At 37.6% G+C, this 144,179-nt stretch overlaps 1 protein-coding gene across 1 annotated transcript; it reads left to right on the forward strand.

The window, feature by feature from the left end:
• The first annotated feature begins 7,242 nt into the window (after window positions 1-7,242).
• gfra2b (GDNF family receptor alpha 2b) lies at window positions 7,243-78,813 on the forward strand. Its single transcript, XM_065290493.2, has 9 exons — window positions 7,243-8,159; window positions 12,324-12,638; window positions 30,582-30,659; window positions 46,286-46,670; window positions 58,270-58,379; window positions 60,423-60,563; window positions 63,892-64,076; window positions 70,189-70,239; window positions 78,236-78,813. Exons 1-9 carry the CDS (start codon window positions 8,117-8,119, stop codon window positions 78,386-78,388), a joined length of 1,461 nt encoding a protein of 486 aa, XP_065146565.1. The 5' UTR covers window positions 7,243-8,116; the 3' UTR covers window positions 78,389-78,813.
• Window positions 78,814-144,179: the final 65,366 nt, after the last annotated feature.

A 144,179-nucleotide genomic window follows, 5' to 3' on the forward strand; every position in this document is an offset into this window, starting at 1 on the left:
TATGTATATAATAGCCAATAACATAACATAGTGAACCTGTTAGACATGTTTTGTGGGAACTTGCTAAAAGTCCACGATCCAAAAGTAGAGGAAAGCCACAAATGTAATTTTCACCATTCTGTTGAATCTGAAAACACAAGCGCAGAATATCTAAAGGGTCGAATAAAACAATTTTCACGAGAAAGTAAATGTTCATTAATTGGAAACAGAGAGATGGCACTTCAAACGCAATATTCACAAATATAGGCACTGTACAAATGTTCATTTAGGATCAAATATTTATTCTGATTAAGTTCAAACCAGACATGATGAAACACCCACGGCTGTGTTCTAAAATATAGCAGGCTTTCTTTCTGTCTATTGCTAACATACGCAAACCCTTAAAAATAAAGTTGCTACGGTACATGATGCCATAGAAGAATCATTTATTATTCCACAAAGAAAAAGTAATACACGATTTTGCTGCACAAAATGTTCATTGTAGTGTAAAAATGATAACAAGTCAAGAAAGAAATTGCTCTTTTAATAACTTTTGACGGAATGGTTCTTTGGGGAACCAACAATTGTTCTGCTATGCCATCATTGTAAAGAACCTTTTGTAGCTTCTTTATTTTGATTCTTATAATGATAAATGTAGACAAAATGTTAAATTATATTATTTGTATATTGGTTCACATAAAAGTGTCCACTAAATGAATAAATGTTATGTAAATAGAACCTCATAGTTAAAGCTGCAACATTTTGCATCACACAAATAGAAAATAGTGTTCCTTATGTCTTGAGTCTACTACTGAGACATCAGTGAAACTGAAGTGCACGTATGAGAAAGCAATGTATCAGTTAATTAAACATTTTTGAAAGTGCAATATTATTAATATATGTAGGTTTCCAGCAGTAACTTATATCAGCGTATCACCATGTTTATTATATGAGATGTGCACTAGCTGCAGAATATTCCAGTAGTGTGAGGTAATCCTTTGGGAAAGGTTATTTACTGTATATTGGCTTACAAGTAATTAAACATCACAGACAGCGGGTTTGAGTTTGCAGCATGCTTGGTAAAATGTGTAACAACAGTGTTGCTAGAAATTTCTAATTAAGTAACTTATCAAGTTCAAAGGCCTTTTGCTGTTTGCAGGGTAATTGTCATTTTTATGTTATTTATTCAAGTGTGCATGTGAAGTGTTGACACAAACCGCTTATAGCAGGGTTTTCTGAAATGCTTGACTTTGATCGATCAATCATATTTTGGAATAATGACTGCTAAACTGTATAACTGACAACTGACACGGTAAATCAGTTATCCCCTTAGCTGTGCAAAAAGTTGTTTGTTTAGATGTTTATTCATTTAGTAAGAAGCTCTGTGTTAGGCTGAATAATGTAGTCAGGTCATTATAGCAAAATAAACCATGACAGGTAATTCAGGATACCTGGGACAGTCGTCAGTTATACAGTTTTGCAGTCATTACACAAACATAATAATGCCAGAATTGAATAGTTGAATATCAACTACTACATAGAAAAACGTAATAAGCAGTTTGTGTCCGACGGTACATTACATTGAATGCTATAATGGCTGTTTATTATTCCATTGGATGCTAGCTTACATTTACATGACAATGACTGAACACTAAAGTTTTTTTTTTTTTTTTGCATTCAGAAGACAACATTGTCAAAACTATCACTGTTACAATAACACAAATTCTTAAAATGTGTTATGCATGCCAGATGTCACTTTGTAAAAAATACAGAATACATGATGTGACTACTTTCACGAATTAACGTTTTAGTCGTTTTCACGGTATTGCTTTCAAAACTTGGGCTGCGTCTGAAAACTAAGCCATCTGACTTCATGAGGTAATCACTTCGGTGGCATGAAGGCAGCTCCAGAAAAATGGATTCGGTGTCATGACACGGATGGAGAGTCAGGACGCAAACGCAGAGTTCAAAATAAATAACATTTAATAATAAAATGGGAACCAAAACACGAGGAGCATAAACAGGTAAGAAACACAGGAACATCCAAAATATAACATGGGGAACAGACAGGGTAGCAATGACAATTTTCCGGCGACAAGTGTGACACAGACAGCAGTATAAATACACAAAAATGAATGAGGTGATAATTAACAATTGTCCAGGTGATGACAATATGGAACAGACACAAAACATGACACGGATCACCGTGACATTATCCCTCCCTCTTGGAGTGGCTACCAGACACTCATTACAAAAAACAAACAAAGTCTGGTAGGGTGGGTCCAGGGGAGGGATGGAGGGCTTGGAGACCCTGACGAAACCGGCAGCCGCCGGGACGAAGCCAATGGACGGTGAGCCGGCCAAACCAGAACGACCCTCATGAGGACCGAGGCAGATGAATTACCCCCTTCTGGGAATCGCCGGGAATCCGATGTCCCCGGAAGTCGCGTCCTGCCATCTCGGGAAATGGGCTCCCTCACGGTGGCGACCACCCCGGGGAAATGATCGGGCGTGGTGTCCGTTCCGGGCCCCAGTCGAGCACAGCGGTGGACCCACCGAGGAACCAGAGTCGACGACTCTACCGTCTAGTGGACCGCCTGGGCCGATCCCCTTCCTGCAGGAGCGAGCGATCTCTCGCGATGATCCCCAAGGACATTGGGACTGGCAACGTGCAGGACCCGATGTCAATACTCCACCCCGACGAAACACTTGGGGAAGCAGCCCTCCCCGAACTCGCTGCGTCCAATGCTGGCCGGAAGATTCTGTCATGACACGGATGGAGAGTCAGGACGCAAACGCAGAGTTCAAAATAAATAACATTTAATAATAAAATGGGAACCAAAACACGAGGAGCATAAACAGGTAAGAAACACAGGAACATCCAAACAATGGGAACACATAACATGGGGAACAGACAGGGTAGCAATGACAATCTTCCGGCGACAAGTGTGACACAGGCAGCAGTATAAATACACAAAGACTAATGACACACAGGTGGAATGAATGAGATGATAATTAACAATTGTCCAGGTGATGACAATATGGAACAAACACAAAACATGACACGGATCACCGTGACATTCGGAGAGCCGTCATAGAAATTTTGTTTGAAATATAAACAGAGAGCGTCTTTGTGATAACTAATCCCATATTTGAAAACTGCAATATTAAGTTCTTGCTAGAAATGCAATCAAAAGTTAAAAAAGAAAACCTTATTTACCCCAAATTTGTGCTCCAAATGCTCTCTTGGCTACCATTTTATTTTTTCGAACTTACATTCCCCGCACAAGAAAATTAAGGTATCTCAGGAGACAGGAAGTAAACCAAACATTGGATTCGAACGTGCCTTGATGCTGCCTCCGAAGACAGCATTTCAGAGATTTCGAACACAGCCTTTGTGTTTTCAGGCTCCCAATTTCAGGCTGAATATATAGGCAAAATGCATAAAGTTTTTAATTTTTTAGTAAAGGTTTTAAAGAATGCATAATGCAAGCCTGTACAATACAGGGGGTAAGTGTTTCTAAGGTCGCCGTGATTTCACCAAGTAAGATGTGATCCTGGATCAACGTTTTAATAAAAGATACCCCAACCTACCCTTAACTCAAACCCTAACCATTTTTAAACCCTCAAATTAGTGTGAAATAATAGTTTGAGGAGTATTTATTAAAAGCCCCTAACTCAATCCTAAACCTATCTAACATACAAACTAATCCTAATCCTGCAATCTGATTGGTTAATGAAAATGTTGATCCAGGACCAACAATGGTGTTGATCCAGGATCACATCCTACTTGGTGAAATCACGTTCACCGTGTTTCTAACCAGAGAGAGTGATAAAAGACAGTTTAAGTGCATCGGTTTATTTCCTTACAGGCCTCTATTTTTTTATCAAATGCTTGCTAAACCTGCCCTGTTATGCATTAAGCAGAACCTAAGACAAAACCTCTTTGGGAAAATCTCTTTTCGATGGCTAGCAGAGGTAAAATGCTCTGGTTTCATTATAGCAGCTGTGAATCCCAGGCACATGTTTCCATACAATCTCCCTGTTCTGATCTTTCATCAAAACTTACTTGCAAAACAGTATGGGGCATCTCAAACTTTAATCATCTTTGACCTATAAACTTCAACCAGTTCAGAGCAAAGCTCCCTGTGGAGCTCTCTCTCTCTCTCTCTCTCTTTCTCTCTCTCTCTCTCTCTCTCTCTCTCACACACACACACACTCACAGGTAAGCAGTTGTTGAGCAATCAATGTACCTGAAGTACTTCAGCACAAAAAAATCCTCTCTGCATGCCGTTCTCTTCATCGCCTGCTTTTTTGACGTTTTGAAAAGCAAGATTTCATTTTCCTCTTTGTTGCAGTCACAATGACTTATTTTAACCCGCAGAAGTTTAATGTGGAGATGAAATGTGTGGACTTTTTGAACTAAGCTACTATTACAAAACAAACTAAAAAAGGAGTAAATGCATAAATTGCACAGCACACTACCCACAAACCCTAAAACAAACAAACACTGGCATACACTGGACTTAAAGTCCATGTAAAGTCATTTCAGAGAATTGCTTCTAAACACATTATAAATGTATTGTATGTAATGTATTGCTGAAACACATTACAAAGACTATGAACAATGTAGTACTGAATTGTGGAGTTACACCGTTAAACAGTTTGTTTTTTTCACATTTCTTCTTTCAAGATTATTTGGGCGTGGCTAAAACGGTGGCTCAATGATGCACTGGAGCCACCAACATGGCCCTGCCCCTAACATAAGCGGTATTTGAAAGCTGAGAGAGACCCTGGCAGCTTTCCTTCGAGTGGGCGTGGTTTCAGCGCCAACAGCGACACCCCCCAGTGTTTGAGAGCAAAGAATCTTGCCTATTTTCCATTATTTTGATAGCTTGTTATTTACTTGCCGTTTTCATCTTTAAAATTGGGCTGGGCTGGGTGGTTAATAACACATTTTTCTGTGGTGTGCCAAACTGAGAACTCATTAAATATTAGACTTTACGCAGACTTTAATAGTGAAATATACTGTTCCGAATATGATGTCATATTACACACGAATTCAGAAAGATGTGGAAGAAAACGAGTGAGTTATTCATCATTAGCGTCTGAACAGCGTGTGCTGACATGCAAGCAACGTGGACGGTCCAAATTTTCCCATTCGGAAAGTCTGTCACATTGTTTCCGTTCCCATCATCCCAAACATTACTGCATCCCTATATGTGCTGCATGCTTTCAGGCTCACTTTAAAGTCAGCTTTGTGTTTGCTTATGACAAGGTCATTGCTTCAGATTCAATGCATGGGCAAGCACGCTTGCTTTGTGACTGGTGGATGATGTGTGTTGTTTAAATATGCCATTGCTTTTTACTGCTGTTAAAAAAACCTTGTCATGGGCCTCTGGTTTCCTGGAAGTATGGGAATCGATGAAACCCTTAGGTCAGCCGAGTGAGGATGTCTAGGGAGAAAACATGTTTATGATTTACATAACGTACACGCAGACGGCATCGAAGTCGCATACAGCGTGCGAATTCAGCGACAATCTCTATCTCAGACTTTGTTATCCAGATTGTTCTCAAAGCATAGCATGTGGATTTGAACGGATCAAAACAAAACACATTGAGAGACACACAGTAGGAGTCAGTCTGCATAATGTGCACTAATGGTGGTTTACGCTATCATGTGCAAAATATGATAACATAACATGATTATTGCATCAGATTACCAAAACAAGCTCACTCATTTTTTGTTCCAGTAGGCTATAACAGACTGATGGACCCCTGTGCGTACCAGTTTAGTCCTGCTACAAAAATGCCAATGAGACAGAGCAAAAAATCACTTAAACCACAAAGGCACAACAGCCTGCCGAGATAATGATATTCAATCTTCCTCTACAGGAAAAGAAAGCTTCGTTCAGACTTGATTTGAATACCCCCATTGGTTTTACATATAGCAGAACACTGTGCCATACATGATAAATATTGATAGTGCAGGGAACATCAACTCTAATCAGCATTTAGCAGTTGAAAAAGAGAAAATCCTATACGTTTGCATACTATGGCACATCGCATTAGAGTAAAATCATTTAACACGTTTTACAGAAGACTGCACACACTTGAACAACGTACATTTGTGATGCAAACAGTACAGATACCGTAGGACGAATGTACATTAGTGATGAATGCATTAGATAACTACATCAAAAATGCTTTGTGTAGGATTCTGAAGGATACTGAACGGTTCTGCACAACAGGAACTGAGTCAATTAATTTCTTTCACATAATGGACTTGTCAAAAACAGCTTTTTACTCACTAAGAGCGGCCTAGAATGGCATCTTTTATGTTGCTTGATTGTTCTCCTATCTAATTTAAAAAACATAACATGAGAAATCTGAATGATGGCATGTTGACTGTGCTATTAACTCTAAAAATGATGTTCTGTTTTAACTCATATGTGGCCAAACTTACTGTTGGGTCAAAATCAACCTAGATTTGTGTCTTTGGTTTTTTCTGTGATTGATAGAATAGGCTGAGTAGCGCAGACTAATAAGTGCAAATGCCAAGCAAAAAAATATTATTTTCCCTTTAGTAGAAGAAAAAAATCTGCTTCCCCCTTCAAAAACAAGCCATGTGCACATTATTTAGTTGTAATAATGTCTATTCAAGGCTGATTTAATAAGGCTAATCAATGTAATGAAATTGTGTATCAATTCAGCTTGCAAAACAGATGTGATATGTTTGATTGAGCTTTTGTATTTAACCTAATGCTTTAATTTGATCTTCATGAAAAGCAATGCACATTTAAAGATGTTGTTCTGTGGTTAATCAGCTTAAATGATTTAAAGAAACAACATTTGCTTATTTTCTTTTCATTAGATAGCCTATTTAGACATGCTCCCTCATACTAACTTACGTCAGACTTGGCAAACGTCCATTATTTCAATGAATCAGATATAGCAGTTTGCAGTTATATATAGAAATAATAATTATGAGAGTGATTGATATGCAGTGTGTGTAGTGTGATGTTCAATTGTGCACATTTTGGCACAAATTTCTTTAAAATGTTGGAAAATGATTCAATTTTGCACTTTTTAACCCACTACGTAGATCATTTACTTCGTAGCAAATATCATTATATTGATTTTTTTAGAAATTATTGTCTAATAGTGCCACTTTAAGTGTCCATTACGACTGGTGATTTTCCTCCATAACACTAGCCTGATGTTTTTAAACACGGGGGAGGAGGAAAAATCCCAACAGGATTTGCACAGCACACAAGGTCGTCTGAGACACGACCGTCCTACGGTACGTAGATGCCCTTGTTCGCTTCAGCCAGTGCGCAGCGGTTAGATGCGCCCGATGATACCGCGCTCTCTTTATTGCGTCCGCTCTGACGAGAAGCCCCGGGGGTCGGACGAGTAACTTCAGTTCGGTCGGAGAAAAGCATTTTCCTCTGCACAGACAACAGAGAGCAATAAGTGGAAGTGTTATTTATCTTTTTGTTTTCTTCATTATCAAGGAACGAGAGAAACTACGGAGGTTGTGACGGCGCGGACGCGTGAGCTTGATAAAAGGATTTTGATGAAAGTCAAGGTTGTCCAGTTCACATTCGAGGTTATCCAGCGGGGATTGATATTTCCTGACAGGAATCTACATAGAGATCGGAGAAATATTAAGGTCAATCGATCAACCAACTTCTGTGCGTTTTAAAAATTGTGGGATAACCGGGAACAGGGGAGTATTTGAAGTTTTGTAGTCGATAGTGGCGCAATATCAGTATTTTTAATATTATAAGTTGATCTGACGCTCTCAAACCCGGACTAATATCAAGCCACTCGACCCAAATGAGAGAAATACATCAAGGCTCATGTGAAACGGATATGTTGGCGGGTTTCATCAAATAACCCCCCATAATTATTTTTCATACATCTTTCACTAAAGTTGCAAGTGGAACTAAGTATTGGATTTATAAGGTCTGAACTTCCGTCTGACTTTGTCTTAACCACCGACTGAGTGTTTGGAGATGAACCTGCGGTGTGAAAAGACGCGCGTTAAATAACCCGTGATCGGAAATTATCGGCTGCAACGTCGGACGGAGTCTGGGATTGTTAAACCTCACTGCTTGTTCGTATTGGAACTATGATGATTTTACTCAATATTCTAAGCGTCCTGTTTTTATTGGGTGAGTAATAAAGCTCATGTTTATTGAATGACACGCGGACTCAGACAAAGAAATGAGAAAGTAATAAAACCAGTGTATAGGCATGTGTCATCTTGACGGAGTTTTCTAATATCGTAACTGTCTGCGCAAAGTACATATTTATGGGGAAGACACATATAACTCACGTGCTTTATACAGTCGTTTTCCCGTGCATTGGTTGTCTTTTACAGCATCACATCCCGTGGAAAAATATAGCTAAGGTTTAAACGAAGAAAACTGTGCTGTATTTGAAGACACGTTGTTTTGACACGAGTGTCGCTGTCCATGGTGCTGAAAACACGAACTGTTCAAACAAAGTACTTATATTTAATTTCGTATTTTAACGTTTCCACGATATTTTCGGTTTGTTGTAGCTATTATATTAAACTTGCTTTTCTCCACAGGTAATCCAGAACATGCTTCGAATTCATTGTGTTAGTGCAGATGGCGAATGATGCACATAATTTTCTTGAAATAAATATAGATATATAGAAATATAGAGATTTGTTTTCAAATGTAACTTAAAGATGACAAAGCCTATCCAGTAAAATATGGTGCGTTTTTAAGTAATCGCCAGCTGCTTGCAGTTCCCTGCCCCGCAGACAGGAGTCACTCTCGTTTGAGATTGTGGATGTCACTGTTGGGCACAGTCACCATATAGCACTGTAAAACGATTGCAAACTTGGGACTCTATTTAAAAACAGTGCAGAGTAAAATATAGTTACTTAAAACATACCTATATATGAAGAGTTTGGTTCCAAAATGAGATAACTCCAAAATTTTCCAAAAATAACGTTTTTTGATAGTGCATTCCAATTATTATTAATCAAACTGCAGTTGGTTTGTTTTGATTTAAGCCTTCATAACTAAACAAATACAGCTAAGTAGCACAATAAAACACAATAAAAACATGATAACATATAAAAACATGTTTTGACAAAAAACTTAGTAATCTTGTTTTGGAACCAAACTCTTCATTTCTGACACTAAGGATTTCACAGGGAAATTAAAATTCTGTCGTCATTTATTCATCCTCAAGTTGTTCCAAACCTGTATATTTTGTGTCTGCTGAGCATAAACACTGAAAAAAATGATGAATTCAATTTACTCAATTTTTTAAGGTAAGTGGATGCAATCAATATATTTAAGCTACATAAAAAATAGAAAAATAAAATAAAAACAAACTTTTGTTTAAATGTAGCTTAAATGAATTTTCAGTGAACTAAGACATTTTGAAGAATGTTTGTAGCCAATCAGGGTTGTGTTTAGCGAAAGCAACTATGGTCGCAAGTTCTGTCATTACCAATAGAGTTCAAACAACAACCATGGTTAGCTAATTATTAGGGGTGGGAATCGCTTGGACCCTCATGAATCGATTCAGAATCGATTCTTAGGGTCCCGATTCGATTCAGAATCGATTCTTGACGTACTAATTTGCATATCTGTGACGTCATTACGTCGCATTTGCTTTCAAAGCCAGGTTAATGTTTGCGCTTTTGCTAGTCTCTGAACTGTCATATACTGTACTTTAATGCAACTAGGGATAAATAATGTCATTCTTATATACATACATGTCCTGTTTCTGTTGTAAGACATTAAAACCAGTAAAAATATTAATTTAACGTGACATATTAATTCTATATGTTAACCGGCATTAACTTCCACGAACGTTAAGCGTCTAATCATCATCATTATACACAGTGATTGGCAGTATTACTGTATTTATATAATGCAGCGCACCCAGCGACTGTATAACAAACTATGTGCATATTTTTACAGAAGTATATTCATGTTATATCTAAACAGTCTGCAGATGGTTTAGGGCAGGGGTGTCCAATACGTCGATCGCAAAGGCAATGCCGGTAGATCGCACAACTGCTGCTCCACGCGCAAAATTGTCATTATGGTCTTTTGGAGTAATTGTGAAACATGCAGGTCTTTTTGAGTTGTTGCGCCTTTCTTCTCAAATGTGTTTTGCCATGCCACTGCAGCTCAGTCGTCTTTAACTTCCAAAATTCACATGGATGCGCATTCTTGCCTCACGCAGTTCCTGATTCACACGCACGGTGTGTGTGAGCGAGTAAACAAGAGGGAGAGAGAGGCAGCGTAGCGCTGATTTGTATGCTTCTACTGTTTGTTTCACTAAACCGCATCTCCGCTATTTTAAGGAGTACTCGACATGTACTCAAGGATTTTTTTTAAAACTCCTCAAAAAGAATAGAGTAATGGTGACAGCCCTAAATTCAATGTAAAGATATATGCAGTATAGTCCTACAAGCATTTAAAGTGTTCTTTCTCTTCTGCTCTTGTAAGCTCCCCTATGCGCTCTTGCAGGGCGCGCTCTCTTAAGTTGTCCGTGTGCATCACCGCTCCCCCAGTTGAGTTCCGCCTTTTGGTTCTGATAACGTGACGTTATTTTGTAAACTAACATTTCAGAATCGATTCTTGACATTTGTGAATCGATTCAGAATCGTCCCACGTCCGAATCGCGATTCATCTAAGAATCGATTTTTTTGCCCACCCCTACTAATTATGCTTGCTGTAAATGCACCCCAGATCTGGGGCACCATTCACTTCAAACGTAGGAAAGATACAACCCAGTCTCACGAAATTTCGTTGTATACTTACATAATTTTTTTATTCTTTTTTCGTGATATTATCACAAATTTCCGCGTTTTTCGTGATCGTATAACGAATTCCTGTTTTCGTGTGATTATCACGTAGTGGTTACTCAAATGTTTTGTCCTATTTTCTTACCATCGTCGCTTCGGTTTAGGGTTAGATTTACATAAAATGACATCCCTACCCAAACCCAACTCTAACCCTAACGCCAGGCGACATATAAAAAAAAAAATAAATCAGAAAAAATAGTATAAACCAATATATAAAGTGACATTCTAATCCAAGCACCACATCTAACCCTAAACCGAAGCGACAATGGTTTAAAAATAGTAAAAAAGCAGTTCAGTAACCAATATGAGATAATCACACGAAAACTGGAATTTGTTATATGATCATGAAAAAACACGGAAATTCGTGATAACATCATGAAAAAAGAATCAAAACAATTACGTGACTATATCATGAAACCTCGTGAGACTGGGTAGGAAAGATAATACCATGGAACTGAATAGTACCCAAGATCTGTTTGGTTATTAAAGGGATAGTTCAGCCAAAAATTATTTTAAACCATTAAACCCATTATTTACTCACCCCAAGGCATCTGAGATGCATATGTCCATCTTTTTAGTAATCCGTGCGGTGTTGTCCAGCGTTACCGGAAGCAAGTTATTTTCGTTTATAAAGTTTTAAATATGGATATTTCTCTGACAACACCTCACGGCTTACTCTCAAAAGGTCTTTGTTTATCCCCCTGGAGCCATTTGGAATACTTTTGTAAAAAGATAAATGCAAATTTTTTGGACTTGAAGGAGTGGACCCCTTAACTTTACATTTTACCAAATGATAATCTAAAACATTTTCTAAAAAAACTGAAAATATTTTTGTCTGAAAAATGATGGACATATGCATCTCTGTGGGCTTGGGGATGAGTAATTCATGGGTTTAATATCCTTTTTTGGCCGAACTATCCCTTTAACGTTCTTCACAATGTGTTCCTTTCTGTTCAACAGAACAAAGAAATGAATACAGATTTGTAACAATCTGAAGGCGAGTAAATTATTTATTTTCGGTGAACTGTCCCTTTAAGTCAAAATACTTTCGTGGGTAATGTATACATGCAGTAAAAATCCACAATCTGTTTTCGTCCATTACAATGCTTGTGGGGATGTATCACATAAACATCTTAATTCTTAATCATATCTAATCTGTTTAGTAACTACTGTATTGTGATTTCAACCCATTAAGAACAGATATTGATCGTGGGACGTAGGAACATTCTGCAATATGGCCCCAAATGTACAATTATTCATACAGCTATTTACATTAATTCATTTAGCAGATGGTTTTATCTAAAACGACTTACAAATGAGATCACATTTAAAATGTTGTCTTGGGGGCCAACAATAAGCGTTGTCAACAAAGCTAAGTAGGAAAAGAGTTGTGTTTATTGTATGTAGGTATACAGTGAGTATATGTAGCCATTGATAACTTTAGACATATATTTAATACTGCCTTTCCCCGCAGATGAGGTGGTACTTTCAACGGCCAGCCATTCTTCCCTGTCAGGGCTGGGAACTCACGGCTGGAGGGCTCCCATGGACTGCCTGAGAGCCAGTGAGATGTGCAACCAGAACTCGCAGTGCAGCTCACGCTTTCGCATCATGCGCCAGTGCCTGGTGGGTCGTGACAGGACTACCATGCTGGCCAACAGGGAGTGTCAGGCTGCCCTTGAGGTGCTGCAGGACAGCCCGCTGTATGACTGCCGCTGCAAGAGGGGCATGAAGAGGGAGCTACAGTGTCTACAAAGCTACTGGAGCATCCACATGGGGCTTAATGAAGGTAGGGCTGCAGATACTTTGGGGTGCAGTTAAGGGTAAAAAAGAAATCACCTTATTAAATGTGATACAATAAGTGTCCTTTTTTGATGCTAATAGCAACTAAAAGCAAATCGAGTTCCCTATAAAGGTGCCCTTATTTAAATTAACCATGGTGTTACTATAGGATAACTGCCAGCATTTTTTTTTACCATAGTTTTAGTGCAAATCCTATAAAGATATGGCTTTATGCTAAGTAGTTGTCATGGCTTTGCTGCAGATAGCCTACCATAGTTAAACCATAGTTCATTTCATAAGGTTTTGAACTGAATGACCTGCCTAAAAAAGCACTGACTGTCTCAACCAATGATGTGAGTTAACGCAGGACTATCTGTTTTCACAGACTAATGGAAGACTGGGGTCAAAAAGTTAACAGTCATTATTTTTGCGAATCCATTGGTTTACATTAGTGATGCAGAAATATCACACTTTGCAATAAAATTATATTTAATATCTCAGTGTGAAACTCTGTAACCTCGAAACTCAGAAACTTGTTTCTCTAAAGGGTTGCATAATAGATTATTAGCTTTTTATTTGGAACTTTAGCAGAGATTTAGGATGCTAAGCTAAAATGGTTGCTTCTGTTGCTGTGTGGTGCCGACCAACTAGCTCGCTTGTTTGTTAACCATTACCTGCTCTCTTTCCAGTCGATCCATCACGGAAATGCTCAGACGTTCGTGATGGTACTTGTTTGCCTTTGGGAGTGTTGGGAAATCATTATAGGATTTAAGCAGTGCAAATCGCCCTGAATTATAACCCATCTGCTTTGGCAGTTGCCGCGGGAGCCGCAACAAATAGGGTCCTATTGATGCGAGTAATCAGAGAGCGCTTTTAAAGCAACTGCCCCTCTCAAGCATGGCATTTCAATGAGGCATTGTGAACTACTGGGCCTGCTCACTGCCTGCTGAGGTAAGGGAAAGAAATAAAAACGCATAGCTTCTTTTCATCAGAGCCTGTGTGCAAACAGATTAGGCGCTGCAGAAAGTTAATTCCAAGCAAATGTGCCATATTTATAGCGGTCAAATTAGAGGAAATTGAAACGGTCGATAAATGATGCCAGACAGATGTTATCCTAGATTCGTATGCGTTAAGTTAAGTACATTAACCAGATAACAACAAACAAAGCTCATGAAAAGAGTTTGTTTTCTCAACAACACTTCAGTTGATTTTGCTTTAGGACTTTGAAATGGTTGGACCTAGTTTTGTGTCCTACTTTTGGACAGTGGCGGCACCAACTCTCTTTAAAATGTTTTTTTTTGTGATTTTGCTCCTCAATCTACCACAGAAAAGTGTCAGGGAGCATGCAGTAATAATTACGCCGGGACTGAACTCGATCAAATCCAAAGACGACGCACAATTGGCCGGTTCAACAAGCGTCGACCCAATAATCACCCAAACTAAGAGCCGCTCTATTATGGCTTTTTCTTTCTGTCATTGTGTTTAAATGGGCGGCATGGATTTTCTATTTCTAAAGAAATAGTCCTACATGAAGCAAAACAGAACAGGTCAAATCTTGTCACACTGCGCTGGGATGTCTACAGAAAGTGTAGGAAAGAGAAACAGAGAGAGAGAGAGAGAGAGAGAGAGAGAGAGAGAGAGAGAGAGAGAGTCATAGAAATGTAGGACTGAGCATAGTAGGAAGGCAGAGAGAAAAAGACTGGATGAGAAAATTATTGACAGTAAGACAAATAAATAAAACAAATACTGCATAATAAGATTAAATAATGGGTAACCCCCCATCTCAAGACCACTTTTTAAAGATCTTGGTCTCGTCTTGGAATCGACCGCATTTTTACTCGGTCTCGCCTCGGTCTCAGACAAAGAGGACTCAGAATTTTAACTTTCAACTTCTTGACAGAAGATCATGCACTGTAAAAATGGCTGGGTTATAAAGTGTTTTTTAACCCAGATCATTGGGTCATTTTTAACCCAGAATGTGTTCTGTCCAAATATTTACCCATTATGGATCAAAAAGAACCCAGCCATTCAGCATGGCAAAGAAAAACATTTAAGTTTTTTTACTACATCATTTTCATGTAAATGTAGCCTAGGGGGTGTGACTACCAAAGTGTTGAAACGTGTCTGAAAACTTGTTTATCAGTCATTGTACGATGCGACGATTGAATGTTGTCATATTTGTCCCGCCTCTCCTCGACTGTAATTGGATGGCTAAGTCCGAAATTGACATTGACGAGCTAAGCGTTTCTCCCAAAGCTGATTTTTTTTTAACTCTGGGCACTCATCGCAAAACAGAAACAAGACAAAATAACGCCAGCTGCTGGTGTTTTTTAAAAGCATGTCGCTTCTGTTGGAAACAATTGAAAACATACACCCCCTTAGAGACTATAGTCAGTTTGAGGGTTTGCCAATGGCAGGCAGGATGTTGGAGCTCAGCGCACTGTTAGAGCAAAGCCCCTTCACCTTTATCGTTCCCTCAGGCAGTGTCAAAGCCCTCTCAGCATGACCAATATTCAGCCTGATCCATGACACAGACAGATTTTGTGGCATTGAGGGAGAATCAGCAACAGACGTTCTGCCAAAAAGGATTGCTGGGATGTCTGCTCCAGCTTTAGAAACACAAGCCTGGTTGTGCTTTGCAATTCACGTGACGCTCTGCGTATCCAGTGAAATCTCCTATTGACCGGTGATGTTTTGATTTGTATCAAAACTCAAAGGCATGCAGGATCTGTGAGGCCAAATATTTAAGAAAGCGGCAACCTGTAAAAAGTGGTAACACAAAATTGCTACATTAAATTTTTTTGTGATAAAAGACCAAGAAAACCCACCTCGATGTAAAAGGTCCCTATAAAGCTAAAACCAGTTAATTAGCATTCTAGCTAAACTAAAAGAGGATACAACCAGCAATGCCAAGGTCATTGGTTTGATACCCAGGACTGTATGTACAGTACTTACAAAACGTACTGTTTACGTACAGCAGTGCTTCGTCAGGTGTTAGCCACAGATTAGCTTTAACATTTTAAAACAAAAAACATTTATAATCCTAGTTTTTAAATATATATCTCTGTATTCTATTCATATTATTTTTACTACCAATTCAAAAAAATTGATGTAATTTTGAATATGTTTTGGGGGGACTTTACTCTTCTAACAACATGATCTCACAAAAATCCGTGAAATAGTCACGCATTATTTTGCTCAGTTTTGCGTGACATTGTCACGTATTTCCACCATATTACGTGCCCCTGACACGACTTGCTTTTCCGTGACAGTTTAACGTATTGGTTACTCAAGTGTTTTTCCTATTTTTAAACAATTTTCGCTTCGGTTTGGGGTTAGATTTGCTGTTTGCGTTAGGATGTCACTTAATGTATTGGTTTATAAAAAAAAATTTGTATGATTTTTAAACCATCGTCGCCTGACGTTGGGGTTAGAGTTGGGTTTGGGTAAGGATGTCATTTTATGTAACAGAAGGTTGTTCTAACCCCAAACCGAAGCGACAATTGTAAGAAAATAGGAAAAACAGTTGAGTAACCAATACGTGAAACTGTCACGGAAAAGAAGTCGTGTCAGGGGCACGTAATATGGTGGAAATACGTGACAATGTCACGCAAAACTGAGCAAAATAATGCGTGACTATTTCACGTATTTTGTGAGATCAGGTTGCTTCTAAAGTTTGGGATGCTGTAAAAAAATATGTATATTTCTACTAAAGGCATGCAGTAAATATTAATCTAATATTTAAGAGCACATATTGTCCGATTTACAATTTTTACATTTTCTTTGGTGTAAGTGTGTATTAGTACATGTTAAAGATATGCAAAAGGTACAAACCCCAAAGTAAACAATGACGCGAGTTATCGTCTCCAACGTTAAACTTTTTTCTAAAACTACAACAAACACACGGATTGTATGCAACAGTTCACTTCCTGGGACTGGTGATGTAGACAAGACCGACATTATCATAATTCCTCCTGCTTTGACTCACAGCCTATAAGTTAACTCCAGTTAGCAACCGAATCTTTCAAACATGGTAAGGAGCGTCTCACTTCCTGTTGACGTGAGAGGTATACAAGCCAATCACAACGTACATAGTAGCTGGCCAGTCAGGGACACAGAGCTTTTCAAATCTGTGCATTTTAGAAAGAGAGTGAAATCTAATGTGGAAAATAATATGTTTTTTAACCTGAAACCACACTAACACATTGTATTATACCAAATACACAACATAACATTGTTTTTAGCAATGAAATAGGTGCTCTTTAAAATATAATATTACTGTAAAATAACATTTCATATTCTCATATTCTTTAAATGTTAAATGACCTGGCACCCATTTCAATCTACATGTTTTATTTGTTATAATGACAAAAATACTTGGCATTTGTATTTACCTAACTTGAATTTGATTAAATAAGTTTTAGCTGGAGATCTTGTTTGTTCTGTCAGTCGCTGTAAATTAAGAGGGAAGCTAATGAAGACATTATTAAGACACATTTAGCAAAATTTTCAAAGCTTAACGGTTGGTTTGTGCTAATGGAAAGATAATGGATGCTGTTGTTATAAAATAATTTAGAGTAATTAAGCACATTTGTTGTTTTTGGAAGAAAGCACTGCACCTTTTTTAAAGCACTTGTCTGTGTATTCACATGGTGTACAAGTACTGTAAATACACAGTCTAACTACCAAGCAATAATTGGAATATTATACTTGCAAATGTGAATAAAGTGAACTTTATAAGAACAATGTGCAGTATAGAAAGGGTATAATCTACTCTAAATGGTTTCGTGACAAAATGTTATAGCACTTGCATGTAGTTTTTCCGTATCTCTGTCAGAGAACATTCAGGGCAATTATGTAATTACAGTGAGATCGGCAGCCTATGACCCCCATCTGCGCCTATGCAAATGTTATTATAGCTGTCCATGTTAATTACAAGATTATACTAACCAGGCAACTTTAAATAACTTAAATTTTAGCTTTAAATAAAGCAACTCACAGTGCCCCCTGAGATAACAAAGACACTTTAATACAAGACTCTAAATTACATTTACTGTTAACCCATGCAAGCATATTATTAAACAATGTGTCAACTGATAATAATTCTAAAGCAAAACAACACTCTTTACAGAGTTAATACCAGATTAATACAGTCTATAATGGTAAGTATCAAAAACTGAATGAAAAATATTTTCTCTACAGTTGTTATGGTTTATACTTTGTCACATTTATGACAGGAGAGGTTGTAAATAACTTGCAGTTTGGTTGTGACTTCAATGCATTTAATTTTTGAAAAGATGTGTTGTGACATGAAGTTAGCACATGCTTTACAGTGCTATCAGATTTCAACACTTTCAGTACAGTTAATGAGCTGCAACAATATAACTACACTGTGGAATTGTAAAATAAACTACTTACTTTTGAGTATCTACAGTACATGTAATTAAATCATTATGTAATGGTACATACTTGCTACAGGAAGTTATTATGTAACTCTTTTAAGTACTGGGTAATACCAGATACATACTTAGTGTAGGTATACCATAACTAATAAGAAACACTACTGTACTTACAAATTAATGTACGAAATGAGAATTTAGTACTTACAGGCAAGTGTAAGTTTATGAAAGGCACTTATATGTGTACGTGATATCTAATATTATAACTAATAACAAACACTACTGATGTGCCATTTTTGTACTATATGGGCCCTATCTTGCACCCAGCACAATTGACTTTGTCAGTGACGCATGTATCATTCGTATTTTGCAACGGCGCACAGCGGGTTTTTCCCTCCACAGACGCACGTCGACAAACTAGGGAATGAACTTGCGCTCCAGTGCAAAAAAAGAGGCGTGTTCCGGCGCAAACCATCCCTGATGCTATTTTGCAGTTTCAAAAAACAATTGAGCCACTGACCAGAAAAAAAAGTTTAAAGTCAGTGGCGCGTTGCGCGTTGTTCATTATGCTATTTTAAGGGCGCATGCTTGACCGTATAGCTTGCACAACGCGCATATTGCATCTAATCTACACAGATGCAACAGTTATTTTTGCAAATCATAAATTTTTACACTAAAAAATATTAATACACGAGATAAGGGGAATCATAGTGGTGAGCATTGTGGTGATAGTTTTTATTTATTGTGTGGCTGCGTTAAAAAATTCTCTTGCAAATAACGATTAAAATATTTTCATAAGTTTGTTGTGTGGCTGTATTACGTTTATTTTATTTAAATAATAATTTAAATGTTTTCATAAGAAACCTTAATGTATATGAACTTGATTTGTTAGTCTACTTTGGGGTTGGACCTTGCGTTTCTTGGGTCCGATTTCAAAGCCCCCAAACCCTTTCAGCGGTGAGGGTGGACGCAGCGATGTCCTCTGCTGGCGTCAAGTCCTGAGGCAGATCCACCTCCCGTTACACGGCGTGCCCGATTTATGCTGGCAAGCGTGGGATTCCCCCGTACAAGGACGTCGGTCTCCTCGGCTGTGAACCGCTCCTGGCGTGCACCTGGTAAATCCGTCATAATAATAGCAACCCGCCATGGAACTTGCGCCCTTGCGTTTAAAGGGAATGTTGGCTAGCGTTCTGATTGGTTTATTTGACGTTACGCCCAAACCACACCTATGAATAATGAACCTACTTCAGACCAACCCCTTATTGATTTGCGCCCGGCGCAAGAGTTATTTCTCATGCCGGGAAAATAGCAACAGCGCCCAAGATCCGACCACAAACTCACTTGCACGTTGCGCTTCGCACTTGCGTTTCAGATCGTTAAAATAGGGCCCAATATCTTTGTCCTTTATTGTACCCTTTAAACCCAAGCATCGAATACCATACACATTAACTACTTGGTACATTCACGTAGCAGGTGAATAGTAACTGCATGGAAACTGTAAAACAAACTGCTTCATTTTACACAGTTATTACACAGGACCTACCACCTAAGTTATAGCATAGTATATATATGCCACTGTGAGGCAACCCCAACCATTGAATACCGTACGCATTACCTTCTGGGTAAATTCACTAGTACATCCACAGTAACTGCATGGAAACAGGATTGTAAACAAACTGCTTCATTTTACAAAGTTATTACACATGACCTACCACCTAATATATAGCATAGTATACATATGCCAATGGTAAGACCATAAAATAAGATGCAATGTTGTGAAAAAATATATGGTACAGTACATTAATTTGTAAGTACAATAGAGTTTCTTGTTAGTTACTGTATACTTACACTATAGGTATGTATAATTACCCAGTACTTATCACATAATAGTCACATAATAACTACCAAGTATGTATCACTGGTAAGTACAGTAATAATACCATTTAATTACCATGTAGATACTCAAAAGTAAGTACCACACATTTGTCTGCAAGTACAACATATTTACCATACAAGTACAAGGTAAGTACACATACTGTAAAATAAAGTGCTATCAAAATATCTTTGCAGGTAACTTACAATTTTCTTTAACCATTTAATTATTAAAACACAAAAAGTATGTCGCTTGTAAAGTGTGTTGTTAAGCCTTACGAGATGGCTAATATTTATAAAACCTTACATAGTTATAACCATGCAAAATGTACGATTATCATAAAAAAACAATAACAAAACCCTACCCCTAACCCCAACGTCACACTGGTGAAAGCAAAATTGTGCAAAAATGTACCAATATGGTCTTACAAATTAATACGAAAAAAGCAAAGTTGTTTAAAATTGTGCTCTTTTGCAGTGTTTGCACGATCATAGACATCATCTGTTGCTCTTGCTGTCAACCACCCCATAGTGTTATATAATAATATTTAATAATAATATGAAAAAATAATATTTCCCCTCTCCTTTTAACTATTTTAGTCTATTATAGCCAAATTGAAGTAAAGTAGCAGCTATGGCTTCGATTATTGCTTTTATACCAATGGCATCACCTAATGGAAGTCAAAATTAAAATTAAATTAAGCATTATCTTGTAAGACTTCAAATTAAGTCTTATTAAATGCGGAGAAAAGCTCTTTCACATCCTCCCTTATGTTTCACTCACTGATCTCAGATTGATTCACTGAGTTCTGATTGATTCACTGAGCTAATTGATTCACTTGATGACATTCATTAAAACAAATTGGTTTAAAAGAATCATTCATTTTTGAGTCATTCCTGGTCACGTTGTGTGTTGAGAGAGTGAACGCGATCACAATGTTTAGCCACCGAACAATTTCTTGCAGGAAACATTGCTGTAATATTCATCTGGTGTCTGCAGTGATTCACCTGCACAACATCCACGAAATATACAGTAGTTAATATAGCTCCCATTATTGCTCCTTAAATTGCAGCTCTTCTTGAAAAGTTTGGTCAGTGCGCTTATCAATGTGCAGATAACAAAATAGCGCCACCACAGTGGCATAATGCTGCAACTGCAGTTACAAATGACAATCCACAGACAACAATGATTGTTTGTGGTTTTCGTGAAGAAACATGCCAAAGACACTTGTCGAAACTCTGAAGCGGCACAAGATTTGGTGGAGGTGGCCACATCCAAATTCTCTACGCAGGAAAAACATCTTGATGTCCCAATAAAACACTAATTTGAGTACCATACTTTGCAAATGATAACGATTCATCAGCAACCGCGTTTTAGCACTACGGGTAAAAAAATACTTAGACTATTATTATGAATTCAATAGTTTCTCAAACGCTGATTCTGTACTAATCACAAACTACAGCTTATCGGAAGATAACCAACAAAACATTTTGTGCGCTAAATTGTTTGAAGGAAATTAGCAAAGTTTGTTAGATAGCCGGAGATTTGGCCGCAATAGAGGTGGTTAAATTAAACAGCGTGCTTCATCAAATATCAGTGTGGTTCACCCTCTCTCAAAGCTTTAATTAAACAAGCGTGTAGATATGAGAATGGTTAAAGGGCAGAATTCATTAGCTATTGTGCACCTGACAAATTGTGAAACGAAATCGGGCCCGACTCTGCCAAGTCATTTGGTATTTGTGGATTAATGAACATGCTTAGACTCCACAACCGAGATTTACTTTTGTCTGTAGAGGCAATGTATCAGCCGATTGTTCTTTGCTTGCTAATTGCATCCTTTGATTCCTACCAGGCACAACATGGGGGAAATGTCCTACCTACCTCATAAAAAATAAGATAATAACTATCCCCAGACTCTTAGGAAATATTATTCATAATAAATCATACTGTAACTATTTTTCATCATACCCACCCCAAGCAGCAAGCTACCTTACCTGAATTTTTAATTCCCATGCAAAATGAAATCTGCATTTAGGTCAATTGCTATGACCCTCATTATTTTTTGAAACAATGTGTATTTTTTGCTTAATGATGTCTATGATTATATTTAGTGTGGAAATTAAGTGCGTATCCTATTTTTATACCTCTTCTCCTCCCAAAAGTGACCCATAGGTTTTATTGTGCATAAGCTTATTACTAACTATAGTTATGTTTTATAGCTGGATAGTGCAGATTAAAAAACAACATTGTCGTATTGCGTGGAATGACGTTTGACCATCGCTACCAATCAAAATGTGGGTTTGATTAAACAGAATGTGTGAACTTTTTACACAGCCCCTTACTGACCAGTTTCCAATGCAAAAAATTTATTTATGCCTTATGACACTTTTAATGACCCCTTTTAATGACACCAAAATGACTTTAAGTGCATTCAGAGGTATACTTTTTATCAGCATATGATTTTCCTGGGTTCGAACCCATGACCTTTTAAAGGGGACATTTCACACTCTTTTAAGATGTCAAATACATCTTTGGTGTCCCCAGAGTACGTATGTGAAGTTCTAGCTCAAAATACCCCACAGATAATTTATTATAGCATGTTACAATTGCCACTTTGTAGGTGTGAGCAAAATTTTTTAGTTTTTTGGTGTGTCCTTTAAAATGCAAATGAGCTGATCTCTGCACTAAATGAAGGTGCCATAGTTGGATAGTGCAGATTAAGGGGCGGTATTATCCTCTTCTGACATCACTAGGGGAGCCAAATTTCAATGACCTATTTTTTGACATGCTTGCAGAGAATGATTTACCAAAACTAAATTACTGGGTTGATCTTTTTGACATTTTTTAGGTTGAGAGAAGCACTAGGGACACAATTATAGCACTTAAACAAGGAAAAAGTCAGATTTTCATGATATGTTCCCTTTAAACTAAATGTGTGAACTTTTGACACAGTCCCTTACTCACCAGTTGCCAATATTTAATTTTAATAGATAGATAGATAGATAGATAGATAGATAGATAGATAGATAGATAGATAGATAGATAGATAGATAGATAGATAGATAGATAGATAGATAGATAGATAGACGTTTCAGCAGTAACAACATAAACAAGCGGCTGTCGCGGTTTACATATACATATATACATACACACACATATATACATACACACACACACACACACACATATATATATATATATATATATATATATATATATAATACGACACCAAAACGACTTAAAGGGCTTTCAGGGTATACGTTTTATTAGCATGTGATTATTAGCGTGGGAACAAATTCATGACCTTTTAATGAATCCATGGCACCAATGCTCTACCAACTAAGATACAGGAATTGCGCATTATTGCACAGGTTAAAGACCACAATGCACAACGAAACACCACAAAAACCATACGTCTCATCACCTTATGCCAGTAAGGGTAAAAAAATTAAGCGCTCCTATGCATCAGATGTAATTTATATTTTCCTTCTTTGCTAAGTGAACCACAATAATACATTGTCTTGTCTATAAAGGGGAATATATGTGAAATATAATTGAAGAGTGCAAGTCTAAAAAGTAACTCCTAAAAGCAGGTTCTGCACAGTGTTCTTGTTTTGATAACTGCAGACTGGTTTGGTTCATATTTGGGGGTGGCAGGAGAAAAGAAGTGACAGTTCTGCTCAGCTAGATCAGTTCTGATGTGAATAATAATACATATAAACTCATGCCTATAAAAGAACACACACTGACACTCAAGAGCACAGAGGTCTGTGACAGACAAACCTCTCACACTATATACGCCCACCCAGTAATGTGTACTGTGGTCAGTACAATAATGCATACTTTGCGTGTTTTGCATAAAATCTGTACAGGCTGCAATTATTCATTATAAGGTTTCAAAAACTCAATGTTTTATTCAATCAAGCTGTGGTACTTCGGTACAGTAATGCCTCGGACTAATGGATTCTTTTAATAAAAATCTTAGAGCAGCAGGAAACATTTTCCTAATGGAAATTATGTTTTTTTCTCCCCATAAGTGGTCATACAGTATAATGTTATGGGGGTTAAAATAAGTTACATGACATCACAAATGTGTATATATATAGAAAGCGAGTGCATCATCTTCAGTTTATCCAGGATGAGTACAGTAATTAAATTGTACTATACGTGAGATGGGCTGGCATTCCAGTCTATGCTTTTTGTGTTCCTTAGAAATACAATTTCTAATGTGACCCTCTCTGTGAAACCCAGGCTCAATGTGAGATTACACATGGTCTTGCGCAGTTAATATTAAAAATATCAAGGTTATATTTTCACAGAATGTTTTTAACGTTATAAAAGAGTAAATCACAAAAAAATTAGTTAAGCTGAGTTATCACAGTCTGGGTCACTTATAACACAAGCAGTGGAATAATACCGAGGAGACATTGGCTGATGAATGAAATGCTATTACATGTTTAAATGCCATTACATCACCGCCTCTTCTGAGAAGACAGAAGCAGCTGAAACCCTGAGACGGGTGCAGTCTTTATCTGAAAGCTCTGCTTCCTTCGAGAATTAGAAATATGCTATTGAAGATGTTTCCCCAACAAAGGCCCTGGCTTACATGAGAAAAGCACCGAGTGCATTTTTTTGCAGGAGAGGTTAATTAGAAATTATGCCAAGTTTATTGTCTGAGAGGTAATTAAAATTTGGGACACAAAGACGGCGTAAAATGTAACGGCACAATTGATCGAGTTGGCCGGGTTGCTTTTTGACTCTCATCTGATGACTTGTATCCATCCAAGCTGAACTTAATATTCAGCTCGGTTGCTATGAAAACTCAAATCTCTTGTTGGCTTTTTTATCTGCAGTGTAGATAACACGGCTATAGGAGTGACTGTAGATTGCGGATGGGAATACATTTTTCTTTGCTTTCTTCATAAGATCTAGGGTTTGGCTGTTTGGCATAGTTACCCCATGCTTGCAGATGCAGTAATTACACCATCTGCCCTGGAATCACATTTATCTCAATTGAAGGCCATTTAAAAAGTATGAATCTGTAGCTCTAGGTTTTGAAATGTGAAATTGTCTTTTATTTTTTTCTTGTCTACAGCCTATGATGTCAGAATTTAGGATGGTTGCTAGTGAAGAGCTTGTGATTGGGTGATCAGCATCATTCAATAGACATAATGTTCATGTTGCTGATTTATATTTGTACATTTCATTCTTAAAGGGACACTCTACTTTTTTGTAAATATGCTCATTTTCCAGCTCCCCTAGAGTTAAACATTTGATTTTTACAGTTTTGGAATGCATTCAGCTGTTCTCAGGGTCTGGGGGACTACTCTTATGCTGCATTTACACCAACCGCGTTTCAGGCAACAAAATTGCGTCTACCGCCCCTAGTTTGCTGCTTGAACAGTTTGAATGCATTCGTGCGTCAAGAGCGAAGTAGACGCACAGAAAAAGCAAGCATTTGACGCCCGTCAGAGGCAAAATCCGCTTCTTGTGGGAGGGGCAAGTGCTATGCGGTGGTCTGTTTGCAGGATGGCCTATGTTGATTGTGCATTTATCGAGAGAGTTACCGGTTTGTATTTAGTCACCCTACTATAGGGGGGAAATAAACGGCACAGGTCGATAAACGTCACGTGACTCAAAAGTGAAATGTGTATTTACAACTTACCAGGTTTCCCAATGTCCTCACTGACACTCTTCCAAGCGAGGTCCTTTTTATTCCTGTCTCCTCTATAGAAATAAGAACTAAGAACTCCGGGTGACTGCTCACGGACAATATCAAGCCTTCATGCTGAATGAGTGACTCCGGGCGGAGTTGCCATCACAGCAGCAAGCAGGCTCCTGATTGGTTAACGCGGCGCGAAAATCCGCCTAAGTTCCAATTTTTCAACTCGGGCGTTTTGCAACGCCCAAACGCCCGAGTTGAAAACGAGTTGACGCGAATTTTGCAAATTCGCGTCAATAACAAAATGCACAAAAAGCACCATTTGTGCGTACCGCGCTATACGCTCAATGAGGTGGAATTGCGTCTACCGCGCCAAACGCCTCATCCACGCCTCAAGACCTCCAGACGCACGTCAACGCGTCTTCACATTGACTTAACATTGAAATCACTTGCGCTTGACGACTTTACCGCAGCTGGTGTAAACGCAGCATTAGCATAGCTAAGCATAATCCATTGAATCTGTTTAGACCATTAGCATCGTGCTAAAAATAACCAAAGAGTTTTATATTTTTTCTATTTAAAACATGAATCTTCTGTAGTTACATCATGTACTAAGACCAACGTAACATTTTCTAGGCTGATATGGCTAGGAACTATACTCTTATTCTGGCGTAGTGATATTAGTAGTGATAGACTACGCCTGCTGCAGCCATGTTACAGCAGCAAAGTCCTTGATTATTACGCAAGAATGAGAGTATAGTCCCTAGCCATATCGCCCTAGAAAATCTCAACTTTTAATTTTCCCTCAGTCTTAGTATACGATGTAACTACAGAAGAGTCAAGTTTTACATTGGAAAAATATCAAAACTCTATGGTTATTTTTTAGCGCGATGCTAATGGTCTAATCAGATTCAATGGATTATGCTAAGCTATGCTAAAAGTGGTACCACCAGACCCGGAGATCGGCTGAATAGATTCCAAAACAGTAAAAATCTAATGTTTAACTCTAGAGGAGCTGGAAAATGAGCATATTTTCAAAAAGTGAAGTTTCCCTTTAATGTTTGCTTGGACAAAATCCTATACATTTGACTGATTCTTAATGAACCAAAGGCCAACCATATGGCACAATTTCTTAAATTGGACTAAGAACAAATCCTGATAGTGTAGGTTACTTGTATGACTTTAGCATACAGCAGTTTGAATCTGAAATCTTCCCAGCATCCCAAATGCTGAGTCTAATTTTGGCACCTCAGGAGCACTCTCCATCTGTTGAACTCGTACAATGTCAATACACAGCATTTTTTTTTACAGTGCAAAGGACGAACCCGGGAAGGGCGACGTCAATGCATGTTAGCGCTCTCTGCGACAGACAGTCGCAATTGTTAAATGTGCTTACTTCAGAAACTCCTCACTAATAGCTGCTCTATTTGCATTTATCATATCAGCATCTGTGCATTTTAATGCCTTGCTAACTCTCAGCACGATCAAGTTTTTTAGATTACGCTCACCTCTTTTATGCTAAATACATGCCCGGTGCACTCCATGAATATAACGGAGACAAATCTGTAGATTTATGTCAACTTATGTTATACTGGCTCCCCATGGAACCGCGCAATGATTTCCCAAAGTAGGCGCTGCGGGGCCTGGCATGGCAGAGATTAAGGCTGTGTGTGCAGGATTAACACATTCAGTAAAAGCACATAAAGGTGGCCACACAGCAGCAAGGCTGGGAGGCAGATAGCGTAGAGCTACAGTGACATAGCAGATAAATTCTTGATCCAGGATGATCCCTTAAAAGAATACCCAGCCAGGGGTGCAGACAAAAGGGTCGGCGAGCTGGGAATAGGGAGGCACAGGCTGCAGGGCTGATGATGTTAAGACTCTTTAGGAGTGCATCACAGGACGATGGGAGTGCATCTGGCATCACAGTGTGGAGATTCGACAGACACAGGGTGTCTAATCTTAACGGTGCACACTATGAAAGTCATTACTTACTGCTGGACAAAGTGATGGTGTGACTAATGTGACCTTGCAGCCAAATCTTGGACTTTTAATAAAGATCAAGCATGCTTTGGTTCATGTAGGTGAAAGTGTACATGTAATAGTAACGATATGCAAAAAGTACAAACCCCAAAGTAAACGATTACACAAGTTATCGTCTCCAACGTATCTCTTTTCTTGGACTACAACAAACACACAGATTGTAGGCAACAGTTTACATCCTGGGATTGGTGATGTAGTAAAGACCGACATTATCATAATTCCTCCTGTTTCGGACATTCAGTCTGTAAGTTAACTTCTGTTAACAACCAAATCTTTCAAACATGGTAAGTAGCGTCACATTTCCAGGTGACGTCAGAGGTATTCAGGCTAATCACAACGTACAGATTAGCTGGCCAATCAGGGACACAGGGTTTTTCAAATCCGTGCGTTTCAGAAAGAGAGTGAGATCTGGAGCTACAAAAAAAATAATAATGTGATTTATATATATATATATATATATTAGTGATTCAACAATACACTTAGTTCACGGTTCAATACATATTTCGGTTCTTGTTCACGGTTTACGGTTCGGTTTCGGTTCTGATGCCTTGGCCTATTAAAGTGTTTTTAATTATTCTATGCTTAGGTAACAGGAACATTGAGATGTTAAGAAGAAAAAAATACTGGTTTTAATTGCAGTCCTCTTTATTTTATGTAAATGAAAAAATCATCTTACATCTAGTGTATTGATACAATAATATAAGATATAATTAAATAAAGACATATAAAAATGATATCCTGTTCAAACTGGGGAACATGTGAATTCATTACATTACATAAATTGGCCATTTTATATACCTGACCTTAGTAAATTAAACATTGTAAATGAAGGCTATACCTTACTGCACTACTGTTAAGTCCAACATCATGCTGTCTGTGTAGAAACCAAAAATGCGTTCCTCAAACAACATTACTGGTGGGATTTATTTACAGAAGACGTGTTTGAGGCAAATAACGCGCGTTTGCATCAATAACAAGCCCAATTTGCGTCATTCGCATTGCCCCACGCGAATTTGCATCTTTACATTGATGTTGTATGTAATCTACACGCGCAAATAATTAATCCACACCTCAGATTTAAAAGTCTGTCGTTCTGCTGCTTTTTGTTGTCGTATTTCTGTTGGGTGTGTGTGCACGCGATTGAAATCTGACACCAGCATTGCAAGCAGAGTTCAAGCAGAGTTAACGCAGGTAGCGCACAGTGACTGGATATCAACTCGCTGTGGCGTTTATAAGAGTGCAGATCACGCGCATGCGCACATTAACAAAAGTGCAGGGAATATAAAACTGACAGATTTGGATGGATAAACCGAAAAACCGCAATTCACCTGCGAGTATTGGACCGTGGGGGTCGAACCGAACGGTTCAATAATGTATTGAGAATTGTGGCATCCCTTATATATATATATATATATATATATATATATATATATATATATATATATATATATATCATTTTTCACACTGAAATAGGTGCTCTTTAAACAAATTCGACTGCTTTTCATTGCAAAACCCTCTAAGTGCACACAAAACCTCCACTTCTAGAAAAATCCACTTCTTTGAACAAGACATAGTAAACAGTTGCTTAAGATGCGCCTTAAAACATTGCAAATGATTAAAGTAAGGATTCAAGGTTAAAGTGAAAAAAAAAACGCTTGTGGCTGCCACATTCAGGTTGTATTCAGGTCTAATTACTCACAAGGGACCAAAAAAAGCCATCAGAAGACAATAACTGTATAGATTAGACTTATAATGCAATTTTTTGAGCTTTAAAAACTGGGCACTGTCCAATGCCATTATAGAGCTGAAAAGAGCCAGGATATTATTTAATTTTACTCGGACTGTGTTTGAAAGTCATATACACTTTTTTGTTGACTTTGATTTTGGCGTGAACTATCCCAAGGTATGTTTTAAAACCATTTTCAACCAATCAGTAATAAAAATTGATAACAGTATTTTTAATCTGGCTTTTTTAGCTGAAATAATGCTAAAGAGTATGGTTAGTGCTGGCCCAGCAGGTGAACCAGCAGGGTATGCTGTTTTGGCCAGCCAGCTCTTTCTATTGGCTGAGCAAGGAAGTCTTGCTGGTTAGGCTACAGTATTTAAGAAGCCTTGAGGGGACGCCAACACACCAGCATCCTAAACACAACATATGCTGGTCTATTTAAGATTGGGACATGATGCAGTCCAGACTGAAACTCACCATGGCCCTACAGTATATGCTGCTCCCAAAACAACTTATGTCCTCTGGATGATCAAGTAAAAAACTAGCTGGACCGTGAAATAAAACAGTCCCTTTGGTTAGCCAGGGAGTCTTCATTTTTAGAGGATCACAACAGCCTGTGGATGATCTAGTGTCATAGCTTTTATTGTTATAGCTGTACGACCTCTGCTGGGACCACTTAGCAGATTGGTTGCACGTCTCTGTGGCCTACGGCTCAAGGCCTGGATTAGAAAACAGCTGATTTTCTAAACTCAGCCAAAGGGACGCAACACTGGGGAGCTATTTTGTGATCGTTTGCCAGTCTGAATCAAGACAAAAGACTGCTGAGCCGTATTTCTTAAGAGAGAAACATTTTTACATTGTTGAAACTTTGGAAAAGTTTATGGGTCTGGACATTTGAAGACACTGTATGATAAAATACCAAATAAGTAACATCTCATAACCAGGCACGATGTGTCAAGTTTGTCTCTCTAATGGTTATTTGTGGTCAAGTCAGTCAAAATATATCCACCAAATGGGATCTTAGTGTGGGCGGGGCTAACCAGTGCAAAGCCACCGAAATAAAACAAAATGTCTTGACATTCAACATGTTCGCGGCTGATTAGGATAAAGACTTATTTTTCAACCATGGGTCGGGGTCCACTAAGGGTCCTCAACAAACGTCCAAGTGATAAAATAATAAAAATAAGACAAATAAAAATCTCAACATTGTAAGTATATAAGATTTCTGTATATATCTTTTGTTTTAGGAGAAGAATTATACGAGACCTCTCCATATGAACCAATGCATCTCTCTGATGAGTTCAGACTGGCCTCCATTATTTCTGGTAAGTGAAGAAATCTTATGACCTTCCTATGCTGAGTAGTGATTACAGAAACCAGTTTGTACTATAAATGTTAGCAATGTCATTTGTGTTCAGAAACCTTCACATACTCGAAAACAGTCTAAGTGTCATTAATTGATTTCTATAGACCTTCACGTAGCAGTGTGACTTTGAATTAGCACATATGAAATGTTGGACACCTCAAACTGTTTTTCTCAACAAAGGAAGGCTTACTTGCATCAGCAGCTATTCATTGTCATTTTTCTCTCGATGCAAACTGTGAAATGATGAAAAAGGTTTTAGAATCCATTCCTACACATTTTCCATCTTGTCTGTGGCTCCACTGAGCAAATAACAAATGTGAATTTCAAGGGCAGCTACTGTCTGTTGATGAGCAAAAGTTTAGTTTGTAAGAGACATTCAGTTATTCATTAAAATCCAAAGGAAAGGATGAATACCTTTTCATTCATATCTGTAATCTGTATTAAAATGTTGAGTTTTAGAACAGTTTTTTGTCACAAATTTTCTTTGGGGGGCCGCGAAGGAATGCACCGTACACAAGGGGGGCCACACGCTGAAAAAGTTTGGGAACTACTGATCTATCCGACTATCCGCCTGTCTGTCTATTTATCTATAGTATCTGTTTGCCTATATTTCTGTCTGTCTGCCTATCTATAGTGTGCCTCCCTCCCTCTATAGATAGATATATTTCTGTTTGTTTCTCTATCTTTCTTTAGTATCTTTCCACCTGTCTGCATCTGTCTGTCTGTCTGTGTGTCTGTCTATCTACCTGACTATCTGTCTGTCTGTTTGCCTATATTTCTGTCTGTCTGCCTATCTATAGTGTGCCTCCCTCCTTCTATAGATATATATATATATATATATATATATATATTTCTGTCTGTCTGTCAGTCTGCCTGCCTGTCTGTCTGTCTTTCTATAGTATCTATCCACCTGTCTGTTTGTCTATCAATAGTGTCTTTCCCCCTCCTGTATCTGTCTATCGCATCTGTCTGTCTGTCTGTCTGTCTGTACTGTATTTCTGTATGTCTGTCTATACTGTATTTCTGTCTGTCTGTCTTTCTAAAGTATCTGTCCACCTGTCTGTTTGTATATATGTATGTATGTATGTATGTATGTATGTATGTATGTATGTATGTGTGTATCTATCTATCTATCTATCTATCTATCTATCTATCTATCTATCTATCTATCTATCTATCTATCTATCTATCTATCATGTCTTTCTGCCTCCTGTATCTGTCTATCGTGTCTGTCTGTCTGTCTATACTGTATTTCTATCTGTCTATAATGTCTTTCTGTCTTTCTGTCTGTCTGTCTGTCTGTCTGTCTGTCTGTCTGTCTGTCTGTCTGTCTGTCTGTCTGTATGTCTATCTTTTTATCTATCTATAGCAGGGGTGTCCAATCCTGCTCCTGGAGGGCCGGTGTCTCTGTAGAGTTTTATTCCAACCGTAATCAAACACACCTGATCCAGCTAATTAAAGGGATAGTTCAGCCAAAAATAATATTAAACCCATGATTTACTCACCCCCAAGCCGTCCGAGATGCATATGTCCATAATTTTTTAGACAAACACATTTTCAGGTATTTTACATTTGTTTTAAATCTTTCAGTTAATCAAATGTAAAGTTATGGGGTCCACATCCTTCAAGTCCAAAAAATGTGCATCCATCCTTCACAAAATAAATCCAAACGGGTCCACGATGACAAACAAAGGCCTTCTGAGGGTAATCCGCACCGTTTTGGTGTAGAGATATCCACATTTAAAACTTCATGAAGGAAAATAACTAGTTTCCGGTAATGCCGCCATCGTAGTCGCGTCCGCATTCAAGATGAGAGCGTACTATCGGAAGCTAGTTATTTTCATTTATAAAGTTTTAAATATGGATTTCTTTGGGGAAGGATATATGCAAATTTGTTTTGGCCTTGAAGGAGCTGGACCTCTTAACTTTACTGCTTAGCAGCTGGAAGATATAAGACGTTTTCTAAAATAACTGAAAATGTGTTTGTCTGAAAAATGATGGACATATGCATCTCGGGCGGCTTTGGGGTGAGTAAATCATGGGTTTAATATCATTTTTGGCCGAACTATCCCTTTAAGGTCTTACTAGGCAAACTAGATACTTTGAGGCAAGTGTGCTGAGAGAAGTTTTAGCTAAACTCTGCAGGACCGACTGATCTATAGTATCTATAGTATCTATAGCAACCTAATCTCACAAAGTTCCGTTGGATAGTCACAGAATTTTTTGCTCACTTTTCCGTGGCATTCACACGGATCTTCGCATATTTCCGTGGCCCCGCAACAGACTTTCTTTTCCGTGGCAGTCTTACGGATTGGTTACTCAACTGTTTTGTCCTATTTTCTTACAATTGCCGGTTTGGGGTTAGATTTACATAAAATGACATCCCTACCCAAACCCAACTCTAACCCCAACGCCAGGCGACAATTGATTAAAGTTTAGAAAATATAAAAGAATACATCAGAAAAAAATAGTATAAACCAATACTTAAAGTGACATACTAATGCAAAACACCAAATCTAACCCTAAACCGAAGCGACAATGGTTTGAAAATAGGAAAAAGCAGTTGAGTAACCAATCCGTGAGAATGCCACGGAAAAGAAAGTCTCTGGCAGGGCCACGGAAATATACGGAGATCCGTGAGAATGCCACGGAAAAATGAGCAAAACATTCAGTGACTATCCCACGGAAATTCGTGAGATCATGTTGTCTATAGTGTGCCTCCCTCCCTCTATAGTGTCTGTCTATCTGTCTGTCTATACGTATTTCTATAGTATCTGTCCACCTGTCTGTTTGTCCATCTATAGTGTCTTTCTCCCTCCTGTATCTGTCTATAGTGTATTTCTGTCTATTTGCCTGCCTGTCTATAGTATCTATATATAGTGTCTTACTATCCTTCCCTCCTTAATAGTATCTGTCTGCAGTCTATCTATCTATAGTATTTGTGCACCTGTCTGTTTGTCTGTCTATAGTTTTGTTCTTTCTGTCTGTCTGTCTGTCTGCCTGTCTGCCTATCTATAGTGTCTGCCTATCAATAATGTCTGTCTGTCTGTGTCTGTATGTATGTCTGGTGTTAGCCATTAGCAAGTAAAATTGAAGTAAATAACTAAAAAGTGTGTAAATTCTTATTTGAATTCTTAAAGTCTTGTTTGCTTTGCCTTTGTGTGTGTGCGTGCGTGCGTGCGTGCGTGCGTGTGTTCGTGTGTGCATGCATTCAGTAAATAAGTTTGAGAGCAAAAACAGAGATACAGCACTTTTCCGAAACAGCACTTATTAAATGCAATAAACTAAATAAAGTCACAATGCAGTTGTATTGTTATTATGGGTAAATTAAAGCAACAAAACTACTGCAGTTTTTTTTTTTAAATTTGACAACTCGTACTGCACCATTATTTGTGGCGCAAACTACACAGAAACACGTGATGCAACAAGCAGCAAAAATATCTAATAAACTTTGTCACTAATGCAATCAAGCGTTTCTAATGATAGACATTTTGGCATTGCAACGGGTGGCGTATTCAAACAAAGCACAACTTAGGCTTTTGAATAAAGCAATCCTAATAACAATTTATATTTGAACATATTGCTATAAGAACAAGTGCATTAATCAAATGTCCAAAAAGAAAGAAAAAAAAATGATAATCTTGGGAAAGGGAAATTAGGTGCTATACTGTAGGGTAATTACACAGTGGTTACTGCCCATTCAACAAAGCACAGCCTCAATTTATTTCATACAATGTAAATGGGATTGCGTATTAGTCACGATGGCCATTCAAGATGACCACCAAGGAACAAAATCACTGTATTAACCATAATTGCAGCTTTTGACGCCTCGTTTTACCTCAAACAAGTTTTTGATTCTCATTTCTTATTGACTTCAAATAACCATTTCTTCACAATCCCCCCTCTCAATGACACGCTGGGATATGGTTTGTTGGAAGGCAGCGACCAGTTTGTGACTTCCGTTGAAAAATGTATACAGAATGCAAATATAGAAAGTACAATACCCTCTGCTGTCTCACTGATGAGTGTGAACAAAAGCTACACCCCACACCACCACAAAAAAGCTATTTTCCTTTCAATTCCTTAGAAGACTATTCACGTTTCCTATTTTTCTAAATCACAGCAGAGGTAATCTGCAGCCTTATATTAGACAGCCTAGGTTGCCATCTAAAAAAAGTCCCATCTCTAGGTTTGCTGAGGCTGTAGAATACATACACGTGATGTGCACCCATATTTAAAATGATTTGGCATGCCAGGGGCATTTAATATGCATAGTAAGGAAATGTTATGGACTGGGTTAGGCAAGGTTTTTGTAGTATTTTAGTTCTTATTTGTATGGAGTATTGTAATGGTTTTATACTGTACACTTTTAATTTAGACACAAAAAATACAATGTAATGTAAAATCTTCCCAGTTTCCGCTGGAAGAAATCAAGTCCCGCCCAGAAGCCGTTTTACACAGATATACACTGTTAAAACATTAAGTTTGTTCAACTTTTTAAAGAATTTTTAAGTTAAAAAAAAAAATTTAGGAGACCGATTGAAGTAATTTTTAAGTTGATTCAACTTTTTATAGTGATAGAGAGATAACTCATGTTTCATGCCAACTTTAATTTAGACACAAATAAACACAATGTATTATACATTGTAAACCAAAATAGGGATTGAAAAAAGATTTTTAGAGCCAATTTCTTGAATGCCCATTATAATAATAACCTAATAGCAAGCAACATTTACAGGACTGTAAAAAAGGATCAGAACTCTTACAGGGGACATATCATGAAAATCTGACTTTTTCCATGTTTTAGTGCTATAATTGACTCCCCAGTGCTTCTATCAACCTAGAAAATGTGAAAAAGATAAACCCAGTAACTTAGTTTTGGTAAATCATTCTCTGCAAGCATGTGAAAAAAATGTCATGGAAATTGGCTCCCCTTGTGATGTCAGAAGGGGATAATACCTTAATTTGCACTATCCAACCATGGCACTGCCATTTAGTGCACAGATCAACTTATTTAGCATTTCAAAGGACACACCCAAAAACTGTACATTTTTGCTCACACCTACAAAGTGGTGTGAGCAAATATCTATATGATATTTTGAGCTAAACCTTCACATATGTACTCTGGTGACACCAAAGATTTATTTTACATTTTAAAAAAGTATTTTAAATGTCCCCTTTAATAGCTTTTCTGCCAGAATAAAAATGGTTAAATACATGGAACAGCAAGCACACTATACAGTAGATCTATGTGTTTGCAGTAGTAATCTACTAAGTGGCCCGAATACATGGGGCAGCTCTGATCCTTTGTATTTGCATAATACACTTCCACTGTGCGCTACTCCTTAAGTGCCTGTAAACGCTGATAAAAAGCATATGTAACGCATGAATAAATACTTAAATTATTACTACGGTCTTCTGCAACTGCCCTAGGGAAGTTTTATACAGTGTGGCAACCCAACATCACACTGAAGCAGATTCTCATGTTAACTGCACTAATTTTTTGGTGTCTTTATACCAAAACATGTAGCAATATGATATAAAAGGTGTATAATGCCAAATAAAAAACATATTTCCAAATATCTGCATGTATATGTGACAAGTTGCTTGAGTTTACACTTAAATACAAAGACAGAGGTCATAGAGGGCACCGGTTTAGAGAATTAAGCTTGAAACCGTTTTTCTCTGCTCTGTGTTGAAGCCAAAGCAAAATCAAATATTTTCTCCCATAATTCCCTTCACCTCCGGTGAAGCCCCCATAAGCTGACTCTCCTTGAAGATTTGTTAGAGAACCCATTCCGCCTGTCATAAGATAAGATGAATATCAGGACCAAAACAACACACCTCCGAGCACACTTTGCGCTTCAAAAGCAGCACTGCAAAAGCATTCATAACATAAAAAATAATCAGACATCTTGTTACATGGCCTTTCGGATCATTTATCAAAAACAGATGACCGCTCACATCTGCCTGCCTCTTAAAAACCGTGGGATTGCTGTTCAACCTGGGTATGATAGATTTTCAAGACAGGAATGGGAGATAAGAGGATAACAGAATGGGACTTTAAAAGAAATAGCCACATGGGAGAAAGCAGTGAAACATTAAAGGATGTTTGCAACAAGTGTTGCCAATTGATTACTGTGGAACAGCCAGCGAAGATAGAAATGATGAAAGAGTGTTTATGTGCTGCAGCTGCCAACAGATTTAAAAGCAAGAAAAGTTTAGCGTGGATTAATTTTAGATTTTACCAGATGCTGGATGCTTGATAATTAGGTTTACTGGTTGAGTACGAATGATATAAAAGAAGATTCTGGGTTTTGCAATAAACAAAAATTAACTGGTCTCACTGTTAATATTAATATGTAACTTACAAAATACAAAACATGCTTTTTGGTAGGCCTATGTGTAGATAGATGCTAACGCATACAATATAGCTACCCAGTCTCACAAAGTTTCGTGATATAGTCAATTTTTTAAAATTCTTTTTTCGTGATATTATCATGAATTTCCGCGTTTTTTCGTGATTGTATAACAAATTCCTGTTTTCACGTGATTATCACGTATTGGTTACTCAACTGTTTTGTCCTAACTTCTTACCATTGTCGCTTCGGTTTAGGGTTAAAAATACGTGACTATATAACGAAATTTCGTGAGACTGGGCTGCTTATAGACGTATTTGCAACATTTAATCGTAGCATTTACTGTAAAAAAGTTGTAATTATGCAGTAGTTTGCCAGTAACGTACTGTAGATTTATATTTATCTAATTTATTGCCAACAGTTTGTTCAAAGAAAAATGAACATTATACATTAACAAAGCTTTATCTTTACATAATAAAATGATAAAAACAGCCTCATGCTTGTAAATGTTGTATGTTGTTAAAAACTTGTTAATGTTTCATGTTTAATGTTCATTTATCTTTAAACAAACTTTTGCCAGTAAATAACATAAATTTAAAATCTACAGTAAGTTACTGGCAAACTGCTGCCTGTAATACTGTAATTTCTACAGTTATGTTTTTACACCTACAAAACGTAAAACATTTACAAATCTTGCATGACATAAAGATTGATAATTTCCCTTTCCATTTTATCGATTACGTTACCACCCTACCCCAATTTTTAAAATGTATTTAAAAATATGTACAAAAAAGACGTAACAATTACTTTAAAAAATATGAATTACTTTTATATTCTGCAACATAATGGACAGAAACGTGTAGGAAAATTGTAATAACAATATAGCATTTAGAATATATTTTAAGCCATACAGTCCTACCACTGAAAATTTGCTGTAATTATGCAGCTGGTTGCCAGTAACTTACTGTAAAAGATAAAGACTGTTTCATGTTCATTTAACTTTGAACAAACTGTTGCCAGTAAATAACATAAATGTAAAACTACAGTAAGATACTGCAGCTAGTTGCCAGTAATACCCAGTAAAGATATGGATTATAGTAAATGAACAAAACATCTTTTGTAAATGTATGTTGTGTTTTGGTGTAATTAGAAGACTGCATGGGAGAAAACGCCTTTTGTGGGCAAACAAACGAAATATTACAAAATAGTTAAATGATTACAGCAATGTTATAAATGTAAAGGTTTTAACGAGTAGTCTTGTTTAATATTAAGGAATTTTTTGAAAGTACAAAGTACTTACATTAGGTAAATGAGTAATGAGTAAACTGACTTAAATAAGTATAAGAAATAAAATACTACTATTAACATATCATTAATATGACTAAGAAATGCCATTGCCCTCGATTTAAATTATGAATAGGAATATGTAAAAATCTGTATACACAAGTAAAGCTGTTAATACATAAATAATTAAATTATTTCTTCTGTCAACACATCGATATTATACATTTTAGTGTGTGTAAAAACATTAGTAAATGTGGCACCACAACACTTTATATAAAAACACACAGAGTACGTATTCTCATGGGATCACGTTGAAAATAAATAAGCCTAAATAAATAATAATATTGCATAAAATAGAGGAGAACCGGGGCGAAAGTAACGCAGGACTAAAGTAACAAAGCGATTTTCATTTGGATTTCAAACTATGACAGCATCTTTAGCACGCAACCCTTGACATAGCTGACAAATATTGCCTTATTTCCTCACCAATTAGGCGCATCTAAGTCTCGAAAGCTGTTTTCAACCATGATAAGTAAATTCCTAAAGTGGTCATTTTTTTCATTTGTTTCATGTGTTACAGTACTGATCAATATATAGGTTATTTAGTGCTCTAACACACCCTTAAAGGAATATTCAATTTTCTAAAAAGAAAAATCCAGATAATTTACTCACCACAATGTCATCCAAAATGTTGATGTCTTTCTTTGTTCAGTCGAGATGAAATTATGTTTTTTGAGGAAAACATTGCAGGATTTTTCTCATTTTAATGGACTTTAATAGACACCAACATTAATACTTAATTCAACACTTAACAGTTTTTTTCAACGGAGTTTCAAAGGACTATAAACAATCCCAAACGAGGCATAAGGGTCTTATCTAGCAAAACGATTGTCACTTTTGACAAGAAAAATAACAAATATACACTTTTAAAGCACAACTTTTCGTTTAGGTCCGGTCCAGCGCGACCTAACGTAAATACGTAGTGACGTAGGGAGGTCACGTGTTATATATATAAAACGCACATTTGCGGACCATTGTAAACAATAAACTGACACAAAGACATTAATTAGTATCAGTTGACATACAACAACGTAGGAACGGTCCTCTTTCACCACATTTGTAAACACTGGGGCGGAGTTTCGCGTTCGTCCTCTGTGACCTCTTGACGTGATGACGTAGGCTATTGCGTCGGGTCACGCTAGCGCATGACGACCGGATCTTAACGAGAAGTTAAGTTGTTATTATTCTTGTCAAAAATGACAATCGTTTTGCTAGATAAGACCCTTATGCCTCGTTTGGGATTGTTTATAGCCCTTTGAAACTCCGTTGAAAAAAACTGTTAAGTGTTGAGTTAAGTATTAAATCTTGGTGTTCTATTAAAGTCCATTAAAATGAGAAAAATCCTGCAATGTTTTCCTCAAAAAACATAATTTCTTCTCGACTGATCAAAGAAAGACATCAACATTTTGGATGACATGGTGGTGAGTAAATTATCTGGATTTTTCTTTTAAGAAAATTGAATATACCTTTAAGTTTGCCGTCCCAGAGTTCAAAATAAAAGTAAATTGGATTTAAATGTCAGGAGTTCCTGTCGGGACAACTGTAACACTTGTTACTTTTGTCCCACTGCAAATACTGTTGCATTATGTGTTCAAACTGTTAATTTTTTTATTTTCAACAATTGCAGTTTGTACTGTCAGTTGCTTTTGAAACATTTGATAAAACTGAAATGTAAAATTTAATTAAATTATTTTTACAATAATAAATGTAAAAATATTGTAGAAGTTACATATTAACAAGGTCATAGTCATGTATATTTACTAAAAACAAGTGTAACACAAAAATCTATCTTGTTTTCTTGTGTTACTTTTGACCCCCCGTGTCTTACTTTCGTCCATGCTGACAGGGTCAAAAGTAACACTGCGCTACTTACGTTAAAAGTGAAATGATACTGAAGTCGTTTTACATTTAATTAAAATTCCACCTGGTATTGTTAGACAACACTTGTGAGTTACTGACCACAGCAAAAATATATCTCGGTCTATAACATTATCCTTAAAATTAAGTTTTTCTGAAAAAAAAATTGCACCTGCTCTCCCTATTCAGAATGGGTAGGACCCAAAAGTGATTTTAAATTTTAAAGTAAATTTATGCTTGTGATAACATGGATCAACAAGCGTTATACAAACAGATAGAATTTATATCAGATGCTGTCATTAGGGCAAAACGATTACTAATAAAATCTAAAACTATAAGTCTACATTAATCCCCTGTCATCCTGACGTTTATGGCAACAAAATGAGATTGTGTTCGTATTCTCGATCATTGTGCATGGAGGTGAGAAGTATGGGTGGGAAGCTGTTGTTTAGCAGGAGAGCAGGAATGTTTTTGCCAGAGAAGCAATCAGCAGACAGGCACACTTTCCACTTACATGACCTTGTGAGAAGCAAAGCCGCAGTGAGATCTGTTTTGAAGCCCCTGCCTGATTCCCTTAGCTTTAATAAAACATGTGTGAGTGCGCTGGAGGAAACAGCCCTGAGCTGGAGATACTGTAAAAACCTTGTCTGTCAGGGAGATAACAAGGTAGCTCCGGCTTTGTGCTAATTGGCAATTGCATTTCTATATGCTAAGACTGTTTAGCACTTCTTTCAGGTCGAAAAAGCATTTCTTAAATATAAAGAGTTTCACCTTTTGCAAACTGCGAGTTTAATTAGCATATTCAAAGAAGAAATATGAGAAAATTCACCTCAATATATTCCCTATATAGCGGATGACATTTGAGTCCACTATATGGAAAAGAAGTGAATGAAAATGAGTGAACAATTTTGGACACTAAATATCAAGCGGGGATTCCTCATATACATAACCCTTACAACTGGATTGCACTGTGAAATGGTCTATTTTCAAAGTTTTTCTTCTTTGTCAGATATGTCATTTTCACTGTATTAGTTGATAATAAAGGAAACAAAAACAACTGCAGTTCATTTATTGCAGTTTATTTACTATTATGTTTATTTATTATATTTAATTAAAATATTATCTTTTATATATATTATAATAAATATATTACTGACTATTGCAATATGTTCATTTTAAAAAGTAGAAAATAAAGTACATGACTCCTTAGCATTTACACTTGTGTCAACTATTTTGATATTTTAAAATAAACTTTGACAAAGATAAAAGCAGCGCCGGCGCTTTCATAACGCGCATAACATGCTGTGCGTAGGGCACCAAGTGCTGAGGGGGAACCAAAAATAATAGCCTCATTAGCTTATAGAAATATTATTAGGCACTTTTTAGCCATGTATATGTAACAATAAAGGGGGAACGAGATAATTTCATTGCTCTTGTCTAGAAAGTATGTCCCCCTCGCCTTGTATGGTCTGCGCTGGTTGTTCGCGCGGGCGCCTGATGAAGTTTGACAGACAGTAGGCAACTTTTATGGAAATGGCTCTGAAAAGACAGCAGGAATCAGGATTTGAGAAAAGAAAGAACAAGAAACTGCGAGATGATGCCCGTGCATCACTTGCAGGTAGGTCCATGTTTAATCATGGGAAATGTGAATGTGCTGCTGCTAATCGTAATGCACAATAATGCGCCTCGAACTTGCTGACGTTAATGTTAACAAACTATGTTAACAAACTATAACTATGTTGTTATAATTTATAGCTTCGGTGCAAGCTTAATTGAGATTTTACTGTTAAACATTACCTTTGCATATGCATTTTACAAATAGCTGACGCAAGCAAGCTGTTACTTTTTTACTGTCTTTCTTTAGATATTGAGCAGTAGTTTATGGTTTATTTTGAGGTGACGGTGGTTAATACTTTCTCAGTAACAGTTTAATATATTATCAAAATAATCCAGACATGTTTTTCCCAAATTAAATGTCACTTTGAATGAATTAATAATCATCAATAATTACAAACAAGAATAGGCAATCTTCTTAAATAAAACAAAGATTTAGAGGACTAAAAGTCACAAATTTATTACTTTGTAAACATAGTAGGCTATGTAGAAATGCTAAAACATCTTAAAAAATCTAATCTAATATAAAATCATATTAAAATGAGGTGCAATAATGCACATAATTCAACAGTAATGTTTTGCTTTATATCATTCATATTTACATTTTATATTTATATATTATTTTATGTTTCTATTTACTGAAGAAAAGTTTGCACTTTGAAATGTATAGTGTGTGTTGCTATTTTACAAATGTTTACAAAGTCAGCAAAGCTGTAAAGATTTTACTTTCTCTTTTTACTGTTCTTAAGTTTTATAGGCTACTGTGATGCTGCTATTGTTTTATTGTTATTGAGTTACCGGTATATGTTTAGTAAAAGGTTAACCTGGCAATAACAAATGTTTTTTTTTTCTTGGGGTCCGGGTGGGGGACATCATAAAGGATTTATGCTTAGAGGACCAAAATGGCTAGCAGTGGCACTAAGTAAAAGGACAATTCAGATCAGCTTTACAACATTTAAACCAGACAAAGTGCTCTTTAAACTAAAACAATACAGAGTAAATGTTACCTTTAAACAAATAAAGCATTTCTAGAATAGAGCTTAAATGTAATTTTTAAATTCACAATGAAACTAAAGTAGCAATTGGCTAATTTACCCTGTGGTGACATATATCCAAGTGAAACGGCTTCTGAAATTAGATAAAAGGTAGGGTGGAACTTGAACTTGTCCATCCAGAATTTATTGGATCATTGGAAGTTGGGTTCATGTTGCTATTTGCTAATTTCTGCGATCTTTTCCCGGGCCCCGCCTTTATGCCATTCCTCGTGACTGGAAGAAAAGAGAGATTGTTTCGAGGAGAGAAGGAAATTTGCATTTTTGATTAAAGATTATGAGACCATGTGCATTTATTTTTTCCTGCCAGCGTTAAAGGTTAAGGTTGCCAGCCAGTGTCAGCATTTTTTATGATTTTCACAAAAGATTTTCATGATTTTCATTCCAGAAAATGTTCTTCTTTATATATAAACATACACAGTGTTGGGGAAGTTACTTTAAAAAAGTAGTGTTTGCTCGTTACTCGTTACTTTTTAAAAAAGTAATTCATTACTTTACTTAGTTACCGGCTTTGGAAAGTAACTTTTTACGTTACTCGTTACTTTTACGTTACTTTTATGTTGCCTGTATTTTGAAAATGTTTTGGAAACACACAAACACACGAACACATACACACAATACCCTGTTACTCAGGCATTTGATCTTGACATTGTTAAAATCTTGTCTTTTTTACATGTTTTAACACTGTACATTTAACTTAAAATATTTAATTGTGTACAAGAAAACAGCTCTTATTAATGAATTATTAGTAGCATGTTGTAGTGTCTCGGGAGATTGTGCTCATTGTTAAATAGCTTTGTGGCTATACTGCACTGGAGCGGCAGTTTAAAATATAAACCCAGAATTCAGCGAACGTCAAGAACAAAAAAAAACAACAAGGCTAAGACGCTGCACTGGAGCGGCAGTTTAAAATATAAACCTCTGGACAGAAATACCAACTTTGTCTGGTATTAATAAGCTGCACATTGGAGTGCTGGCTGCTCCCCGCGGTGCTGAAGACGCGTGATGGCACATATACACAGATATCTACGTGCAATCTATTGGAAAGTGGAGGAGTCATTAGTTGGGTTAGTAAAATAACGAAATTACAGCTTTTAAATAGAAGAAAAAAAGTTTTTTTTGTAAAGAGATATATTTTTTAAGTTTAAAAGTGCAGAACTCTTCTCAAGGGGAAGAAGGCTATACTTTTCCCCTTACGTGCAACCTATCGGAAAGCCCAGATGAGTTAGTTGGGTTAGTAAAATAATGAAATTATAGATTTAAGTACAAAATAGTATTTATATAAAGAGAAATATTGAAATAAAAAGTGCAGAACTCTTCTTAAGTGGAAGTAATAAAGTAAAATAACGAATAATAATTATATAGTAACGAATAATAGTTTCCAATAGGTTGCACGTAAATATCTGTGCTGCCACCAGTACTCCGTCCGAGCGCGTCTTCAGCACCGCGGCCAGCACTCCAATGCGCAGCTTATTAATACCAAACAAAGTGAACAAGTTGGTATTTCTGTGCAGAAACATTGAAATTTAAACATGGTCTGTGTAACATTATGTAAATTCCGCGTCTCTGTCTGATTGTTGTTTCCGTTTTCTTGTTCTTGACGTTCGCTGAATTCTGGGTTTATATTTTAAACTGCCGCTTCAGTGCAGTATAGCCACAGAGCTATTTAATAAGCACGATCTTCTGAGATACTATGCTAAGATACAATTAATACAAAACGAAATTCACTTCAAACGGAGTGGGTAGACATGATTTTGACCACTTTATTAAGTTTGTTTTCATAGAAACCTTTCTCTAAAGTGAATTTCGTTTTGTATTAATTGTATCTTAATTTCAATCAATGTTTTATCAACCAATTGCTTGAATTTAATAAATAAGAAATAAATAAAAGAAAACGATTTAGTTTTATATTTATGTTTAAAAAAAATATATTTCATTTAAACATAAATATGAAGCTGAATCGTTTTCTTTAATTTATTTCTTATTTATTAAAATCAGGCAATTGGTTGATAAAACATTGATTAAAATTAAGATGCCTCCATCCCTCAAAAATTAGGGTCAGCTGCTTCTTGCTTGCCATGATTTCTTTGCAGACTGATACGAGCCTCTGTCGTGTGTGGACGTTGTGACTATTGCACAAGCGCAGATGGCAGTGTCGCTGTCAAATCTAACCAAAAGTAACGTTGCGCTGAATTGGAAAATGAACTACGTTACGTTACCAAATTTTCAATTTTCTCAAAAAAGTAGTTACGTTACTGTAACGCGTTACTTTGTAACGCGTTACACACAACACTGAACATACAATATATGAAATAAAAGAATAGAGGCTTTCAAACCTTTCATCTTACCTTTATTTGTTCTCTTTTTATCACCTCTCAAATATGGGTAGGTTTCTTCAAAAATATTGTGTTTTTGTGAAGGACTTTTGATAGAGATCAGATTTAGAGGGATGATCAACACATACACAGAGTTTGAACTGTTTGCCCTAAGGAGATACTTCCTGGTTTTATAAGTTGGGTAAGAGCACTACCTGGTGGATAATAGCGAAAATATGGGTTGCCGGAATATCTTGTCATTGGCAGGGAAGCGTTTTCTCTTAATGGACGAGTTAACTCGCCAATGGCGGGGAAAGAGTTAAAGATGGCTTACAGATAACAAATACTACTATATTTACTTTACGTTTTTAATTTCAATTTGATTGTGGTTTTAAAGAAATCATGTCTTGTGATTGGTTTAGTCTGAAGTGTGAAAATGTCAAACCTATCTTAATCTTACGAATGTAGCTTGTAACCTGTAAGGATTTCAAATTCAGTAAAGAAAGGAAATACATTTTGTTCCTTAATCTCAGACGGATTTATTTTTTATATAAATGACAAGCAGGAGCAATTTGTCACTGTATTTCTCAAGATGCCAAACGATGGCTTATCCGAGAGTTGTTATTGGGTGAAACCTAATTAAACATGCTTCAGGACGAAGACTGTACCTGACTACCAAAAAACTGACTGTGCATGTTAAAAAAAGCTATTTGAGCACGGTAGTTTTATCAAAAAGTCAGGAAAGGTCATTATATGTCAAGCTTAACTGTGAGAAAAGGAAAAATTGGTGGATGTATTCACAGCCAGGGTTATTTCACCATGAATATTTGCTTGTTTGGATTATTTTCATCTACTGCACTGTACTGTACTGTCTAGCAAAATACCTTTATTAGAAAAAATACATGTGCATTGACATTTGCAAGTCAAAAAGAGGAAGCAACAATGTGTTGCCCGGATAAGCACGCGTATTTCCACCTGACTTCACCTGTTTCTGTTTAACCAAGCATGCTAACCCACACTGTTTCCCTCTATGTCTGCCGACAGCCATGGACTCAGCTTCTGCGAAAGGGTATGTGTGTTCGGATGTGGGGAAGCCTTGTAACCCCTGCCTGGATGCGGCAAAGGCCTGCAATCTAAACGACACCTGCAAGAGGCAACGGTCGATGTACATGGCCACCTGCAGTCGGGCAACTCCAATACAGCAAGCTCAGGAACCCTGCAATCGAAAACGCTGCCATAAGGCCCTCCGACAGTTTTTCGACCGGGTGCAAACGGAGTTCAGCTACCCGCTGCTCTTCTGCTCATGTCGGGACAAAGCTTGTGCTGAACGTCGCCGGCAAACCATCATGCCTGGCTGCTCTTTCGAGGATAAGACGAAACCTAACTGCCTTGAGCTAAGGAGGACCTGCCGCTCTGATCCGCTCTGCAGGTAAGGTTTTCCGCTCCGGGTCACGGCACCAGAAATCTTTATAAATCTGGCAGGCTTTCATGCGCGCTCTAGGGCTAAAGTTTTCTAGGTTGGGGGCATCAAATCTTTGTAAGATATATAAGTTTTGCTTGAGTTATTTGGTACCAAATAATAGTATATCCTTGTGTGTACTTTTGGACTGAAAAATATTGCTAGATTGACAAAGTTTAGAAATTGTATTTATGGTCAGCTGAAATGATCCCAGCTCTAAACAGCATGTCAAAACAAAATGAACTGTGGTTGGTCGTTGTACATGTCAATCAAAGAGTCTCCTCCTGTCTAAATGGACAGTTCTTGGCCAAAAACAAGATGCAATCTGGACCGAACACTCCTTAGGTTATTCAGTGCAAGGTCAAGGTATGGACACCTGAAACTGAAAGTGGTTAAACCTGTAGTTGAGACGTATACTCAAACACAGGACATACATTAGATCAGCAGGAGATCCATATGTTCCAAAACATTGTAAAGATTGAGTCAGTAGGTGGTCAAAAAGCAATTCACTGCAGTTGTAGCCAATATATAATCTATATAGTCAAGGACACGCATCCCATTAGAAGCATATTATTGACCCACACATATGACGGACAACAAGTAACAGCATAGCATTGATCTTTACAGCAAAAGGCACTTGTGAAGTACTAGGGTTTCATCAGTATGCCACGTATCCAGGGACAGAGCTTGTCCTAACCAGGCCTTGTCTTAATCTCAAGGGATGCGAAATCATCCATTAATCACACAACCGAGAAACCTTTGCATTATATTGGTAACATTTAGTATAGGAGGTTTATTGAGTGGGGAGTGTTAATTAACTTAGTATGGTGAACTACGAGAAAATCAATCGTCTGTGTGTCGAATGAACCGTTCCCCTTTGAGGCCGCATTCACCTTTCCCCAGTTCATGTGTCATTCATCACCCATCACCTGGGACTACAAGAGATTGCCTGCGTATAAATCTCAGTCTACTGAAGTCATTGAAAAACACTTTAAAAGTCAGCCGTACTGTTCACATGCTTAAAGAAAAGTTCAGGGTCATGGTTAAGATGTAATTGAACTGCGAGACATGAAGACTGTATTGGTTTAAATGAAATGCCACTGTGATGCCTGGCTGTTGAAGTATGGCACTTGTATATTAATAAAAACACTGTATGGTTCATTCCTGTTATGTACTGTGGCACTGTTGACAAATGAATATGATTTGCTATATAGTATTTTTTGGTACACTAAGATCAGGATTTAATACAATGGCAAAAAACTGGGTGGAAATAAAATGCTAGTGTGCTAAGTAAGTAGTGGACTTATTTAGGGATTAACAACCAGCTACATGGCTATTTACCTCATAAGTAATGTAAGGAACATTAAATATTGACTTGAAATATTTTATTTACCCATTTTTAACGAATGCAGACGTTCTGCGAGGAAAACGCGAATACTTTAGGTTTTAAGTTAAGACGTTCAGATGTCACAAACACACTATATGGTTTAATAATTTGTAAATATAATGCCAGATATTTTATTAAAATACATATTTATATTTAATTTTTGTGTAATATAAATAAAATAAATATACATTTGCAGCATCTGGGTTGCCATGTGTAATAATAATAATAACAATAATAATAATACTAATAATACATTTTTTGAATTGTGCCTTTCTTAAACTCAAGGGGCTACAACAATTAAAAACAACAATAAAAAAATGAAACAACACTACTCCATAACAAAAGCACAATAAACAATGGCAATAACAACTATAAACTTATATCTTAAAAGCTTCACTAAAAATATGTGTTTTAAGTATTTTTTTAAAACAATCAAAAGATGGAGTACTCCTAATAGGAAACACCAGAGAACGACCTCTCAACCATAGTTTTGTGTGTATAGTGGTAAAAGGCTGGTAAAACATAAGAGAACCCGCGGAGTGGAAAGACCAAGATGGTGTGGACTGGACACTGAAACCAAATTACAAATATATTCTGGGGCCCAGTGCTTTAAGTTGGTTGGAACGCCCCGGTACTCAGTACCGCCACTTCCAAATATAGCTCTTGAGCGTACCACCACCTCTCCATGCGCCCAGAACGTGCTTTTAGCGTACCGGAACGATCAATTTCACATCTGTTTAAAAATCAGAGGTTTATTTTAATCCTTTGGCTGCGCTGCGGCTTTTCAGAACGCCCTTAATGTACGCTTCCTTATTCGTCCCACCCAGAGCAGAGACTACATTACCCATACACCATTGCGTTTACAAGTTAAAAGCGCATGCGTCGGTCAGTCTGTGTCAACGTGCTCTGGAGTGGAGAGGTGTGTGTTTGTGTGTGAAACGCGCAACCATAGCTGCTTGGTTAAAATGAAAATACAACGAACACTTAATATGCCCTCCTTGTTTTAGACTCTGAGTAGTAAAAGAACAAGGTCAGAATCAGAAGACTCGCTGGCTGACATCCCACCAAGCCAGAATGATAACACTGCAGGTCAGATGCAAGCCTTATTCAATACCCTTTTGTAGGTATGTGATAATCTCCGCTGTCGCGGCTGTCAGTTTGGTTCCCCTCAAAGCAACTTCGGATTTCCTCAGGCGATGTGCAGAAAACATTCTTGAAATTGTGATATACATTTAGTTTAATTGCTAAACTACAAGTGAACGAAATTTCAATGAATTTGAACGACGTGCACAGTAGTTTTACCACCCGCAAAATGGAAAACAATGGGACAAAAAAAAATGACTTTCGAGTTTCAAATGGCCAGTATTTTGTTATTCTTGAACCCATAGACATGGTCTTGGTGTCATTTTAAAGTTTTTTTTTTCAAGCTCTTTCTATCTGAACAACTAGTTTTAGCATTTAACCATGCTGAAAATTTTACTCACATATCTACCTTTTGCAAATTTTATTTATGTTCAAAAGATCTATAGTAGCTCTTTCTAATGGTATTTTTTCAAAATCCTTTTGCACATTTTATTTATGTTCAGTAGCTATTTCTAGCTCAAGCAAATCCACAAACTTATGAAAGGATTTATTATTTTTTACAAGGTCGTCTGTTGACTGCTGAATATAAAACCCCTTCAATATATGCGTGATGGTGTGTAAGTTAAAAAACGAACAGCTGAATTTTGCACATATTGCAGCCTCTTTATAAAACTTGTGGGCTACCCTGCACACAGAGAATTACAATAATCAAGCCTGGATGTTATAAAGGCATGAATAAACCTTTCTGCATCATGCATGGGAAGAAATGGCCTTATACAGTGCGTGCTATATTCTGCAGATGATAAAAAGCTTCTTTAGTAACATGCTTAAAATGAGTGTTCAAAGTCAAGAATCACACCCAACGAAGATTCAGGGACCCATCCACAGAAAGTTTAAAGTTATCAGATCTATTTGATAGGTGCAAAGCAATGATAACCCCTACCATACTTTTGGAGAATCTGCCCAAGAGGCAACATAGAAATGCTGAGTAGAGTAGGACCCAACACCGACCCATGAGGGACGCCATGTGGTAATGGAACTGTCTGAGATCTGTTTGTACCAGAGTTTACGAATTGAGTGCGTTCTGAAAGATATGATTTAAATCACTTTAAAAATGTCCTTTAAAATTAAAATCAAAATCAAGCATTCCAACAAGACATGTAATAAGTAACATATATCAGTTGTATATTGATGGATTCAGAGTTAAATAAGAGTGTTTTTAAGATAATATTGATACATTTACAACAACCTGTTATCATAATTATTTCTATACTTTAATCAAACATGGATGCATGTTTAGGTTTTGGACAATGGCACTAATACCATAATGATTTATTATATTATATATTAAATGATTTATGTTCCTACAAAAGTGGTGACACATACGAAGAAACTGTCTTTTGTTAGTTATGGTAGGTAATGATAGAAAGTGATATCAAGGACACAGAAAAAAATGAAACTGTAACTTGTTTTAGTAAATGGTCAGTAAAACAGAAATTAAAAGGCTAGAAAGTTTGTGCTAACATGAGATTTGATCTATCCTGCCATCAACAAGCTTGTCCAGTGCATAGCAAAGGCAACTCTTGCTTATACACTACAGTATCTCTAAGGTATATAGCAACTGACTTCAGGCTTTTTGTCCTCAAACACTGTATGATATATAAACTGAGAAAAAGCCCCCATCACGCCAACCTGAGGACTTTGGCTGCCCTTTCAATCTGCTGTAGCCTGCAGAAATCACCTTGCCTTTCCCACAGCAGGACACTGGAGGACATCCAACAACCGAATCACTAGCCAGGCTGAGTAAACAGTAAACGGAAAGACAGAGTTATATGCAGGTATATTGATATCCTTGACTTTAATAAGATCCTTTTAAAGAACAAGCATACAATTAAATATATTTTTTGGTTCAAGAAGTGGTAGATTAAGGATAAGGATGTTACAAAATTTGTCCTATACATTTCTGTCCATTAAGTTATATGGTAAGAAAAAAATTGGGTTTGAGTTTAGGATAAGGTTTGGGGTAGGTTTAGGGTGTTAACATTATCAATAAAATTGTTAATAAAGGGAAATTATAAAGCAATTTTTATGGTATAAAAGATTTGTAAATGTGGCTGGAAAAACTTAATAATTCTACAATTAAATGTTACAAATATGTCTACATTGTATGCTTTAGCATCTATTTAAACCTACAAAAAATCTTTGTGTTACGAGTTTTTAAAAGTTACGTATTAATAATACTTACCTGTATGAACAGTGAAACCATAAAAAATGCAAAAACATACCAATAATTTTGGGATTTTCTTTCATTTTTATTCTACATATCTTTTTTCTTTTTAATAGTGTATCATGCCATATTTTATCTCACTCATACCAGAGTACACTGTAAAAAATGAACTGCGTTTGACATTGTCCAAAATCCTTTTGAATACACTACCGTGGAGATTAAGCCTAAGCTATATGTTTATAAAGCTCGCCCTAGGCTCTTATTTATGATTTTGTGTGCCTACAAAGGATCTGTAAATCATTTATGGTCTCGTCGCTTAGACTCCGGCCATGGCCCTGAATTCCTCAGACCTTTTAAAAGATGCTTATTTATCCCCACAAGCATAAAAATGCAGACACTTGCACACACCCAGGAAATAAATCATATTCAAAATAGGTATGAAGGTTTAAGTTGAAAAAAAAATACACATTGGTTTTCTTTTCTTTACTTTTGTAAATACTAAGCAATACGAGCAAAAACATGTATTATCGATACTTGCTTACGATACGTTTATTGATTGAATGATTAGGTTGCTAATGCTCATTATTTAATTCTAAAAGACTTAAAAATAAAAAATATACCAGATTTGATTTTAAACATCTAACAGTTTTGTAACCTCAGTCAGAATTAGCACAAGGTGAGATGTACCGGCACTGTGTGGATATGAATGTGACAGAGAGGACAAAGCTAAAGTGAAAGTGTGCTGACAGCATCTCTCTGTGGGAAGCTGAAAGAACCTCTTCCATCACCGCACAATTAAGCTGTAAAGATACGCGCGCGTCTGAAATGTTTGGCCTTGATATTTGTCCGAATGCACAGCATGTATTGTCTGTGGATATGCCTGCTGGGCTGAGGATGTATAAAGAGAATAACGGCACAACCATCTGTTCCTGAATCATCACTGATAAATACTCCAATTAGGAAATGAGTGGGCTGCCACGAGTCTCTGCTAAGAAATCAAATGTGTGTGTCATTTTAAACAGCTATGTGAAACTACAATACAGTGACGCTATCTTTTCAAAAGGAGTCACAAATTAAAAGCATCAAACTATAGCTATTTAAAGAGGCAATATCTCTAGGTTTTGTGAAGTGTTTTATATTTGTACACTGCAAAAAATTACTTTCTAACTTAGTTTTTTTTTCTTGTTTTCAGTAGAAATATCTAAAAATGGTTGATTAGCAAAATGACCCAAGAAAATAAGTATAGTTTTTAGACAAAAATATACAATTTAAGTGAATGTGTGCTTAAAACAAGCAAAAATACAGTATCTGGGGTAAGAAAATGTTGCTTAAATTAAGTGTTTAAGAAAAAAATAAATCTTATTTCAAGTTTTTTTTTCTCATCCCATTGGCAGATATTTTTGCTTGTTTTAAGCACAAAACAATTCTTAGTATTTTTGTCTTAATTTCAGTAGAAATATCTAAAAATTGTTGATTAGCAAAATGACCCCCCCCCCCAAAAAAAATTAATAAATAATAAAAAAAAATAAGTATAGTTTTTACACAAAAAGTATACAATTTAAGTGAATGTGTGCTTAAAACAAGCAAAAATATCTGCCAACGGGGTAAGAAAATTTGGCTTGAATTAAGTGTTATGAAAAAATAAATCTTATTTCAAGATTATTTTTTTCAGACCCCATTGGCAGATATTTTTGCTTGTTTTAAGCACAAATTCACTTAAATTGTATATTTTTTGTCTACACTGCAAAAAAGGATTTTTAAGAAAAACAATTCTTAGTATTTTTGTCTTGTTTTCAGTATAAATATCTAAAAATTCTTAAAATAAGATGCTTTTTCTTGATGAGCAAAACGACCCAAGAAAATAAGTCTAGTTTTTAGACCAAAAATTTCAAATTTAAGTGATTTTGTGCATAAAACAAGCAAAAAAAAGGTATTTAGAATTTTTTTTGAATTTAATGTTTAATAAAAATGTTCAAGATATTTTTGCTTAACCACTGACAATTTTTTTTTGTTTTTTTTTTTTGCTTGTTTTACGCACAAAATCACATCTAAAAACTAGATTTATTTTCTTGGGTCGTTTTGCTCATCAAGAAAAAGCATCTTTCTATTCTAAATAAGAATTTTTAGATATTTTTTACTGAAAACTAGACAAAAATACTAAACAAGATGTATGACACTGTTCTATACAAGTAATGGTTTTTGTCCATGAAGAGGTCACTTTAAATAAACTTTGATCATCATTGCCGTCCAGTTTACTTAAAAAATGCAAAAATGTTAAATAAATGTACAAAAAAACCCTACAAACAAAATGCTGTAACCGTATAACGCACTAAGCTGTATTTTACCATAAAAACAACACATTTTTATATTTTACAGTATTTTTAAATTATCAGCATCGATTTTTTTAATAAATCTTCAATATCCAGTGAATGGTAAAAGATAGAGCCCAAAGCCAAAGTTACTTTCTATCTACCTCGCATGAATGCTTTGCATTTCTTAGAACAAATGTGCAATGACTCGTAAATTCGGCTAAAGGATCAACATCGTTTTCTAAATCCGTTTGACGTCAAATGAAATTGCTGGACTTACACCAGCTGGCCTCACAGAGAAATGAAAACCAAACCCTGTAATTAATTTTTTGTAACCCTTTTGCACGCCATCTGAAAGAGTCGCCTAGATGGGCCTCGCACTTGCACGTGACTGGATGATAGCCGTGCGTGATGTCGTGCAAATAATAGGTGTCTTCCATTTAGCCATGTCCCTAATGGCATAGCAGGCCCCTGAAATCTTCTTGAGGGGGGCGGGAGTGATGGTAATATTAATGCTGATGATAACGGTTAACACTCCAACCCTGCAAATCTGTTACCAGGGGCCTTCATTTACACATCTCGTGCCCTTGTGCTTCCTTCAGCTAGGCAGAATGTAATTAACAATGTAAATCATCTGCTCCACTGAGGGATTCGTTCATTTAGGCAAGCGCTCTTTTATGTAGTATGCTTATTAGGTAGCTGGGTTTAACAGAAAAACAAGTCCTGTGTTCCTGTGTGCACACTTCTTACGTTGCCATAACACAAAGCATAATAGGAATCTTTATCAATCTGTGAAATGTTACACAGAACACAGTTTTATCCACTAAAATAATTATTTTTCCATGATAATACGCAATTTTTTAAGATAATAAAATTACTGTTATAAAATTACTGTTACTATAGTACTATAGGTTGCATACTTTGTCAGAACTGTAGCATAGCATTGCTCTATTACTATGATGCAAGCACCCGGGGATCTTAAAAACACTAAAAGCGTGATAGATGCTGGGTTTTAAAGCTCGTCTCCTTTATTTGGTTACCATTTGATGCATTACAGCCGCCATGATGACTAGAAGGTTTTTTTGAAAACAGAATTTAGTTTACTGCAGGCTTTCTGTGGGTGGTAACAGCACTAACGTCTGTCGCAAGTCACAAGCTATAATAAGCTTAATTTACACTAAAAGTGCAGTGCAATTCTAGCTCCTGGTTAAACTGGGGCTGCGGGTGGCCATTTTTAACACTGTAAAAATGTCAGCAAATCTAAACAAGCTACTTTATCTGGCGATCAAAACAAACTACATTTATTCAAGTAAAAACAATCTGAATACATGGGTTAAAGGAGCATTGTGTAACTTTTAGAAGGATCGCTTTAGAAGGAGAAATGCAATATAATATAAATAACTATATTATCAGTGGTGTATAAAGACCTTACATAATGATCTGTATTGTTTTTATTACCTTAGAATGATTTGTTTTTATCTACATACAACGCGGGTCCCCTTATATGGTAGTCGCCATCATGTTTCTACAGTTTTGTTGCTACTTTGGGTGCGTATGAGGCAGCACTCCAAGGCATGAAGGCATCAAGCAGTGGCGGCTGGTGACTTATTTTTTCGAGGGCGCTCGATGCGAACTTCTTCACAACATTTTTCAAAATATGTGTTCTGCACGTCGAGTGAATCTGTGTGCATCACGTGTTTTGTCAAAATAAGTGCCTGCTGCAGACGCGTCTAAACAGTTTATGATAAAAGAGACGCTCGCGTTTGCCAGATATTCACATAATCTCATGCGGAATCAGAGTTTACTGTTAAGGGAGTGTCTTGCGTGTATTTTGTGAACGTGAGCGTCTCTTTTATCATAAACGGTTTGACGCATGTGCAGCAGGCACTTATTTTGACAAAACACGTGATGCACACATGATCTCTCAAAGCGCAGAACACACATTTTGAAAAAAGGAACCACACTTGACACTCTGAAAACTTATTTTAAATTAAGTGGCATCAAGGCATGTCCGAATCCAATGTTAGGTTTACTTCCTGTCTCCTGAGATACCTTCATTCTCCTGTCCCACAATTGTATGCGTGGGCGTGCACAGAGAATGTGATTGGCCGAGCCTGGTTGAGTTAAAAAAATAAAATGGTGGCCAAGGAAGTAAATAAAATTTACTTTTTAATTGCATTCTAGCAAGAAATTAGTATTGTTGTTTTCAAATATAGGATTAGTTATCACAAAGGCACTCTCTGTTAATATTTCAAGCAGAATTCCATTCCAGAAGTTGCTGCCTAAGCTTGGTGTGCTGTTGGTTGCAACGTTTTCCCGTAATACTTAATAAATATGAAACTGTTCATCACAAGTCCTAACACAACTTATGATTATCAGAATAGAAGTAATAATGAAGCCCCACCGCTAACCTAGCATCACTGGGGCAAAAGCAGATCATACACGGCAAAAAAATTACTTTCTTACTTAGAATTTTTGTCGTTTTCAGAACAATCTTAAAGGGGACATATCATGGAAATCTCTCTTTTTCCATCTTTAAGTGTTATAATTGGGTCCCCAGTGCTTCAATTAACCTAGAAAATGTGAAAAAGATCAACCCAGTAACTTAATTTTGGTAAACCATTCTCTGCAAGCATGTAAAAAAATAAGTCATTGAAATTTGGCTCCTCTTGTGATGTCAGAAGGGGATAAGACCGCCCTTTAATCTGCATTATCCAACCACAGCACTGCCATTTAGTGCAGAGATCAGCTCATTTGCATTTAAAAAGGACACACCCAAAAACTGCAATTTTTGCTCACACCTAGAAAGTGCAATTTTATATGACATTTTAAGCTTAAACTTTCCAAACGTACTCTGGGGACAGCAAAGATTTATTTGACATCTTAAAAAAGTCGTGTTTCTTGATAAGCAAAAGGACCTAAGAAAAACTATTATTGCAAAAATATCTGCCAATAGGGTAAGAAAATAATCTTGAAATAAGTTTACCTTTTTCTTAAACATTTAATTCATCAAGAAAATGCATCTTGATTTCTACTGAAAACTAGAAAAAACTACTAAGTAAGAAAGTCATTTTTTGCGGTGTACAAAACAGAAACATAAAAAAGAGATTGTTGCCATGGGATCTTTTTGATCAATCTTAAAAATAAGTTGAGAATGCCATGAAAGTATGCCAATAATGACAGAATTTTCTTTATTTTAGCTTAGCTATCCTTAAATCTCACCTTAACAAAACCATGTGCATTAAACAAATTTGTATTAGGTTTAATGCTTCTACTACATGAGAATTTTAACATCTTTTACGAGTTAGCTAATTCGTAAGAATTCGTGCAAACGTAATCTTGCACAAATGTGCTATTATCATAAAAAAACAACAATGATACCCTGCCACTAACCTCAACATCAAAGAGGCAAAGGCAAATCATACAAAAATGTACAAATGTGGTCATACAAATTAATATGAATTAGCCACCTCCCAGCGTTGGTTATATTGTAGATAATTTTTTGTTATATCCTTAAACTCTTACATCTAATCCAGGATTACTTCAAATGGCCTTCTACAGGTTGACTTTGAACTGCCGTCTCATCAGCACGCACAATTTCCTGATTGCTAGTTTTACACACCTTGCTGGCTTTGTCTTTGAGTCAGTGCTGCAGTTATCAAGAGATAAAGCACTGGAAAATCGCATCCCAGAAACATAAATTTCCATGTCAATAAAACCAAATAGAAAGGATGACCTTTTTGGCCTGTTCCCAAGAGAGTGACGCAGATACCGTTCTTTGTTCCGTGAGGTAAACACCCAGCGGGCAACGCCTCCCAAATGTGCGCTCGACAGTCAACAGCACGGTTAATATTCACGCCGCATCCGAGCCCGATTCGAGCAGTCAGCGGGCCGTACAGTCGTGCGGGGCGTTTCGGCATTAATCAGGGTCCAGTAGGAGGTCGCAGAGCCAGAGACATCCATCTCACTTGCGTTATTGGAGGCCTACACTGCGCTGTTATTCCGAGTGTAAAGTGCCGTGGGAGAGAGTTCATACTCAAGAAGAAGTACTAATGTGACCCCCTGCCCACCTCAGGTCTGGTGTTTGGATCGATCTATTTGCGAATGCGCACGGCCCCCTAGGAAGTGGCAGTTTGAGGCAGATTGCTCGAGTTGGCGAAAGGCCGCATAGAGTCAAGCAGAAATAACCTTCAATTGGTACCCCACTAGATGCTAGTTAGGGCTGGCAGAATGCATCTGATATTGCACATTCACAGCTGCGTATTGTTTCTGCCTTCTATATTAGCCCGCTGATGATAGCAGATGTAACAGCGGCAATAAATAACAGTGAGAATAGATCTTTCCTTTACAGCTTTATCTAAAGGGGCTTGACACTTGAAGCACCTTACATAGAAGGTGCGGGGGCAAAAGTACACACAAGGGCCTATACAGTATCAGTAGGTGATTATCTATGAGTTTATAAATCTACATAGATTGATGTTATGCATTCATTTGAATCCTATTCAGTGAAATAAATGTTACAGGCTGTTAAATTCCATAATTTGTTTTGTTTGCTTGGACTAGATCCAGACTGGCAGACTTCCACATGAATTGCCAGACGACACCGCATTCAATAACAAGCTGTCCTAATGATAACTACCATGGTTGTCTGGTGTCCTACGTTGGACTCATTGGTGAGTGATTATTGGAAAAATCTGCTTCACGACTATGAAAAGCAGGAATTTGCAATTGCATTATAATGGACTGTAATTTGAATAAATTGTATAATGTAGCAGTTTTTATTTAGTGATCCATTTAGTGAAACTTCATGAAGAACAAGAGACAAGTTTAAAGTAAGACAGTTACCTTATATTGCACATTAAAGGAAAACATCAAAGTTTTTAAATATTTTACTATGTTCTTACCTCAACTTAGACGAATGAATACATCCCTATCTTTTTTCAATTTGTGCACTTAATCTTTGTATAGCGCGTCGCGAATGTGTTAGCATTTAGCCTAGCCCCATTAATTTTTTAGGATCCAAACAGGGTTGAATATAGAAGCCACCAAACACTTCCATGTTTTCCTTATTTAAAGACTGTTACATGTGTAGTTACACGAGTAAGTATGGTGGTACAAAATATAACGTGGCGATAAAAAATGAGAACTATATTGTATGGCGGAAGAGCACTTAGTTTGCAGCACTTCAGGACCTCGGTGCGCAGTAACATTATCACTCCTGATTAATCCAAAAGGCAATATTTTAGGTTTAACCATCAGACACCTAAGGACAGAACAGCTGCACTAAAACAGCGGGACATTTCATAAGGATTTGCCGAGATGAGGCTGCGTCGGTGGTGTACACACCACTGACCACCCATTGATTCCCTGGAACTCACATATCCAAAAGGAAATTTTAATATAGGCACTATCTTCACTAACTGACCACATATTTAAAGTTTATTCATTTATATTCTCGACTAAACATCTCTTAAAACTACATTTTATGACACAGAAAAAGTCATTATTGAGCGTGAATTTCTTTTTTTGTCTCACTCGCACGAATTTCTATAAATAGTTTTTCGTGTCCGTGGCACAACTTTCTTTTTCATGTCATTTAATGTATTGTTGTCTCATTGTTTTTTTTTCTATTTTCTTACCATTGTCGCTTGAGGTTGGGGTTAGAATCACTTTCTGTTACATTTTTAGACATCTTAACCCAAACCCCAACTCTACTCCAGGCGAGAATAGTTTAAAAGAGGAAGAAAAACATGTAGAAACCAATACATAACTGTACATCCTAACCCAAACCCCAAATCTAACCTCAAGCGACAATGATTTAAAAATTGTTTTGGGGGGGGGTGAAAACAATGCATAAAATGACACGAAAACGAAAGTCGTGCCACGGACACGAAAAACGATTTATAGATTATTGTTGGCTAATGCTACAAATACCCATGTGACTTATGGTTTTAGTGGTCCAGGGTCTTAAATGTAAATGGGTAGGCTTACATTAAAGCTGCAATCTATAACTTTCAGTAATATTTCAAATATTGTGCAAGTTTTAAGCTACATTGCCGTTGACGTGAAATGCATTCTGGGAAACTAGGTTGTCATAAGTCTGCACAAGTCACCTACTGATGCATCCTCGATAAAACAGGCGGAACAAGAACACATCCGGGGATGTTAAGTGAACTTGGCTTGACACGAAATTGTAATTGGAACAGTACTTGGGCCGCGAGCCCGCGACTGATGACGTTTTAGAAGTCCACAAGAACACAAGTACAAACAAGAACGCATATTGAGAAACGGCTCTAGACTGTCAGAAAAAGGTACATAAGCTGTCACTGGGACGCAGTACTCTATGGAAATATCCTAATGTGGACCTTTTTGGAACAGATTGTGGTTTTGGAAGGGTACTGGCCCACTGACAGCTTTTCTATAAATTTGGTTCTGACAGTGTAGCTTTACAACACCAAAGGAAGTGTGCAAACCATCAGACATTTTTTTTTAACATTTTCTTTAATAAAGTTTTTTTTTTGCCATTTATTTGGGATTTATCCTGCAGGGTTAGAAAAAAATCTATGGACATTGGTACCAAAAAGAGAGCAGACCAACATTCTTTGGCCATTTTACTCAGCCAAACAGCACATTATACTCTAAACAGCGACATCTCTAAACCAACAGTGCTCCCACACTATAAATATTTATGAGAATCTCTATCTTTGGCTTTACAGGATCAGATGTGACTCCTAACTATGTGGATGCCAGCCACACCAACATAACCATTTCCCCATGGTGTGGTTGTCGAGGCAGTGGAAGTCATGAAACCGAGTGTGAGGCTTTCCTACGGGACTTCAGGGAGAACACATGTCTGAGTAAGTTGAGATGAGACAGAAACCTTATATAACCTCATGCCCTAAACAGCCATCCTTATTGGCTTAACATACATTAAAGCTGCATGTTACTGAGTAATGCCATGCCTCATGGCTGTGTGATTTCTCTTGCTGTAGATCTGTCTCGTGGCTTTTGCTAAATGAATGTTCGCTAATATATAAAAATTCTCAGCACTATTTATTGTAATTGTACAAAATTTTTAGATTAGTACAAGTCTTCAGACTTTTAAGAACAGTCACTTACATGACTAAACATGTAAGACTGACATAAAAAATATTTTTTATTGCATTGTGTTATCCGTATGATGTCATTGGTCCTTGTCTTGTAAACCAACTGTTTTGTATTTACAGTTAGTATAAACAATAGTGAGATAATACCACCTTTCAAAAATTTATAAACTTATGCATTTGGCCAAAGGTGACTTATGATGCATTCACACCAGCTGCGGTAGAGGCGGCAAAAACGCGCTACTTGTGTGGTGTTGGATGCTTGAACATTTTGAGTTTACCCGCTTCATTCGCGTGTGAAATTCTAATAATCCAAGACATTCACGTGGAAATTCACGTCATGGGAGGGGCTTCAGGGGATTTCAACTCGCGCGTTTCCCGCAGCAACGTTCAATTCGCACGTACCACGCCGCAGGGTGCCTATTTGCGTCTTTGCATTGATTTAAAGGATTAGTCAATTTTCTTAAAAACAAAATAATAATAATAATTTACTCAACACCATGTCATCCAAAATGTTGATGTCTTTCTTTGTTCAGTCAAGAAGAACTTATGTTTTTTGAATCAATTCTTAAAAACAAAATAATAATAATAATTTACTCAACACCATGTCATCCAAAATGTTGGGGCCCTATCTTGCACCCAGCGCAATTGACTTTGTCAGTGACGCATGTATCATTCGTATTTTGCACCGGCACACAGTGGGTTTTTCCCTCCACAAACGCACGTTGGCAAACTAGGGAATGAACTTGCGCTCCCTGGGCGGTTCAGCGCAAAAAAAGAGGCGTGTTCCGGCGCAAACCATCCCTGATGCTATTTTGCAGTTTCAAAAAACAATTGAGCCACTGACCAGAAAAAAAAAGTTTAAAGTGGCGCGTTGCGCGTTGTTCATTATGCTATTTTAAGGGCGCATGCTTGACCATAATGTATAGCGTGCACAACGCGCACACACTTTGTATCTAATCTACACAGATGCAACAGTTATTTTTGCAAATCATAAATTGTTACAATAAAAAATATTAATACACGAGATAAGGGGAATCATAGTGGTGAGCATTGTGGTGATAGTTTTTATTTATTGTGTGGCTGCGTTAAAAAATTCTCATGCAAATAACGATTAAAATATTTTCATAAGTTTGTTGTGTGGCTGTATTACGTTTATTTTATGTAAATAATAATTAAAAAGAAACCTTAATGTGAACTTGATTTGTAAGTGTACTTTGGGGTTGGACCTTGCTTGCGTTTCTTGGGTCCGATTTCAAAGCCCTCAAACCCTTTCAGCGGTGAGGGTGGGCGCAGCGATGTCCTCTGCTGGCGTCTGTGTAGAGGCAGATCCACCTCCCGTTACACGGCGTGCCCGATTTATGCTGGCAAGCTTGGGATTCCCCCGTCTCCTGACATCATTGTAGCGCTTGGGATGCCAGCTGATGAGACTGTGGCTATTTCCTCTCACGCCTGTTTAACCTACTCTGATTTGGGTGGGTTTCTCCCATCCCCATACAAAACAACTTTTCTGTCTTTGACTGCTCTTACAAGAACGTCGGTCTCCTCGGCTGTGAACCGCTCCTGGCTTGCGCCTGGTAAATCCGTCATAATAATAGCAACCCGCCATGGAACTTGCGCCCTTGCGTTTAAAGGGAATGTTGGATAGCGTTCTGATTGGTTTATTTGACGTTACGCCCAAACCACACCTATGAATAATGAACATACTTCAGACCAACCCCTTATTGATTTGCGCCCGGCGCAAGAGTTATTTCTCACGCCGGGAAAATAGCAGCAGCGCCCAAGATCCGCCCACAAACTCACTTGCGCGTTGCGCTTCGCACTTGCGTTTCAGATCGTTAAAATAGGGCCCTTGATGTCTTTCTTTGTTCAGTCAAGAAGAACTTATGTTTTTTGAGAAACATCCCAGGATTTTTTATTTTAATGGACTTTAATGGACCCCAATACTTAACAGTTTTAATGCAGTTTAAAATTGCAATTTCAAAGGACTCTCAACGATTTCAAACGAGGCATAAGGGTCTTATCTAGTGAAACGATTTTCATTTTTGGCAAGAAAAATAAAAAATATGCACTTTTAAACCACAACTTCTCGTCTTCCTCCGGTCCTGTGACGCGCCAGCGCGACCTCACGTAATACGTCATCACGTCAAGAGGTCACGGATGACGTATCGAAACCAAAGGTGGAGAAAGAGGACCGTTCCGACGTTGTTGTATGTCGAATGATACTAATTAATGTCTTTGTGTCAGTTAATTGTTTAAAATGGTCCACAAATGTGCGTTTCACATATGTAACACATGACCTTTCGACATCATTCCGCAATTACTTGATGAAGAAGAGATGTTGTGGTTTAAAAGTGCATTTTTTTTTCTTGTCAAAAATGATAATCGTTTTGCTAGATAAGACCCTTATGTCATGTTTGGGATCTTAGAGCAGGGTTTTTCAAACCTGTCCTGGAGGACTAGTACTGCACATTTTGCATGTTTCCCTTTTTGTGACACACCTCATTCAGTTACCTTACACACCCAGTTCAGGTCTTGCAGTCTTTACCAATGAGCTGAAGATTTAAATCAGGTGTGTCTAATGAGGGAGACATGCAAATTGTGCAGTACTAGTGGTCCTCTAGGACAGGTTTGAAAACCCCTGGTTCAGAGTCCTTTGAAGTTGCGTTGAAACTGCCATCTTAAACTGCATTAAAACTGTTAAGTGTTGGGGTCCATTAAAGTCCATTAAAATGAGAAAAATCCTGGAATGTTTTCCTCAAAAAACATAATTTCTTATCGACTGAACAAAGAAATACATCAACAGTTTGGACGACATGGTGGTGAGTAATTTATCTGGACTAATCCTTTAACATGTAAATCACCTGCGCTTGCCGCCTCTACCGTGGCTGGTGTGAACGCCACATTACAGTGCATTCAAAACGATGAGCAGGTGATGATGAGCAGCATTTAATTTAATACACTATGATAGATGGTAAAGTACATCATATAAATCCATAATGTATAGAATTTAAATTTTTGGGTGACTATCCCTTTAAGAAATATTTTTCTTTACATTATTTGCCTGGGTTTTGTTGTGCAGGAAATGCGATCCAGGCATTTGGTTACAGTGCGGATGGTGGACTAATTCCCATAACCGAGTCGCAGTCAGCTGTGCCATCAGTACAAACAAACCTGCAACCGGCTATCATCACCAAACACGTCATCTCAAATGACGTCAAGCCAATAGACAGTGCATGTGTTTTCTCCACATGCGCTAACCTTCAGGTAAGTCTTCACATTTTTCTACACAGCAGTGTTATACTATTAAACAACCACTGCAGGGATAAAAATAAAGACATTTACGGCAATGATGAGCATCATTTCATTAAAATTAGAGCTGTCAATATAACACATTACTGTAGGTTCAGTGCAAGTAATTATCTAAAAATAACATTGCACAAATTAACTCTATTTATACATCCCTCCCTTGCACATAATAGAGTAATTCTCTGAAAGTGATTTTCCATTAAAGCAGCTAAAGTTAAAATACTTCTGCAAAGGAAGCTATACTGTAAGCCTCAAAGTTAGTCTCGAAATTGAATAAGCCCCCCCCCCCCAAAAAAAAACAATATGGTATGTGTGGAAAAAACTACTTTCAATTTGAATTATTTTGTATGTGCTCTACCAACATCCCTATAGTACTAAAACTTGTATCACGTCTATGTGCACGCAGACATAACACACAAAATCCATTATACGCTACATGGTAAAATCTAGGGCAGACCTAGAGGACATCAACTATTACAGTCATTCAAATAACTGAGGAAAGCAGAATCCCCTCTTTAGGGGAAAACGCATGTTTTACCTAAAGATACACTGAGTGTCTAGTGGAAGGTAAAATACATTTGTATAATTTAGTGTGCAGGTGAATAATTCATAAAATGAGAACATTGGTGTGCTCATGTAGTCCTGGATCTAAACATCAGTGAGATCTGCACCTGGAGAAGGCTGTCCTTTAGTATTTTTATTCAACTCAATAGCAATTCTTGGCTACTTTTTGAATGGTGATTTATGGAAAAATACGCTTCTTAACCCCTGTGTGGTGCAGTTACATCATCTCCCATGAGGGCCAGTGCTAACCAGATAAACCCCTCACTCCACGCTGGTTATTATGTACTGTAGTATTGAGCAATCATATTGTAACAGTTGCAAACAGAGAAGAACTGATGACGTTGTATGGGAAATAACACACAACACATATCATAGCAATGCATGCCAATTTTTTGAGGTGGTTATTTGTATGAATTCGCTTTAAATTCGTTAGGGTTAGTTTTTATTAATTTGGTAAGTGTCGCGGTCATTAACATAAACCTCATCAGGAACACTTTTTTAAGCAAATGTTTTCTCTTAATGTACATGACGAATTGTTATTGGCAAAGAAAGAGTTAATAGAATATAGAAACTCACTTTTTTTAACAACTATCCCTTTAATGCAAAATGAAACCAGAAGGATGCGATAATAGCCGTACGTTGCATTCTACACAGTCTCAAGGAGGTTTGTGATATAGTCACATACATTTTTGATTCTTTTTTTCGTGATATTATCACAAATTTCCTTGTTTTTTGGTGATCGTATAACGCATTTCTGTTTTTGTGTGATTATCACGTATTGGTTACTCAACTGCTTTTTCCTATTTTCAAACCATTGTCGCTTCAGTTTAGGGTTAGATTTTGGTTTATACTATTTTTTCTGATTTATTATTTTATATGTCGCCTGGCGTTGGCGTTAGAGTTGGGTTTGGGTAAGGATGTCATTTTATGTAAATCTAACCCTAAACCAAAGCGACAATGGTAAGAGAATATGGTGGAGACGTAGAGGCGATATAATAGACAGATGATGTGTTTTTTAATATTATTATTTGTCCTGAGAAGAAAGCCCTGCATTTCTTATTAAGTGATGTCATCGTTAACAATAATTTGACAGCTAATTCAGGTCTGAAAGTGGCTGCACTATAGAGATATGGCACTGTCCGACCACCTCCATCACAGCGCGCCCTGCAGTTTCTATCCTAAGTCCTGAGGAGTCAGTTATAAACCCCTGGGTGCAGAAGTAAATGGCTGTATTCTCTCATCCGTGCTGAAACAAATTATGAAAACTCCACAGACAGGAATATCATAGAGTCACTCGGGAAATAACTTGTTTAATTTGGGTTTCTGGCAATCGTAGTTGGAAGCAATAGTCAATCTGTAAAAGTGGTTATCTGACATACATGTAGCTGCTCGAATCTTCTTGATTACTTGGTGCAGTTACAGTAGATTGGGTAGGTAAAAGAGTGTGTTGAATAAGCGACCATACTCCAGCACATCAAATCTGTCATTATTTCTGTCTATCATTAAAAGTTTTAAATTGTATTTTTAAATTGCGCTTTCCACATGATAGAGACAAAAATTGCTCTTCTGGGGCTTATTAATGAAGCGTGCATACGCACAAAACGGGTCTGGAAATGTGCGTACACCAGTTCCCACGCAAAAGTTGTGATCTATAAAAACCAAACTTTGGTAGAATGGGCTTGCAGGGTATGGATCTGAGGATGATTCATGTATGCACACTTTTATAAGTCTTACAAATTTTTGGTGTATGCCATTTTTGGCTTTGGTGCGTACATAGACTTTTAGTATGGATCCTACGCAGAGTTTTATAAATGAGGTCAGCCAGAGCTAAAGTTTGGATATGATTAGATGGAGTATTGATAAATTGTGAATAACATGACTGAACTCTGTCTGTTTTCGTACACTGTAAAATGTTGGTTCAATTAAAAAATAAGTTACTTGGTTGTCTTAAAATGTACAGTTAATTCAACTTGTCTTTCACGATGTTCGTTATGTCCAATTGATGTGTAGTTTTCGGTTGTGAGTTTCACATTTTCAAATTCAAATATTAGTTGACACAACATTTTTACACAACTTGTTTCTAGTTAACTAATATTTTTAAGTAAATGCATTCCCTGCCAGCCTTTAAAAAAGGTTTTAGAAAGTTTCCTGCCAGCATTTTTTTGTGATTTTCACAAAAATTTCACAAAATGCCTTCAATGAAAATGTTCTTCTATAAATATATAAACATACAAATATATCAAATGAAAGAAAAGACCCTCTGCTTTCAAACAAACAAAACAGAACATTTATCCTATCTTCATTTGTTCTCTTTTTATAACCTCTCAAATATGGGTATGTTCTGCAAAAATACAAAATTTTGAGCAAAAAGCTGAAATAATTGCATTTTTGGAAAGGAATTTTGTTAGAGATCAGATTCAGAATGATGATCCAAACATAGACAGAGTTTAAAATGTTTAAAATTAGTTTTTGCTTCAGTTTTTTATTAATTTGTTAAGTGTCGCGGAGATTACAGATTAACATAAAACCTCATCAGGAACACTTTTTTTAAGCAAATGTTTTTGAGTAATGTAGTGGATAATTTGTTGTTGTGGTTTGCACTTCATGGCCACCGTAGATAATAGCCAAATTACAGATTACCGTAAAAACTCGTCAGGAAAACGTCATTGGCAGGGAAATGTTTTCTCTTAAGTGACGAGATAACTCGTCAATGGCGGTGAAAGCATTATCACTAAATTTTGAAACAACCGGGTAACTTACTTTTTTAGGTTGAAGCAACAAATCGTTTTTCCCTGGCAATAAAAATAATTGTCCTTTATGAATCCGGACAACCATGGAACTTTTTGAAATGTAAATGCTACCTCACCTGTTGTATTTAGAGTTGTTTTTATTTAAATTATGTTTATTAATTGTTACCATTTGATTGTCAAGTTTGTGTGTTCAGTGTTGAGTTTCAATGAGGCAGGTACTGGACAAATGGTTTGGTCTGTCTTATGTAGATACAGTATGAGTCTTAAGTCGCACTAGTATCTTTGAAACAATAGCCAACAATACATATGGGTCAAAATTATCACATTTCTTAATACCAAAAATCATTAGGATATTTAGTTAAGCTCATGATTCATTAAGATATATTAAAAATTTCATATCGTAAATATATCAAACCTTTTTTTTTCAAATATGACCAAAGAGTTTAAATATTTTCATATTTAAAACTTACCTCTTCTGGAGTTACATCGTATACCTGCTATTTAAAGTTACCAAGGGGACTATTTTCGGGTGCTGCGTAATATCATTGCACCTGCTGCAGCCATGTTACGGCAGCAAAGTCCTTGATTATTACCCCAGAATGAGAGTATAGTTCCTAGCCATATTGGTCCGGAAAATCACAACTGAATTTTCCGTTGGTCTTCGTGAACGATGTAACTACAGAAGAGTCAAGTTTTAAATAGGAACAATATATCGAAACTCTTTGTTTCTTTTTAAGCCCGATGCTACTGGTCTAATCAGATTCAATGGATTATGCTAAGCTATGCTAAAAGTGGTACCGCCAGACCAGGAGATCAGCTGAATGGATTCCAAAATGGTAAAAATCGATTGTTTAACTCTAGGGGATCTGGAAAATGATACTATTTAAAAAAGTGGAGTGTCCCTTTAAGTTAGCTTAACAATTGTTGAAACAACCAAAAGGCTTACATGCTCTGTAAAAAAAGGGTTCAAAATGGTCCCTAGCTGTCACTGGGTCAGTACCCTTTCAAAAAGTACACATTTGCACCTAAAGAGTTCACATCGGTACCTACATATCAGGACCATTTTACTGCCCTAGTGACAGCTTGGGACCACTTTTGACCATTTCTTTTGGACAGTGTGTGGTTGCCTTGTTTTAAACCTTTAGGCATTAAAACAATGAAATATTAAGTCACACAAAAAATACAAGATAAAATATAAATCCTGTGTTAAACTTAGTTTACATGTTGAAATTACACATTCAAAATGAAAAAAAAAATGATAATGGCTTTATAAAACATCTCTTTCCCAAAATTGACATACTTTTAATGTTCCATATACAGCCCTACAGCACACACCCCAACCAAACGTATAAAGATCGACTGTTCAAACTCCAACGTGCAATAACCCTGAATGTTTACAAACAAGTACTAAAAGCAATGCATGTCTTCTGAGATTGCTTGAATAATCCAGACTGCTGTTAAATAGGGCACTGCAACTGTTCTTATTTATCTGTGGAGCTTTGCTTGAGGTTTTTCTTTTTGCGTTTTCATTTCAAGCAGCACATCACACGTCTGAAGTCAGTGTTTTATAATGAGCAAGTTTCTTTATTCAGTGATGTTAATGTGGATCCCACAGGCCTGCTTTTCTTTTGATTCTTTTCTTTTTGTTTGATTGCGTTCTGAAACGCTGCCTTCTGAACCATAAAACAACCTTAAAACTTTGCATTCCTTGCGGGAAAACTATTCGAAAGAATCAATCAAGCAAACCACTCTGCATTTTTCTTTTTATGTAAACGTCCTCATTATGGTTTAACTGCAAGGGCACTGCAGTTGTTGGTTTTAAAAATGAGGCGGTGGTTGTTACATTTATTTCAGTCATTTATGACTGTTTCTTAATTTATAGAGCGTATCTACCCCGAAACATGTTAGCATATAAGGTCTTTAGAAAATGACCTTTGAAAAAGTATCATATCACTCTCAGAAAAAGTACACTGTAAAAAATTGCAGCATTTTTGTCAAATCAACATATTATTTTTATGTTACTTTAACTTAAAAATTTTTAACTTGAATTTATAAGTCCTGTCAACTTTTTTAAGCCAAAACTTAAAATAGTAGTTGCCATTGGTCGGGTAAAGAAACAGTCCATCCTCACCGGTTGAGCTTATTTTACTCTGTTAGACAATTAAGCTGCGAATCACCTTCGTATATAGTTGTCTTTGTATTAAGCTAGAATAGGAGTATAAAAATTATATAGGCATTGAAAAAATATATACTTTTTATATTCCTATTACACAGGTCCAACCGAAATTGCATACAGTACAATGCATCGCATTCTTAATAAGCATCTTTATCTTGTTTCCCAGTAAAAATATCCAAACAACTTTAAAAAAAGATAAATTCAACAGATTCACTACTGCGGCGGAAATTCATTTAGAAATATGAGCCGCTTACAGAGAATCTATCTTGAATATTAAGCGACAAAGAACTGAAAAAGTTGCCACAAGACAAAGTAGGCCTACACTTATATTCAGAGTTAATTTTCTGAGTAAAGTCTTGATATCTTATGCAGTTCCTGTTTGAAAAGTAGATTTATCTTGTTTTAAGCACATGTTGATGCTTTCACTGTAAAACAAGGCAAAGATATTCATTGCAAATGTGAAATTTTGCAGTGTAGGTGTAGATCATGACCTGGATGAACGGATGGCCCACAGAAAATGAACAATGTGGAGTAGTATACAGTTCATAAGAATATTAATGATCATTTCATTTTTTCACAGGACAGTGAGCAGAAATGTTCTCCCTCCAGCAGTTTTGAATGTGCTGATGAGGTAAGCCACATTTCAACTGATGTCTACTAAAAATAAAGAGTCAATGTACATTTGTACAGTATGTCCCCATCATATGTCTCAGTATTGCAGAAAATAGTAATCTCGGTAACACTTAAAAATCATCTTACTCTAAAAAAGTATAACCTCACTGTACAAAATGATGTCAAGTCAACATATATTTTACATTACTTTAATTTAACAAATAACTTATCAACTTATCACAAGTCAAAACTTAAAATAGTAGGTTGAATTGACTTGCAAAACCAAGTTGTTTTAACTTCTTTTTACAATGCACAATATTATATTATTAGAAGTAATTTTTAAAATGTATTGTAATTGATGTTATGATTTGTATTAGATAATGTCTAATAAATATATTTAAAAAGCTCAGATAATGAAATTGACCAAATGTGTATTATATGAAGAGTTTGGTTCCAAAACGCAATAAATCCATTTTGACTAATTTGGTTAAAAATGTGTTCCCTGTCGAGAACGTTCTCTCGACATTGCGTCAGTTAGCTGACGCTATGGGGATTGATCCTTCAATCACGATAACCCTGAAGCCTTATTGCACAACGCCAGTGCAGTTGAAACTCGCGCTGGCCAATGACGCTCAAGACGGCAAAAGAGGGCGTGGCCTTCTCACTATAATAGCAGCCGTCCTGAGCGAATATCTTCAGTATTTTCTCCTTCACGAGCAAGTTTTACCCTGCAACGAAGACATCTGTTGAGTACGCGGATAAGACGGACGTCCCTCTTAGCGATCCAGATGTCGCGAATGTGCTCACGGTGCGGAGGTCCTATCGACCCGCCCGATTCGCACAAACTGTGTATAGTATGTCTGGGGCTTCTCCACGCAGAGACGGCGTTGGTTGGGTCGGAGTGCCCTCATTGTGATGAGCTCACAATGAGGGTGCTCAGGACTCGGCTCAACATCGCTCTCGAAAGCTCCTCGCTGCAGCCTCCCACTGCCGCCAAGGTGCCGCTGGTGGGGGCTCAGCCACCGACGGAGAGCGAGCGCGTGCCGGAACGCCGCGCTTCCCCTCCCCGTCGCTCTCCGGTTCAGTTCGTCGCCGAGAGCCTGCGTCCTGAACCGGGAGCTGCCGAGTCTGTCTCCTTTGGGGTCCCCGCAGAGGAGGATGAGATGTCACTGACGGCGTCTGACGGAGATTGGGACCAATCTCCGCCTGCCGCGTCGGAGGCTGACGCCCACCCCCCCTCCTTTCACGAAGAGCTGGTGCGCATTCTCTCTAAGGCCGTGCAGGATTTAGAGATCGAGTGGAGTTCCCCGCAAGAACCCCAAAGGAGCAAGCTCGATTCGTGGTACTTTGACTCGGGCCGCCGCGCCGCCGCTCCGAGGAAAAGTGCCCCTTTCCTCCCAGACCTGCACGATGAGGTCACCAAAGCGTGGGCGACCCCCCAGGGCGTCCGCGCTCGCGCCGGCGGGTCTGAGCTGTTTTCTAAAGTGGACGGGGCGGAGGCTCGTGGATACCTGCATATCCCCCCCGTCGAGGAAGCCGTGGCGGCCCATCTCTGCCCGTCGTCCTCCTCCTTGGGTGGTGAGGCTTCACTACCCTCTAAGGCGTGCCGCATGACGGCGCACCTGGCTGATAAAGCCTACGCCGCGTCAGGGGAGGCTCTGTCGTCGCTACACACCATGGCGGTCCTCCAGATTTTCCAGGCGCGGGCTCTAAAGGCGCTGGACGAGGGCAGCACGGACCTGAGTACCTTCAGGGATCTGAGGGCGGCAACGGACTTCGCGCTGAAAGCCACCAAAAAGTCGGCGCAGGCTATCGGACGCAGCATGGGCTTCATGGTGGTGATGCAGCGCCAGCTGTGGTTAAATCTCACAGATCTCAAGGAGGCCGACAGGAAGACGCTGCTTAACGCTCCCGTTTCCCCATCTGGCCTGTTTGGTGACGCCGTGGGTACCATCACGGAGCGATTCTCGGAGGCGGTGAAGAGTTCTAAAGCCATGAGTCACTTTCTTCCTCGCCGCCCTATGTCTCATGCGCCGGCGGGACCGCCGCCGCCGAGACACCGCTCCGAGTCTGCGCCACGCCGGCCGGCAGCGCAACCCCCCGCGGCGACGCCCCCGACAGTGAGACCTGAACCGGTGGTGCGTCACAAGAGCCCCTGGCACGAATCCACCAGGAAGCGTCGCAAGAAACCGGGTCCAGGGGGACCGCAGTCCGGAGCAAAGCCGCGTTCCTGACGTGAGTGGTGTGAGAGAGAGAACGCCGAGCGGCGAGCCCGCCGCCAAGAGAACGAAAGTCTCGTCAAGTGTCCCCCTGGCTGTTGCGGGCGACGCAGAGACTGTCTCTTTAAATGTTTTTGTGTTGAATGCAATAAAAAATTTTACTTTTTCACAAAAAGAGCGTTTTCCTCCTTATCTGGTTTCGGGTCGCTCGCCCCAGGGCAGCTCCCACCCTCATATAGACACGCACAGCGCACCCTCCCTGCTTTCGAACCCCCCCGCGACGCGCGGGTCGCAGAGAAAGCGGGGACGGGAAGGGTTAATGCACGGTCTCAGCGAGCCGCACAAAAGCCCGTTGTCTATCGCGGCGTCAGCCGCCCCCCGGCCGTCCTCTCTTGTGCCCGTAACACACACGCTGCACAGAGCGGAGAGGTCTTCATTAGTCCCGCTGGGTCACTCGCCCCCGAGCAGCGATCCGACGAGCAACGCGCAGCCCCCCAGAACCGAGCTACCCGTCACGCACGAGACGCTCGGCGGCAACGAGCGGTCAGGTCATCCTGTCATTCAACCGCTATCACTGCGCTTAGATGCATGGCGTGCCATTCCCAACATATCGGAATGGATGCTGAACATTATTCAGAAAGGATATTCTCTACAGTTTCGACGCAGACCTCCCCGTTTCAACGGCGTGATAGCGTCAACGGTCCGGGCTCAGGACGAGTCGATTTTGTATCAGGAAATCTGCAATCTCCTCGCCAAACAAGCGATAGAGTCAGTTCCGATGCAAGAGAGAGAGAGCGGTTTTTACAGCCGGTACTTTGTCGTCCCGAAAAAAGACGGCGGTCTCAGACCGATCTTGGATTTGAGACAAATCAACAAAGCATTACACAAACGTGCTTTCAAAATGACTACACTGAAACAGATCCTCGCCCACATTCGGCCCGGGGACTGGTTTATTTCAGTGGACCTAAAGGATGCTTATTTTCACATTCAGATCGCCCCGCACCACAGGCGCTTTCTGAGATTTGCATTCAAGGATGCTGCATACCAGTTCACGGTCCTCCCGTTCGGTCTGGCGCTCGCCCCGCGCACATTCACGAAATGTATAGACGCGGCGCTGTCCCCGCTGAGAGCGAGCGGCATTCGCATCCTGAATTATTTGGACGATTGGCTGATTTTAGCACAATCCAGAGAGGTGCTCATCAGCCACAGGGACGCAGTACTTTCGCATTTAGACAGCCTCGGTCTACGTGTGAATTTGCAGAAGAGCGCTCTATCTCCAACGCAGGAGATCGCGTTTCTAGGCGTGCGTCTCGACTCAGTCTCAATGAAGGCTTTCTTATCAGAGGAGCGCAAACGGGATCTGACGTCTGCTCTGAATGTATTCAGCCACGGAGGCACTGTGCCACTGAAACGGTTTCAGAGACTTTTAGGCTTGATGGCGGCAGCCTCACCGGTTTGCCCACTCGGTCTGCTGTATATGCGCCCGTTGCAGCTATGGTTACGATCCAGAGTGCCCAACAGGGCGTGGATATCGGGACGAGCGCGCATTACAGTTACGAACGGATGTATGCGAGCGCTGAGACCCTGGTTCGATCCCAACCTGTTCAGCGGGGGTGCCCCACTCGGGCTGGTTACGAGACGGAAAGTAGTCACAACGGACGCGTCGTTAACGGGCTGGGGAGCCCTGTGCGATGGCGTCCCGGCTTCGGGCTCCTGGCCGGAGTCGGAGCGGTTATGGCATATAAACCGTCTAGAGCTCAAAGCCGTCTTTTTAGCACTGCAGAGCTTTGCGACGCTGATCGGGGGCCATCATGTTCTTGTCCGGACGGACAACACTACGGTGGTTTCATACATAAATCGCCAGGGAGGAGTGCGCTCCAGGCCGCTGTTCAGACAGGCAGAAGCGATACTGTTGTGGGCGGATCGTCATCTCCTTTCAATAAAAGCGACGCATGTACCGGGCAGCATGAACTGCGGAGCGGATATGCTGTCGAGGAACGGCATTCCCCAAGGGGAATGGAGATTGAACCCCCTATCTATCGAGCTGATCTGGAGTCAGTTCGGGAAAGCAGAAGTGGATCTGTTTGCGTCCGAGGAAAACACACACTGCCCGCTGTTCTTCTCGTTGACGAGCTCTCCTCTGGGCGGAGAAGCGCTGTCGTTGCCGTGGCCGAGAGCCAGCAAATATGCGTTTCCCCCCATAAAACTGCTGCCGTCAGTTTTACACAAGATCAGAGAGGAAAAAGCAACAGTGACACTGATCGCCCCGTACTGGCCGAACCAGCCGTGGTTTCCCGAGCTGTTGGAACTGTCAACGGCTCCCCCGTGGCCGATCCCGTTGAGACGAGACCTGCTCTCTCAGGCGAACGGATCGATCTGGCACCCCAGCCCCGAGAAGTGGAAACTTCACGCGTGGAAGGTGTGTGGGAACCGCTGACAGACGCGGCGCTGCCGCAGAGTGTGCTCGATACGCTGATGCAGTCGCGTGCCCCCGCTACAAGACGGTTATATGCCCTTAAGTGGTCGGTATTCGCTGCGTGGTGCAAAGAAAAAGAGTTTGACCCGGTGAACTGCTCCGTGTCAGCTATTCTATCCTTTCTACAGCACAGAATGGATACGGGAAGCATGCCCTCCACCCTTAAAGTGTATGTTGCTGCTATCGCAGCTTTTCATGCTAATATTGGGGGGCGCTCGGTGGGCAAACACGAGCTCATAACGAAGTTTTTACGGGGTGCACGGCGCCTCAGACCTTCTCGCCCTCCCACCGTACCGTCTTGGGACCTGGCCTTGGTCCTGAAAGCACTAACTCTTCCTCCGTTTGAGCCTATTCTAACGGTAGGTTTGAAGGAGCTTTCTCTAAAAACTGTGCTTCTGCTGGCTTAATAGGAGCGCATAGGAGATCTGCATGCTCTCTCTGTGAACGCTGAATGCTTACAATTTGGACCAGGAGACTGTAATGTCACGTTGAAACCCAAAGCGGGTTATGTGCCTAAATCGCTATCCACGCCATTTAGAGCGCAGGTTATTTCTATCCCCGCCTTCTCCTCGGACGACGCGGCGACTACTAACGCGATCGTCCAGAGGGAGCTTTGCCCGGTAAGAGCGCTAAAAGCTTATATTGATCGCTCAGTTTGTTTTGGAGGCAGCACCAAAGGACGCCCAGTTTCCAAGCAAAGACTTTCGCACTGGGTGGTTGATGCTATTTCACTGGCATACTCTAGCCAAGGAGTGCGATGCCCTTTGAATATTAGAGCCCATTCTACGAGAGCTATTGCATCGTCATGGGCTTGGTATAAAGGCGCATCTATTCAGGATTTATGCTTGGCTGCTGGCTGGTCGTCTCAGAACACCTTTGCTAGGTTTTATAATCTGGATGTCTCCTCATTGGCCTCCCGAGTGCTTTCGGTAAACACGCCCTCCACCTCCAGTGCCTGACATACCTGATGGTTTCTATCAGGTCGTGTGTAAGGGGCGGCGCTACTGCGACGCCAACTTGAGAATACCTTAGCGCCGGACGCTGCTCGCTCGCTGAGTATTCGGTTTATTCACTACGAGAATACCACCATGTATTGGTTTTTGCGGATTATCACTTGCATTCCGGACGCCGGAAATCACCCGCTCGCTGGATGCTGAGTCATATGAATATTGCATGTGGATTATTTTCTACAAACTTCAACGCCGGACCTCGTCCGCCGTTTGGGGATGTCAACAGGTGACTGCAAGAGTGCTGTGTTCACCGCCGCTAGTCCAATGATCTAAACACTTCTACAACTTGTGCGCCGGACGCCGTCCGCTCGCTAGGTATGTTGTTAATTCTTTAGCGTTTACTTCTTACCCGCTTAATGTGGTGTTACACTAGTACGCTACTGGCCCTGTGTTGGTTTTTGGCTGGTGATTAGTACGATGTGCCGCTATCGGCTGGTCATTGAGATTGTTGCATGCTGTTTGCTTCGTTATGCTTGGCCTATCTTGCCGTATGCACGGCGCGGTTCTATACAATCTCCCATAGCGTCAGCTAACTGACGCAATGTCGAGAGAACGTTCTCGACAGGGAACGTCTCGGTTACTATCGTAACCTCGGTTCCCTGAGAGAACGTGAACGAGACATTGCGTTAGCTGCCGTGCTCACGGCTTCGTAGGCTGTACGCTCGTTCAGTCGTTTTACTGAAGATATTCGCTCAGGACGGCTGCTATTATAGTGAGAAGGCCACGCCCTCTTTTGCCGTCTTGAGCGTCATTGGCCAGCGCGAGTTTCAACTGCACTGGCGTTGTGCAATAAGGCTTCAGGGTTATCGTGATTGAAGGATCAATCCCCATAGCGTCAGCTAACTGACGCAATGTCTCGTTCACGTTCTCTCAGGGAACCGAGGTTACGATAGTAACCGAGACGTTTTCTATAACAAGAAAGTGAAAAGATGAAAACCACTATTTCTGTAACAAACTTTCACATAGCATCTTTACGTTAAAATAACATAAAAATTCAAATCCATAATTAGATTTTTAAAGATTTATTATAAAACTGAAAAAAAAAATTCTGCAAAATGCAATAAATCCATGACGACAAGTGTTTTTTTTTTCAAAATGCTATGAATCTATTGAATCAGTATATAAATGTGCATTCATCTTTCCAATGTTATATTCATTTTGTTGACTAGTGCTATACACTGATAAATAAACATTAATGGCATTAACTAAAACACTTACTTTGTCATATTAGGAATAATGTCATTGCTGTTGTCATCCTTGAGACTTCGTCGCTTAATTTTTTTGACAGCGATCAGCTGTAAAATGTTTTGGTCCTGCTCGATTTTCATTGACTTTGTGTAAAATAATGTAAAGTTTTTTATAAGATCCCCTGGAGTCAATGTGTTAGCATGACAGAAGCTTGAAGCTGTCATGTGGGAACAAGCAACAGCCGGCATTTTTCCTTCGCCTGAGGGCCTCTCACGTAAATTACGTTTATTCCCCACCACAGAAAACCACCACAGGTTTATCAATGCCATTAAAATAACTATTCTGTTTTTGTTTGTTTGTTGATCACAAAGTAGATTCCGTGTGTATTCAAAGCGCCGCCATTGTTGTTTACCGTGCGTGGAATGGTGCGCTGTGATTGGTTACGCACATTTATTGCATTTTGAAGAGAAGAAGGAATGCCGTTTGGAAAAAAAGGGAGAAAAGTTCACAGAATGACATGGCAGATATCGAATTGTGCGTAAAATGAAGATTTTACTTTTTAATAACGAACGATTACAATTCTGATTTTGGCGCTAACATTTTTATTTATGCCGTTTATTGTGTTTTGAAACTCTTTATATGTTCATCAAACATTTATGCTTCAAATCCGCGCTTTAGGCCATTTAGAAATATCAGTTTGTTGGCATAAACCGCTAAACGCCAAGCCGATTTCTCAGCAAGTCCTCAACGTAAAGTACACGGAAGATTAATGTAGGGGATGAGTTGTTTCAACCCATAGTTGGATAACAACAACCCAACATAGGATTATTTATAATCTAATGGTTGGGTTTGTCCATATGTACAAACTGGAGTGCACATTCCAGTTGCGTCTCGTCTAGGACAACTCGGAGGTATCGTACACCGGAAGTGCACATTAAATAGCACAAGCTTAGTTAGATGGTGTCTACTTCAAAATGCTAAATATACATTAGCACAAAATATTTTTAGAACAGTAGCGCTGTGTGGCGCTAAGCTGCGCGTCCGGTGTGCGACCCCCTTAACAGGAATGATGTACTGCATACAAGTATACAATACTTTAAAATATTATTTTTGTTTCTCCAGAATGTGCTGAACCCCAATATGGAGGGATCCATCGACTCAATAGGGTCACACCAGACAGACAACAACAGAGCCAGACATTCAGCGGTGACTTCAATCAGCGTTTCTGTCAGCACACTGACGTTGGCCTGTGCGCTGGTCAATCAGCTTCTGTAAACACAGCTTGACTCTACAACTACAGGAACAATCTGATGGATCTTCTGACCTCAATCAAAGAACTTCTCCAAACTGACATTTATCTCTTTCTCTAAGTGTGTGTGTGTATGTACGTGCGTATCACACGCCATCTTTAAGAAAAAACAACAACATCTTTACAAGGAGTCTTGAAAGACCACTACCCCATCAGAGAGAGAGAGCGAGAGAGATGGAGGAAGCCACCATTAGATTTGAAAGTGATGTGGATGTTGTGAAGCTGACGGCAAAATGCTGAGCTGTGAACTTTTACAAACTCTGTGGATTTCTTTTGTGAGGACGACAACACAGCCATCAGTTGAATAGGAGCCAGGGGATCATTTGACTGCTTTATGTGACCCATAAATGAACTTTCTATGTATATTTAGAGTAACCATTACCCCCCCCCCCCCCCCAAAAAAAAACAACAACAATTGTCACTATTCACCAATGCCCACTGCCTTGATCATACGAAAACATGACATTTAAATGCTTCTTTAGTTAAAGAAAAATATTAATGGATTCTTGATCCACGTGTGCCGTTTTAATTTCTATAAATCAATAACAGATTGGACACTGGACAGACCTGATTGGAGCGCACCGCCCTGTGTACAATGTGTAAATGATGTTTGTAAGTTTATCAGAGAAAACATTGAGCTTTTTTGTCTGTCATATCTCGAAAAAAGCCGAGCATGTGGAAAGCAGGAGACCTGTGGAACTGCAAAAAAAGGAAAGCCATGTGAAACGGATCACCGTGGAGAGCCGTCAGTGCCAATGCTGTTCATCTTAGGCAGTTATTATGTGTAATCATTTCTTTCTTGCCAAAAGACTTGGATTATATTCAAAGAAAAGTGCTCCAGGGAGAGCCGAACAACAAATCTATTTGCAGAAAGGGTCAATTGTCGATGTATTTTATAGTGCAATCTATCGTGTGGCCTTACTTTTTTGTCTTTGCTCTGTTCCACTCTCTTGTGCGATGGTTACAGACCATACCACTTGCAGATTATCGCCAAAACCGTTGGAGATGATTTGAGGTGTTCGTAAATAGCAGCTCCTATAACTCAAAAACATCTTGGTTTATGTGTGATGCTTTAAAATAAGGCGAGACCAAATCTCAAGAATGTGTCGGAAATATTTGTTTCAATCTGAATAAATACATCATAGTAATGTCCACACGAGTCGTGACGTCAGCAGCATCTTTTTTGTACAAATATGTTTGTTTTATTCAACGCAGTTTTGGGTCAAAAAGGGACAAACACAACCATTAGGTTGTAATTTAACCTATGTTTAGATGTTAGGTCAAATTTAAACATTTTCTGGGTTAATTTACCATAATGGCTGGGTTTGCCCCTTTATTGTTAGCAATTTTTGGAGTGCAACCAAAAAAGCTGGAGGCACAGCTGATTGGTTTGCATGTTTAATACATTTGCATATACGCATAGTGCATAAGCTTTATCCAAAGCAACTTACAGTGCTTTCAGTATATATGTTTAATCTGTATGTGTGTTCCCTGTTTAGTGATAACAATGGTATCAGGTTTATCATTTGCAGATCAGGCGGGTAACGGCCCTACAATCACGATATGGCTTCGGGGCAATGGTGTACTGAAAATACACAGCAATTTATGCAGTGTTTGTAATTTTATTTCTTTCAGATGGTTTCACTAAAGCGGCTGGAGGTGCTGTGTAGCTTGTCAAAAATAGTAAGATGTTGTGTAGACACATGCTGTGGGCAAAATCGTTGCCTGTTTTCTATATAATGCTGTATGTGGCACTCACTTTATTGGAAACGGTGGATGACTCCTCGTTTAAACTGTGTGAAATTGTGAGAATTAAGTCCTAAAGTACTTATACATTTTTGATTACATTATCAGGTATTTGTTTGCGCTAAAATGAAATATTTATTTAAAGTGCACCTATTTCATAAGCTTAAAAACAACATTATTTTGTGTATTTTGTATAATACAATGTGTGTTAGCGTGGTTTATGGTTTAAAAAAAACACATTATTTTCCACATAGCGTTCATTTTTGTAGCTCCAGATTACACTTTCTTCCTGAAACGCATGGATTTCGTACAAAACTCATCGATTTGAAAAGCCAGCGATTGGCCAGCTAATCTGTACGTTGTGATTGGCCTGAATACCTCTGACGTCAGCTGGAAATGTGACGCCCCTTACCCTGTTTGAAAGATTCGGTCACAATGCAATGCTAACAGGAGTTAACTTACAGGCTGTGAGTCAAAGTGGGAGGAGTTTTGATAATGTCGGCCTTCTATACATCACCAATTCCAGGAAGTAAATTGTTGCCTACAATCCGTGTGTTTGTTGTAGTCCAAGAAAAGAGATTTACACTGTAGGCGATAACTTGCGTCATCATTTACTGCGGGGTTTTTACCTTTTGCATATCGTTAACATGAACTAATACACACAAACAACTCAAAGAAAATAAAAAAGTGAAATAAATAGCCACTTTTATTTTGCTAAAAATAACATTATTTTGTGCGTTTTGTGTAATAAAATGTGTTTGTGTGGTTTATGGTTAAAAAAAAACTTTTCTTACAAAGCTCACCGTTCTGAAAATCACGCTCCGATTGGCCAGCTATCCAAGGGGTATTGTGATGGTCCGAATACCTCAAGAGAGTGACAGAAATGTGGCATTCCTTACTAAAGGTAGACCGATTAATTGGTTTAGCCGATTAATCTGCACCGATAGTGTATTTCTGAAAAGTACAAGACAACACATATATAATTTATGTAATTTGAATTTTACCAATGGGAGTATTTCACAGAAGTATTTTCCTCAATACTTATAATTTATATATTTTTTTATTTAGCACATTTTCATGATTCAGTACTGTTGTTTTATGACTTTTGTAGTACATTTCAGCTGTTTTACTTTGAGTGTTATGTTTGTTTGTTTTAATCCAGTTTTCATTTTAAAAACTATCGGTCAATTATTATTATTATTCTTTAGTTATTGGGCCATTTTTGCCTTTATTGATAGACAGTAGTTTGAGAGACGACGGAAAAAGTAGAGGTTGGAGAGAGTGGTATGGGATCGCCAAAGGACCTCAAGCCGGGATTCGAACTCGGGTCGCCGGAGCTCGGCACTATCGGTCAATTAAACGGTTATTGGCAAGCAGGGACCACCCCCCTGTTATCGGTATCTGTAAAATCCACTATCGGTCGACTTCTACTTTTTACCATATTTGGAAATATATTTTTTTAACCTTACAAGCCCGAATCTGATCCAAAAAATACATATGACCAAGCTGATCGATCAACTTTGCCAGCGCGGCTTGAGCAGAACTTAAAAGATTGGTAAGGTTAGGAAGCTAAAACAAAACTATGCAAATCTGATAGTAGAAACGGCAAACAACAAGCCCTATCTGCACTGCTCAAAACTTGCGTTTGAATCGTTAACAATCTTTAAATCAATCTTTAAATTTGAAAACATAGACCACTTACAGGCGGTGATCAATAGCGAATTATGATAATGTGTATCAAGTCCACGTCAACAGGCTGAGGAAGAAACTGTTGCGTACAATCCTTGCCTTCATTGTAGTAAAAAAAAAAGAGATTTCAGTTGGAGACGATAACTTGCATCATTGTATACTTTGGAATTTGTAACTTTGCAGATCATTAACATGTACTAACACAAACTTACACACCAAACGAAATCATGAATCTGAAAATAGGTGCTCCTTAAATCTATTACTAATAGGGATGCACCGATATATCAGCCTACAATCAGTATAGGCAGATAAAAGCATGTTTTCCATTATCATTTATCAGCCGATTGTTTAAAAACAGACGATGATCAGGGCAGATTATATCTTGGGAATCAAAAGGGGTGGAAAAACGGATCAGAACTCATTTTAAATTGGAAGACAATGACAACAGAATTGAAGTTTGTACGCTCTGCACTTTCACAACATAATGCTATTGATATCGGCATTTCATATCAGTGCATCCCTAATCCCTAAATGTTACTTCTCACACTCCAGAAACTATGCAACACTGTTTCAAAAAAAAAAAAAAAAAAACATTTGATCGATGGATTTTATCCACAGTAATTCAGTGCTAAAACAACCTCACTCTACTGTTTTAAGACCACAAACACCTGTGATAAGCGTCTCTGCCCGCCAGATAAAAGCTCAAGGTTTAATGATAATCCTTTACAGCTTTTACATATGGATGAAATCAACACACAAACACACGGTATGTTGTCGCTGCAAGATGTTAGCTGTCACAGTGCCTGCCAGCTGTAGCTGATCTGCCGCATCTGTTATTTCACGATGCGTCTGCTTATCGGCTGCTACAGCTTCATAGATTTGTTTTTCTATAAGATCATTGATGCAACATGCTTATTTGTCATTTTGCAAACACTTTTTTTCCTGAAGTGAATCAGAAACATATTCCACAGTAAATGGATGTTATGTCTTTGCCAAAGCAACTGCCAATGCATGAAACTGTCATACATTATTAAAGGGATGGCTTACCCAAAAATGGAAATAGTGTCATTATTTACTCACCCTCAAGTTGAACCAACTTTATTTTTATAAGATATTTTGAGCAATGTTTGTAATTAAACCGTTTTTAAGCACCATTGAACTCAACAGTGTTTTATCTACTGGTGTTCCTGTTTCCTGCTTGATTACAAATATCATTGTGTTCAGCAAAACAAATAAAGTTATAAAGGTTTGAAATAACTTGAGGGTGAATAAATATTGAGAGAATTTTCCTTTTTGGTTGAACTATCCCTTTAACATGCACTCTTGTGTTACTGTGGCACTAACCCAGTGGTGCCCAAATTTGGTCCTGAAAGGCCAGTGTCCTGCAAAGTATAGCTCCAACCCTAATCAAACTAATTAAGGTCTTACATTAATAATAACAATTAGTTACATTTATATAGCGTTTTTCTGCAGTAGCACTCTGCTCAACTTCTCAACCACCACCATGTATACTAAAAAACTTCCAGGCAGATGTGCGTAGGCAAGTTGGATTTAAATTCTGCAGGACACCGGCCCTCTAGGACCGAGTTTGGACACCCCTGCACTCAAGGGGTTGATAATGTTTCTTTTAAATGTTGGTGTTATTATGCATGTGTTATTATTGTGTTCGCTTGCTACTGTATAAAGCTATAAAGGGGATGACTAACTAGCTGTTTTTTTTTTCAATCTGTTGCTTTATAATTTGAAAGCAGACTGAGAATCCAAATCCGACCCTTTGGGATGATGTAACAATTTTGTAATCTTGTATTTTTTTCTTCAAACAAATTCACACGAATTTGCCACTTTGTAAGCTAGTTACGAGATTACGTTTCTGAAACCTGAACGCAGCAGAAGACTTTTATACTAATGACTATATCCCCTTGTGGGAATGTTAGGAATGTAAAATTGCATTGTGGTTATGATTCAGCATGCAACAAAATCATTAGCACACACTGCAATTCAAACCATCGTGGACCAGCAAGAACCAACTAGCATCTTGAGTTGTTCACAGTTTTATTTTTTCGCACATGGTCACAGATCACGCACCAGAAATTAGATAGAAATCAGCTGCCATGTTTCAAAAACAGCTACTAGTTTAAAGTCGCGTGTGTTGATGTATATCCAAGTGAAGCTGGCTTCTGAAATGAAATAAGGCAGTTGAATAAGGATTGAGGATATAAGGAAATAAGGAAATAATGATTTGAATTTGTCCATTGAGATCTGATTGGATCGTAGTAGTAAAGAAGTAAAGAGAGATCATTTTGAGGAGGGGAGGAGATTTGCGTTTTTGATTAAAGATTATGAGGGCCAATGATTTTTTTTATAATAAAGCTCACAGATAAGTAATTTGTAAAAAAAAAATACCACAATATTACAAACATTACAGTGTTTCATTTTATTTTCATGGCGATTTTTAATACACATTATGGATTTTTAGTGACATCTAGCAGTAAGATTGCGAATTGCAACCAACATTAATTTTGAAACGCAATGAGAAGCCACAAAAGCTGCCACAGGACAAACATATGGCCGTCTGAGACAAAATAGGGATGAAACATGCTCTTTAGAGCAGTTTGTCCATTTAGGGCTACTGTAGAAACATGACGCGACTCCCATGTAAGGTGAACCGCGGTGTATGTAGATAAAAACAGTTCATTCTAAAGTAATAAAAACAATACATTTCATTATGTAAGGTCTTTATACACCACTGATAATATAGTTATGTATATTATATTGCATTTCTCCTTCTAAAGCGATCCTTCTAAAAGTTACACACTGCACCTTTAATCTAGATTTTTCCAAGTACACATACAGTATTTCTGGTGAAGCTCAAAGGGTTAAATAATATCTTGCTCAAGAGCACAAAGGTATGGTTTAGAGATCAACCAGCCTAAATCTTCAACCACAGATTTGTGGCGCTGTTTTTATTTTTTTATTCAAATTTATGCCATCTTGTCCTTTATCGCTGAGTTTCCATCTGTTCCACTTGCCTTATTCATAAAGTTGATCATGTGTCTATCTATCTTTACTAATTTGTCTCAAAACATGACTGATAATTAATATGATCTAAAGGCCCCATCTGCTGTTTAACTACAAGGGCAGTTTTGAATGAGACCCATGTGCCGGCAAACCATAATCTCTGCAATCTGTTTTGGTGCGTTTGCATAAAGTGATGTCAAAACGTCTGAGATCATACTGTACTTTTAAAGTTGTTTTGCATGAAATATCTTAATTATAATGATAATTAATGAAAAATTTTCATCTTGTGTGCTTCAACACAAGGAAAATGTACAAGGCGTACAAATATTACACATTTGGTATGTTGATTTTACGATTGAATTTTTTTTAGACTATAGTGCACAATCTTAAAGGCAGGGTGCATGATCTCTGAAAGCCAATGTTGACATTTGAAATCACCAAAACAAACACGCCCCCCTACCCCAATAGAATCTGGACCTTCTTTTTATTAGACCCGCCCCACACATACGCAGCCCAAACAACGATGTCAGTTAGTAGACACTGCTGATTGGCTACAAGTGTGTTTTGGTACTGGGCCCGACTCCCTTTTCCAAAGTGTTTTTCAAAAATCATGGACTCCGCCTTTAAATGTGTCTCGTTCATTTCACGTAATATTTAAATTAGGTTTAAAAAAGATTTCCTTTGTGAGTTCATTTTGACATTCCTACTGTACTGTATGTAATTGGCAGTATAAACAATGTAAAGATGAGCTATCTTAATTCTTAGTTTAATGCATGCTGTCATACCCTGTTAGCACCAAAGCTTTACCCATATTTGTTCAAAATGCTAATTTTTACAACCAACTGAGCTGCGTAATGAGTCCAATTAAAACATATACAGTAAGTGTATAAATGAATGCATTTGCATGTAAATTTACCTTAATCACACACTGTAATCATAGTCATATGCAGGTATGTGTGCTCTCTTCTGTTCAGCAGCCAGAAGGACTGCCTGCAGCTGTCTGGGAGTTCATATACCTGCTGTTTCTATGCCACTGAGATCTGTATTGTACTGCATAATAAACACTTTTACAAAGACAAGTTAATGTAAAAGAATAGCGAGCATGCAAACATTAACATTGACCCTGCACTACTAATACGCATTAATAAAGACTAATACAAGAGGTCAAAGAATTTAGCATACACTCCCCTTACATGCATGAAGGTCAATTTTCGAATACAATTTTCCGACATTCAGTCAGCTAGCGGAGGCTTAGCATAGCCTTCATTCTAAAGAAATTCATTCATTAGTAAAATGATACATGATTATTAATACAACTTTGAAATCAAGGACACAGATGTATGTGCGATGCTGAAAAAGATGTCGAATTTTCACTTGCCATTCAGAAAAATGAGAATGAGTGAATTATGGATGTGTCAGCCCCGAGTAAACTTCACCACCAAGTCCCTGTGGTGGCTGTCAACCTGTCTTTGAACCTTGCTGATTTCTGAACCCCCATAGGGAGGCCTGTGCGTGGTTTTGTGAAACGGCAATAGAACCTCAAATATGGATAAAAAAAATCTTGCCCAAGGCTGTTCCCAATGTCTACACACTATTTTACACTTAAATATATTGTATTCAAAGAAATATTAGCTTTGGATATTATGCACATTTCTATTTAAAACTCTCAAAATCGAACGTGTTAGATTGAATTTATTTCACTCTGTTAAAGCTACTTATGTTGGGTTAAATACTACTGTTCTTGACATAAAAAAATATTTATGTACACTGTCAAAAATAAAGGTACAATGCTGTCACTGGTAGAGTACCCTTTAAAAAAGGTCCTAATACAAATATGTATCTTTGAACTGCCAATATGTACCTTTGAAGTACTAATATGCACTTTTTGGGTACAAAGGTGTACCTTTTTGAAAGGGTACTGTCCCAGTGACAGCTTTTGTACCTTTATTTCTGAGAGTGTAGCACAGCCACACACAGTAAAGGAAAAGTCAATTTAGCCTTATACAGTATTGCTTAGTAACAAGAACACAGGGATTATAGTAATTGTCTAATCCATGCAGTAAAACCATGCTTAAAACCTGAGGGACTTTAGACAAACAAAAGTGTCTAATTAAAGAATTTACACACAAAAAAAACTAAATGTGGTGTCAACTTAAGTTATTATTTTTGGGAGATTATTTACGTTTTTATAATCAGTTTTTTTTGTGATGAGATAATAAAGCTCTACTGCAATAGCTGTAATGTTTTTATTCAGATGTCCAAAATATGACAATTGTTTGTTTTCAAGCAGTACTTTTATGTCAAAGTGCTAATTATATATATGCAAGCATCAAAAGGCAGTCCAAACTGAGTCCTCAGGACAAGGGTAATTTCTGTAAATATCAGGGCAGGGTAAGTGGTTACATTCTTTATACAGTTTATTCTTTTATTAAGTTAATATTTTTTGCCCAATATAAGGGGTTCATATTGTGCTGGTCAGTGGGGGCTGGCGCACGATGCGAATCTGTACGTTGTGATTGGCCTGAATACCTCTGATGTCAGCCGGAAATGTGACGCTCCTTACCATGTTTGAAAGATTCGGTCACAATGCAATGCTAACAGAAGTTAACTTACAGGCTAAGTCCGAAACGGGAGGAATTATGATAATGTCGGTCTTTACATCACTAATCCTAGGAAGTAAACTGTTGCCTACAATGCGTGTGTTTGTGGTAGTCCAAGAAAAGAGATTTACGTTGGAAGCGATAACTCGCGTCATTGTTTACTGTGGGGTTTGTACCTTTTGCATATCATTAACATGTACTAATACACACCAAAGGAAATGTAAAAACGTGAATCAGGCAATATGTGCTCTTTAATAGGCTAGAAATCAGCCAGCTTAGTGGGCAGATAGGCTTTGACAGAAACACTGAGTCTGAAATGGGCGGAGCAAACCAGGTAAAACTACAGCACAAGGACACAAATGCGGAAAATCTAACAAACAGATGTCACCGTTGCCTTCCCTGGGGACAGACAGGAGACATATGCAAACACAAACATTATCTTAGCGTGTGGGAGGAAATACACTAAAATAGTGCATGTGAATGCTATCTGGATGACACAGCCATATGTAGAGCACTACCAGGTCAGTAAAAGCTGCCTTTAGGAATGACGGCAGTAATTATCTTCATGGCACGGGGCCGTTTTCTGGCGGAAATGGATATGTCAGGAAAGATCTCTACAAAAGAGGGTCTCAACAGCAGAGTGATGGCAGCTTCACAGGAGTCTTTACAGCGAAAGTGTCGACTAAAAGACTATAAAGGGCTGAAAGAGAGATTTGATATATTCGTCTGATTCCAGGGGAGAAGAAGCAGAAAAAAATGTGAATTTGAAACCTGTGAAGTGAAAATGATTGATGCATACCTGCCACACTTTTGACAAACGTGATGCGTACTTCATTAGCAGTCTATATATTGTAGTTGTTGCTTTGTCACAGATTTGAGGAGTATAGTGTCATATCATACAATTAGTTAGTTTATAGTTAGAGAAAGGTTTCAATGACGTGTCGATTTTAATAAGCACAGGTGCTGAACCATAAAGGTGCTCAGTGCAAAAACATGTTGAGAACACGTGAAGACAGATCATTATGAGCTCTTTCTCATAGTTCCTTGAAGTAATTAAATCATTTTTTTTTTTATTTGACACTTAACCATAGTCACTTTTACATTTCAAATGACACAATTATACCAAATGAATTTAACTTCAAAAACTCATAAATAAACGAAAAGAAAAAAAGCATTTGTACTTGCAGCCTGCTGCCGGTCCTGTAATATGTTCACTCCACATCCTCCATTTGCAGTCTGTCAACAGCACGGACAAACTGTGATCGTGGAGGATGACTTTGTAAAGCTAATTAATGGCTGAGTATTTGATCAGAGCTTTAACCGTCGTTCATCACTCCCATACTGCTCTCCTAACCCTTCCATTAATTAGCTGTTATTAATGTGAACGGTCGGGGGACGGCTCAGCCCCCAGGGCCAAAGCGTTTAGAGTAATCAGTGGCTGTGAATGTGAATGATGCTGCGCTGAGATGAATAATTGACCACGAGAACACGTAAGGACGAGATGAGTCTTGGCCCGTCTAAGCCTGAAGACGAATGATTTTGTCATGCTGGGATGGAAAATTTCTCTGCTATAAAAATTCTTGATAAAGAGCAGAGTTAACCGAGGACGCTGAATGTTGAAAACATTCAATGAACGTTTGTGCGCTCGCAAGTGACCGATTGAGGCATTTGCGTGGACAGTATGGAGCAATTAGAACAACAAATCGGCTTTATTATACAAGCAACATGGAGGGAAATCATTAAAAGGTCATTTTTAAATTTAGCAGATGGTTTCATTCATAGCAACATATACTAGACTCAAACCCATAAGCCTTACGGTTTTCGCATGAGTCATGTGTGAAAACAACAGATATTGGCACATTTTGGTGTGAATCCCAAGCAAATACCCATATAACCAGCCTGGGGTGCGTTTCCCAAAAGCATTGTTAGCCTACGAACATCAAAAGTTCCATCGTTACTAACATCATTCAACGATTTGGTATTTCCTGAAACCATCCTTCAAACGAACGTTCGCAAACTGCATCGCTAACTTGTGTCATTGGAACGACAGCTCTTGACCTGTCGTTACAAGCATCGTTCCTTGTTATTATCATATGTAGACTTGACGTTGATCATGCTTTTGAACAAAATAAGCAAAAAACATGTAGTACAGTCTATATCCATCATTCGAAATATATTACAATTTTATTTTACGTCTTTAAATTTGTAAACAGAATGAATGCGCAGCATTTGAAAACTGTGTATGTGCGCAGCCCCACGAGCTTTAAGACCCTGGGGAATCCCTGGGAGGAGGGACGTAAGAGGGAACTTGCGCGTTAAATAAATATCTTGAAAGTAAACAATAGATAACTATATCACGATAACAAAATCAGTCTTCCGATGCAATATATGTTATTTACAGCAATAATCTGACATTAAATCGATTTGCACAGATTAATTAGTACTTCACCTCCCACGTGACATCATCAACTATATTGTTAAACCAACATCGTTCAAACGACGAATGTGCGACAAAGTTACTTTCGGGAAACAGTCGTGACAAGGTAGTTCATTTCTCCAACGATGCATCGTACTATGGTCGTTCAGCAACGACTTACGTCGTTGTTTGGGAAACGCACCCCTGATCTCATGAGAATTCGTAATTTTTTTTACGAGTTGGCAAATTCGCATGAATTTATACGAGGTTAATTGTGCAAAAATTTACGATTCTGATAAAAAACAACAACAACGAAACCCAACCCCTAACCCCAACGTCACAGGGGTCAAGGCAAATCGTGCAAAACTTACAAATGTGGTCGTATGAATTAATACGAATAGGCCGACTCGTAAAATATGTACGAAAACACGTCACCACAGGTGGAAAACATGTCACAATCATGCTCACATGTAATCCCATGAGTTTTAACTTGCGGATTTACATGAAATGTGCCAAATGCACTTGTTTCATGTGTTTTTGCACATGTGATATTAATGTGTCCACGTGATCACATGGAAAAAACTTATAATTCATGTTATTTTTTCTATATAAGGGGTTAATTATGTGCAAGAGCATCATCTTCACATTACTGAAAATGTTTCCACGTAACTCTTTTCAAACCCTATATTAAGACTCATGTAGCATCTCTGCATGTTGTTGTGACTGAAAGAGATCACTTGACCCTACTGCCAGTGTTATTACTTTACGTACCATGCATTCAGCCCACGATGTGTATCTAAAATAATCCTCTACGGTCTGATGTAACCTTTAGTCTTATGAATCCAGACACACAGGACCGTAGTGGCCACCGGTTAATGAGTTATCCAGTTAGAGTCTGACAGCTGCTCTCATCTGTCCATAGCAGAGAAAAGAGGTGAGGAACAGAAAGACATCTGAGAGGGTGCCAAAAACTGATGAGGTGCACAGAGAGCTTTTTTTTTCAAAGGATCACTTCAAAAACTTCAATCAAAGCGGACTTTTGCAGGTTCAGTGCTTCAACTCAACAGCATGTGTTGCATAATGTGTTGCAAAACATTAATTTAGCACATCTTTCGGATTGTTAAATACAACCTCAGCTTAATCAATAGCAGAAGTTATGTTGATTACCACAAAAATATATATTATTTTAGCTGGTCCTTTAGTTTTATACAACCGCATCTCAGTAGCTTTTGTTGCATTACGTTGATTACCAAATAAATCGTAGTTAAAGCCAGGGGTGTTGCACAAGCCCCCCATTATTTTTTCTAACACTTTTTCTCAAAAGCCTGGTAGCTGCAGAAGTGTGGATCACAATGCTTGCTAAACCCACTATTTATACGCTGCAACAAGTAGTAAAGGTAAACATGTATGCATTTAAAATACTGAGATATTACATGTATTGCAAACTGTTTATGTAATTTGCTTAAGTAGTGAATTAAAACTTTAAACTGACCTGACTAGTTTATTAAATCTTACCTACCTCAAACTCATCATATCTCCTGTCTGCTTCTCTTTTACTGCGTCGCTAAAAAACTACAAGAGCCATAATGATCTAGTCAAAATAAGATTATAAATATTAATTAGAAACTCTCTATAGTTTTAATAATGTTTCATAGCGTACAGTACCTCAATCACGTACCATCATCTGGACTTCTGTGTGAGGGTCTGCGTGGGTTGTCAGATCTTCTAACACAGTCTCACCCCATGTCGTCAATATTTGACGACACTTGACCATTCGTCATATGTTGACGCGAAGGGTATACCTTTCGCGTCATTTTTTGACGAACTGGGGACTTCAATACTATTACGTCCGTTGCATTCTCTTTCCTATTTTCTTACCATTTTCGCGTCGGTTTAGGGTTAGATTACGCAAAATTAAACAGTCTACGCGAAATTAAACAGTTGTCACCTGGCGTTGGGGTTAGAGTTAGGTACGCGAAATGAAACAGTTGTCACCTGGCGTTGGGGTTAGAGTTAGGTTTGGGTAGGGATGTCATTATGTAAATCTAACCCTAAACCGACGCGGAAATGGTAAGAAAATAGGAAAGAGAATGCAACGGACGTAATAGTATTGAAGTCCCCAGTTCGTCAAAAAATGACGCGAAAGGTATACCCTTCGCGTCAACATATGACGAATGGTCAAGTGTCGTCAAATATTGACGACATGGGGTGAGACTGGGTTGGATCTTCATAAAAACACAGCCCAATGGTCATTAAAAATCCCAAAAGCATCCCAATGACCATTCACAGTCGACAAACCAGCAATTAATGAATGTAATCCTTCCATCTTTAACTCTTTCCCCGCCATTGACGAGTTATCTCGTCAATCTGCAATACCACTATTATACACCCGGTGCCCAGGTATTCCGCAACTTATAAAAACCGGAAGTATTGCCCTAGGGCAAACAGCTGTATATCCGTGTATGTTTTAAAGATCGCTCTGCAAATCTCCATCAAAAGGCCTTCACAAAAATGGAATTATCTCAGCTTTTTGTTCAAAATTTTGTGTTTTTGATGAAACCTACACATATTTGAGAGATGATAAAAACGGATGAAACCGATTTCTTTGTTTGAAAGCAGAGGGTCTGTTCTTTTATTTCTTATATTGCATGTTTATATATTTAAAAAGGAGCATTTTCTGGAAGGAATTACAATTTTGTGAAAATCATAAAAAATGCTGGCGGGGAAAGAGTATACCAACAAAAAAAATCAAGTCGCGGAAACAAGTAAAAGTAGCCCAATTTTTAACTCTGGCTAAAGGCCACAGACTTGGCAACACATAGTTGCGCGAAGACATGGACTGGACTTCTGCATCAGTTTTTGTGAACTTGGTTAAAGTGTTTTGTAAAGTGAATTGGGTTATTACTCCATTGCAATGCATACCGATTTATGTAAATAAAGGTAAATAAATACAATAACAATTATAACAACTTGATATTTTGGGCACAGCAGATTTTCACCCCCACCCACCCATCTCCTCCAGGCCATCTCTCTATCGGTTATCCCTGCTCTCACCCAAATGATCATCTCAACTAATTTAAAGAGGCCCATATAACCTCGCTGCTGAAGAAACCCACACTTAATCCTGCAATGTTAGAAAACTACAGACCAGTATCTCTTCTTCCCTTCAATGCCAAAACTCTCTAGCTTGTGGTTTGTGATCAGCTCTCCTCCTTCTTCACACAGAATAACCTCCTGGACAGCAATCAGTATGGCTTTAAGAGTGGTCACTCAACCAAGACTTCATTGCTCTCAGTCATTGAAGCCCTAAGGCAGGCAAGGGCAGCCTCCAAATCATCTGTACTGATCGTACTGGATCTATCTGTCGCTTTCACACTGTCAATCACCACATCCTCCTGTCTTCCCTGAAGGCTATGGGTGTCTCTGGAACAGCGCTACTATGGTTTAAGTCTTACCTCTCAAGCAGGTAATTTAGAGTATCCTGGAGAGATGACTTCTCTGAACCCTAACGTCTTAATACCGGGGTACCTCAAGGCTCAGTGCTTGGACCACTGCTCTTTTATATATACACATGACATCCCTAGGTTCTGTTATTCGGAAACATGTCTTTTCCTACTACTGCTATGCATATGGCTCACAACTCCACTTGTCATTCCAGCCCGACCTTCCAACAGTTTCTGCCTGAGTGACATCTCACTCTGGATAAAGGATCATCACCTGCAGCTGAACCTTGCAAAGACAGAACTGCTTGTGATATTAACTGACCCTAAGATTCATCACAACCTTTACATTCAACTAGGCTCCATTACGCCTTCCAGGACAGCCAGATACCTGGGAGTAGTAATTGATGAGCAGCTTAGCTTCATGGATCATGTGGCCAGCACCACCCGCTCCTGTAGACTCATCCTTTACAACATTAGAAAAATTAGACCTTTCCTATCTGAGCATGCTACACAAGTCCAAGCTCTTGTCGTGTCCAGACTGGACTATTGCAATGTGCTTCTGGCCGTACTCCCAGCCTGCACAACCAAACCCATAAAAATGATCCAGAATGCAGCGGCTTTCGTGAGTCAAAGAAGGTGCACGTCACTCATCTCTTTGTCCGGTTTCACTGGCTTCCTATAGCAGCTCGCATCAAATTCAAATTAAAACCACCACTGGGTCAGCACCCCCTTACATTAACTCGCTTATACAGACTTATGTACCCTCTAGATCCCTGCGCTCTGCTAACGATCAATGTCTTGTGGTGCCATCCAAAAAGTAATCACTATTTTCGCATTTTCGAAACTCCAGTGTGAACAGGCCTTTACAACTTCTTAATTTAACTTCGTTTGACATGACAACATATCAACAGTAAAGCCTGTGAATAACTTTGCACAATGTTTTGGACACTGTAATAAGGATAAAACCAAGAAAGGTGGTCAGATTTTGTGTTGGATCTGCCATAATACGAGTTCCTTCGGAGAACTCAACTGGCTTTCAATTGAACTGAACTTAACTTTCAATGGGAGACATAGACAAGCACACAAGTGATGCATAACATCTGCTGCTTGTGTTTAAACAAAAGCCATCTGCTAAGTCTTGAACAGAGGTGCATTGTCACGCACCTGTGCCCAGTAATATCCTGTCAACAGTAACACAAATTACGTGGGTGAGAAATAACTAGAAGTTCATGCTGTAATGCCATTCAGTTATTTTATTTCTTACCCTAAACATGATTTTTACAGCTTTTATTTACATCTTAGACAGATACAGTATATCAAGGAATACATGGAAGTACTTTTGAAAATGAAATTGATAAAATCATTTACTCAACCATGTTGTTCAACTGTAGTTTATTATTCTTTGTTGTATGAAACTTACTGGTTTGCTATAACAATGTCCATAATCGATGGGGACCAGAGACAGTCATGGTCACTTCTATTGTCTGAAAAACAAGCAGGTCAGATATTATGCTGGATAAGTATTATAAAGTTAATCATTACTTTAGTCCAGGGTTCCCCGAGTCTTCCCCTGTAGGGCCGGAGCACTACAAAGTTGTCAATCAAACTTATCCACCTGTGAATTTCTAGAAAACTTTGATTATCTTGCCCTGGTGTGTTTGACCAGGGTTGGAGCTAAACTCTTCAGTGCTCCGGCCCTCCAGGGTACGATTTGGGGAACCCTGTTCTAGTCTAAAGGACGAACATCAGTAGATGCACCTTTGGACTTCGTTGCCTTTATAGATTAAACTGGCAGGTTAGAAACTTCATTTCATTCAAATTCATTTGAGTGACTGCAGCAGAACTGACCCCGTTTAACCTTGCTGAAGTTTAATTAAATTAAATCAGCCATTTAATTTTTCTTAAGCGTGTTGAAAAACTAGGGGAGTGTGTTTGGAAAGCTCAGAGGTTGTGGAGGTCAAACAGGAACAATTAAGATGTTATACATTACACTATACATCTAAACTGATCACATTTGCTGCACAAAGTATACATTGCAGCACTTTTGTGCATGCTGCATTGAGCGTCTTAACAGTGTTCAGCAAAATGTATGCAGATAACCCTCAAAAAAAACAAAACACGTATAGCCTTTCTTGAGATTCAGTTTACCGGTTGATTAATTCATTTGTACAAAGGGATCAACATCTCCAAATGTGAAGGTGGGCAAATCTTTCAATGACTGCAAAAACAAATTCAACTTAGTGGCCAGAGCTCAGATTACCCAGCTAAACAACTTCTGCTTGGAAATTTGGTGGAAGTGTTAAACGGGTCGATAGGATGAAAGACAACTTCTATAAGGTCAGTGGGATGGCAGGATTTGTTTGAGAGTCTTAAGAAAATGCATCTCTTGCCACAAATTTCCTGATTTATAATTTTCCAAAATGTTTTCCTGCCCATAATAACATTAAGTTAACACATGCTCACTACCTTTTGGAAACCTGAAACGGTTCATCCAAGCCAATTGTCTGTCGTCTATCCAAGCCAATTGTCTGTCGTCTATCCATTTATGCAATCAATAAAATGGCAAAAGCCCCTTCAGCATCTTTTAAGCTTAAAAGGGTTATTTTTATACTCACAGTCTTAGTTAATTTAGACGTCACTCTTTGAGTAAAAACCTCACATTTTGCATCAGAAAATAACTTGGTTATTTGACATTCCGGTAAGAAAATGAACAGCTCATGTACTGGCATAGTATAAACGATCAAACTGTGTGTCGTCTTCTAACAAGGCCAGTGTCTAATGGTTTTCAACAGAGCCAGACAGAGCACTTGAAATAACCCTCTCAAGTTGAAAGGAAGAAAGGCTTACAAGCTTCTGCTCAACCGTGTATCTCTGAGATCATTTTTACAGATAATGAGATTTGTGAACTTGGGAGATCAATAGCCAGACTGCATCCACTTCTGTGGGGGAAAGAGTTGTGACCTAAACAATGAAACCCCTCAAGAAGACCATTTATCAGTATGCTCATAAGTAATATGTATATATTTTAAAATATAAAAGGACGAACGTTTAATAAGAATAGAGAGAGGTTAAGGCTATCCAAAAGTATGTTACAAGTAAAAAATAAAATAAAATAAAATAAAATTTATATTATACACTATAAAAACATCATTGGTGCATTTAAATTTTTAAGTTTAATCAACTTAAATTTACAATTTATTTCAACCTTCTTGACTAGTGAGGAGTTGCTTTGAATTATAAAAAATTGAATTAGCTTAAGTTGTTTTAACTTTATTTTTATAATTTATAGGAACAAGAAATGTTTACAGTGTAGACATGCGATATTGATCCTGCTTAGATAATAAGACATAATATCAAAATGAAACAGAACCACTGAAGTTAAAAATAAAGAAAAAAGGAGTGTTTAAATGTTTTAAATTATTTTGAATCTCTTTAATCATAATTCAGTGTATTCGTTGAATGGCGACTGAAGTGGTTTTCTACTGTACTCAGAAAATGTGTTAAAGGAACAGTATGTAAGAAATGTATATCAATTAATCATAAAATGGCCCTGATATGTCACTAGACATTAAGAAATCATTTTCATTTCAAATACTTATATCACTCACAACAGTTGTCCGGCCAGGATATTTTCATTTAAAAAGTGGAGTTGCAGCCCTCAATTGATGTTTATGTTGTCATTTTGTGTATTGGCCACTAGTTGTGTGATTGCAGTACCACTTTTAGCCACAAGTTTTGTGATTGCAATACCAGTTTTAGCCACAATCCTCTTCCTTTAAAAGTAAGCAGCATATGTTGTATACATATAATTCAATAGCAAGACTCAAATTTGCAGCTTAATAATGTTGTGTTTGTATACACAAGATTTTAATTTCTAATTCTGTAGCCCTAGAAAATGAATTAAACTCGACTACAGTACTGTTGAGATATTTTGCTAATCGCATGGACATATTAAAGTTAAACTCTCCCTAGTTTTAAAATAAGAGACTAATCAGAGAATAGGTATTAGCATTCCGGTTTATAATGGTTTAAACCGGTGAAACCCTGAAGATGTAGTTTGTCAGGTTTTTGATTCACAAACATTAGGTACAAGCACCACTGGACTTATTGCCCAAACAATCCCTACATTTATTTTTGAAGTTTTTCTGTATAAATATTTTAAAAGCAGCTAGAAATGTATCACATTTATTGCAATGTGAAGAAACATTTATCATCCAGACAACTGCTGTGCAAGATTATGGATCTGGATACATTTTTGAGCATGTGCAAAGATGCTTAACAGCCTTGTTTTACATCTTTAAAGTTTTAATAGTCAAGTACCTACATTTTTAGTACCATTTAATGCAAAGGTTGAATAAAAAATACTCACTTTTATATTTAGATTTATACTACTCACAAGTTTACATTTGACTGAAACCTTTTTCCTTTTATCACTACCGTGCACTCAATCTATATATTTTATTTGTTTGTTTTTAACTGGAAATCAAACCCACAACCTTTATAGTACTAACACAATGATGTTCCTGTCCTCTGTGTGCAGATAGCAGCACAATTACTGCAGCTTTAACCAGATCTGACAGAAATTTTCAGCAAACTGAAACTTTAGTCTTTACTAAATTATATAACAGTATTCATGCTTGTGTGTACACATACAGACGCTAGACTCAAATCGAAGTAAAAAATTAATTGCGGCCCAACAAATCTTTGCTTTGCATCAAAGTTTAATATCCATCACTGATACACGAAGGCCTTTTGGGTTTGTATTTTGGTGCTTATTTGTCTTTAATTATTTTATCCAATTCTCTACCCCTTCAAATCATCCACATGCTATTAAGCCAGCAGAGTAGAAAGTGCCAAATTACACCTCAACAACAATCTGCTGCTTTATAACTTACACCATGCCAACAATTATAGAGAAAAACTATTCTGCATTTAGCAACAAAAAAAAAAAAAAGGAAAAAAGAAGGATAGGCCACCGGGCTATCCTTATTCTCGAGCCCTGGCACGTGAATACAAAAGAAAAATGACGACCGGCATGGACAAATCATGTATAATAAACAATGTAATCTTCCATAAGAAAATCAAAATGATCGTGGGGACTTTAAGATGACTTAAGATTAACAAATAACAAATAAGATATTTTTAAGTTGACAACTGCGTTTTAGGGTTCTGAAAACACAACCTCCAAAGATGGGTTTTAAAAAGCAAGTTTTTGATAACGATGCCTGTCAACTCCATGTAAACTATGTAACCATGAATCTGTGATAACGGTGACATAATGCAAAACTTCATCTTTTTCTCTATTGGATAGAGCAAAGAAGTGTAATCTCAAGAGCTGTTAACAGATGGTATAAGTTGTGGATGCCAGTACACTTCATTCAGGGATAATGTTGACATCAGGCACATGTGTTATTTCAGTCTAAAGGCATACATTGTGCTGCTTAATATACTGAGTTTATGAATGATTCTCCAACAGTGTTACGAGTCGACCCATTTAAAAGGATTAATGCCTAATCACCCGATATAAGCGAGATTCCGACCTTAACCGGCAGATCACCAAAGACACCATACTGTACTTAAGTTTAAATAATTTATTAAAGATAAACAAAATATAAAGGGCAATAGCTTTAGGGAGGCCCAAAACCAAAATAATAAACAAAACATCAATTTCCAAAATAAATAAAGTAAATTACCTCATTTAAAAATGAACTACCCTAACTCTCTAACCAAACTGACAAAGAAATAAGATCAAGAAAAACAAATAAGTGGCAGGCCAGACTTACGATCCGTAATTAATAACAAGCTATTTAAAATGTTAACAGTTTATAGAAATAACTTATCACATGAGCTTAAACTGGGTACTAGTAAGTCTATTAATTAGATTAATGGTGGCTAAGCGCACTTAAATAATCATAAAAAAACGCAAAATGTTGGTGATCTAATTGGAGCTCCACACGCCATGTTTACGTTGGTTGACTCGCTGCTGAGAACTGGGATCAAAATCCCTGGATAAAGGGCTGAATTTGGACCTGTTCTTCGCAATCGTATGCATTTTAAAGATGTTGAATACAGGGAATTAACAAAACGAACATCTTTTGTGAATTTAAGTTGTGATGAAATTTGGTGTAATTATTATTGCATAGGAGAATACTGCAAAGCCTTTTTTGTGTCACGTCAAACTAAATATTACAAAATGGTTATATGATTACAGAAACGTTATTCAGTTTAAGGTTTTAAAGTGAATCTGTGATAACGATGACATCATGCAAAACTCGATCTTTGTCTCTATTGGATAAAGCACAGAAGTGTGATCGTAAGAGCTGCTAACAGATGGTATGAGTCATGGATGCCAGAACACTTCATTCGGGAAGCAGTGGTTGTCTAGCACACAAGAGTAACACCTCAGGAGGAGTGTTATAGATGGACGAAGGCTACATTTAATGTTTCTTTGTTTTCTCTCTCTCTCTCTCTCTCTCTCTCTCTCTCTCTCTCTCTCTCTCTCTCTCTTTCTTTCTTTCTTTCTTTCTTTCTTTCTTTCTTTCGACCCATCTATCGACCAATCTATCGATCTATCAACCTATCTATCAATCTATCAACCTATCTATCGATCTATCAACCCATCTATCTATCAACCCATCTATCCATCCATTCATCCTTCCTTCTTTCTTTATTTCTTTCTTTCGACCCATCAATTGACCCATCTTTCAACCCATCAATCGACCCATCTTTCGACCGATCAGTCGACCCATCTTTCAACCCATCAATCGACCCATCTTTCAACCCATCAATGGAACTATCGATCTATCAACCTATCTATCGATCTATCACCCCATCTATCTATCTATCTATCTATCTATCTATCTATCTATCTATCTATCTATCTATCTATCTATCTATCTATCTATCTATCTATCTATCTTATAAATAGTACCGCAATATCATAAAGACCTCATGCTGCTGTACAATCTGTAGGAGTTACTTGTTCATTTTCAGAGGAACAACATGAGGTCAGTTTGTCCTGTGGTGTGCTTACGGTCACGCTAAAAGTTCACCCTTCATACTAACAGTACTTTCTCTTGAAGGTTTTAACACAACAACAAGCCACTGATTTGACCTGAAATACCATACACATTTCAGAAATGAACATGATGATTTTAGACAGCTCTATACTAGTTTTAAGGGCCAATTTATCAGTGATATAGGAGATTAAAGGTTGGGCGGGACTTAAATTCATTCATCAAGAATTATTTGGATTGTTGGAAGATGGGTCATGTTGCTATTTGCTAATCACTGCAATCTTTTTGAGCCCCTCCTCCCGCCATTCCTCATGATCGAAAGTAAAGACAGATTGTTTCGAGGAAATTTGCATTTCTGATTAAAGAATATAAGGGTACATGAATTAAAAAAGATGATCAAGCACACAGATAAGTCATTTGTAAAAAAACACAATATAAAAAATGTAAGTTTTTTATTTTATTGTAACATTAACTCCTGTAATACTGCATGCATTAGCATTTATAATTTATCTAAATTTTCAACTCAAGATTTTTTCCTTGAGCACTTTTCAGAAATTTTTATTGATACAAAGTGCACTTTAAAAACATGCAGCATTTTGGTCAAATCAACCTATATTTCAACTAGTTTTATAAGTAATGTCAATTTATCACAAAACTTAAATTAGTAGGTTAGACTTGCAAAACCAAGTTGTTTTAACTTTGTTATAAATTTTTTCCACAGTGTGGCTTTACAGTAAATACGTAAAGACACAACAAACATAATGACAAACCAAAACTTTGAATATCAAAATATATATAACAGTAAATGCATACAATACCTCATTTAATTGTTTGTACCAAAGATATGCATAAGCAATACGAATTGTTAAAAATAATTTTGATAGTATTAACCTTTTAATAATATTATTAAACATTACATACTTGCTTTCCGTCTGGAAGCAAAATTACAGTCTTTGACAAAAAGTCCCTTCTGTAAGAAAAGCATGCATTTAGCTTTTTGACAATCAAATTATTATCAGCCAAAAAGCATGTGAGTACATCTTTTATAATAGGTAAAGTCAATACAGCCATGCATAACAAATTAATGGATGTCTAGTTCCTGGTTTGGCGCGAGATTCTTACCGCATTTCCATTAAGCATTTCCATTAGGCAAGATATTACCTGCTGCCCATTATGGTAATTCAGTTATAATACAATAATATTATGACACAAGTAATGCATTGTCAATACAAGGCATGCAATCTCCAGGAATTAACAGACTAATAATTGCAGTACAAGCGAAAAACAAACCTAAACCAGCAGTCGCTAGGAGATACAATTAAATTATTCAGAGCAAATAAAATGAAGCCCTTCTTCAACATCAGATCTACAGTTTAAGATTTTATGGTAAAATATATTCGATTTCCTCTCTCTTTTCTATATCATAGTGGAGTCTTTTTACCATTACTGACAGACGTACTTTCCTTCTGACAAGCTCAGACAACTTAATGGAGCTTCCATAATGTGTATGGTCCCTAACCGCCATGAGCGGCATACAAATAGCATCAATTACCATGTAGGACTACAGCGGGGTGAGGCCGGGTTAAGTATAACTGTACTGTACCTGCGTGATTTCCTTTTCTATTCAGAATATAGCTGAAGACAGCAGTCGCTCAAGACAAATAGGATTTTGAAATAAATCATTTGGCAGCACTCTCTCTGGTTGACCATTTAGACACATGCTGATTCATTCAATGTAGATTAATATAATTTAAGCCTAATAATTGTTTAAAGCAACACTATGTAGTTTTTTACCTTTAAATAATGTCTCTAAAATTATTTCAGTGATAGAACAACTTTTTAACTGGAAATATTGTACTGTTGCTGCAACCTGAGCAGCCTCCTAGCTGCTACAAGCACACTCTGAAAGTGGCGGTGGAGGGTAGGAAACACAGCCCCGCCCCTTCCCCTGCCTGCAGAAGAGTGTCTGATACCAGGCACTGTCGCGCTTTTCAACCACATGGGGGAGCTGTAAGTCATTTTTACATGGAAACTACATAGTGTTGCTTTAAATAACCTATTTATTTCTATAATCAAAATAATCTACCAAACAATAATGTTTACATCATTTCACACCATCCTACCCAATGTAACAGAAAAAAAAGGATTTTATCTTCAATGTTGAAGCGTTTTCTAATAATGTGTTATTTTTTCACAAAATACTTGAGGTAGATGCGATCCATCCATTTTCCCCTTTCACATCTGTTTTTGGAAACCAACAATATGGCCACTTGACAACAATTTACTGTTCCTGCGAAAGCAAGTGTTTCACCCAGAACTCGCTTTCAACAGATTTCCCTTAAATATTACTCAACCTATCAGCAGCTCGAAAATGTGATGATAAAAGTTGCAGTACTTTAGCAGGCCACATGAACACTCATTAACCTTGCAAAATGTCATGTTAAAAGTGGTTCCAAAGCAAACAAAAGCATAATAACACATTTTCATCCTGAAAAGAAATGTGCTTTTATGTAATATTCTATCAACAGATATTTCTTCGCTATATTTAAAGCAATAGTTCATCCAGATGTGAAAATTCCAATATAATTTAATCATCCTGCATACTAAACATTATAAGTGTTTTATATTAAATTCCCATCACCTTGCTGTCGTATATGGGTCGCAAAGATCGCAAAGATCAGAAGGGCTTTGAAAGTCCACAAAAGTAAATTTTTTATATTTGGGTAAACTTTTCCCTTTGGTAGTGCAGCTGTGGATATTATGAGGAAGGATTATTTGGGCTTTTTGATAGAAGTCATTCTGACCGCTGTGTGTCAGCGGTGAGGATGAGTGTGGCAGTGCAATAACAAAGCTATAAGCAACAATAGTCATATATGAGTTGATGAAAAAGCTAAAGCCATGATAAGTTTGTAAATGCATAGGGAAAAAATTGCATCATGCTACTGGACAAGGCCATCATCCCTTTATACGCATGGGAAAAAAGTCAAATGAGCATCGAATAACCCCAGATACATGATGTCAGAACTTTTGGGGGGCTTTTCCACTGGGTGCAGTACGTAGTACCCGATACTTTTTTTAGTACCACATCGGTTGGGGTTCCAAGGGAGCAGAGCTGATACCAAAACGTGACGCGAAAACACTGTAGATCACTGATTGGTCTGAGAAAATATCGTCACTACCAGCGTCATCGCTATAATGTAAAAGATTAGCTTTACCTTCGTGCTAGCATGCGCTGTCTCTAGTAAACCTGTTGTCATATGTGCTTTCCTGTGAACTCCCTTTTAGCGATGAAAAATATCCACAGTTTGAGAATAAGGAACACCATAACAGTTTGTGGCGGCACATTCGCGACACACACGTCCACATATATGCTTAAATGCAACTTACAGTTTTTCTCCATTGGTTTGGCTCATTTCTTGAAACAGAAATTACATTCTCAAAACTCTAAGATAATTTGGCAAAACAGTCTTACAGTTCAGCTCAACACTATAGCTTGCTTGCAAAAGCTCATATATTTCCCAAAACTGTTCACTCATGCTTCAAAGCTAAATTCCTTTCCCATATAAAGCGTCAGTGCCACCAAAATGGTAAATATCCTTCTCAATTGCTTTGGCTCATTTTTTCAAACAGACCGGACGTTCTCAACACTCTTGGTGCTTTTGTCAAAATAACGTGGATGGTTCGGCACAACACCATGGTTCACCTGCAAAAGCTCATACCTCTCCCAAAATAGTTCACTCATGTGTCAAAACTAAATATCCTTCTCATTTTAACAGTCAGTGCCCCCAAAATGCATCGTCCCTTTGGCATTGTGTAAGCACTGCAAGTCGAAATGTTTAGATGTTTTGTCACTATGGCAGGGGACCATTGAAATATCTCTTATGTCCACCTTTCAGTCTTAGCCCTTTATTGACAATGGTTACTGTACTGTTTTTGTCTAGCTAACACAATACAATTGTGTATAAAACTGAAAAAAAAAAATATGATTTTAGGGTAAGAGTAGCCTCCAAGGTTTGACACCACACATTGCACTCACACTGCCAAGGAAATTGTAACGACTTTTATTCACACACAAAGTAACTTCCATACACCAGACCAAAATAAAATATATAAAGCATAATATACTCTAATATAAACACAAAAAACAATGAAAATTATATGCAGCCTGCTGTAAATAATGCGGGAGTTTCAGAACTAACATTTCTTCACTGGTCGCTGTCCTCACCCTTCCTCTCCTGGCCACCATCCTCACCCTCCTGACCATCCACACGCTGCTGTCTGTCTGGCCACAGATTCTCATCCACATCACAGTGTATTATTCTCCCTTGCGATGCAACGAGGGAACAAAACGGCGTGCCTGTCGCAACCATCCCCTACACTGATCTCCTGTAATATCCTAACACGCAGCGTTCATCATGGAGCAGGGACCTTTGATTTTGAGCCCTATGCTCATATATCTCCACCTCCTAGAGGAGAAAAACTCAATAGGATTGAGGAAAGGAGAGTAAGGTGGTAGGAACACCATGACCATCCTTGGATGAGTAGTGAACCAGTCCCTGATTAGCAGGCCACTGTAGAAATTCACATTGTCCCATACAATGACATATTGTGGTAGGTGAGGCCCGACGAGACCTTTCTCATTTTGAGGGATCAAATCAAAATGAAGGCGGTCCAAGAAGATGAGGAGCATCTGTGTATAGTATGGGCCAAGACTGGGGATGTGAGTGGCCACACCATTCTCAGATATGGCATCAAACATAGTAATATTGCCCCCTCACTGGCCTCGGACATCCACCGTGGCCAGGTGGGCAATCATTTTATGGCCACGTCTTCGGCCCTTGGCCAGGTTGAAGGCAGCTTCATCCACAAACACAAGGATGTGAGAGGCCTCGTTTGCTTCCAATGCCATTATTCTCTACAAAAGCGTAAACTCCTACTTTGTTAGTCAAGTTTTAGTTTTACCTGACTGTCAATTGCTGTAATAAATTTATCAAATGTTCAAAGCATTCATATATGTTATTCATGGTATTATGTTCTTGAGTAATTTTGCCAATTGAACAGACTATTGTGCATGTGATGACTTATACAATGAAATGACGCTGACACATTTTGGAGTGAACAACCATTAGACTGAGAATCAACCAATCAGTTTAGATGAACAAGATCTATTCACGTGGAAATTGTGCTAAATGAAGGCTACCTGTACTTAATCAGTTGCAAAGATGTACTGAGCTATTGAGACATGTACTTAGATATTTGCAATTTGATGAAATGAATGAGAAATTCAATTCTGTTGTGAACACTTGCCAAGTGGTTTGGAGGTTTGTCCATGTTGTTTTGAGAATGTAATTTCTGTTTCAAGAAATGAGCCAAACCATTGGAGAAAAACTGTAAATGAGGCTCAGCGGAGGGTGTCGACTGACGCAACTGAAACTGTAATGTAAGACAGATGTAATGATAAACGCAATGTGCAAACATCTATTTGTGGTGGTCTATTTTAATTTTGTGGTGGACTGAGAAATAAATGAATGTATGGGGATGTAAAGCATTCAAACAATGCTCTCACTTGTATGATGTCACAGCAGTAGGCAGCGCAAATATACTACATATATACGATATACAAAAAATATAATAAACTCGATGGAAAAGCTAACCAAGCCAAAGTGAGATAAGCTGACCCGACCTAAACCATGGGGTATTATGCAATGGAAAAGCACAATTAGTTTCAGGTGCGACTCAATTATATTTTTTTGGGGCAGGGTGCATGTGTACATGTGCATCAGGATGGTTTGACACAGTCTATATTTTATTCAGTTTGGTTGTGCACCTATGTGAATGGCTATGCTTGCACAAAGTATGTGGGGGTTTTTGGAGGGGGGAGAGAGGTCTCTTACCTGTTGCCCTTCTGCACCCTGACTGCATGCTCGCAAAACACGAAGGTGGTACTTCAGGCTTTAATTTCTAAAATGGTAAGACAATTCTTTATTATGGAATTTACAGGAACACAGGGGGCATGATAAACTATGTTACTGTGTGATGAATTTTTTATTGCTTTTTATAATTAACACTTTAAATTGAAAGCTCTGTTTCACACAAATGCGACACCTGAAGCAATTTCTTTATTTATGCAAACATATAATCGCTTCTTACGCAACTATTAGTCAAAGTATAGAAGAACATAAATAATTTAATTGCCTTTAATAAACAGCCTTTTATCCTAATTCATTACACAAGCGAGACAATTTCCTGTAAAAGTGGTTATTCAGAATGATCAATGATTTAGAAAATCAATAGCAAACATATTAACTCATTTACCCTGCTTCCAAAATAGCACCAGTGAACAGAGGAGGATCCCATGGCAACGGAATAATGAAAATGAGGCTTGTCTTTTCAGTGAAGCATTGCATTAAAGCAACGACTAGATGAAATAAGACACACAACTACTCATGAATTATTCTTATGTGTTCAGCTATGCTTAAGAACACATGATTGCCTATCTCCACCAATCTGAAATTAGAAAGATTGAGGGCAGGGAGACAGCAGGAGGGAAATGTGTCGTGTGAAAGGAAAGTCTAAATATTTATAGTGTCACCTTAAGATGCATTTGGATCACCGCCGTGCTTTAATGCATGAATATTCATAGTGTGCATATTTAACGCATTCTGTAAAGTCCACATTAAGCATTTACTCTGCTCCAATTGCATAAAGGCATATTCATATGGACTGACAGCCTCCAAATAAATAAAACATTTTACATACCAAATTAACCACAATGTTAAGGCCCAATTCCATTTCTACCCCTTACCTCTACACTTTCCCCAACCTCTCCTTTTAGCACGTTCACATGAAAGGATGGGATGTCACAATTCTCTTTTAGTTGGAGGGGTAGGGGAAGTGGGAAGGGTCAAGTAGACCTTCAAACAAAAAAATTTCAGGGCTTTAACGAAGGAGTAAGAAATTTTCCAACATGGCTGCTTACAGTATGGAAGTTTAAAGTATTTTTTCACATTAATAAAGCTTTTAATGACAAAAAAATTTTTTGTTTTATGTTACATTCAATCTTGTGTTCATATTTTCAGTCATGTAATTAAAAGAAAGGTTCACCAAAAAAAAAAAAAAAACGCTAAAGTTTGCTAACATATCCCGCGTTACTAATTGCACAATAATACAGCAACATAGATAACTTTAACCTACGGAGCGCGATCGCATCCCAGTTCCCCCTGACTGAACACATCTCTGTTCCCCCGTCTGATCGCGTCCTGGTTCCACCGGTGTGATCGCGTCCCTGTTCCCCCAGTCTGCTCCCGTTTCGGAGGTGTGAAAACTCTCGGTGCTTAAATTCGCCAATCCACTACAGCAGTTGGGAACAGACCACAGGAGAAAGGAACGTGAATAGACGGAGCGGGACAGCATCTGAATCGCTAACAGAGGAGTGCATGGTGTGCTGCTTTTGGGCTTTTAAAGGTGCCATAGAATAAAAACTGTATTTACCTAGGCATAGATAAATAATAAGAGCTCTGTACATCGTAATGACATATCGTGAGCCTCAAACGCGTTTGTTTCCTAATTTTTATGTAAACCTTTTGCACGCAAAAGACCGCTGGAAAACAGACCAATCTCAACATAACACCGACTGTGATGTCACAGTCAAGATTTACTCCCCAACATTAAATTAAACAATGAATTAATAACAGAAAATAAAGCTGTTAAAATGCTTACAGTTAGTGTTACATGCTAATTAATGCTATATGCTAGCGTTTAGGCTAAAGCTCTGCTATTGACATTACAATTCGTTTTGCAGGTCCATAATGAAAAAACACAAAGTACCACTCAGAAACATCCATTAACAATGTCCAAACAATTAGTTTTTCCTTAAAATCTTTTTTGTCTGATACAGTCTCAGACATAAGGTCTGTTTACTTATTTGAGCTACTGGCATGAGCCGCAGAGCAATCAGAGCAGAGCAGAGGCAACATTATTATTCACGACCCTTCAAAATAGGGCAAAAATAGACAATTTTATTCAAAGGACAAATCTTAGGGTTGTAAATGGACATGTAAGAACGTTTCTGGATAATCTTTGCACTTTATAAAGTCACAAACCTTCTATGTAAATATCAAAAAACAATTTAACATTATTTCAATGCATTCTTTGGCACCTTTAACATTGCATCTACTTTGACGTAGGACGTGTGATGTAATATGACGGTGTACTGGTGGTGTCCCGTTTCTTAGGGGAATATTGTTAACTCTGCCACTTTTCACTTTTTTAAGGGGCAAAGTGTAGGTGTAGGGGTATAAAATAGAATTGGGCCTAAGTGTTAGGTCAACATCTTTAATGTTGTTTGCAATACCAAGTGTTCAGTCTACATAATAGAGTGCCGCATGGTTGATGTTTTTTTTTTTTTGTAGGCTAACCCAGAAGTTAGGGGGTCACTGGTTACCTTGCAAAAGTCCATTAATTTTTCATTCATATTTTTGTAAAAATTTGCATTTATTATTTTTAGTAAACGCATTTAGATGCCAAAATTCATAAATTGATTTCATCTGTGAATATTAAAGTGTAAGTGTCATTAACTTTTGTTAAACACAGAGCTTATTTTATAAGTCTATAGGAAAAATGAATAGGCTTTTTTTGTGTGGCAACCAGAGTTCCCCTAACTTCCGGGTTAGCCTACAAAAATGTGTCAGCCTTGCGGCACTATATTAGTTCAGTAGGGAAGAGCAGGGCAAAAAGTAATGTTTTTTGGCTTTGGCTCTCTACAAATGAACACTTAAAGTTTGTTTGTGGGACCTACCGTTATCGTACAATTACACAGAAAGTGACAGGAGTTAATTGGAACAAACAGATGTTTTGTTGTAAAACCTGTTGGAAAATTTTAAACACAAATAATGCAATACAAATCTGTCTATAATCTATAGGTGGATATTGTTTATATATTCGCCTATAACAGATAGATGTCATCTAGCCATCCTTTTATTATGCATTAATGCATATAAATATATTTTTTTTTGAAAGGGCTGCACAATTAAGACAAAAAACCTAATTGTGAGTTATTTCCCCCTGATATTGTATTCACAGTTATCATTTTGATGAATAGTATTCACATTGTTTTCATTTCATTATTATTGTACACCTGAGGCTTAATTGTACCACTGTGTGATAACTAAACCCGCTGTGTAAAAATGTTTTCAATCCCTGCTATCAGGAGTTGCTAACATGTTTCAAAATGGTGTTATGTTTTAGGTAACAAGACAGTGATTAAAATAATATAAGGTTGGATTTGGTGACTTACAAACCCAACTCAGAAATCGAAAAAAAAAATACACGTAAGATGAAGAAACTTCCTTTAATGCCTCCAAAACACTCTTTGTTCAATATCTTAAAGGCGGAGTCCACGATGTTTGAAAAACGGTTTGGAAAAGGAGACGGGCCGACTACCAAAACACACTTATAGCCAATCAAATCAAATCAAATGCCGGGTTGCGTATGTGTGGGGCGGGTCTATCAACAGAAGGTCCAGATTCTATTGGGGTAGGGGCGTGTTTGTTTAGGTGATTTCAAATATCAACATTGGCTTTCAAACATCATGGACTCCGCCTTTAATCAAAACACATCCAAACTTTTCACAAATTCACAGGAGATCATCTTCTAATAGTAAGATAAAAAGACCAAAAACACAGATTGCTCGGCCTTGTATAAGTATGTAAAATAGCTGCGTTACAATTAACCCACATTATAGTTTGTGCTCCGCTTGCCCCTATGGGCCACCTTATTAAACAAGGTGGGTGAGTTTTAATATGGAAGCCTAAAATGTCTCGCATGCACTGAAGTTACTTCAGCAGCGATTTTGTTAAATGTAACAGTGACTTTAGTACGCCAGTATTTGATTCTGAAAATGTAAAACTAGGATAAACTGAGATTGCCTTGGTAATCAATGGTAATAAAAATGACTTATGTTTCCCCCAAAAGCAATAAAGATGTTAGCTGTGAATGCTGAGAATTTGTCTTTTTAGCATACATGCCTCATCAACTGTAAATGAGCTCAATTATATAAATATACAGCTTTTTTAATTTCCAAAGGCCTGATGAGTTATTCATGAAGCCCCACATGTATGTGTTTGCCTTTGAATAAAGCAGATACACTTCTCATAGGTCTTGAAACTTATAATCTAATTATGAGAAGTTTGGTAAAGTTTGGGTAACACTTTAGTATTGTGATCTACACTCACTTTTAATAAGTTGCCTATTATAAGCTGCATTATATTATACCTCAATGAGGGTTAGCATATACTATCACTGTATGAAACCAGCAAAAAGACACCTTTGCCTGTTAGCAGTTAGTTAGAAACATTTTTAGCCAATCAACTGAGCTGTAAAGGTCACATGACTTATCTGGAGCCACAGGTAAACGTCATTCTGACAATGCTGATTGGCCGATGGCACCACAAGGATGCACTCAACCCCAACCCCTTCATCAAGGCTTGACCTCTTCAGTCAGCTGGTAACTGAGGTAATTATCATTGGTCAAAAAGTCCAGCTGAGATCATGCATCACAACCTGTCAAGTTTTCAATAACACAGCAGACGGATACCATCTATCTGACTTAGTTCGTAAATAGGTCAGGTTCGCGTGACTAAAAATAAATCTTGAGTAAAAGCAAGCTGTTAGGCTAATGAGATATAAATCTGCAGCTCTATCGTTGGTTACCCCGCTGCACCATATTTTAACAGCAACTAACCCAACAGCATATCTTGCAAATCAGCACAATAAATAAAGTCATAATCCAATTTAGCTGCTATTTTACTTGTCCACACTTGCCGAAGCCCAGATAATTATAGTGATTTTTAGCAGGCACACAATGTTCCCCACAATAGGCTAGACCTTCAATTATATTAGCACTCATTCGAAAAATATTGTTAAAGCTAGCGGGGCATGGTGAATTTTCATCCACCGCTTGTCCTGCTGCGGCATGTGATTAGTTGGAGCACCTGCTTGTTTAGCTTCATCTACTTCTCATGTTGTTCACTTTTAAAATCTGGCACAAATCTCTGTTGGATTTTGTATCATTTACATGTTTGCTTAGCTGTTGTGAGGGACATAAGTAGGTTGCCATGAAAATGCTCACAAATAAAGATTTTTTAGAGTGACACTTCACACAAAAAAATAAATTTACTGTGATGTTGTTTCAAACCCAGATCTTAAACATGAGGACATTAAAGTACTTTCTACTAGAGCAGGGCAATACTGACCTAATTTCATATTTCTGTAATTTTGGGATCGATTGCGGTATACAGTAAATCCCAGTATTTTTTACAAAATGTGATATAAATGTTTACATGCTTACACGGAAGCTTTCTGTTGGATGAAAGGCTCCTTTGTGGTGGTAAAAGTTTAAAAAGACTATTATAAAGATGAGAACCAAATGGTACTTTTAAGAACCTTAGACTAAAATGTTTTAACAAAGAATGGTTCTCCTGTTGAATCACTTTGAAGAACCCTTTAACTCATTCCCCGCCATTGACAAGTTATCTTGTCAATTAAGAGAAAACATTTGCATGAAAAAGTGTTTTCTGATGAGTTTTTATGGTAATCTGTAATACCACGATTATCCAATCTTACCATCTATAAATTTGTAAAAAAAAACTGAAGCAAAAATGATTTATTAATTTTACACCCCATAAATGTTTTGATAATTGTTCTGAATTTGATCTCTAACAAAATCCCTTCACAAAAATGTAATTATTTGAGCTTTCTGCTAAAACCTTATTACCCATATTTAAGAGTTTATAAGCAGAGATAAAAATAAAGATGTTTTCCTTGTTTTGTTTGTTTGTTTGAAAGCAGATGATCTGTTCTTTCATTTGATATATTTGTATGTTTATATTTTTAGAAAAAAAAAATCCTGAATGCCATTTTGTGAAATTTTTGTGAAAATCACATGATTATACGTTCATCAAGTACCATTGCTTAACGTCTGCTTAATGCTGGCCTAAGCACATTCAGAAATGCTGGTTTGTTGGCAGAAACGCCACAGCAATTTTTTAGCAAAGTCCTCTAAGTGCATTAAAAAATAGTTAGATGAACAATTTTGCTTGAAACGACTGTGGATCACATTCACAACTTGGGTCCCTTTTGATGACTTTGACCTGAATACAATCCAAATGAGACCCCTTATGTGTGGTTCAGTTTATTCCTATTCACATTCTGAATTTTTATTCAGATTTTTTTTGCCAAAAAAAGCAGCGAGAAACAGTCAAATTTATTAAATTCCAATTAAATGGCATTTGTGAAAATAAGGTTGACTAATAACCTTTTCATTGCCATTAAAGTGAAATTACTAAACATAAACATACAAGCACATAAGTCCAAAAAAAAGGCCAGACGCATCTAGAGGGTTTTGCATCTGAACTCTTTATTTAAATCTAATATATTTGGGTCATTTTACAAAAAAGGTTTAAATGGTTGTCCCTTTTATTTGCAGACCCCTTAATCAGTTAATTTGACCCAATAATCCCATAATGATATATATTTAATAAATATAAACTGTCCTTAAAATGATGAGAGAGTTTATTTATTTAATTTTCTTTTTTTTATCTTTTTTTAAACTTTTTTTAAATGTCTGGTCCTGAAAATTGCCCTGTCCCCTTGATCATAAATGGAAGTTGAACTGTGTACTTATTATTTAAAACCATGTTTTTGTCACGGCTAGTCCGTGTCATATTTTGTGTATTGCACTGATCCGTCTCACCTGGACTCTCATTGACTCATTAAGCCAATACACCACACCTGTCTTATGTTTAATTGTCTTTGTATTTATATGCCTTGTTTCTGTCACACCGGTTGCCGGTAGATTGTCATTGTCATTACTTCCATGTCTGTTCCTGTTCACGTTGGATGTTCCTGTGTTACTTACATGCCTGTTATTTTACTCCTCGTGTTTTGTTTCCAGTTTTATTATTAAATGTTATTTATTGGTTTGAACTCTGCGTTTGCGTCCTGTCTCTCCAACCCTGTCGTGACAGTTTTTTGTAAAACAAATCAAATTTACATTTACCTTTAACCCTGTATGAATTTACTACAACACTGAAATGGTAAAAATACACTATTAATATGAATAATATCAAATAAATATTTGTCCCCCAAATATATGTCATTTGTGTTACCCTACACAAAGCACTTTTATTTTGAAACAATGCATCAGCTCTTTTTTATGGGTCAAGAGGTCAGTAAAAGAAGTGCAGTGGAGGAAGGCAAAAGGTTTGTGAGATGTCTTAACTTATTTGTCTAAAATATCATGATATATCTAAGAATTTTGAGATAAGATTTTTTGGATGTCATTAGTGTTACTCTTTTTTTATATAGCTGGGAGTGTTAAGATCTTTACATAAAAATACATTATACTGAATAGGTATGTGATTGTTACATCTCTGATAAAATAGCACCTGGCTAATGGTAGCCATTTTGTTAAAATATTAGTTTTTTCTGTAAATTGTCATTGGTGTTACCGTCATTAGTGTTACTTCTCTAATGAGTACTTCCTAAGCACTATTCCTTTAACTGACCAACATAAAAGCATAAAAACAAAACAAGATGGAACATTTTATGAAAGTTTATAAGTTTTATCACATTCATTATCTATTATTATTATATTCTAATTTTGTCATTGGTGTTACAATGTGTCATTGGTGTTAAACCAAGTTTTGGTGTTATGAATGTATTTTCTTGTACTTTCTAGTAATATTTTGTTGTTGATATGGGATGCAAGACATTGTTGATATTTCAGTCTTTAAATCAAAGCCTTTTTGGTTGAAAATTTTTGTTTTTGTTGGTTTTAAAGAAAAAAGTCAAACTGAGAATCAAATAATTTCATCCAATGCTGGGTAAAGATGAAGAATTAAACAAATTTTAATAATCAATTATTTTTCTTGCTGTTATCATTCCTCTACTCAAACTTTAACTAAATACACAAGCTGTAATGAGAAAAAAATATTTAGTATCAACATTAATGTTGTTTAAATCACAGGTAACACCAATGACAAATAAATTACTCATGGATTCTTTATTAAAATGTATTAAAAAGTTAAAAATAGATTAAGCTCCCCGTTTTGCGGATTCATAGATTTGACAAGTTAATGAATGCTATTAAAGAAGTTTTGGGTATCATTAATAAAGTTCATTTAAGCAAATTTCCATCACCCGAATTCCACCTTTTCTGTAAAATGGCCAATTTACATTTGTGCATTTGGCAGCCACTTTTATCCAAAGCAACTTACAACGCATATATTCTACACATTTAATCTGTATGTGTCCCCCCTGGGGATTAAACGCATGACCTTTACTTTGTTAATGCAGTGCTCTACCAATTGAGCTATGCGAACACAGGAATATCATCTCTATAAAGCTGAGGAATGACCGAGAACCAAGCAATCGTTGTAGCGCTGTTGTATACTCAGTCATTTGCTATGAGCTCTGCTGAAAAGGTTCAGCTGTTCATAATTCAAACAGCTCAGAGGATCAAGCCAAATATATTTCCCATGTTCTGCGGTGAGCCATGCTTTAATGAGTTTTATTAACCGATATAATAATTCATCGCGCCAAGGCCAACAGCAACATAAAGTTGTAGAAAGCATACTGTAAGCATATGGAACCAGCAATAAGCTTCACGAGGGAAGGAAAAGCTAGAATGAAATCATCCCATGTGATTCCTTACTTATTAAAGCACATTACTTCCAACAATCCCTCTCTCCCCAAACTGAACAAGTGAAGAATTTAAAAAGGTAGTTTTTGCCGTTTTCATAAGTAAAACGCTGAGACTCTTTATTTTAGTCCCAACATAGCAATATTATAATTGTGATGGTTTGCCTGGCCCTGTTTGATCTTTTGCTGTGCTTTGAAGCCAGAGCTGCCAAATCCACATTGCCAATCCCTCTGCCAGCATTGATTAAGGTAAAAAAAAAGGTGTTAATAAGACAGAGGACCTTTATTCCCTTAGGATCCCTGATTCACAATACGACTGTAACAGGGATTTTATAAATGTCAGAATGCTTTCATAGATGACGTCAATGATTATTACTCATTATGCTCTTTAAATCCGTCAAGAAGTTTCAAGCCTATACTGTTAACTTTAAGGCTATAATTATGTTCATATTTAGCATACAGACACTGCCTGAAGTGATCTTGTGACTCCTGAATGACTCACATTCAAACCGACCCATCATTGAAGACTTGCAAAATGTTTCAAGTAGGGTTTTGAGAAAACATCACGGATGAATGTTAAAACGGCAGCCGTTTTTCTCTGGCTTTACTAATAAAAACTGCATTATGAGGAACTAAATTGTACACCCTTGCGTGCCAGACCGTAGATCAATCTGATCGTAGGTAGTTGAACTAATTTAAGCGACGCTTTTTAAATTGCATTATAATTACCACGCATGCAGTTTTCATGACCTAATGTTTATTGAGAGGCTGCATTAATAATTTGCATTTTTAAAAATGTATTTGTCACATCACAGGGCCATTAAAACAAACTCATAAAATCCAAACAAAAAGTTCACGTTCCATTTGTCATCGACCTTGTATACTAAACATTGACTGCTGTATGTGGGAAGCTTGTAATTTAGTTGGACTTAATGGCTAAATGATGAAGCGAAAGGACCCACTCAAAATCCTGCAGGGGTCCAAATGACACATTAATGTGTCATTTAAACAGAACTCTATAAACAATGGAAATGAATCGGTTCGCATCCAAAAACCCCAGTATTTTGCTTTGGAAATGTGTGTTTAATTGATCTCTATTCAGATAAGAGACAAATACGCACCATGTGGGGGGAATAATTGAAATAAAAACACTTCAACCACCAGTGTTACAAAGCCATCATAACATCATAACCAAACACCAAAACAGTGGTCACTCCATGAGGTCTGAATTTATAAAGCCCACACAATCATTTTCAAAGGGACCACCAGCTCCAGCCAATAGACGATAACATCATCCACCGCCAATGGCTGACAATTTTGATTTCGGCACACTATACGAGATAGTTGAAACGCAGAACCATACATTATGACAGTCTGAGGATAACAGCACTTGCCTAACAGTCTGAGGCTGGAGGTGGGCGGAGTAGATTTTCTATGTTTAGTTGTGAAGTTTTTTTTTTCAATAAAATCAAATGTTTAAATGCTCAAGCTTTGTTTTAAATTTGTTTTAAGATTCGTGTTCAATTTATATTGTTAATCATTTAAAACACAACTAAACAAATAGATAATATAGGAGGGTGTATATACATATACATATACAGTAGGAGAAATTCGTGTTGTTTGGGACACTTTTTCCAATTCATCTCAATGGCAAAAAGTGTTTCAAAGGGTCTCAATCGCAGTCACACTATATAATATAACTGCATCTCGTACTGTATATTGTAAATATATATGTTTAATTCAATCTTTTTAATACATTTCTTGATAGTAACGTGGATTTTAAAACTGTCCAAAAGACCACTTGCTCCCCCACTTTCGGCCTCAGACCGTCAGGCTGGTGCTGTAATTACATATGGTTCTGCACTTCTGCAGTTGGTTAGTATTGCTCTCTTCAGCAGCTGTCCACCAAGGAGCGATACAGAGCATACGTTAGAGGATTGAAACATTAAATTTAATGTTTTAACATTAAATATAATGTATTCCCATTGCCATCATCATCCATCATGATGTTTAACTGTAGATACTGTCTGATGCGAATTTGGTAGACATCGTTCAACCCTACTCCACACACATCAACAACAAGCTCAATGCACCAAATTGACTTTGTAACCATGACTTATGAAATAAATAATTTTAATATCTCTCTTACACCCACAACACATTCAACTGAATCAATTTATTATTGCACTTAAATTATTAAGTTTAATCAATTTGAAATTACAATTAATTTCCACATTCTTGACTAGTAATGATTTGCTAAAAATTATAAAAATAAAGTAGCTAATTCAAGCTTTAGTTTTATAAAATATAGCAACTCCTCACTTGAAATAAGTTTTAAATTTGATTAATCTTAAAGGATTACTCCACTGTCATAAAACATTTTTCCAGATAATTTACTCACCCCCATGTAATCCAAGATGTTTATAACTTTTTTTTCAGTCGAGAAGAAATTATGTTTTTTGATGTAAACATTCCAGGATTTTTTTCATTTTAATGGACTTTATTGGACCCCAACACTTTACAGTTTCAATGCAGTTTAAAATTGCAGTTTTAACACAGCTTCAAAGGGCTCTAAACGCTCCCAAACGAGGCATAAGGGTTTCATCTAGCAAAACAATTGTTATTTTGGGCAAGAATAATAGAAAGATGCACTTTTAAACCACAACTTCTCATCTTCCACCGGCGTGTAAGGCGCCAGCGCAACCTCACGTAATGCGTCTTCACGTCCAAAAGGTCATAGATGACATATGCGAAACTACCGCCCCAGTGTTCACAAGTGTGGAGAAAGAGGACCGATCCGAAGTTGTTGTATGTGGAATGATACTAATTAATGTCTTTGTGTCAGTTTATTGTTGAAAATGGTCCCCAAATGTGCGTTTCATATATGTAACACTTGACCTTTTGACGTGCTTACGCAATTAAGTGAGGTTACGCTGGTGTGTCACATTGTGCGAAAATTTGTGGTTTAAAGTGGATTTTTTAAATTTTTCATGCCAAAAAATGACAATCGTTTCGTTATATAAGACCCTTATACCTCGATTGGGATCATTTAGAGCTGCATTGAAACTGTAAACTGTTGGGGTCCATTAAAGTCCATTAAAATGAGAAAAATCCTGGAATATTTTCTTTAAAAAAAAACTTACTTTTTTCTCGACTTAACAAAGAAAGACATCTACATTTTGGATGACATGATCGGGATGAATTATTTTTGTTTGTTTAAGAAAATGGAGTAATCCTTTAAAAATGTAACTGCAACAAGGAATTTGTTAAAGAGTGCAGTAGTTAGCAAAAAGTTTCCAACACTGTTAATGCTTGCCATTCAGAATCGATTCCCCATAGGCTACTAAAGAAATTAACATAATATGCACAATAATCCTTAGCCATTGACCTTCATATTAAACAGTACCATGGAGACAAAGTCAGCACCTATTACCAGATATTTTTAGCATGAATGACTTTGCTGATATATCCCACATCAGATGCTTTTGATCTGACTGCCTCGAATCTTTAGGAAACTCAAATTGACCAGGAACTTTGAAGATGCTTCTCCGATGTTTTAATTTTCCTCTGGGAACACATGGTCTTAGTAGATCTTATAAACGCATTGAAGGCCGTGCCGAGATGAACCCTTGATCCTCGCTTTTAATCGACACCTCTGTGAAGCACTATGCCACAATAGGCCTGACTGCTGTGTCGCATGTTAGAGTATTTCACATTCGTGTGAAATAGTTCTTTTTGTCTGTACAATCGGCACAGAATAAGGCTTATATAAAGAAAGATTATCTAAATGGCAGCAGTAAGTACTGTGCTGTTCGATTGAACAGACTGACAACCTGCTTTTACATATGCTTCTGAATGTGTCATCTGTTGGTTTTTAACGATTTGTCCAATTGTGTGAACAGTTGGGAGCAGAAAATTAAATGGGTTATGATTGCTTGGCAATAAGAGCTGAAAGGGACTGTGTCAGTACAGATCAATCTGAACATTTCAAGTTTCAAAAAGGTCACAGGGACAATTTCTGGGGACACTTTGTGAAGCATTATTCAACAGTTACAGAACGTGACCGCTTCATGGTCCATTGGAGCAAAATCTTTCTAGATTACACATTTTCCAAGTTGGCACATCCAAACATAAGAACAAGACAGTGATAAGTTTTGCCAAAACTTTACCGTATATGAGACAAAACGCTCATAACACAAACAATTAATCAGAACAGCAGTACTATCTGCTTTTTGAAAAATTGTATTCATTCTTCAGACTCACATCTTCTCTAGCAGCATTGTCAAATGAGAAATTTATAACACAATTGTTGACAAAATAACAAAACTGACTAAATTTACACGGTGGTCCACCCATACATTTACAGGGTGGTGCACCATAATCAGTCCTTCCAGAGAAACGCGGAGCTTTATTGTGATGGTTGCAGGCAAAATCCTTGATCTTGCGGCACATTTTCTTAATAAAAAAAGCGCTGGAATATGTGGGATATTTATGAAATTGTGGGAACTTGCAAAAACTGCGGGAACTTGCAAAAACTGCGGGAACATGCAAAAACTGCGGGAACGTGCAAAAACTGCGGGAACGTGCAAAAACTGCGGGAACGTGCAAAAACTGCGGGAACGTGCAAAAACTGCGGGAATGTGCAAAAACTGCGATAACGTGCAAAAACTGCGGTAACGTGCAAAAACAGCGGGAACTTTCAAAAACTGCGGGAACTTTCAAAAACTGCGGGAACTTTCAAAAACTGCGGGAACGTGCAAAACTGTTTTCAGCTTTTGCAGCTTTTCAATGATGTTCACGTCACATAATCACGTCACATCATAACATTCCCATGGCAACGGGACATGGCTGCGCTTGTTTGAAGTAAATGCAAAATTTTTCAACTTTCTGCTAAGATATATGTGATAATGCGGGAATTATGAAATCATGCAAGCCAAGCATATTTTTGGCACGGAAATCTGCAATGTACAGTATGCTGCGAGAGTGTGGCGTATTTGAAAAAATGCGTCCCCCCGCATAAATATGCGGACTTTGGCTAATTATGTGTTAAATCATTTCTGGAGGGACTGCCTGATGTATCAATGGCCTACATTTATTAACTGATAGGTGTGCATGTGCTATTATATTCTTGTCTTTAATACTGCTTGTATTGTGTTTTGAGCCATATTCGTGTTTACTGCACTTATTTGTTACCTTACCTATTTGTCTGACTTCGTGGCCTTTTTTGGAGGTTGTCTGCCTGAAAAATTGATCTGGCTGGTGGTGCGTTTTAAATGGCCATGACACTAAAGAATATAACTAACAATTCTACAAATAAGCGCGCACCACATGAGAAACACAACTGTTAACAAAAATAAATTGTGGTTTTCCTCGATTTCTGTCTTGATCCCTCATACTGAAGGAATGATGGCTCTAAGAAAGTTTACACAAAGCAGAGAGGGGTTTAATTCATCTAAAAATAAATAATTGAATGTGTTATTTAATATTGGGGGTGTACATCTAGACTGTAATGTCACAGTTGGTATTATACTGAGATTGGCATGTTTTCAGCAGTCTTTTGCATGCACAAGGTTTAGAAAAGAAAGAGGAAACAGTCGTGTTTAAGGCTCATTACCATGCACAGGACTCTTATTATTCATCTAATAAAGTAAATACAGTTTCACTGTAAAAAATAAGCAGCATTTTTGTCAAATCAACATATATGTTATGTTATGTGAAAGCACATTTTTATGTTACTCTAACTTTTCAACTTGATTATATAAGTTATGTCAAATATTTACAAGTCAAAACTTGAACTGACTTGCAAAACCAAGTGGTTTTAACTTCACTCTGCAATTTTGTTACATTTTTAAACGTGTATGGCACCTTTGAGCACTCAGTCATGTAAAAAATAGCTATTAAATGCTGAAAACAAGGGGTCATTAAAATAATTTACTCACCCAGTTTATTACGTTTCTTCAGCAGAATATTGGGAAAGAAATATTGGAGAATGTTGAAACTGCTCTTCTGTCTACACAGTTACAGCAAATGTTGACCTATGTTTTTGCACGTGTTTTTGTTGACATATGGAGTTGAAAAAAAACACAACCCTAAACAGTCCTGTCTTGTCACATCCAAAGTAAGAAATAAGTCTAAGAGAAAACATGTTCTGTGGTTTATTTCCTAATTTCTGATCTCACGAGAACAAGTACATTCAAATGAATTAGTGTGAAGTTAATCGTGCAAAAATGTACAATTATCATAAAAAACAATAATGAAACCCCACTCCTAACCCAAACGTCACAGGGGTCAAGGCAAATCATACAAAAATGTATGAATGTGGTTGTACAATTTATTACGCATTAGCCACCTCCTATTCCTTGTGTCCTAGGAGATTTTAGCTAAAAATATTTTAAAAAGTACCTAAGTAATCTAATGTTCCAAGAATTGAGTTTGAATTGAGTTTGAATTGGGAGAAAATACAGTTTCAAACATAGTAAGTAGCGTCACATTTCCGGCTGACATCAGAGGTATTCAGGCCAATCACAACGTACAGATTAACTTGCCAAACAGGGACACAGCGCTTTTCAGATTGATGAGCTTTGTACAAAATCAGATGTGGAAAATAATGTGTTTTTTGAACCATAAACCATGCAAACACATTGTATTATACCAAATATACAAAATAACATTTTATGTTTTTTAGCAATGGAATAGGTGCTTTTTAAGACTTGGGCAATTAAGGAAACCCTCACCTGAATGACTGGGGGCCACTGGGGATATATGGAGATACAAATGGCCCATTATGGTGCCTACCTAAGCCCAAATAAAAGGCCGGCAATGTGGATATAAAGACGAAACAGGGCATTATGGTTAATACATCTTTACATAAAATTCACATCTACTTTATGCATTTGGCAGGCACTCTTATCCAAAGAAATTTATAGTGTATGTAAGGTATACCTTTTCATCAGCATGGAAAACGAGCACACAACCTTTTGCAATGTTAACGCAGAGCTCTACCAACTTACCTTTAACTTCTGTTAAATAATAAATGCATGCAAGACAGCAGATGATTTGGGGCCAGATCCGCACTGGATCTGGGCCGAAGTCGGCAGGTCCGGAATGGATCCGGTGCGGATCTGGTATGGATTCATCTTCTGTCTGTTATTCATTATTACACAGTGGTAGGTGAGAATTAGTTTGTCCTAAACCTCAGGGTGCAAAAAAAAAAAAAAAGTATTCGAGAAATACCCATATGGTCAATTGCTTCTGCTGAGATATGGCAGTATGCATCAAATGGACACTTTTGTCTACCATGAGCCACAGGAGGCGAGAAGATACAAAATTTAAAAAGTGAATAAATTAAAAGTAGCTACTGTAAAACTCTGAAACAGATGGATCTTTTCCAGTTTAAGTGATATAGAGAAATGTATTCATTGTGGTTTAAATATGCTTAAATTATATTCACGGTTGTTGTAAAATGCCATAGGTTATGTATTTATACTCAACCCACACATACTATAAGAAGTAGGTAGTTCTTTTAATTTAGTACTGTACTATCACAGCACACTATTGTGGATGCAGAAACTCTCAGTCTAGCTCATTAACTCCTTGTGCCAACAAAGTTTAAGAAATGCTGAAAATCTACATTGCATGTTTTAGTTCATATTAGCTTTGCATTTAGTAAAGTTAAGAAATAAAACCTTATTGCAAGGTGTTGGCTATAAAATAAAATAATTATGACATAATCACTCAAAAGTATATCAGCTGTACTTTAATAAATGTATCAATTGCTTTCAAAATAAAATAAAATCAATAGGTTTTATTGAATGGCCAATAAAATAGAGACTTCATTTATAAAATGCATTTTGTTGCTGTACTATAAAAACACCAACGTCACCATGTAAAGCTTGGGTCAACAGACTATCAGAAAAAAATATATATTTTCATTTTTAAATGTTTCCTAGAAAGAGAGAGCCAAAAATTATTGACCTTAAAAAGACACAAATAGTTGACTCATATTTTCTATGAGGCTGGGGAAGAGCTTTGTACTTTATAATCACATTTAGGCTGTCTAATCTGACCACGAATGAAAAATGATGCTGAAAATGAAATAGCCCCAAAGGGTGGCCTAAACCAGATAATATATCTGATGCTTCTCACAGCATACCTATTATGTCTTGTTAAGAGTTAACTGTGATCTGAGTTGTTAGATTATTTCTGATAGAAGTACTGTACTCAACATGAACCCATACATAATAGACTAATCTTACAGTGAGAACTGAATCTTGTAATGATGGGAACAATGTTTCAATAAGTGCTCTTCTATATTTTACCCAAAGCACAAACTCTATCATCTGTGTATTTTTGTGTCTCGTAGTTTCTGGAGGATTTTATTTCCTTTGCAATGCAGATATTAAAAAAGTATCTTATGTATGTGAAGAGTTTTTATTAGGGTGATTATTTATTACCCTACATCCTCAAATAAATTGAATCTAGTCCAGTGCTTTGAATCAAACATTTGCACTTTGTCCCAAACTGTCACTGGAGCAGTACACTAAAAAGGTCCTATGCAAGGGTATGCATGCATTTGGTACTATGTACCTTTGAGGAACTAACATGCACTCTGAGGAACTAAAATGAACTCTTTAGCAGTGACGGCCAGTGCCTCCTCATCCGAGGAGGGAAAAACTAAATTGTCTTCAGTTCCTCATGGAAACCTATGTGTATTGCATGTCATGTAAAAATACGTGTCTGCTGCATGCGTGATAAAAAGGGTTCATGCATGTCTTGCAAGACACTTACCAGCAATAAAAAACTGAGATGGTGAAATAACATGTAACTATATAGACCCATTATAGTCTGGCTAAGAGTAACCCACTTCTATTTCTACGAATTTGGTTACATGCCGTTTTTGCAAAAATAACTTTGAGAAGTTCTATACTCCATCATGTAAAGCAAAGTTAATTGGTGTTCAATGTGTTTGCACTACTACAGTATATGCAACAAAAAGGAATTTGTATTTTATTAAAAGTGTCCCGTGTATTCAGCGCCCATGGCTTATATATATAGTGTTTAAATTTTGACTTAGGACATTAAGAAAAGACACTTATGCTGATCACATCGATTAAAAATTAGACTCAAAAGCATTTCACAGCTCAAGATGCTGTTTTTATTTGCCCCCACGTTCTGTTATATAATTTCAAAGAGCTGAAGAATTATGCAAGAGTATGACGACATTTCTTCATGAACATTTTTCTCTAATAACAATGATTATCTTCATGTAAGTACTGAAGGTGTGTCTTAAGAGTAATTTTCACATCCATGCAATCTGAATGCCATTTAAGATGATGAGCTCTGATGCTGAAAGTACTTTCGATTTCCGTTAAATATGACAGGCAGTCTAAAATGGATGTATTTTACTGTATACCAAAGATAAATGCATCAAGTATTCTCATCAAAATATTTCAGCTTAAGAGGGGGTAGTTAAGATGGAGGGAAGGCCACAAAATGATTCTAAATAAGAGTTTAATATAGATAAAAGTTGTAATAGTTAAAAAGCAAGCCTCAGCTGCATGTATTTATAGGACGATTTCTAATATTGGGATGGTAAAACAGGTAGGTAACACTTTATTTCGATAGTCCACTTTAGACATTTTACTAACTATAAGTATCTTTGCAACTACTTATCAACTACCAATCTTTAGAGAATTAGTAGACTGTCTGCTTAATATCTACTAACAGTTTATTCAGATGATTTCTCAACATATATTCAACTGACTAGAAGTATCTTTGCAGGTGCATGTCAACTTATTCCACTAACCCAAACCTCTTCCCTAACCCCAACCCTTACAGTCTACTAATACTCTAATGTCAGTTAGTTGACGTATAGTTGCATATTATTGAAAGTTAGTTGACATTTAGTTGCAAAGTTATTTATAGTTAGTAGAATGTCTAAAGTGGACTATCAAAATAAAGTGTTACCAACAGGTATTGTGTAAAAAATAAGATTATTGTTAAAAGATGCACTGTAAAAATAATGATGATATATCAACATAAATTACTTTAAGTAATCAATTTCAAAATCAAATAGGTTCAATTGAATTGCATTTAAATAATTTGTTTAAACTTCATGCTGCATTATTTTTACAGTGAATGTTCAACTACACTGTCAAAAATAAAGGTACAAAGCTATCACTGGGGCAGTACCCTTTAATAATATGTACCATTTAGGTACAAATATGTTTCTTTAAACTGCCATTATGTACCTTTAAAGTACTAATATTCACTCTTTGGGTACAAAGGTGTATCTTTTTGAAAGGGTACTGTCCCAGTGACAACTTTTGTACCTTTATTTCTGAGAGTTTATTAAAAATATTTAGCAGATATAAATAATGTTCAGATCATTTTATTTCTTTTTTTTATGTCAACATTGACCAATGTGATGTTCATCACACACAGCACTCAGAAAAAGGTACAAAACCTGTTGGGTGGTATCAAAAAGTACACATTTGTATCTAAAGAGTGCATATAGCACCTACATATTGGTATTCAATTTTTACATATCTGTACCTAAATAGTATATATTATGACATTTAAAAGGATACTGACCCAGTGACAGCTTTTGTGCCATTTTGAGTGTATGGTTATATACACTTACCTAAAGGATTGTTAGGAACATCATACTAATACTGTGTTTGACCCCCTTTCGCCTTCAGAACTGCCTTAATTCTATGTGGCATTGATTCAACAAGATGCTGAAAGCAGGGGCGTAACTATCGGTAAGCAGGGTAAGCGTTGCTTACGGGCCCGGACCAATCAGGGGCCCGCCCGCCTGGAAGAATTTGATTGACAGTCGGCGGGCCCTATCACATATTCATTGCTATCCGCTATTCTCAGGCTTTCTCACGGGTTTTCAATAGGCAGCCGGATGACGTCAAAGTTCCGCGAGAGTGATTTAAAAGCAAACTCCTCCGTATGGTTTCGCGAATCACTCTCGCGGTAGTTTGACGTAATCAACGGCTATCAATTCTTGCAGCGCATAAAGTCGAACAAGCCATCGCCCAATGAAATCACCGCTAGCGATAGAGCCCAACCAATCACAGCCCAGAGTTTCTGTGCACGTTTGAAATCGGTTGGTTTGTATCTTTTGGTTTCTTAGCGCAAACAAGAAACGATAACGCTTTAAATACCCAAACACTACACCAGACACCTAAAGCAAAGCACAAAGTGCAGCAGTAAGTAAACAAATGATTTTGAACGGTATGGATCGATCCTACGTATGTAATGATTGAGCTGTGTCATGTCTGAAGTTTAGAGCTGCTGTGTGCTTCATGTCATCCAGAACTGAAGCCCGGAAAATGCCTCTACAAATTATAATGTGGTTATAATGTAACACTATAGCCTATAATGTCAGTGAGCATCTTTTATATGTATTTAGACCTAGGTGTATGTGTGTAGTCATAGCAATGAGTAACAAAATGTTATAGTGTGCTGTCACCAGCAGTGTTTTTTCATATGTTATGGTGCGCTGTCACCGATGTTATGTTTTTGCTGTGGTGCTTGTAGGCTATTTCTGATTTTGTCAGTCATCGAATGTCTCTATGATCCTGTCCTGTCCCATTCATTGGAGCCTGCTTGTGGACATTGCGTCATCACGTGCTGTAGTAAAGGGCCCGCCTTGATAATTCTGCTTAAGGGCCCGGTGTTGGCTCGTTACGCTACTGGCTGAAAGCATTCTTTAGAAATGTTGGCCCATATTGATAGGATAGCAACTTGCAGTTGATGAGTTTTGTGGGATGCACATCCAAGGCACAAAGCTCCCATTCCACCACATGCCTAAGATGCTCTATTGGGTTGAGATCTGGTGACTGTGGGGGCCATTTTAGTACAGTGAACTCATTGTCATGTTCAAGAAACAAATGTGAAAAGATTCGAGCTTTGTGACATGGTGCATTATCCTGCTGTAAGTAGCCATCAGAGGATGGGTACATGGTGGTCATAAAGGGATTGACATGGTCAGAAACAATGCTCAGGTAGGCAGTGGCATTTAAATATTCCCAATTGGCACTAAAGAGCCTAAAGTGTGCCAAGAAAATACACCCCACATCATTACACCACCACCAGCAGCCTGCACAGTGGTAACAAGGTCTGATGGATCCATGTTCTCATTCTTTTTACGCCAAATTCTGACTCTACCATCTGAATGTCTCAACAGAAATCGAGACTCATCTGACCAGGCAACATTTTTCCAGTCTTCAACTGTCCAATTTTGGTGAGCTCGTAACATCTTTTTCCTCTTTGTAGTGGAGAAGAGTGGTACCCGGTGGGGTCTTCTGCTGTTGTATCCCATCCGCCTCAAGGTTGTGCTTGTTGTGGCTTCACAAATGCTTTGCTGCATACCTCGGTTGTAACGAGTGGTTATTTCAGTCAAAGTTGCTCTTCTATCAGCTTGAATCAGTCGGCCCATTCTCCTCTGACCTCTAGCATCAACAAGGCATTTTCGCCCACAAGACTGCCGCATACTGAATGTTTTCCCTTTTTACACCATTCTTTGTAAACCCTAGAAATGGTTGTGCATGAAAATACCAGTAACTGAGCAGATTGTGAAATACTCAGAAATACCCATTCTGACATTCAGTTTGGAGTTCAGGAGATTGTCTTGACCAGGACCACACCCCTTAATGCATTGAAGCAACTGCCATGTGATTGGTTGATTAGATAATTGCATTAATGAGAAATTGAACATGTGTTCCTAATAATCCTTTAGGTGAGTGTATAAAGTCACTTATATATTTACTCATTATATTAACTCTTTCCCCGCCAATGACGAGATTTTCCATCTTTCCGCAATACCGCTATTATCCGCAACTTTTTAAACCCGGAAGTATTGCCCTATGGCAAGCGACTGCATGTCCGTGTCTGTTTTAAAGATCGCACTGAATGGGATCTCTATGAAAAGTCTGTCACAAAAATGGAATTATCTCTGCTTTTTGCACAAAATGTGGTGTTTTTGCCGAAACCTACCCATATTCAAAAGCTGATTGCAAAAGAACCACTGAAGGTAGGATGAAACGTTTTTTTTGTTTGAAAGCAGAGGGTCTGTTCTTTCATTTGGTATATTGTATGTTTATATATTTAAAGAAGAACATTTTCTGGAAGGCATTAAACTTTGGTGAAAATCATGAAAAACGCTGGCGCTGTCTGGCAACTTTTTTTAAAAACGCTGGCGGTGAAAGAGTTAAGCGTAATTAAAACGTTTTAAAACTCCTACGAATAACTCTGTAAACTGTAAAACTGACTGTTTTAGATTGCCCTTCCACTAAAATACACCTTGCAAAGCATAAAAACAGTAGGAGATGATTTTAATTCTTAATACACTTAATGAGGTTCAACCATATTTGTCTCATGGTCATCGGTGTACTGCAGAGATGAAAGGCAGAAGTTCATTTCTTTTAAGAGCGTGGCAAGGCCCTTTTAACCCATTTGCTGTTTATTTGATTAGAAATCTGCCCTGGTGATGAGAGACAGTGGACACTGAGGGTTAACATCTGTAAATGAAAAGAGAAACATCAGCAGGATTACTACTTCAAGCACAGCTATACTCATTAGTACATGAACAACAGTGCTAGTGTGCCATCACAAGGTCAACAGCAAAATTAAAGAGATATTTAAAAGGGAAAATGTACTTGCTTACAGAAAATAATGCATAACTGTATAGATGGTATCATCAAACGTGCACACACACCCTTTCCATCCTTCATCTAATCATTACTCTATTATGAATTGGTACTACTAATATACTACAGTTTACCATAATAACTTAAGAAATAAATACTAAAGTATCCTGCAGTATTTTTTTCATCCGGGCTGCTACCCACAACACGCATGGACAATATGTTTCCATGCATTCTGCTCAAACCGACCTTTTTACAAAAGTGTAGGGGTCATGCCAATCCCAAGTTGTTTCTTTAACAGACAGATAAAGTTACAGCTTTTGTTGTAAGCTATTTCTCTCCTATGGCATTTCCCCCCTGTGGTTCCTGAAATAGGTCTAATAACTATCAGGCCATTAAACTACCTTGCAGCTTGTTGTATAGTGCATTCGCCCAATAAATCACCTCTCTACATGGTAATTGTGGTTTAATTGCAAGGCAACTGCCCAGAGAGTGTGTTTCTTTATATAGTTAGCCTGTAAACCTATTTGTAACTATGACCGTCTATGCATGACAATTGTTAAAAATAGTTTTTAAAAAAAATCAAGCATGGATGTGTGCGAGGAACGTGATTGTCATTAAGGCTCATGTGATTAACTGAGAACATTTTAATTGCTTCAAGGACACGCACATTTAAAAAAAAAAAAAAACGTGTGCCGAGCACCATGCATCTGCTCTCAATAGCCGTTGGTATTCATCGAATGCTCGACACAGCAGAAAAATAATTCAAAAGTAAAAATGATTTTATCTAGGCTTGATAGCCTTCTTTTCACTGTCTATTTAGTGAAGACCATCAGTCAGAAAGCCCGATTGGAATGTGAGAACATTTTCACATCTGTACTCTTGAAGGTCAGTTGGTGACATATATTGGCTTTTCATCCTTGCTACTATTCTGCATTCTTCTCATGTATGACTTTTTTTTACAGATGAAGTCGGCATTGAACATGCTTATGAATGGGACATGTAAAGAAATCTTAGATCCTGGAACACTTAAAGTAAGATCCTTTACTTTGATTTATGTGCAGTGCAAACCTGAGAGCAGAAACGTGAGCGTGTGCAAAGAAAGTTGCTCTCGGTTTCGTTTGCTTTGGTGAACTCTATCTGCCCTGAAAAGTCTGATAGAGAGATGTTTGGCCAATTGAGGATCCTAATGTCACAGATTAACCTCTTAGTTCAAAACAAAGTTCACATCTTCAAAGCATCTTTATCTGCTGTGCGAAAGCAAAATCATATATTTTAACATTTTGAAAGTATGGATTTGCCAGATGCTTTATCCAAATAGTGCATTTATTTATTTATTTTTACAGTGCATTTATTCTATACATTTTTTATCAGTATGTGTGTTCGCTGAATCGAAACTCATGACCTTTATGTTGTAAATGCAATGCGCTACCAACTGAGCGATGTTACAATTGATTAAAAACTGAAATATTAGAGGGTGACATCATGTGATGTTGGCAAAATTTGTTATGGGGTTTAAAGTGATAGTTCACCCAAAAATGTAAAATTCTGACCGTCATGTTGTTACAAACCTCTATAATTTTTTTACATTTTTATACGTAATGAAGCAGGAAACTTGAAAAAGTTATGATAGATTTTTCTTCTTTATTTAACAATGAAAAAATATGTTCTCTTTAAATTTCAAGTTTCACTTGTCAACATAGTTATGTATATTATATCGCATTTCTGTCAAGAGATCCTTCTAAAAGTTACACAATGCACATTTAAGTAATTTTACATGCTCAAGGTCGAAGACTTTGGAATAAAACATAATTGTGTCAATGTACAAGGTCTTAAATAAATATGCATTATATACCTACATAATGTGCCACGGCACAGTTCTTGACAGTAATTTGACAGATCAAGTGCATAGGCGAGGACTTCCATTTTGTCTCACACTATAAGCCTCTCTGTCTGTAGTATTCTTATGTACTGTACTAGATAAGCATGCTCACAAAGAGAAGAAGAGAAGTCATTTCCTAGTTAATGTCCCTCAACAATATCAAAGGAATGAGGTTTCATGTGCTGCTGCACGGCTGCTTGGCTGACTCTCACTGATATGGTCTTTTGGATGACACTCCAAAAAGTATTATTTCCAGCAAATGTCACCGTGACTTTACTGATCTCTCTGACGGTGCTCCGAAATAGCCCCGCTGCGGAAAAGCTGATCATGTCTTATACGTTTGCGGCCTGGAGCACATTTCTGAACATTCCATTTCGTTTAGATCAGACTGCCTTCATTGAGACAAACATAACCTCAACGCTTCTTCCCCATCTTACACACTATGTCATTAATCAATATTTGGAGATGATTTTGGGGAACATTTGGGTTGTGTCTGTCAGAGCCATAAATGTTTGGGCACATTGCTATTTATATGTGCCTAACCATATCTCTGTCTGAGATGCCCTTGAATCGTAAAGCTAGTAGTCTGCTCAACTGTTGTCAGCTTTCAGAAGTACGCTTTAAAAAAGGGTCAAGCTGTCACTGGGGCAGTACCCTTTACAAAAAGTAATTTGTGGGGAATACCTAAATGTACACTCACCTAAAGGATTATTAGGAACACCTGTTTAATTTTTCATTAATGCAATTATTTAATCAACCAATCACATGGCAGTTGCTTCAATGCATTTAGGGGTGTGGAATGGGAGCTTTGTGCACTGGATCAACTGTAAGATGCTATCCTATCAATATGGGCCAACATTTCTAAAGAATGCTTTCAGCACCTTGTTGAATCAATGCCACATAGAATTAAGGCAGTTTTAAAGGCGAAAGGGGGTCAAACACAGTATTAGTATGGTGTACCTAATAATCCTTTAGGTCAGTGTATATTTAAGATACAAATATGTAAAAAGCTATCTTTGGTACCAATATGTACCTCTGAGTTACTAATATGAACTCTTTAGGTGCACAGCTGTACTTTTTGAAAGGGTTCTGCCCCAGTGACAACTATGGATAATTTTTTTTTAGACTTGGGTGTTTTAAATAAGCTAACTCTATCACAATTTAATTCAATTGCTATATCAAACGTTTATACTGCATATTAACTTGTTACCATTATAAAGGGTCATTTGGTTAAATCATCCAATGTAATAATTGAAATATTCATTCATTTTTAATTTAAAGACATTTAAGCCCATGATAATGAGTCTTCTATTCTGTTATGCAAGAAGAAAATGTGCATTTAATATTCAGAAATATTTTTAATTTTGACCACAAAGCTCTTGTAAGCCAAATGGATCTCCTGGGAAATCGCAAAGCTGCTTCTGATTTACTGATACGCAGATAAAAAATGTATTTCTTGTTGCAAATGTATTTAATGTACTGTTTAATCTTCTACTAATTTACATACACTGAGCAAAGGTCTGATATGACTGCTGAAGTCTCTCAAAAGATAGTTTGTCCAATGGACTTTTCACAATATGCTTAAAATAAGAATAAAATAAGTTAGGTCAAACAAATAATGTTTTATAACTTTAAATTTTTGGGCCATGCTAATTAATCTTCACATATTATCATACTTATAACAGTTACATACAGTTCATTGAGTACACAAGCATCCCTCAACATAATCGCCAGTACCACTTTTCTGCACGATGGTACTTACAAAACTCGATAAAAATATAACACAAACCCTTCTTGCAACAAGATCTTACGGAAAGTCGTGTTATAGTCACAAAAAATTTGATTAATTTATTCATGTCCGTGGCACGAAATTCAGCTTTTTTTCCGTGCCTTGAGCACGAATGTCTATTTTATGTCAATCAGCACAAATTTATAAAAATAGTTTTTCCAACGCTATCTTGCGAGAATTTTTACATATTCGTACATATCAATTCATACGACCACATTCGTAAGTTTTGGTACGATTTGGCTTGACCCCTGTGACGTTGGGTGTCGGTTTCATTGTTGTTCATGAGAATCATACGATTTTGCATGATTAACTTCGTATGAATTGATACGAATTAGCCAACTTGTAAAATATGTACGACTTCTCGTGAGATTAAGCTGGTTTTTCATGTCCGTTGAACGACCCATGTCTCTATTTTTAAGTCATTGTCGCTTGGGGTTAGATTTGGGGTACTTTTATATATATATTTCTACATGTTTTTTTTTTCGGCTTTTAAAACTATTCTCGCCTGGAGTTGGGGTTTGGATGTCTAAAAATGTAACAGAAAGTGATTCTAACCCCAACCCAAAGCGACAATGGTAAGAATATAGAAAAAACAATGAGAAAACAATACATAAAATGACATGAAAAAGAAAGTCGTGCCACCGACATGAAAAACTATTTATAGAAATTAGTGCGCCTGACACGAAAATAGACATTCGTGCTGAATTTCGTGCCTTGGAGACGAATAAATTAATCACATTTTTGGTGACAATTACACGACTTGCCGTGAGATCTTTTTATCTTTAACATAAATTAACATTAAACACAAACAGGTATTTCTCTTTCCTTTAAATAATACATTATTTAAAAAAATTTAGTTAGAAAAAAAGTTAGAAAAAAAATAATTTACTGTAATGGCATCTCAAAATGATTTATGGGTTGAACATGATAAAATTAAGTTTATTTTAAGAAAAAAAAAATTTATTCATTAACACCATTCCAACATCTACTGTATGGAGTTGTGGTGAAAACCAGTTAATTTTCACACAAGTTGATCTACAAATAAGTTGGGGAACAGATTGTGTAAAGTGAATGTGTTTTAATTAAGAACATTGGAGAAGTCTCTTTTTTTAGTGTAGATACCTCAGGTGTAAATAATGGTAAGAATCAGGTCATCTAATCTGTCATCTGCTGGTGTGCTTACAGATGGCCGATCTGTATTCTCCAGATGATTGCAGTTCTGAAACTCTGCCAGCTTTAATGTGCCGCTTTTAATTGAACAAAAATCTTGGTATTTTACTGTTTTCTCAGCATAGCATTTTGACAGCTGAAGCTTTACTAAAAAACCTTGAAACATGTACACACTTCTGTAGGCCTATAGCGCTATTGTTCATTTTAACATTCAGACAAAGCAGGCTTTGATCTCCTTCGAGTTCAATTTCAGGACGGAATGAATAAGATTTTTATTGTTAGTGTTGGCAGTAGTTTTCTTAACTGTACAGTACAGCTGCTAAAATCATTTGAAATGTTTACTTTTATTGTAACAACACTATTTAAATAATGTCTCTCTCATATCTCATTTTATGTTTAATTGAAGATGTATATATTCATATCAACTCATACAGTTTAATACAACATGGTTGTTGTTGTTGAACAATGTGACGCTCCTTACCATGTTTGAAAGATTCGCTCACAATGCAATGCTGACAGGAGTAAACTTACAGGTAGTGAGTCCGAAGCGGGAGGAATTATGATAATGATTATGATAATGAAGTTAACTGTTGCCTGCAATCTGTGTGTTTGTTGTTGTCCAAGAAAAGAGATTTACGTTGGAGACGATAACTTGCGTCATCGTTTACTTTGGGGTTTGTACCTTTTTCATGTACTAATACACACTTACACACCAAAGGAAATGTAAAATCGTCAATCGGATCATAGGTGCCCTTTAATATACGTAATAGACTATAAGGACTGAGAATTTGCTAACACCTACAGTACTGCTACAGTATTAAGTCGTCTTCTGAAAAGCAGAAAATAATCAACCCAATTATGCCAGCAATACAAACTAACCAAATGAAAGTTAAATACTTCATCATTGCAAGCAGCACATTAATGCAACATTCTTGCCAGGGGCTCTGAATAAAAATGTATGAGGAAAAGGCCAGCAGAGTCAGAAATACACTGACATGATACGAATCATTGAAGATGTTCGCATATGTTATGAATAAACATAGTCCAGTAGGACTGTTACAGTGAGAGGTTTCACTAAACCCCTAGGACACAAGAGAAATTATCTCACTTATAGTACATGGACATGTGATTAATGTTCTCATAAAGTAGGGCAAATAATGTTGCCAAGAGAGCTCATTGGGATTGTAAAGATGTAAGAGAGGCCAGAGAAGATAATGATAAGCGTATCATTGCCCACATTAAATAGGCTGTGCTTTGCCCACTCTCAGCATTTAGATGTACTTTTATGATCAACTGATAGCCGACAGCCTGTGTATTATGTAATTGAAGCATTGTGCCAGTGCGGTGATTTTGTAACGGCAAATTGTTTCGATAACTTTTTCTTGTTACCGTCAGGAACTGTCAGGAGACCTTTTTCGCTCACTTCCCAAATTTTTAAATCACTGTAATAAACCAAATAATTATAGAGCAACTTTACTGTGAAGTGAAAAACTTTTATATTTATAAAATATATATATACTTTATATTAAACTTTTCATTTAATTCTTACTTTTAGTATGTTTTATCCTTTTTATAATATTTATTTTTACATTTAACTATACTTATTTTTGAGTACAATTTATAAAATTAAATTTTATAAAATGTTTATACATTTCACAGGTGCACTGTAAAAAAATTATGTCAAATCAACATATACTTTTATGTTACTTTAACTTAAAAAAAATAAGTTAAACAATTACAACTTGTTTTTATAAGTTATGCCATCTTATCACAAGTCAACATTTTAAGTAAGTTGAAATGACTTACAAAACCAAATTGTTTTAACTTTATGCTGCATTTTTTTTTACAGTGTGCAGAGGTTTTAACAAAGTTATACAACAACATCGTAAGGACAATTGGTCAAAAAATTATCCCTAGCTGTCATTGGGGCGGTACCCTTTCAAAAAATACACCTTTGTACGTAATAAAGCTCATATTAGTACCTAAGAGGTACATATTGCTACCAAAGAGTGCATAGTATACCCCAAATGTACATATTGGTACCAAATGTATACAAATCTAAACCTAAATGGTAAATATTAGGACCTTTTAAATGATACTGTCCCAGTGATGTTTTTTTATGACCATTTGTTTTCTGATAGTGTAATCATGTGGAATCACATGGAATTTGTATCGGAATTTGGCCGAAGTATTGTCCATTTTTGACGGGTCCACGGGGTTCCGCAATTTCCGTATTTTGTCGCAATGCCCATGCGTTGAACGTCTGTGTACACGTACGAGTGTATACTCCTGGCTTTAGTCTAACAAACTGTGCACCCAGTGTCTTTGTTGTTAACATGCGAGATACCAAAGGTGATGTGTAATGACAGAATCCATTCCTGGCTGATATTTGGCACCAACATACTGCACACACTTACAGTAGGGCCATTGACACATCTATTCTCGTGGTAGGATAGTGGCCATAATATCAGATGTTGACCTATATGTGACAATGAGAATAAACTAGAGAGTAAGGACGAATGGCTCTAATGATTATTGCAAAAAAGAGAGATGGGATGCCAAACAGAGCTGTATGCCAGGATCTGTCCTATTGCAAAAGACGAGAGTGGAACAAGAGCCACCACTAGAAACATTTCTCTTTCACAAAACCCTGCTGGTTGACTATAAAGAGCCTGACAGATGTTGTGAAGTGAGTATTTAGTTTGAGAGCATGAAACAGCCTGCATCGTGATCGGTTTATTATTATTCTTCATACAAGTTCGGTTTTGACATATTTCTGGTCAATTGTAGATTTAAAAAAATCATTTTTATTTTATATCTTATTTGCTATAACTTTTCAGGAATCCACAGAATAAGCAATAAAGAAAATTCATCCTCTTACAACTTAAAACGCAAAACAATATTTTAATTAAAAAGTTTGAGAATAGTTATGAATTTTGGACTACTAACTTTCACAAATCACTTTTAATAAAATTAAGATGCTTAAGGGGCCGTTCACATATCGAGTTTTTGCATGCTCAAGTTTGTTATTTAAAATAGGCGCGGACTATGCGAGCTCATAATGGAGGCGCTGCGTTTATTTTTTCCAGCACCCACCGCATAGAGTAAAAAACAGTGAAACTTTTCAGAATGCCGCCAGAGCACCGCAGGTCATGTGACAAGAACCTATGCGCCTAGCGTTTTTAGACGCGACATGTGAACGGCCCCAAAAGGTTATGACACAATGCCGTAAGCTGCATTCACATTAGCAGCGACTAGCAGTGGCAGAGCGACACAATCTCATTGATTTCAATGTAAGCTTGGCGACTTCTATTTACCACACGAAAAAAAATCGGTTCTTCAGATGTTAAAATTCTTTATGGTCCATTCTTCTATGGTTCATAGTGATGAACATGTATTTTTAGAAGTGAAGCTGCTTCAGTTCATTGATGTTTGAGCAAATTTTTCATGCAATCTTTAAAAAATAATGTGCGTTGATCAGGTTTTAACTAGGTCATTCCAAAAGTATGACTTTGTAAAACATTTAATTTTGATGATGTTTACTGTTTTACTGTTGCAAACATTATGTTGGACAGATGGTTTCATATTTGTCCCTATAACCCCTTTGGTATACAGTTATGTTCACAGATTATTCGAAGCTTTCAAGGTCTTGTGGACTGCTTCTATTTGTCAATAGTAACAGTTGTTTTTTGTACATGTTGAAAATATCATGCATTATGCCCACTTTGGGGCAGTGAAATGGATCCAGAAATCATATGGTTTTGTTACATGCTTTGAAATCTAAGCTTATACAACAAGAGGTCTGGATAGATTTGGTTATTTAATTTTATCCATTTGAAAACTGTTAAATGTCTTTCAACTTATTTGTAAAGAGTCTTATAAGGGCTTTTTCTCGGACAGGGATTAGATTAAGCCAAGACTATAGGCCTCAGTTAGGATATTTAAGTAGTTTTTGCAAACATACCTTACAAAAAACATTACTGATTTTTAGGACCAAACAATGTCACTGATGTATTTTAACTTAAGATATGTTTGTGCAAGCTGTTTGAAGTTAAGACATCTCAAAAAGCATTTTAGTGTGGGACTACCACAAACCAGTGGTTTCCAAACTTTTTCAGCGTGCAGCCCCCCTTGTGTACGGTGCATTTCTTCGTGGCCCCCCAAAGAAAATTTGTGACAAAAAACTGTTCTAAAACTCAACATTTTAATAAAAAAAAAACATTAAATTATACAAAAAAGTAGTGCTTTTGGTTAGTAGCCTTATTTTTTTAGGTTTAATTACACAGAATTCATGATAAATTAATGTATTTCATAAAATGTCATAATACTGTGGCCCCTCTGGCACTATCTCGCGCCCCCAGTTTGAAAACCACTGCCATAAACCCTGTTCGGGAAACTAGCCCATGACCTCATAACCCTTCATAGTTTCAGTATCAAAAAATACGTGCCAAGAGCATTCGGTTAACCTCATTATATGTTTTTTGACGGAGGTGGCTTTTAGCAGCTTTTGGATCTGAGCTTTTCAATTATCTCCTTTAAATATTTGCTATATATTTTCTTATGTGTTGCTGCTTGTGCATTGAATGGATTGTTTTTAACTGTACAATGTTCGGTTTTAGAATCACAAGAAATTCTTGGAAAAATATGACATTTCTTGCTACAAACTGCCTCGTCCTCTAACATTAAATTTACACATAACAGCTGGCAGCAATATTATACACAGCTAAATTAAATGAAAAACATATACAGTATCTCCTTTAAAACAGCAGTGATATAGTTTTGGTATGGAAAAAATATTTTCCATTTCAACAGAAAAGCATTACATGAAAATGAGAATCTATCACAGAGCTGAGTTAACTCAAACTATTATCACATTTACAATATAGACCGTTTCAGCAGTAACAACATAAACAAGCGGCTGTCGCGGTCCGCACGTAACTTCCGGTAAACTCCGCTAAGAATAAATAACAACAGAGTTCTTTAAACGTAGTTTATTTATATAACAAGCAAAAAAACAACACATAGATTACCTAGGAAACCAAAACATTTGTTATTTTCGACGAGGCATTCGTTCAAGAGATCAGTTTAGTAACTAGTCAGACCATTAAAAAAATGAAACCGGAAGTAAGGTTCGGATCCAGACGTGTATCACGTGCGTCAGATGAAACCGTCTATACAGTATAGTATAGTCTCTCTCTCTGTCTCTGTCTCTGTCTCTGTCTCTGTCTCTGTCTCTGTCTCTGTCTCTGTCTCTCTCTCTCTCTCTCTCTCTCTCTCTCTCTCTCTCTCTCTCTCTCTCTCTCTCTCTCTCTCTCTCTCTCTCTCTCTCTCTCTCTCTCTCTCTCTCTCTCTCTCTCTCTCTCTCTCTCTCTCTCTCTCTCTCTCTCTCTCTCTCTCTCTCTCTCTAGCTCTCATTAACATCTTTACAATGTGTACATTTACAAAAACCAATAAAACATCATTATCTTATCAGTACTGTAAGCGACATCCATGCAGCCTACTACAATGTTTCAAAAATGGTCCTAAAAGCCAGCTAGCCCTAGTAATTCAAATAAATGTTAAAAAATATTGGTTAAAGATTATCGACTATACACAAACATAGACAGAGAATAATGTAGACAGCCCAAACATGTGTTGTTACGAGACAGTCTTTGTTTTTAATGACCACAGCACCACTCTGTGGTAGCATCTTAAATACAGTTTATAAACCCTTATTTAGCCAACTGTTGTCTGCAGTTCAACAACTGTAATATAAACTAATATAAAGGGGAAACCAAATCTCCTGTATAGGTCAATGCTTAGAACCATAGATATGTATATAAAGGCTAGATGGCTCAAGGCGGAGTCAGCTGTGTCGTCACTTGGCGGCCATCTTAGGTCAGTGCTGCCATAGTGCTGCTCCCTGCTGCTGTGGACGGAAGGTGAGTGACATACGCCAACTAAAATGCTCGTAACTTGCTGAATTCTTGACGGATTTACAAACGGTTTGTTTTTTTACAAACGTTATTAACGTGGCTATAATTCTGGATGCTTTAACATGTTTCATGAATTTTTTATTTATTTTTAGTATACGTATTCAGTGTCATAGGTACATCTTTGACGTTTATAACAAACCAATCCGTTTGAAAATCGGTAACAAATTAAGCAAGTTATGGTCATTTAAAAGTACCTGCATCATTAAAACTCAATGCTACGAGTGAGCGAGCGCCCTGTCGTAAGATGGCTGCCAAAATGTGGACGTTCCACTCAATTGGCCATCAGCGCGGACGAGCCATCTAGCCTTTATATACATATCTATGCTTAGAACCATTTGTGAATTGTTGGAGAGGGTCAAAATAGGAATTATGGAGTCTCCCCTTCAAACACTTTACACTTATTCTAGCTTGTACATTTTTTTTATTTTGTCTATAAACATTCTGAGAAATACTGGACAAACCAGGATTTCCTTGTTGAATAATAAATCAGTAATAAGGCATTACTAAATACCTGGAGTTGTAGACAAACCATGGGTTCCAAAATGCACTTTTAAAATCTAATAAAAATTGCTTTAATTTTTCATATCACATAAAATGTGAACCCATTGCTGTGTTAAAAAAATTAATTAATCAATTTCCATACTGTTACATATCTTCTGGTACTTAAGGTTGTTTTGACTTATGTTTTGTCCAGTGGCGGCCATTGACTTCTTTTTCAAATATGCATGCTGCGAAGCTCGTCACAACATGTATTTAGCCTGTCATGTGTGTGGCTCGTCATTTCAAAATATATGTTTGCCGTGTCATGTAAATTTATATGCATCACACATGATGTCAAAATACAAACCTGCTGTAGACGCTTCGAAGGGGTTTATGAGAAAATAGACGCTCACGATTGCCAGATACTCAGTTAATTTCATGTGTAATCAGAGTTTAGTGTTAAGTGAGAGTTTTTCTTTTTTTTTCACCATTGTTCTAAAAGCACATTTGTAAGGTTAGACACTGATGTTAGGCGAAAAGGCCTGGGTTGAGTCAAGTTCCTTCACACCAAACTCACTCATCCATACCTTGATTGGGTACTGGTGCACAGTCATGTTGGAACAGGAATGGGCCATCCCCAAACTATTCCTACAAAGTTGGAATCATGAAACTGTCCAAAATGTCTTAGTACTGTATGGTGAAGCATTAAGAGTTCCTTTCACTGAAACTAAGGAGCCAAGCCCAACCCCGGAAAACAACCCCAGACCATAATCCCCCTTCCACCAAACTTTACACTTGACAAATGTGTTAGGATTAAAAGGTGAGAATTTTGCTGTGATATTTCTTAGATTAAGAACTTATGACTTTCTGTTCTAAAATATTGACCAAGTTGGGCTTCTTTGAATACCAAGGGTGGAGCAAGCCTTACCATTTTTCTTGTAGAGTCCAGTCTTCTGTGCAAGTAACTGGAAACACTTCTCTGGATGCAGTGGTGGTCCGTTCACTTCACACCTTGGCCTTTACTGGTGTACAATCTGAATTAATCCATCTCATAATACCAACATTACAATGTCACGGTAATAGAAACACATCAACTGTTAAATTGCAAAGTAAAATAGAAATTACTGTATTTTACACCTCAAGGAATAAGTCAAATATTACTTTTTTTTTTTTAAAAAGGACACTACAAAATGAGACACAACAAATAGTAAACAGAAACTCATTTGAAAGGTATTTAAAACGAAGGTAAACTCAAAAGAAATCACATAAATGGTTCTTGAAAAAGCTTACCAAGTGTTTTGAAGAATCAAAAGTAAAGCAAATTACTTTGTTGACAGTCTATTATTCAAAGATAATGCAAAGAGTGTTTTAAAGGTTACCTATTTAAAAAAGTGATATTCACAAAATGTACATTTTACAAATATTATTTGCTTGCTATATAAAATGCATTAAACTCACCAAATTAGCCTGTGGATTATTTGTGAAGAAAATCCATCCTCCTTTCTTTCCTCAAGAAGAGTTTGATCACTGTTGTACAACAATAAGCCTTTTTATATTGCCAAAGAGGCTTATGTTGAAAGTCCAGTAGTATTTCTGACATAAGTTTTAATTTGTTGTAGGGCTGAGAATGTCTGTTTCACTGAACCAGTGGACACAGGAATAGTCACCGCCAAACATGTCCACGCATACAGCTGTCACGTGCCCTCACCCAGATTTTTAATGCTGAAGGAAATCAAGGATTACAACTGGATTTTTGCCGTCAAAATCAGTCATGACATACATTACAGTCAGTTCTGTTTTTAGCCGGGACAGATCGAATAGTATTCCGTGACTTGGGTCATCTCTTACGCCCCATTCAGACAGCCAGCGATCAGCAGTAGCAGAGCGAAAACCGGGCGACTTCCGGCGACATGAGCGAAAGTGACCATTGGCGACCGTATGGGCGTGTCCAGCAACGTGAGAAAGTTAAGAAAAGTTTAACTTTATGCAAATGTTGAGCGAATTTTGGGAGCGACTACCAATGAGAACAAAGCAGTGGAGTTCACGTCATCTTTCTCTCGTCAGTTACTGGAGTGGATGGTATTAATTTGTTTATGACAAGCAGATTTAGAAACGCCTCATTGAAAGAGACGGGCGAAACACAGCGATAACGTCGCTGGCTGTCTGAACGAGGGGTTAAGTTTCAAGGCAGTCAGTATACCCCTGGTTCTCCCCAGTATGTCAGAGTGGCTGATGCCACACTCAAAGCTCCTGCTAGCCAGTTTAGTCAGATTACTCAAGAGATGCACCATGTCCCAGTATTTCAAAGCCAGATGCCTCAAAGATGACAACCTTCCACTTCTACAACTGTAGTACAAAGCAGTCGCTGGGGCAGTAGCCTTTAAAAAGGTTCTAATAATACCATTTAGGTAGAGATATCTTATCACGAACGGTTAACAAGAGTTAGGACGCAAGTGCAGAGTTCATAAAAATATAACATTTATTTACAAAATATTAAACAAAACACGAGGAGCAAAACAACGGACAGATAAATAAAACAGGAACACTCAATACAAGGAACAGGAACAGATGTGGAATAGCAACAATGATCCGGCAGTGAACATTAAACAAACAAGGGCTTAAATAGACAGACTAATTGACATACAGGTGTGATGAGGTATTTAATCAGTCATTGAATGTCCAGGTGACAACAATCGGAACAAATGCAAAACATGTCACGGATTATCGTGACATAACTCCCCCTTAAGGAGTGGCTCCCAGACACTCCACACGAAACAGGGTGAGGACGAATCAAAGGGAGGGAGGGAGAGTCTGGAGACCCTGGCAGAGCTGGCAGAAACAGCGGACCAGAGTGGATCCGGCGAAAGCGGTCACCCTGACCGGCACCAAACGTTCCCAACTGGCCATCACGTGGGCCCACGAGGATGCAGCCGACCCGGAAAACGACTCTGACCATCCCGGGAGACAGTCTCGTGCACGGCGGTGACCACCCCTTGGAATACTCGAGCGTGGCAGCGGCTGTCCCGAGAGCTGAATGGAGGATAATGGCGAACTGTCCGGGAACCGACCCAGAAGAATCGATCCCCACGGGAACCGACTCAGCAGATTCAACCATATGGGAACCGACTCAGGAGACTGGACCATTACAGGAACCAACCCAGAAGATTCGACCATCATAGGAATCGACCCAGAAGACTCGACCGTTTTGAGGACCAACTCAGAGGACTCGACCCTCGCAGGAACCGGCTCATGTGTCTCAGTGACCACCCCGTGGAAATACTCGAGCGTGGCAACGGCAACTCTGAGCTCAGCCTGGAGTTCTGAGCGCTTCCTCTCAGCCAGCTCCATTGGAAATCGGGACCTAGCAGACGAAGGATCCCGACTCCCACTACTCCCCCCTCAAAAGAAATTTAAGGGGAGCTCCCCTCCGAGAACTTGCTGCGTCCATGAATGGCCGGATCATTCTGTCACGAACGGTTAACAAGAGTCAGGACGCAAGTGCAGAGTTCATAAAAATATAACAATTTTTTTTTTACAAAATATGAAACAAAACATGAAGAGCAAAACAACGGACAGATAAATAAAACAGGAACACTCAATACAAGGAACAGGAACAGACGTGGAATAGCGACAAAGATCAGGCAGTGAACATTACACAAACAAGGGCTTAAATAGACACACTAAATGACATACAGGTGTGATGAGGTATTTAATCAGTCAATGATGTCCAGGTGACAACAATCGGAACAAATGCAAAACATGTCACGGATTATCGTGACATATCTTAACATTTGGTACCAATATGTATCTAATAAGCAGGGTTTACTGTAAATTGAGCTGGGGCCGTCCAGGCCTGAGCCCCAACACATAGACTGAAGATCGCTCTACTCCGCGCCAGTGTGCCTGCTGACGGAAAGTGAATAACGTGTTTTCATTCATTCCTATGGAAGGTACGTTTCACGCTCAATAGTGCAGGGCACCTGCGACAAAAACTGAATGCGCAACCATGTTTTTACCGCTTGTTTTTGTCACCACGCACTTAATGTCACTCATATCCTTACAATATGCTAACTGGATAACTAGATAGATATATTGATAGATATATAGAGCCCGTTTTGTCTCTTATGTTGGCCGTTTCTCAATCTGAAGGCTGCAGCTCAATCTCAATCGGAGGT

Source organism: Paramisgurnus dabryanus, chromosome 10, assembly GCF_030506205.2.
Source record: "Paramisgurnus dabryanus chromosome 10, PD_genome_1.1, whole genome shotgun sequence".
Lineage (NCBI taxonomy): Eukaryota > Metazoa > Chordata > Actinopteri > Cypriniformes > Cobitidae > Paramisgurnus > Paramisgurnus dabryanus.

Bases quoted from the DNA above. Each gene is read 5' to 3' on its own strand.
- gfra2b (XM_065290493.2), top strand. From the start codon at position 8,117: ATGATGATTTTACTCAATATTCTAAGCGTCCTGTTTTTATTGG. The intron at 46,671-58,269 runs GTAAGGTTTTCC...TGCTTGGACTAG, and splicing joins CGCTCTGATCCGCTCTGCAG to ATCCAGACTGGCAGACTTCC. The intron at 64,077-70,188 runs GTAAGTCTTCAC...ATTTTTTCACAG, and splicing joins CCACATGCGCTAACCTTCAG to GACAGTGAGCAGAAATGTTC.